Source organism: Adiantum capillus-veneris, chromosome 5 (assembly GCF_014529385.1).
Source record: "Adiantum capillus-veneris isolate H3 chromosome 5, ASM1452938v2, whole genome shotgun sequence".
NCBI classification, from domain to species: domain Eukaryota; kingdom Viridiplantae; phylum Streptophyta; class Polypodiopsida; order Polypodiales; family Pteridaceae; genus Adiantum; species Adiantum capillus-veneris.
The window spans coordinates 36,115,294-36,259,472 of record NC_140935.1 but is presented as its reverse complement, the minus strand read 5'-3'; the positions used below and the strand labels follow the sequence as shown (position 1 = coordinate 36,259,472).

Below are 144,179 nucleotides of genomic sequence, written 5' to 3'. Positions count from 1 at the left end.
CTGGGTGTACATCACTATGTCTTGTGCCTTGGTGGATACTTAAACTCATTGACCCTTCAAGTGGATCCCCTTTGCAGGATATGATTTACCTCTTCATGGACGTGTGACCTCAATACCCCCTTCAATCAATCATTCTCAGCATCTAGCCCCTTGCTTTATAGACTGGCAGGGCACTGGGCTACAACTCTGCATGGTTTCCTTCAACCCCTACATATACATGTGAGGGATGTGTGTTCCCTCACTTAGACTTGGTTTTGTTTTTTTGAAAAGAGGGAGAGAGAGATAGAGTGAATGAAAATGTTCTTGGCTATGAATTTCCCCGGACACAATTTGGAATGCTTCTACTCCACAGGTTTTATATTTCACTCAAAACTCAAATTTAGAAAATTTCTAATGTTGTGTCACTATGATTTTATGAGGCTTTTGGAAGGGTGCTAGCTCTTGATTGGATAATTGCTTTAACCAGTTGGCATGATTGATCTATCAGACTTTGGCTTATGTTTGAGCACTTTTCAGATTATGGCTGCTCTTTTTACTTTGGCTGCTCCTGGCTATGGAGTTGAAAAAGCATGGTTTTGAAATTTTAAATCGAAGGAGGCCAGTTTCATCAATGGATATGTCTTTGGATTTAATGAGCTTGGTTTTGAAGTGGTCCTTTGATTTCTTTGCCTAACTGATTTGGGTATACATGATTGGGTTTTGGTGACTTCATCTATAAAAGCTCATTTCTAGTCTGTTTACCCCTTCTGCCTTGGGTTGAAGCCTGAGAACTTTTTAGGCTGTGGCTTATGTTTGAGCAAATTTTCATATTGTGGCTTCTATTTTAACTCTGGCTGCTCCTAGGCCATGGAGTTGAGAAAGCGTGGTTTTAAAATTTTAATTGAAGGAGGCCAGGTTCATCAATGGATATGTCTTTGGATTTAATAAGCTTGGTTTTGAAAATTTTTGCCATATTTGGATTTTTTAAGTCTAGCATGCTCTGGTTTGTTTGAATGATCTAGCTTTGACTAATGCTTCAAATACTATAGTCGAAGCGTACTTTAGACATAGAATTGGTTGTCCCTGGTTGTGGACATGTAAAATAATGGTCTATGTACAGGTTTTTCGTTGCAGACTCATTCTGCAATGCCTGTCACATGCATGTTTGATTTAAGGTCTTGAGGGTCTGTTAAATAAGACAACCGGCGCTGTGGTTATAGAAGAGGGTTTCTGTGGTTGATGTAAGATCTTATGCGGTTTATGTATTGTGATAGAAATATGCAAAGCCTATTGTTGAGGGTCGTGGTAAGGTTTTATTGAGCTGGGGGATTCTCAAATGTGGAGATCCTTTGGTGATACAGGTTTTGGAGCAAGCCCCCGACATCCCCATAGTTTCAGCATCAACATAGGATGTATGTTTATGTGGTTAATGCAGTATTGGTGTGCAACTGCTGACCCGCCATTGTTGGCATTGCTGTCATCTTTATGCGTATGCGTTTGACAGTGTTCAGTTGGTCAGAGACACTCTTCTAGAGTTGGAGACATTGACAATGACAGTTCTTTGAGATTCTATCTTGCCGGTTTAGCCACTTTGATCAGAATTTCAGTCATTGTACACATTTGTTTTGGGTTCAGAAGTCAGTTTTGCAGGGGAGACTCTGTTGAAAATTTTCAGGTTTTCTATCACCTTCTTTAGTGCAGCGGATCTATTACTTTTGTTCCTTCTTGAGTGATGGCTTCATCATTGGAGAACACTTTGTTCAACATTGAGAAGTTAGATGGCACTAAGTTCCCATCTTGGAAGGAACAAATTTACAATGTCTTAGTACAGAAGAAGTAGATCCGACCGATAAAGATGAAAGGGATAAATCCAGAGGATATGGATGAGTATGCTTGGCAGGAGTTGGATGAGCTTTCCAGGTCCACCATCATGCTGACTTAGTCAAAGAATGTGTACTTCAATGTGAACATGGAAAAGACTAGTTATGAGCTATGGAAGAAGTTATGTGACCTGTATGAGAAGCAAAGTGCAACATCACAGGTTTATTGGCTGAAAAAATTAGTTGATTTGAAGATGGATGAGGGTACACCCATGTGCAACCATCTCAATGAGTTGAACACAATTTTCAGTCAACTTTCTACGCAGGGAGTCAATTTTGACAATTCAATCAAAGCAATGTTCTTGCTAGTTACATTGCCAGAAAGTTGGGATACTTTTTGCACAACCATAAGTAACTCAGCACCTCCTGATGGTTTAGCATATGCTGATGTTGAGGGCAATTTGCTTACTGAAGCGGTTAGCAGGAACAATCTTGATACTTCTCATGGTACTAGCAATGCTCTTGTTGTTCGTGATCAATCACAATAAAAGGGCAAGCAAAATCAGAGAGGAAAATCTCATAGAAAATCACGTGGCAGAAAAGACATTGAGTGCTATCATTGTCACAAAAAGGGTCATATGAAGAAAGACTGTCGAAAGTGGAAACAAGAGAAAGGTAAAGACAAGAAGTCAAAAGAAGGCAAGACTAAGAAAAGCAGTATAAAGATTGAAGAGATCAACAATGTTCTTGTTGAAGATTCTGATGGAGATATTTATCTCACATCTGCCATGGATTCAACATTTTTGGTTGCCATTGATGACTATGCTTTACAGGATTGGGTTATTGACTCAGGTGCATCATTTCATGTGACTCCTCACAGAGAGTGGTACAGTACATATGACGTAGCCCGTAAAGGTCGTTTTCATCTTGGCAATGATTTTGCTTGTGACATAGTTGGTGTCAGTGATGTGTAGCTGAAATTCCAGAATGGTTCTTCATTCATGCTCAAGAATGTGAGACGTGTGCCGAAGCTTACCAAAAGCTTGATTAGTACAGGACATTTGGATGATGTAGGATATTACTGCACATTTGGTGATAGTTCATGGGATATCACCAAAGGTTCTTTAGTGGTAGCACATGGTTTCAAAGTCTGGGACTTTGTACAGGCTACATGTATCCAATGTTAAAAACCATTTAAATTGTGTAACCAAGCAACCAAGTGTTTCTTTGTGGCATCGCCGTTAGGACATATGTCTCAAAAGGGAATGAAAATCTTGTCTTGTTTTGGTTATGTACCTCGCTTGAATTCTCAGACTTTTTAGTTTGTGAGCATTGTATTTATGGTAAACAAACACAGTCACCATACAAAAGGGGAAGCACTCAGAAAAGTGAGTTAGAGTTAGTGCCTAATGATGTGTGTGGACCTATGTATCCATGGGAGGTTCATTGTACTTTGTTACATTCATTGATGACTTCTCAAGGAAAGTGTGGGTATATCCTCTCAGGAAGAAGGATGTTCTTTCAAAAAAATTAGAATTTTATGGCATTAGTGGAGAATCAGTCTGGCAAGAAAGCCAAGTGCTTAAGGTCAGACAATGGTGGTGAGTATGTCACTGAAGCCTTTTAGAATTTATGAGATTCCAAAGGCATCAAAAGAGAGTTGACTGCTCCATATAACCCTCCACAAAATGGTGTTTCTGAGAGGATGAACTGTACCATACAAGAGAAGTTACGTAGCATGTTGTCTAATGCAGAGTTGCCTAATGGATTTTGGGCGGAAGCGTTAGCAAACGCCGTCCATCTTATTAATAGATCTCCTAACAAGGCTTTAGATGAGAAGGTACCTAAAGAGCTTTGTTCTGGGAAGCCACCTTCTTACAAGCAGCGTAGAGTCTTTGGCTGTGAAGCGTATTGCCATGTTCCAAAGGAGTTTCAAAGCAAGTTGACTCCTAAGTCAAAGAAATGCATATTTCTTGGCTATGGCAATCCTGGAAAGATGGGATTTCGCTTATGGGATCCTAAAGCTAATAACATAGTTCGCAACAATGACATATACTTCAATGAAGAAAAGATGAATAAGAAGCTTGTGCATACAGTGGAGGTCAGGAGAGTTACTTCCAAGAAGATGGAATTGTCCGAAATAGGGCTGAAGTGCCTAATGTCAGACAACAAGTGCAAAATCCTCCTGTAGTACAAGATGTTGTTGAGGGACAACCGGTTCAAGCAGTTATTAGAAGGTCTACAAGAGTTTCAAGGCCTCCTCATAGATTTAATCCCTCATTGGACTACATTATGTTGACAGACTGCGGAGAGCCTCCTGCTATAAGGAAGCCATGTCAATCAATGACAAGGCAAAGTGGGAGAAAGCTATGCAATCAGAAATGGACTCGTTGCATAAGAATCAAACTTGGAAGTTGGTTCGGTTGCCTAAAGGTAAAAAGGCATTACCATGCAAATGTGTGTACAAGAAAAAAATTACACCTCATGATAATAAACCCAAGTACAAGGCACGATTGTTGCTAAAGCATTTAAGCAGCAGAGCAGGGTAATGACTTTGATGAGATCTGTTTTCCGGTTGTCAAGATGACTACTCTGTGGTGTGTACTTGCATTGGTTGCTAAAGACAACATGGAACTTGACCAGATGGATGTCAAGACAGCGTTCTTCCATGGTGATCTTCAAGAAGAAGTTTATATGCAGCAGCCAAAAGGTTTTGTTGAGACGGGCAATGAAGACTTAGTGTGTCAGTTAGAAAAGACTCTTTATGGTCTAAAACAGTCATCAAGGGAGTGGTATTGTAAATTCTACTCGTTCATGCTCTCTCAAGGCTACAAACGTAGCAATATGGACCATTGCCTCTACACTAAGCGAGCTAAAGATGGTAGTTTGCTGATTTTGGTCCTTTATGTGGATGATATGTTAATTGCCAAGAAATGCACGGATGAGATTTCAGCCTTGAAGTCAGAGTTACATGCAAACTTTGAAATGAAAGACATGGGTGAAGCAAGCCATATCCTTGGCATGCGCATTAAACGAGACAGATGCAAGAAATTGGTCTATTTGTCTCAATCGGAGTACATTGCTAAAGTACTCAAGCGTTTCAATATGGAGAGGGGGAAGGCATTGAATACTCCATTGCCTCCATATGTGAAACTTTCTAAAAATGATTGCCCTAAGTCTAAAGAGGAAAAGGCTGAAATGGCACAAGTGCCTTATTCATCTGCAGTTGGGAGTTTGATGTATGCTATATTGCTACACGTCCTGATATTGATTTTGCAGTGGGAGTTGTTAGTAGATATATGTCAAATCTAGGCAAGAAACATTGGGAGGCAGTGAAAGGGTTTATGTGATATTTGAATGGTACAAAAGACATGTGCATTTGCTTTGGAAGAAAGGAAGCATGTGTAATTGGTTACACGGATGCAGATTATGCAGGAGACTTGGACAAGAGAAGGTCCACTTCAGGCTATGTTTTTGAATTCACTGGAGGTGCAGTTTCATAGCGATCTTGTTTGCAAGATTGTGTTACCTTGTCTACTACAGAGGTTGAATATGTTGCAGCTTCAGAAGCTTGCAAGGAAGCTATATGGCTTGGTAGGCTAGTGGGAAACTTGGGAATCAATGTTGAGATGCTCGTGTTACATTGTGATAGCCAAAGTGCTATACAATTGGCAAAGAATCCAATGTTTCATGCAAAGGCAAAGCATGTGGATGTGAAGTATCACTTCATTCGTGAGGTACTTGAGGACGAGCGATTGCAGCTTGCCAAGATTCACACCACTGAGAATCCTACTGATTTGCTCACAAAGGGCTTACCTTGAGAGAGTTTTGCACATTGTCGGGCACTCATGTGCATTGGGTAGATGATCATGGCCATTGTCTACATGTATTATATGTATATATACATTGTCACCCCAGCTTAAAGGCACATTGTCCTTTAAGTGGGAGGTTGTTGGGGTGGTAAAGCCCAATGTGCCGCGCCTAAGTGTTGGGCGGCCGAAGACTACCGGGAACTAACACTGACCATTCATTCTACATAAAAGAATAAGGACTCATAACCCTAACACTATTGTGTTTGGAGTCCACCCAAACCTGTGTCTCCTCTCTTCTTCTCTCTTCTCTATTGTTGCACACACACACACACACACTCTCGCACGCGCACTTTGGTAGCTACAAAACAAAGCAGTGCATATGACTTTTTAACTTATGGATGAGTGGACATTTTTTTAGAGTGAATGGTTAATATAAAAAAAAAAATTAAGACCATATGGCGCAATTCTGACAGGATTACTTATGATGTAGAAAAAACTTGAGATTTTTTAACCACTTTAATTTAGGACAATAGCTAGTCTAATAATTTTAAAGTTTGACATGGATAACAACTGATAGGTTCTTTGAAGCCTGCCATACATAGCCAAGTCTAACATATCTGTTGCCTTAACTATATGGATGGAGGTGAGAAGTCTATCTTAACTCAAAAAAGTTTAGCATGCTACAGTCTACCAACTTTGAAGACCCTTGATTCAACTAGGATAGTTCTGATACTTTTGTATAAAATCATTTGGAATGATACTTCATTTTTATTACCTTTACATTTATGGATCAAAGATTGAATTGTTTGTGTACAAATCCTTGCCTAGTCATCTAAAGCCAGTCGTTTTTTGAACGTCATGTTCTTTGGTGTATATGTATTTAAATTAAAACAGCTACACACACACACACACACACACACACACACACACACACACACACACACACACACTCACACACTCAAAAAGGTTTAGCATGCTACAGTCTACCAACTTTGAAGACCCTTGATTCAACTAGGATAGTTCTTATACTTTTGTATAAAATCATTTGGAATGATACTTCATTTTTATTACCTTTACATTTATGGATCAAAGATTGAATTTTTTGTGTACAAATCCTTGCCTAGTCATCTAAAGCCAGTCGTTTTTTGAACGTCATGTTCTTTGGTGTATATGTATTTAAATTAAAACAGCTACACACACACACACACACACACACACTCAATTGTGCATTGAAGAGGGAAGATATGGAACAAGCATGTGCATTTGAAACATTGCATCCTTTTTCATAACATTTCATATTCTATCATGAAATGCAAAAGCTTATGACTTTAGTACTGTGTGGCACTTATACTCTCAAACTTGCAGTGAGCAATGTACATAGTTTGATGTGACTCTTTTTGGTTGCCCCAATGTTCCATCTTGCATTGAGGGGAGTGGGAGCCAAGAGAATGATTTAGATAGTGTGTATCATTAGCAAGGGGATAGTCTCAAGCATATTGTAAGGAGTATGGTTTCCTATCTTTAACACAGAACATGGTTTTGTAGTTGAGGCAATATGGATGATGTAATGTATGCAACATAGCACGCTAGATTCTGTTGAAGTCAAAATACATTGGGATGTGTGTGTGTGTGTGTGTGTGTGTGTGTGTGTGTGTGTGTGTGTGTGTGTGAGAGAGAGAGAGAGAGCAAGATTGGAGAGAGAGATGTTGGAATTAGGGTTGTAGGAAAACACACACAACTTGGAGAAGACAAAGGAAGTTCAAGGCACACAATAGAGAGTGTATTACTTAGTGTGCAATGGGAAGATAGATAGCCCTAGAATGATGGGAGTATATACAATGCACGGGGAAAAAAACATCCTAGTGAGGGGAAAAATGCCCCAACGGTCCTAAGTGTGTTCACACACATCACTACCACATGTATATGGTAACAAATCCACCCTGGAGTGATACAATGAACAAGAGCTATCACGTAGAGTAAAGGGAAGTGGCATGCCTTGAGGACATGATCAATCCACAAAAGGGGAGTAAGCCCAAATCTTTGCAGAAAGATTGAAATTTCTCACAAGACAATGCCTTTGTGAAAATATTTGCAAGGTTGTCCTGTGTTGGCACATAAGCCAAGCTAATCCCTCCTACTGAGAGCCTCTCCCTGACATAGTGGTAATGCACCTCAATGTGCTTTGTGCGAGCATGAAAAATTGGGTTCCTCGCAACTGCCAATGCACTCTGATTGTAAATGTAGATAGTGCATGAAGACTCAACTTCAAACCTGTTTCCATGGGAGTGGCAATAGGTTTGCAATCCTCAAGTCCAAACTGACATAGTAATGTCTCTATGTAACTTTTTTGACACAAGGAAATACCACCATCACACTGCTTAAACTGTATACCCAAGTAATGATGTAACAACCCCAAATCTTTCATCTTGAAAGTAGCATTCAAATCAGCCTTAAATTCAGCAATATGTCTCTCATTTGGTCCAGTGATTAGCAAATCATCTACATAGAGAACCACAATGAGAAGTACATCACCCTCACGCTTTACATACAATGTGCTTTCTGTTGGACTGTTACGAAAGCCTCGTTTGACCAAATGAGTGTCAGCCTTCTCATACCAAGCAGGAGGAGATTGCTTCAACCCATAGAAAGATTTCTTACATCTGCACACTTTATTCTATTGTCCTTTCTTGACAAAATCATGAGGCTGCATTACATAAACTTCCTCAAATATGTCACCATTCAAGAAAGCAATAACAACGTCAAATTGATGTAGATCCCAACCAAAATGAGCTACCAATGCACATAGAAAATGTACAATAGTCATACAACAAGTGGGAGCAAAATTTTCTTCATAATCTATGCTTTTCTATTGTGCAAAACCCTTTGCTACAAGTTGAGCTTTATAGCGATCAATCTCACCATCTAGATTGCGTTTCAACTTGTAACCCACTTCGTACCGACGGCCTTTTTGCTAGAAGGCAAATCACATAAAGTCCATGTGTCATTTTCTATAAGTACATCATATTCAGATTGCATGGTGATAGCGGGAAAAAGAACAGTGCAATCGGGTGGCCTCTGTACTCGTGCACACTCCACAAACCACACCTCATGCAACCAAGCAAAGAACAAAACAAAGGGGGCACCACCCTAAATTAAGAGGTTTAGGGACCTCACACATAGTGCACATAGGCAAGTGAGACTTCTGGCATTATGATGGCATCAAAACATATGGCAAAACACATAGAACGAAGCTTAGGGACCTTATGTAACATATATATACACAAGACATCAGCTTAACAATACAACGGCGTCTGATCATACATAACAAGGATATAGAGAAGCAAGCCAAGGATGGCATAATCCCTTGTCAATACCTTAGAGAATGATGGCGAGGATGGTGGCCATGGAGCATGAGAGAAGACTCCTTATTTAGGTTTTAGGGCTAGTAATGTAGCATACTAGAGGGAGAGAGAGAGAGGGAGAGAGAGTAGAGCTCCATCCATAGCTCCTCGTTGTGAACAATGTCGTCATAGCTTCATTGCTTGGTGAAGTGGGTGAAGTGTTGTGTTTTGAGTGAGAGAAGGCCTCCTTATATAGGTTTCTGAGAGGGTTTAGGATTAGGGATAAACATGCTTAAATCCGCTGATTGGGGTTACTTTTTGCTTAGGGTGGTCAACAGATTGAGGTCACCTGATATGTCACCATCAAGATATTCTCTAGAGTGATGTGAGAGGGGAGGGTAAATGCTGATTTTTCTGATTGTGACACATGGGGATAAGGCCTTGACCAACATTTAAGAGCAGGTAAGGTGGCTGTTGAAACTGGAGGTTCTGCACATGTCAGGGGGGGACCTGTTGGGTCCTCCTGAATATCAAATTCTCAAAAAATCCTCAACCATGGCTTCTTTTGACATGTGTTCTTTGAAAAAATCAGCATGTCTCTTTTCAACTCAAAAGTCTTTATCCCTGTTGACTCACCTTTACCATAAGATTTTTCCCTTTTCTCCTCCTGTAACTGCATTGTTGATGCCCAATCACTGCTTCTAGTAACAGTGAACTATTACCTACCAAATACTTATGGTGCAGAAAAAAATATTTACCATGGGTAAAAAAAGTTACCGTAGGTAAAAAGTGATTTGTATTTACCATGTAGGTAAAAAATATTTACTATCGGTAAAAAAGTGAAAACGGAGTATGTTGTGTTGTGAGTCCACACGAACATCCTCATGTAAATTTCACTAGAAATTCACACCTAGAATGGGCTATTCTGTAAGATATAGGTTGTAGGCATGCATAAGAGCTCGTTCCCACGTATCTTCTGTCCATGGCACTTTTTACTCTTTGGTGCTTGTGAAGTAGATTTTTCTTCTCTTTCGAGATCCTTTGGACTAGAGTATCCTCATCTCCCCAACAACTGACTGTGCCTTTATTGCATCTTCAGAAGGGGTCCTAAAAACCATGCATCATATAGCCCTCCCCCTTAAGCTAGAGGTATTTGATGCCTCTAGCTGTAGGTTGTGCTACAATAGGGTTCTCTTGAATACTTACCCACCTGGTACCAATTGAATTTTCCATGTTACTACTTTCTTGGCTGATGCACCCTGTTTAGTCCTTTCTGGCGAATAATTGTATCCATCCATGACTAACAACTAGTCTCCTAGACCCTTGAAAGCCATACCCCATCCATTGTCAATATCCACTTTCACTGGTAGCATTCTTTTTTTTTTCTTTTTTTCTTTTTTTTTTTTTGAAACGACTATGTACATGATTGTTACCTTAGTTGGAGCTCGAATATGATGATCTCTCCTCTGAACCATCCTTAGCATTGATTTCACCAGCATATGGCTGTGAAAGACGACATTGGTAGGCCTTCAATCGCCAACCATTTACCGGGGTCTGATGTACCTTACCATCTAGGTCACCTAGTTGGTAACTACCATTTGAGAACCTCTGTATCACTACAAAAGGGCCTTCCCACCTAAGCAAGAACTTACCATCCTTCCTGCGATCAAAGCGATTGTCGTATCTGAGCACTAAAGAACCTTCCTTGATACCTTTCTTGACAAGGTTGCGATTGAACTTCTTTCGTTTCTTCTCTGCCTGGGCTACATAGTACTTCACTGCTGACTCTCGATCTAGCCCTAACCTCTCCAAATCGATGATTCTTCCTTCCACCTGCTTCTCTTGACTATCCTCTTGATGTGCTTTTAGAACTCGGAGGCTCGCTAGCTCCACTTCTATAGGCAATAGTGCCTCTTGCCCGTAAACCAAGTGAAAAGGTGTATACCCCAAGGATGTTTTAAAAGATGTTCTCTAGGCCCAAAGTGTTGCATCTAGGTGTTTGTCCCATGCCTTAGGATGTAAATGCACTTGCTTAGTGATGATTTTACATATAAGACCATTTACCTTTTCGACAAGACCATTGCACTGAGGGTAGTATGGTGTAGAGTGCATGCGCTTGATTTTTAACTTGCTCATCAAGTGCCCGACTAAATCAGCTCGAAATCCCGGTCCCCTATCCGAGAGAATCTCCAAAGGTGTGCCAAAACGGAAACAAAGGCATTCAAAAATGAAATCACTCACGTCCTTGGCTGTGATGCGCTTTGTGGGACGAGCTTCTGCCCATCTGGTCATGTACTCCACCCCCATAATGATGTATTCCTTCCCTGATTGAGTGCAAGGTAGTGGCCCTATTGCATCTATCCCCCATTTTTCAAATGGCCCATAGGTTTTGATTGGATGCTGATTTTCATGGGTAAGACGCCTTGGTCCAGCTTTTTGGCAAACCTCACATGTGCGGCACCAATGTTGTACATCTCGATGGAGGCTTGGCCACGTGAACCCTGCTTGTAAAATCTTTCTGCTAGTAATCTCTTGTGCAAAGTGGCCACCACACACACCTTCATGACAACTAAACAAAATATCCTTTATCTCTTGGGATGCAGGAACTCTCCTTAAGACAGCATCTTTCCCTCTACAATACAAGTCCTCATTCACTAAGCTATAGCTGGTAGCCTTTTTTGCCAACCACCTACGTTCACTTTTACTCATACTAGAGGGTGCTTCACAATGCTCAAGAAAGTAAAGTAAATCATGCAGCTCCTCCTTTCCCTGGTATAAAGGACTTTTCACAAGGATAGCACCTACTATGAGAGTTTGTAGTTCTTCACCTGCTAAGGCATCTGCTTCTCGATTTTGATCTCTAGGTACAAAGTGCACTCAAACTTATTTAAAACCCTTCAACAAGGCCTTTGCTTCCCTCATCTTAACAGACAATTTGTCATTTTACAGGCCCATACACCAACCATTTGCTTAACAATGAACATGGAGTCACCAAAAACATTTAGCTTTGTGATGCCCTGAGAAAGACAACATTGCAACCCTAAAACAAGGGCATGGTACTCAGCCTCATTGTTAGAATGAACCTCTTTTAGATGAAACCCTTTTGCAAAGATCTTCTCCTTCTCTGGACCTAATATTACTATGCCTGCTGATGCCTTGTCTTTGGTCCTCTTGTAAGCCCCATCAAAATACATACTGTGTGCTCCCAGTAGAACTTCAGGTTCCGGGATAGGCGGTACCTTACTAGGTGCCTCTTTCTTGTCCTTCTCATAACACCTTTGTGTGAGGACATCTGCCAAACAAGCACGGGTGGAATCCTCTACTTGTAGTGTGTAGTCAAACTCTTGAAGCTGCACCACCCACTTTGCTATTCTTTGAGACAATTCCATGTGTTGTAGGGCATATGGAAAAACCTCCTCATTTGTGATCACCACAAATTGTCTCGGAAGTAAGTAAGCCCAAAACTTCTCCACTGCAAACTTAAGAGCTAGCACCAATTGCTCAGTTTCGCTGAAACCCTTTTCAGCAGCTGTCATCACTCTACTAGAGAAGTAGACTGGTCTCATGAGAGATGTCTTTGGGTCTTTTTGCATCAAGACAGCTCCTAGAGCTTCTGGACCTACACTAGGATTTACATAGAATAATTCACCCCATGTGGGTTGTAGGATGACAGGCAATGAGCTCAAAATGGTTTTAACTTCTTGAAAGCACCTTTCACCCTCCTCACTCCATGTCAATGTAGTGTGTTTAGTGAGCTGCTACAAAGGATAGATTTCCTGAGAAAGGAGATGTATGAATCGTCCCATGTAGCGAACCTTTTGAATGAACGAGACTAGTTGCTTCACGTTTGAAGGAGTAGGTAAAGCTAACAATGTCTTTACCTTTTCAGGGTCAGCCTCAATACCATCTTGAGACACAACATGGCCTAGTAGAGTGACCTTGCTCTCACCTATGTGGCACTTGTCTTTATTCAATTGCCCACCCAATTGGGCCAGACGGGTGAAACCTTCATCAACCTTGGACAGATGTACTTCCCTAGAGCTGTAAATGCAAAAATCATCAATGAAGACTCGTATGGACTTACCAAAGTAAGGTTGAAACACCAAGTTCATAAACCTCTGGAAAGTAGCTGGGGCATTAGTTAAACCAAAAGGCATAACTCTATAAGCAAAACACCCCCAAGGTGTTATGAAGGTAGTCTTTCTTTGGTCTTCATCTGCAATTCTGATTTGGAAGTAGCCTGAGTACCCATCACACACTGTGTACCTTTCATGACCAGCCACTTCATTTAGTATTTCATCTTGTAATCCACACATACCCTCCACTTCCCATTTTTCTTTGGTGCTACCACAACTGGAGGCACCCACTCAGAATCTTCCACTGGGTAGATAAATCCTACCTTGAGTAATCTTTTTACTTCTTTTAAGAGTGCATCTTGTTGCACTAGCCCTAATCTCCTTAGCCTTTGCACCACTGGTTTGGCACCTTCCTTTAATTGGATATGGTGTTGGGTTACTGTCACTCCTTTAATGTGCTCGTAATCAGTTATAAAGAGGCCAGCATGCTTCTTTAGTAGCTGCAAATAGGGTTCTCTCTCTCTTCTTCTAGTAGGTCCTTAGCTAGCATCTCCTCTAAGCCTGTGGCTTCTTCCTTGTTTAGAGAGTCTTGACCACCTTCTCCTTTTGGGTTTCGCAGTATTATACCCATGACTTCCAAAGAGCTAGCATCCTCCTCAGATGACTCATCCTCAGATGACTCATCCTCAGATGAAGAGCAGCTGCTTGTGCTCCATTCATCCATAGAAGTCTCCATCTCTAGGTCTTGTTGTCTACCCTGCTTCATGTCATAAACAATTTTTTGTTGCTTGCCACCTACCTTATGATTTGGTCGCAACTCAAGGGAACCTGTCTCCCAATCTTGCCTAGCTTTCATAGCCATAAGCCAAGGTCTTCCAAGGATTAGCAGATAGCCCTCCCCCTTAGTTGGGATCACATAAGCTTCAATTGAGATTGCCACACCAAAAGCTGAAACCTTCACTCCATTAACCTTTCCCACACAAGCCACCCTTACATTATTTGCCATCTTAGCTTGTAAGGAAGTTTGCTCGTTTACTTCCAAACCCAACCTGTGCATTAATTTCTCTGTCATAACACAAATCTCGGCTCCACCATCTACGTACACATTGGAGACTCGCTGACTCTTAATCTCTGCATCAATGACTGGCATGATATCCTTCATGCCTCTTGCACTAATAGACCCAATTGACTTTGCCTTAGCGCTCCTGGTGCTGACCATCTTAGACTAGGTTCTACGCATCTTTGGGGAAAGGTGGAGGAGTTGCTGCCATGAAATCTTTGGTCCTTTCTTACTCACATCTGCTACCAGGTCGTAAGGTATGGATCCTACCCCAAGTGGAAAGTCTTCTACTCCTATGTGCCTCCTTGACCTACTCTTCCTTTTCTTGTCTCCTATCACTTGGGAGGAACCCTCATTCCCTTTATCCGGCTCTGAAGCTTCCATTTCATCAGTTCTTTGTCTCCTAACTCTCTTTATTGGCATGGCAACAGCTTCCTCCATTTTTTCTTTCCCTTTATCCTTACCATTGTCAAGACTTATGACAGAGACAGCCCTGTCCTCCCCTCCCGATGGTAGTGGAGGGATCTCTGCTGGTGCTTGTGGTGGTGGAGGAGGGGGTCTCAATATTTGGATTGGTGGAGCCACGTGTGCATTTTGTCCATTTAGTGGCCTAGCTCGAGGAGGAGTGACTTGCTGGCGAGGAGGCCGTCTTTGATTACCATTTCCTTGATAGCGTCGTGGATGGAGGCAATAATACATGCCGTGACCTACCTCTCCACAGTTGTAGCAAATGTACTCACGTGCTTGCCTTTGTCCTTCTTGTCTATTTCGTTCATTTCCTGGCTGGGGAGCCCTTACACCTTGAACCAGATTGATGGACAGGCTCTCTAGTTGATTGGTGATTTGTTGAAGTAATTCTTGTTGAGAGGACTCTTGGTCTGTTGCTCCTGTCCCTGCTACTACCCTTGCCGTAGGTTGAGCTAGCGGTGGAGGCTCCATTCCCCCTTGTAGTTGAGCTTGGAATTTTAACTTCCTATCCTTATCCCTTGCATAAGTCATAGCTTTATCAAAGGTATCTGGGAATTTACCTTTTACCTTTTCTAGAAGGATGGGGTAAATCCCTGCCAGGAAACAGTCCTTCTTTAGGCATTCTGGCGCCCTTTCTCCTTCACCTAGTGATGCACACCATTTCTCCCACAGGTTGGAAAACTTTCCTTCATAGCTTCTATAGTCATTGGGTGATGTTTGGCGTAGCTCTAAGAGCTGTCTCCATATCTCCTCTGGAGGCTCATGGCGGCGAAATTTTTCGATGAAGTCCATCTTTAAGGACTCCCAGTCTCTTCTTTCTTCAGGTGCCAAAGTTTGATACCATAATTTTGCACCTTCCCTCAAGACCAAAGGAAAGGCCCTTAACTTAGTAGCTTCGTCATCCCTTCCCGATACCAGAAAGGCCATTTCCAAATTATCCAAAAAGTCTGGAGCAACCTCCCCAGGCTTACCATAAAAATTAGGAAAGGCCATAAGTGAGAGAGTAAACAATTACACAAACAGCTCCAATTTATTTTAGAATAGAGTATGGTAATTACAATTTGGAGCTTTAGCACAACTTAGCTCAAAATAGGATGAAGATCGACACATCAAAGGAATGGTAATAGTCTAGTAAGGGTAGAATGACAGGATGAGGAGAGCGCAAGATTTCCCCAAGTCTCTCGGCTCCAAACAACAGGGCTATTCTTTGCTGATAAAAGATTTTTCTATCAATACAAATATTCACACGGATATGACGCACAAAATGAAAAGGAAACATGTGGGGATCATCATTCTCATTATTGGCATCCATACTTACACACAAGAGCCTAGCTTAGTTGCACCACCTTGGGACCAATGAGCCTGATCAGCCATAGAAGGTCAGCACCTTGGATCACTTCGACTCTTCCTGATGCATCTGTGAAGACGTAAGGCATGATGGCAACACTTTGTACAATGCTGAGCCTTTTAGCAAGCAACAATTGGATGCTATTACCATAATCAGCATGACGAATGAAAGTGACACCATTGATGTGCAGCACATCATCAACTAAGATAGTTTCCTTAGATTGAGATAACTTCTTGAAAATTAGCAGCAAAGGTAGGGCAGGGAGGCTTTTCACCCGGTCTCCAAAGCACTTTGGACAATATCCAAAGTGATCTTCACGCGAACAGGAGGTTGGCTTGGGATTGGTGGTGTCTGGATTCACAAAGTGCACTGGGAGCACTCGCAGACGGGCGGCAATCTTGTAGGCAAGCCTTCGCCTCTTTGCTTCAGGAGGATTTAGGGGTGAGAGTCGTGGTTGCAAGTTGGAGGTTGAAGTTGGTTGCTCACTAGCCTTTTTCTTGCCTGTAGTGGTCATGTAATCCCTTATTAATGAGATTAAGCCAAATGTTACCTTACGCTTGAGCACGCGCTGCGGCCTTGGGCCACTTAGGTGTAGAGGTGATCTTCCTCCTCTTAGTCGGCTCCTCGGGAAAGAGAGGTCTGGTGATGCTTTCTCTTCCCTTAATGTGTGTCACAGTACCTTCGTGTATGTTGATGTAGAATATTTCAAGCTCGTGTGCGTTGGAGGTTTCTGGAGCACTCATAGGTTGAGAGGAGAGGTATATCAAGCTCTTCTTCTTACTCTCCTTCGTTGGCGGCGATCACGAACAAGGCATGTAGAAGAACTTACTTCTTGAATTACAATGACACTGCAACCTGGTAACAAGACCTCGATGAAAGCTTTTAAGGCCTCTAAAGCCTCCTCCTCTTCTGTTCTCCAATTTGCAAACTCCTCACGCCATTCGTCCATGTTGTAGATTGCACATCTTCATTGCTTGTGGACTGAAGGTTTGTGTAGCCCTCCTCAGTGGGGGCACCAAAATGATAGCGGTAAAAAGAGCAGTGCAATCGGGTGGCCTCTGTACTCGTGCACACTCCACAAACCACGCCTCATGCAACCAAGCAAAGAACAAAACAAAGGGGGCACCACCCTAAATTAAGAGGTTTAGGGACCTCACACATAGTGCACATAGGCAAGTGAGACTTCTGGCATTATGATGGCATCAAAACATATGGCAAAACACATAGAACGAAGCTTAGGGACCTTATGTAACATATATATACACAAGACATCAGCTTAACAATACAATGGCGTCTGATCATACATAACAAGGATATAGAGAAGCAAGCCAAGGATGGCATAATCCCTTGTCAAAAACAATCAACCCAGCAAGTAGGTATGATCCTACTAGCAACACATCAATACCTTAGAGAATGATGGTGAGGATGGTGGCCATGGAGCATGAGAGAAGACTCCTTATTTAGGTTTTAGGGCTAGTAATGTAGCATACTAGAGGGAGAGAGAGAGAGGGAGAGAGAGTAGAGCTCCATCCATAGCTCCTCGTTGTGAGCAATGTCGTCATAGCTTCATTGCGTGGTGAAGTGGGTGAAGTGTTGTGTTTTGAGTGAGAGAAGGCCTCCTTATATAGGTTTCTGAGAGGGTTTAGGATTAGGGATAAACATGCTTAAATCCGTTGATTGGGGTTACTTTTTGCTTAGGGTGGTCAACAAATTGAGGTCACCTGATATGTCACCATCAAGATATTCTCTAGAGTGATGTGAGAGGGGAGGGTAAATGCTGATTTTTCTGATTGTGACACATGGGGATAAGGCCTTGACCAACATTTAAGAGCAGGTAAGGTGGCTGTTGAAACTGGAGGTTCTGCACATGTCAGGGGGGGACCTGCTGGGTCCTCCTGAATATCAAATTCTCAAAAAATCCTCAACCATGGCTTCTTTTGACATGTGTTCTTTGAAAAAATCAGCATGTCTCTTTTCAACTCAAAAGTCTTTATCCCTGTTGACTCACCTTTACCATAAGATTTTCCCCTTTTCTCCTCCTGTAACTGCATTGTTGATGCCCAATCACTGCTTCTAGTAACAGTGAACTGTTACCTACCAAATACTTATGGTGCAGTAAAAAATATTTACCATGGGTAAAAAAAGTTACCATAGGTAAAAAGTGATTTGTATTTACCATGTAGGTGAAAAACATTTACTGTAGGTAAAAAATATTTACTGTCGGTAAAAAAGTGAAAACGGAGTATGTTGTGCTGTGAGTCCACACGAACATCCTCGTGTAAATTTCACTAGAAATTCACACCTAGAATGGGCTATTCTGTAAGATATAGGTTGTAGGCATGCATAAGAGCTCGTTCCCACGTATCTTCTGTCCATGGCACTTTTTACTCTTTGGTGCTTGTGAAGTAGATTTTTCTTCTCTTTCGAGATCCCTTGGACTAGAGTATCCTCATTTCCCCAACAACTGACTGTGCCTTTATTGCATCTTCAGAAGGGGTCCTAAAAACCATGCATCACATGGTAGCCATCCCATTTTCTAAATTCTATGCTTCATCAAAAGATAGAGGTTCCTCAACATCATGTAAGCTAGACACAGCCAAAGCATAACAATTTGATTTATAAGATGCATGGCAAGAACCTGAACGCGTATGACTAGACAAAGGTGCATCCAACTTACTGTCATGCAAAGTATGCACCAGCCATTTAGGCATACCTCTAGCCTGATCATTCTCAGTCCTTTTCTCATCATATACATCATGTACATCTACATCAGTAATAGGCTAATCTGTAATATTTTCATAAACCCCCATAGGATGTACATTTTCCTCATTGGAATTTACATTTGAACTTCCACCATTGAAAAGAGGCAACAAAGTGTCATAAATGTCCTATGAGCTTACATTGCTGTCGTTAGTACATGACATCAAGTACTGAACAGAATCTTCCACAACCACAACATCTCGTGAGACCAAGATACACTTTGTTTGTGGATGATACAACCTGTAACCTTTTCTTTCAACACTATAACCAACAAAAATACATTTGACAGCCTTATCATTTAATTTTTTTGCGCTATGTTTGTGGCACCAAGCATATGCCAAACAACCAAAAACACGCATGTGCTCAATAGAAGGCTTTCTATCATGCCATGCTTCATATGGAGTAATAGACTACAAAGATTTTGTAGGACACCTGTTAAGTACATAAGTGACACACATAATGGCCTCAAGCCAAAACGAATGTGGCAAAGCTTGACGTTTGACCATACATCGTGCCATTTTTGTGAGTGACCTGTTTTTCCTCTCAGCAATACCATTTTGTTGAGACGTATAAGGCACAATACATTGGTGTTTCATCCCACGACCATGCGGAAATACATTATCTTCATGAGACATATACTCCACCCTCTATCGAAATGAAGGGTGCCCGTAGTACATTTGGAGACATTTTCAGCCATAGCCAGAAATTGTTTGAAGCACAAAAATAATTCAGCCTTCCCTTTAAGCAGAAATACCCATGCATTCTTGGAGTAATCATCAATAAAATCCCGGAAGTAAAGGTAATTGCCCAAAGACGAAGTTTGCATGGGCCCATAAACATCATGCACAAGCTGCAACCTGCCTGTGGCCCTAACTGAACCATCCTTTGGAAACTTTGAATGCTGTATCTTACCCAAAATACAACCTTCACAAACATGTTTGATAGGTGCTTGAAGAGGTAGTAAAGAAGCAACCATATCATATTTCTGCAAACATAGCAAACTGGCAAAGTCCAGATGTCCAAAACATGCATGCCAAAGTTTTGCATCTAAAATAGCCTTATAATCCGCAACTGCATTTGCAAAATTCTACCCACACTTGTCATACAAAGTGAGCTTATACAACCCATGACATAAAATGCCAGATGCAACAATTTCATCAACCGAAACTGAGATCATGTACCATACATCTGTCATCCACAAATTTGACTACAAGACCAAGTCTAGCAAGTGTAGATACACATAAAAGATTCTTCTTGATCCCAGGTACATAAAGTGCGTCAACAAGTGTAAAAGAATTTCCATTTGCAATAGTAAGCACAATATTTCCAACTCCCTGGACTGGATAAGAGGCATTATTGGCACAAGTAACTGAATTCACATGAGGGACATATTCAAGAGAGGTGAACAATCATGATGTGAGGTAATGCGTTTTGTAGCACCACTGTCAAAATACCACACATGTGAATCTGTAGCAACTGACATGCATGCATCATGGAAATTGGGATTATGAGTGCACTCTGCACTAAAAGCCCATTCTGCATCAACATTGGCATCACAGTCTCCTTCCCAAAAGACTCAACAATAGTTGCATTTGTAGTGGAACCAGCATTAGTAGTGGAACCAACCTCTTTCTTCTTAACCTCTTTGGCCTTCAACTTAGGACACTGCTTGATCAAGTGATCATTAGCTTTACAATAATGGCAACACATCTTCTTTTTGCCCTTATCGCGAAAATTTCCATACGAATTGCTGCCAGCAGAAGCATTAGGAACATGTGATTTTCCACTCGTAGAAAAACCATAAGAAGTGGCTGATGAAGTGTGTAATTTTCTAACCCGGGGGATTCACTCTATATACGAAACGGGTTGCCATGTGCGAGCGGACAACTTTGATAAAACCATATATACGAATCATATTAGGGCATATGACCCCCCTTTCTGCGCTTATATGACAATCCATGCAAAAAACTATCATACCCCTATCTTACATATTAAATTTAGGTCTTACATGATCTAAATGAGTAAAACTAGTCAAAGAGCATGTAGCATAGTGACTGGTAGCGTACTAAGGAACCACTTCTATTGATAGCTAGATGTACCCTCAATGTGTCTTAGTTTGACTATGAAACTATGTGCTCGTTCAACCTGCACTCTACCGACTTGGCCAATTCGGGTCCAATTTTGACCCATCTAAATCACTCAAAAACCATGGTTGTAAAGTTTTGTTAGGTTCTCTATGTAAATTTTCATCAATCTCTTTTTAGCTTTCATCCCTCAACAAATGAACTATATACAAAGCAGTGTTAGTTCTTGTATGTATCTTTGTAGCTACTGACTCACAAGGTTGAGGGAAGAATCTTTTGGGAAGCCATGATTTTGAAACAGAGAAAATTCCTCTCATGTTTCCATTTTCTCACTTCTCCCCCTCTCCCCCCCCCCCGCCCCCCCCCCCCCCAACCCCCACCCCCTAAATATGATACCCTCTGCCTTATTTTTAGCTTGGGAGATAAATTACTGGGGGCCCTACCCCTAACTTATACGCTTATGTAACTTGTAAAAAACCCCCCCTCCCCTGCAATTACATGGTGCGGTAAGTTTTCCATGGTGAATCCCCCGGGCTTTCTAACCTCCCTGTCGTGTGACACAATGGTCTACACAATAAGGAAAGGTACCTAAGCAAAACTCTCCTTGCAGTGTGACACTTTGGTTAGAGATAGGGTACTAACGTGCGAAGTAACCCCAAAGTGTGAGACTATGCTCTACAATAATAGGGCTAGCCAAAAAAATGTTAATTATAACTAATAAACAATTAGAAAAATTGTAATGATCATATCAAGCAAGAGAAAAGGGCTCTAATAAGCTGGCAAATGCTATGCAAGTGCTCTGCAAGTACTCTGACAAACCAAAAAATGAGGGAATTGAAAGTTCATTTAAATTGTCGGTGCCTTTTTTTATATATAAAAATATGACTTTGATCAAAATGTAATTCGATCAAAATATACTTTATGTGGATAAACACGTATAATATGGAAATACAATGTTTAATTTCCTTTTATAAGTATAAAACTTATTATATGGATGTATAAATGCAACTTAGGACCGGAGTAGATGTTTGAGAAGTAGAACCTATCTAAGACATAGAGGCAGTTCCGACAATCACAATATCCCTTGTAACCTTTGACCACCAGTGTATTTTTTTTTGGACACCGACCTTGAAATATTACTCAAGCTTTTGGCGAGAAAATGAATCTAAATTTATGAATTTGGCGAGCAAAATATTTTAAAATTAAATTTATCATTTTTTCAATAAAAATTTTAATTTAAACCTTAATTGGTCATTTTTTCCAATATCACATGTAAGGATAAAAGAAACATCTCTTACAACTTTTTATATAATAGAAAGAAGTGATTTAAGTAGTGCCACCTAGAATTTTCAAATAAGTATCAATGTCACAACACACCTTATATGTAATAGGGTTTTGCTAGGAGACAACATCTTGTTGAGTAGGGTAAGGTCTTTAAAATCTAGATGAAAACTAATGAGGGAGTGTGAAGATCTCGGACCTCCTACATAAAATTTAGTCAATCAAACCTACTTGGCCCTCAATCTCCCCTACCATCAAGTTCTTCAGTGGGCATATCTTTGGCGACTAGCTACCCCACAGTACAAAACCTTATAGCAAAGTCTGGTGAAAAACATCTTAAGGTCTACACCAATGAGAGCCAAAAAAAAGCTCAAAATTTTCAAGATTTGCCAAATTATCGATTTTTAGCCAAAAACCAAAACACTGTTGACCACATAATGAACTTTTGTTTGATAGCTGGTACATACTATTTCACATTTTCTTGACTATAGTAGCTCAGAACCATCACCCCGGTACAAAAGCTAATGCATAATCACCCACAAAAGGTTACTCTATCAACTCAAACATGTGCAAGGTAGGTAACAAATTTTCCCGGGTAATTCTAAAAGGTCAAGAGATAAAAATGGGACTAGAAAAGAGAATTATACTTTCAAAGAAGTTTGGCTGACAATCTATTAGGCATATCCTCCAAAGTGATTCCATTGCCACAAGATGTGAGCTCATATAAAGTTCCTACATTTAGGCAAGAAGTGTGCCCTTGATAGAAGAGAATGTAGAGAATGCATGATTCAACAAGGTCTTTTAAATGGAAATAGTGCTTCTAGGCCTCTTTGCTTCACACGTATTACAAAGGAACTATCATACCTTGTATTCATCATCTCCAAGGCATAACTTTCCTTCTTGAAGTGGCACCGCTCCCATCGAGCGGCCCACCTTACAAAATCCTCTATATCACGTGCGATCATAGCCTAATTAAAAACCCCCTTCACAAATTTTGTGGATTGGAATAAAACTATCCCTCTTTTTCATAAACGTGTACCGTTGTCTAAAGATTGAATTACCTATAAGTGTAAATCTATAATTGATATAAGCTATAATATGCCATCCTGTTGAGTGCACATGATACACCTATGCACCTACAAGGTGCATCCCCAAGCTCCCAACGCTTTGTAAACTTTGTAATGTAAGACCACTCACAAGGACTTTGTTTGCACTTTAGGCTTCCATCCCAATCCTTAGTCTTTTGGACTCAAAGAAATGCTAGTTGCTACGAGTTCTCTCTATCATTCCCAGCATGTGGTGCATCAATTATGCAACCATGGTGATGCCTGCCTGTGTGGCTCTTGCCCAAAGGTAAGCGGACCTTGCTCAACCATGTAAAATGGCTAATATTTGGAAGCAATAAGCATCTCCCCTTGTGGGCCCTCTGGTGTGTTGAAAAAAATATATTGGTCATTTGGATTTCACAAAACGATGGCTTTTCTTTTGAAGTGTCTATTCCTTCAATCAAAGCTCTCAAGAGCTCACCTTTCACATTACTTATATATCAATTGCACCCCTATTATGCACTAAAAGTCTCCTCATCAATTTTATAATCACTAGTGGGAGCAGTTGATGCCTATCACTCATGGAGTGCTCCATGAGAACTGGGTCGACTTTTGTATCATTGATTCCTCCATAGAGTAAAACAAAGAGGAGAGCTCTCACCAACCCATTGGTATAATGTCCTCTAGAGATTAAATCCAAGTCTTACATATAATTGCCACCTTCTCAAAGGGATACATCAACCTTCAAATGTGACACACAAGCCATTTGTGAAGCAAACAAGTAGTTTTCAAGAAAATGTACAGAAAGCATGGACAAATAAAATATTGAAATAGGTAAAGCACAATCCCATCACTAAGCTAGCTATTTGATTCTTTCTAGAGTTATTTTCACAAGAGATTGTGGACATAATAATCAAATACCTATAATTACCACCTTCTCAAAGGGATACATCAACCTTGAAATGTGACACACACAAGCCGTTTGTGAAGCAAGCAAGTCCCGGGGGATTCACCGTGGAAAACTTACCGCACCACGTAAGTGCATGGGAGGGGTTTTTTTTACAAGTTACATAAGCGTATAAGTTAGGGGTAGGCCTCCGGTAATTTATCTCCCAAGCTTAAAAATAAGGCAGGGGGTATCATATTTATGGGGGGGGGAGGGGGGGGGGGAGAAGTGAGAAAATGGAAACATGAGAGGAATTTTCTTTGTTTCAAAATCAAGGCTTCCCAAAAGATTCTTCCCTCAACCTTGTGAGTCAGTAGCTACAAAGATACATACAAGAACTAACATTGCTTTGTATATAGTTCATTTGTTGAGAGATGAAAGCTATAAAGAGTTTTTATAGATGCAAATTTACACAGAGAACCTAACAAAACTTTACAACCATGGTTTTTGAGTGATTTAGATGAGTCAAAATTGGACCCGAATTGGACAAGTAGGTAGAGTGCAGGCTAAATGGGCACATAGTTTATAAGTCAAGCTAAGACACATTGAGGGTACATCTAGTTATCAATAGAAGTGGTTCCTTAGTACGCTGCCAGTCACTATGCTACACGCTCTTTGACTAGTTTTACTCATTTAGATAATGTAAGACCTAAATTTAATATGTAAGATAGGGGTATGATAGTTTTTTGCATGGATTGTCGTATAAGCGTAGAAAGGGGGGTCATATGCCCTAATATGAGTTGTATATAGGATTTTATCAAAGTTGTCCACTCGCAGGTGGCATCCCGTTTCGTATATAGAGTGAATCCCCCGGGAAGCAAGTAGGGTTCAAGCAAGTTTGTAGAAAGCATGGACAAATCAAATATTGAAATAGGTAAAGCACAATCCCATCACTAAGCTAGCTATTTGTTTCTTTCTAGAGTAATTTTTACAAGAGATCATGGACATAATAATCATCATCATTGTCTCTGATATGAGCAACCTGGAAAAACCTTAGCTACTCAAATATTAAAATCATAGTAAGTTATCATGGATAACCAAAAACCTCTGCATAAAATATTGATCCTTCATTTGCAGATCAAGCTAGACAACATAGCTATATGACTTCAATAAAATTTTTGTGTATGTAACTACAAGAGGTGGTGGTTTGCAGGATCTATACTCTCTCTATTTGCAAATGAGAATACTCAACATGACCTTGTTGATGCTAGGCATGTTCTTATGGGTAACCAAGATTCAAGATCTTCTTGATGCTCTGTTATTCTAGGCATAGATTTTGCCGAGTGTGGTAGATGTGTGTGTGTGTGTGTTGGGGGGGGGGGAATAATTGGGGGCTGATTACGGGGATGAAATAAGGGCTTATGTCAATCGATCAGAGGCCACATTGATGATGATACCAAAACCCACCACACCAATAGAGACTGTTGTAAACTAATATCTAGAATGCTTTATAGTTCTAATACTTAACCTAAGGGATTACACATGAGAATGATAAATTTTCACTCTTTTCTTTAACCAATTATTGGCTAAGATATATAGCTAAATTGGGTGTATTAGAATATGGGGGTGTCTCTTGTAAGGTTGGGACTCTAGTTGTTTTCTTAGATGGTGGGTGTGCTCATAGTTGAGAAGCCTATTGCTTTAAAACTATACAGTTGAGAGTCCCAAACCAAATTGTGCAAAGCAGATGGCTAGGACATAGTTCTCATATGAATGGTGTCTTCTATTGAGGACCTTGCTGAGTTGAAAATGGAGGAAAACCTTAGGAACCGTATCCAATTATCTTTTTAAAAAAAAGAGGGGTGTCCAAACTTCAAGAGAATTTTCATATCTTGAAAAAAGACCATATTAGGTATTATGATAAAAATCTCAAATTATGGGAATCATCAAATCAAGCATATTTATGTAATTTGAGAATTTCCCACTTAAAATGGATAAAAATGAGGTAACTATGTACAACTATGGTTGGTAACGCTACAGATGATAATCCTATAAATTACTTTGTTGATAAACACCAAAACCTAAGAGAATACATAGGATGGAATTAGAAGCATACCATGAATCAATTAAAACAAAAAAATATAAACTCTCCTAAATCTATTACTCCTCATTTGATTCATATCAAGCATTTGATCAAACATGGTTGATGTGCATGGGTTAGCCCTGCTTTGGATTTTAGAGCATGCCTTTTAGGAATCTTAATTCTAGAAAATGTCCCTTTTTTGTTCGGTCTCCAAAGAACAAACAATTGCATCAACATTTTCCCACAACTACGGGCCCTTGTAGTTTATAGCCCAAAAACCCTTTCAAAAATTAGTGTAAGCTTGAGCATCTATCAACCACTCTTTCTAGCACAAGGTGCCCAATGCTGAATCAAAATCTCTCTATACTTTGGTGATGTACGCTCTTTGTCAATGTCTGACAAAGCCATCGCAAGCCAAACAAGATTTATTTTTGTGTCACTTATTAGTAGTAGCATTATGAAGTCACCCTGTTGCACATCAATCATGGAGTCAAATTCTTCCCTTGGTCTATCTCATTGAGGTCCACAAAAATGATCATTCAACTCTTCCAAGCCTAATAACTCTTCCAAAAATGATCATTCAACTCTTCTAATCTGATTTCTTTTCCAATCTATTTGATCACCTTACTACAATAACATATCAAACGGGTGTATAGCACCTTGGCACACTTGTACCACTTCCTAAATTTTGCCAAAATCTTATGTAGTTCTTTACTCCTAGAATCACTTCCTCATGGGCCTTAACATACTACGCCATTGGTACCAAAGGTGGATTTCCTTGTGGTAACATTGGATTCCCTTCAATGTTTATTTTCCAAAGGCGGATACTTCCACTCCAGTTTTCCAAAGACAAATACTTTCTCTCCACTTTGAAACACCTACATGTGCCTTACATTGCATCATTGGTGTTTCCTCTTGCATCGGGAACCTTCGTGAGCAAGAATGGAGCCAGAGCCAAAGACGAACTGGTTCTTGATGTTTCCATCAAATGTGGCAAAGTATAGGTTTGTGCAACTCTCAAATAGCATTCTCTGAAAACCTTCTAAACATAGCATGTTTTTCCACATGTGTATGTCCAACCATTAAAAAATCCTAGTTGGACAGTTTTGAAAACCCCTCTTGCAACAAGCAATGAAAAATAATCAAATAAATATCATTTTTTATTTTCCCCAGCACAATTGTCTAATTGTACCAATAAGTCCTTTTGCAACTTGTAAAATGTTGACCGCAAATCCTCTTTCGCAATTTCAAGTGATTCAACAATGGGCTCTTTTCATTACTCATGTTGTGGTAGTCTAAAGCATCCCTTGTGTTCAAAGCATGTAGTAGTGAAGCAGTGCTCCTTGGAAACCCTTTTGTACCATATCATCAAGCGGATATGCCTATACCGACGCTTAAACGGATGGCTATATTGACGCTTATATCGATGCATATACCAACACAAAAACCTACAATTTTTTTTTGAGCAAAGAGGGCTGGTAGCTGATGCTGCATCTATTGCAACACCAAAACCAACCTTCTCTGCTCAAAGGGAACAATGCAAAAACAACCGCACTCCACCTTCATTTTGCCTGAAAATTGAGTAGATATAAGTACATTACCATAACAAGATTTTGGAACTATAACCATGAAGAAATTCACAAAACATAACCATAACAATACTCGCAAACCATAACCATCATAGAAATCTCAAACCATAAGCATAACCATAACAAAACTTGCTAACTGTAACCATCATAAAAATCACAAACCATAACAATAACAAGACTCGCAAATGCTAACCATAACCGCAAGCGGATTCCATAACCACAACCAAAGTCTCAAACCATAACCATAACCTTAAGCGGATTTCAAAACTCTAACCATAACCAAATTCTCAAACCATAATCATAACCTTAAGCGAATCCAAAACCATAACTATAACCAAATTCTCAAACCATAACCATAACCTTAAGCGGATTCCAAAACCATAACCATAACCAAATTCTCAAACCATAACCATAACATTAACCTTAAGTGGATTGCAAAACCATAACCATAACCAAATTCTCAAAGCATAACCATAACCATAACCATAACCTTAAGCGAATTCCAAAACCATAACCGAAATCTCAAACCATAATCTTAAGCAGAAGCGGATTCCAATATCATAACCATAGTGAAATTCTCAAATCATGACCATAACAAAATTCTTAAACCATAATCATAACCTTAAGTGATTTTCAAAGCCATAACCATAACCAACTTTTCAAACAACAACCATAACCATGACATGATTTCAAAACCATAGCCATAACCATAATTAGATCCCAAACCTTAACCAAAACCATAACACGATGAAAATCATAACCATAACCATAACCTCAACCATAACCATAACCATGACCATGACCATGACCATAACCATAACCGTAACTGTAACCCTAACAATGTTCATAATTATAACCAAAACCAAAACTGAGCATACTTGAATATATCTATAACCATGGCCAATGCCTAAAAGTATCATGAACCAAATAGCATAAACATAACTAGCTAGATATCAATATGTCTTGATGAAAACATATACATAGAACATACTCATAAGGTGAGGCCTCCCAACCGACGGCCTCTCCCTTATTTTGAAGCTGGTAGAGAAGAGGTGACAGTCCATGCTTGAATCCATATTTCTCTTCTCTATGTGTCAGAGGACGCGTGCTAGGGGACACTTCATGGAAAGCTCCTATAATATAAACACTTAAACATAAGATAAACATTAGAAAAACATAGTACATATGTAATTTAAATTATGTATGGCACTTACAAACCCATACCAAAGAGTCTCATAGCCTCCACTCCCAAGATGAGAAGATCGTACGAACTCGCTCTAGCTGCCTATCTCGCTACCGCTGAACCTTGTCTGGACATTCCTACATCTCTTGTGCGATCCTTCTCCACTCCTCTCCATCCAACCATGATGGATTTGGCTCATTATTTTTTTGATCTATCTTGTGCCTCTGATCAATGATGTGACATCATCGCAATAGCCATGTCCAAAATCCAATCATTGGAGATTGAATTGTATCCATTTGATGGCATGTACTCTCTGTGAATAGCATCTATGGTGTATTTCTTTCTCTCTTGATCCTGAGCATCCCAATGCTCCATTACAAAGTACCCAAAATGCACCATATAAAGTTGGAAAATCCTCTGTCTCATGTCCTTTCCGGACCTATCCATAATTGGTGCCCCATCCTTGGTCTTGTACACCTTGCTAGGATCAAACTCATGTGATCCCCAAGGTGTACGTGATGTGCTGATTGGTGTAGTATCTACTAGAGAGAGAGGTGGACACTCTCTCAATGGTGTGGACGCATCGGTAGCCCCACTACCACAATAACCACCACCACCGCATGAACAACAAGACCTGCATTGTTTCAAAGAAGAACAAGAGAGTGCAATCTCCGGTGTACCTCGCCTAGTTGGTGTAACTGGGACGCTCGTCAAGGGTTTGGCACACCCAGTCGGTGTAACAAGAACGCTAGTCTGAGGTGAGGGATTGGAGCAATTGTATCTGGTCAGGAAGGACCATCTATCCAAAACTATTGTACATATTTCACATCAAAAATAAAAATATCAAACTTTCTAAAGCTAATTTTCAAAATGTCTGGATGTAGCCAAAGTATTCAAGATGGCCAATCTGTGTATTTTCAATCCTTGGCACTGCTTTGACTTTCTTGAACAAAGATTGCCTTACACCACTCTCAAAGGTAAACCTTCATTGGTATATCTGTTGCACTCTAAAGTGTCTCCCATGTGACCACAAAGCTTCGTATTTGTGATACACATAATTTTCATTGGAGTTAAGTCGAGACCACATCTCTGGAATTCATCCCATAGCTTGCAAGTCATCTCTTTGGGCCTTTTTATCCCTTTTCCAAGTAATGATCTTCCATAGGGTCTTCCCCACATTCTTAAATATGTGCATTGGGTCAAACAAATGATTGATAAGCAAGTTACTCCAATATGGAAGATCAATGAAAAATAGAGTCTTTTCATCCCAGGTGGCATAAAATCTCTTGATTCTTGCCACATGCTCTTCCAATCTCTTGCCTTCAGTTGGTGCACGTCATGTTTGCATATGTTTGGTCCACGCAGTCATGTCTTCTGGCAAAAACTGTCCATGCTCCTCGTACACAGTCTTGCCCAAATTATCAGAGCAATAGAAGCCAAGTCAAGGACTGTTGGAATTAGGGTTGCAGAGAAACACACATAGCTTGGAGAAGACGAAGGAAGCTCAAGGCACACAATAGAGAGTGTGTTACTTAGTGTGCAATGGAAAGATAGATAGCCCTAGAGTGATGGGCGTATATACAATGCACGGGGGAAAAAACCTCCTAAAGAGGGAAAAAATGCCCCGGCGGTCCTAGTGTGTTCACACACATCACTACCACATGTATATGGTAACAAATCCCCCCTGGAGTGATGCGGTGAACGAGAGCTGGCACATGAGTAAAGGGAAGTGCCATGCCCTGAGGACAGGATCAGTCCACAAAGGGGAGTAAGCCCAAAGCTTTGCGAAAAGCTTCAAGCTTCTCACGAGACAATGCCTTTGTGAAAAGATCTGCAAGGTTGTCCTGTGTTGGCACATAAGCCAAGATGATCTCTCCTGCTGAGAGCCTCTCCCTGACATAGTGGTAATGCACCTCAATGTGCTTTGTGCGATCATGAAAAACTGGGTTCCTCGCAACTGCCAATGCGCTCTGACTGTCAGTGTAGATAGTGTTGGCAGTGTCCTGTGCAACACCCAAGTCAGCCATAAGGCGTCTGAGCCATACACACTCAACCGTAGCTGTGAAGACTGCCCTGTACTCAGCCTCACAACTCGAAGTGGCCACAGTAGGTTGCTTCTTGCTCAACCATGATATACATGAAGTGCCAAGCATGAAACAAAAACCACTTGTGGACACTCGCGTGTCAAAACAACCAGCCCAATCTGAGTCTGAAAAAGCATGTAAGTCTGGCGGCAATGATCCCCCCTTGGGATAAAACAAGCCAAGATGTAAAGTGCCACTAAGGTAGCGGAAAATCCTCTTGACAGCCTGCCAATGCTTAGACCCTGGGCTATGCATAAATCTGCTGACCTGCGAGACTGCAAACTGAATATCTAGCCTCGTGTTGCATACATAAATGAGGCAGCCAGCAGCAGTTTGGTAAAGAGTGACATCAGCAGGATCGCCAGCATCATGTAGACTCAACTTCAAACCTGTTTCCATGGGAGTGGCAATAGGTTTGCAATCCTCAAGTCCAAACTTACATAGCAATGTCTCTATGTAACTTTTCTGACACAAGGCAATACCACCATCACACTGCTTAAACTGTATACCCAAGTAATGATGCAACAACCCCAAATCTTTCATCTTGAAAGTAGCATTCAAATCAGCCTTAAATTCAGCAATATGTCTCTCATTTGGTCCAGTGATCAGCAAATCATCAACATAAAGAACCACAATGAGAAATACATCATCCTCACGCTTTACATACAATGTGCTTTCTGTTGGACTGTTACGAAAGCCTCGTTTAACCAAATGAGTGTCAGCTTTCTCATACCAAGCACGAGGAGATTGCTTCAACCCATACAAAGCCTTCTTACATTTGCACACTTTGTCCTCTTGTCCTTTTATGACAAAACCGCGAGGCTGCGTTACATAAACTTCCTCAAATATTTCACCATTCAAGAAAGCAGTAACAATGTCTGATTGATGTACATCCCAACCAAAATGAGCTGCCAATGCACATAGAAAACGTACAGTAGTCATACGACAAGTGGGAGCAAAAGTCTCTTCATAATCTATGCCTTTTTGTTGTGCATAACCCTTTGCAACAAGTCGAGCCTTATGGCGATCGATCTCACCATCCGGCTTGCGTTTCAACTTGTAAACCCACTTCGTACCAATGGCCTTTTTGCCAGGAGGCAAATCACATAAAGTCCATGTGTCATTCTCTATAAGTGCATCATATTCTGATTTCATGGCAGCAATCCAATTTTCTAAATTTTGTGCTTCATCAAAAGACAGAGGCTCCTCAACATCATGTAAACTAGACACAGCCAAAGCATAACAATCTGATGCATAAGATGCATGGCGAGAGCCTGAACGAGTACGACTAGATAAAGGTGCATCCAATTTACTGTCACGCAAAGTGTGCACCAGCCATTTTGGCATACCTCTAGCCTGCTCATTTTCAGCCCTTTCCTCATCAAGTACATCATGTACATCTGCATCAGTGATAGGCTGTTCTAAAACATTTTCAGAAACCCCCATAGGCTGTACATTTGCCTCATTGGAACTTACATTCACCACTGAAAAGAGGCAACAAAGTGTCATAAATGTCCTGTGAGCTTACATTACTGTCTCTAGTACATGACAGCAAGGGCTGAACAGAGTCTTCCACAAACACTACATCCCGTGAAACCAGAATACGTTTTGTTTGCGGATGATACAACCTGTAACCTTTGCTTTCAGCACTATAACCAACAAAAATACATTTGACAGCCTTATCATCCAATTTTCTGCGCTGCACTTGTGGCACCAAAGCATATGCCAAACAGCCAAAAACACGCATGTGCTCAATAGAAGGTTTTCTATCATGCCATGCTTCATATGGAGTAATAGACTGCAAAGCTTTCGTAGGACACCTGTTAAGTACATAAGTGGCACACATGATGGCCTCAAGCCAAAAAGAATGCGGCAAAGCTTGACTTTTGACCATACATCGTGCCATTTCCGTTAGTGACCTGTTTTTCCTCTCAGCAACACCATTTTGCTGAGGTGTATAAGGCACTGTACATTGGTGTTTTATCCCACGACTAGCCAGAAATGCATTAAATTCATGAGACATATACTCCCCCCCTCGATCGGAACGGAGGGTGCCCATAGTACATTTTGAGACATTTTCAGCCATAGCCAAAAATTGTTTGAAGCACATAAAAACTTCGGACTTCGCTTTAAGCGGAAATACCCATGCATGCCTGGAGTAATCATCAATGAAAGTCACGAAGTACAGGTAATTGCCCAAGGACGGAGTTTGCATGGGCCCACAAACATCACTATGCACAAGCTGCAACCTGCATGTGGCCCTAACTGAACCATCCTTTGGAAACTTAGAACGCTGCATTTTACCCAGAATACAGCCTTCACAAACATGTTTGATAGGTGCTTCAAGAGGCGGCAAAGAAGCAACCATATCAGATTTCTGCAAACGCAGCAAACTGGCAAAATTCAGATGACCAAAACGTGCATGCCAAAGTTTTGCATCTGAAATAGCCCTTGAATCTGCAACAGCATTTGCAAAATTTTGTCCACACTTGTCATACAAAGTGAGCTTATACAGCCCACGGCACAAAAGCCCAGATGCAACAATTTCATCACCAAAACTGAGATCATGAACTGTACATCTGTCATCCACAAATTTGACTACAAGTCCAAGTCTAGCAAGTGCGGATACAGACAAGAGATTCTTCTTGATCCCAGGTACATAAAGTGCATCAACAAGTGTGAAGGAACTGCCATTAGCAGCAGTGAGCACAATCTTTCCAACTCCCTGAACTGGATAAGAGGCGTTGTTGGCACAAGTGACTGAATTCCCATGAGGGACAGACTCGAGAGAGGTAAACAATTCACGATGTGAGGTAATGTGCTTTGTAGCACCACTGTCGAAATACCACACATGTGAATCTGCAGCAACTGACAAGCATGCATCATGGACAGCAGGATTGTAAGTGCACTCTGCGCTAAAAGCCCATTCTGCATCAACATCAGCATCACAATCTCCTTTCACAGAAGACTCAACAATGGCTGCATTTGTAGTGGAACCAGCATTTGCAGTGGAACCACCCTCTTTCTTCTTAGCCTCTTTGGCCTTCAACTTAGGACACGACTTGATCAAGTGATCATTGGCTTTACAATAATGGCAACGCATCTTCTTTTTGCCCTTATCACCAGAATTGCCAGACGAAGTGCTGCCAGCAGAAGCATTAGGAACAGAATTTTTGCCACTCGCAGCAGAACCATAAGAAGTGGCTGCATTACTGTTACCACCCTTTCTTTGAGAAGCAATAAAAGCCTGTTCAACTGCACGCTGCCTAGTCTTGTTTTTTCTAGAAAGTGACTCTTGCAACAGCAATGTGCATAATGCATCAAACTTGACAACTTCAGGATTTCCTTGGGTCATCAGTCTCCAAGTACTAGCAAAAGTCTGGTAGGAATCTGGTAAGGCATCAAGAACAGTCTGCACAAGGGAACTGTCCGAAATGACTTCACCTGCAGAAATGAGTTGCTCATTGATATCCTTGACACTAGCAAGGAAAGTGTCCATATCATCTTCCTCATGCATAATCTTCGACTCTAGCTCTTTACGCAGCAAAGCAATTTTAGCCTCATTGCGGCTTGCATAAAGACCTGCTAGAATATCCCAAGCCTGTTTTGCAGATTTTGCTGAACGGATGTGAGGAATAATGGTGCGCTTCACAGACAACGCAATCAATGCATGAGCCTGCGCATCCTTAACATCCCAACGAGCTTGTTCTGCCGTAGGCAAAACAACTCTAACAGCTGCAATCCTTGCAGCAAGACCTGCAACATCCTCAACATCGCCTACATCTTCAGAACCAGGACGTACATCAATGCCCTGCACAATGTTCCAGACACCTTTTGACACAAGAACATGTTGCATCATATAAGCCCACATAGGGTAGTTGTCCCCATCCAACCTGTCCTCAGCAGCAAACATCTTGAACACATCTGTGTTGTTGTTGTCAGCCATGGTAAATGCTGCACCTGATGTGAAAACTGCCCGAAAATAGGAGAAATGGAGCGGGAACAACTTGTGCTATATAGCACAAACCGTTGAAGACTATAAGGCACCTGTTATGCAGAAAACGGCACTGACAGAAAATCTGCACAAAATGACGAAATAGCCTGTGCAGTACTGCCTGTAGTGGAAACGGAGGCCGAAATGAGCCCAAATCAAAATTCTGAGCAGACCAGGCTCTTCGAGTTTACCCAAAATATTTATCGACCTGCGAACGCTTGCCAAAGCTCACTGAAATCGGAGAAAGTGAGCAGGCGTGTGCTGGAGCAGCTGGCGACTAAGCCCGGGAGGACGTGACCTGCTCTGATACCAATTGTTGGAATTAGGGTTGCAGAGAAACACACATAGCTTGGAGAAGACGAAGGAAGCTCAAGGCACACAATAGAGAGTGTGTTACTTAGTGTGCAATGGAAAGATAGATAGCCCTAGAGTGATGGGCGTATATACAATGCACGGGGGAAAAAACCTCCTAAAGAGGGAAAAAATGCCCCGGCGGTCCTAGTGTGTTCACACACATCACTACCACATGTATATGGTAACAAGGACAACATAGCGAAAATGCATAGTTACCTGAGTATCTCAAACCTTGAAACCAATAATAAGAAACAAAAAAGAATCAAGTATTGACATGCACCACCTACATAATGTATATAGGTATGGGCTTCAAAGTACTTACCTGAACACTCACCAAAGTATGGCAAATCATACATGGTCCACATTACAATGCCTTGCACATGGGCATGGAGTTGATTGATCGGTTGGGACATGTCAACCACATCAATTCCTGTCCACAAGATCTAGAGCTCTTCTATAAGTGGTGCCAAATAAACATCCATGTTCTTTACCTTACACTTCCTTGGAACAATCAGTGGCAATAGCAGATGGCCCTTCTTGATAGCCAACCATGGTGGAAGCTTGGTCGAACATTATAGTTCACCAAGCAAATAGGCCATGTGCTCCATGAGGAACTCCGGATCCCAAATGGGTTCACTCCATCCATATCTAAACCAAAACGGACACATTGAGGTTCTTCTTTAAATGCACTCCATCATTCCTCTATGTGGACCTTGTGGCTCTCTATGCTTGAATTGAGATTAGCTTGGACAAGTGGTGGACCTTATGGCTCTCTATGCTTGAATTGAGCTTAGCTTGGACAAGTGGTGGACCTTGTGGCTCTCTATGCTTCAATATAGCATAGATTGGGCAAGTGCTAGACCTTCTCGTCCTCTATGTTTGAATGGAGCATAGCTTGGACAAGTGTGGACCTTATGGCTCTCTATGCTTCAATAGAGCATATATTGAACAAGTGATGGACATTATGGTCCTCTATGATTCACTAGATCTTATCTTGGACAAATGGTGGACCTTATGGCTCTCTATGATTGAATGGAGCATAGCTTGGACAAATGGTGGACCTTATGGCTCTCTATGCTTCAATAAAACATAGATTGGACAAATGGTGGACCTTATAGTCCTTTATGCTTGAGTGGAACATAGCTTGGCCAAGTGGTGGACCTTATGGCTCTCTATGCTTCAATAGAGCATAGATTGGACAAGGGGAAAACTCAGCTTGGACAAGTGGTGGACCTGGCAAGAAGTCTCCCTACAGAGCTTAAAATATGGACATCTTGGACCGACCGCTATTCTTCAATAATGGAGTTTAGATTTAACAAATGCTAGACCTTATGGCTTTCTATACTTCAATTGAGGTTAGCTTGAACAAGGGGGAGACCTTTCATCAATTGTCTATACATAACTTAAACTTTGGATCTTGCGAAATGGAGTATAGGTTGCGCATATGGTGGAGGTTGAGAGCAATGAATGCTTGATAATGGAGATGATAGATTGGAGATAGGACAGAAGCTACTGGCCATACAATCTGTCTAACTATGTTTCATCAATTCTCTATGACTAGCTTGATCTTTCTATGTTTCATTGAAGCCTATCCTAGGACGTTGCTTATCTGTAGGCTTCAATGGAGCTGAGATTATGCATGTTTGATATTGCGCATCTTGAAACCTAAATCTTTGTATGCTTCCTTTATTCTTGGTTCTCTCCAATCACTAGAGTGGAGGTTGGACAAGTGGTAGACCTTGTATTCACTCCTAATATCTAGGTTGGTGGATATTACTTCTCTCAAAGACAAAATCAAGTAGTAAAGATTGAATAATTTGTGGAACTTAATTGGACAATCTTTATATTGCATTGAAATGTTGGACATACAATGGAGTAGTTTGTCCATATTGTAAGTCTACTTGTGCTTGAATGTGACCTAGATTCGTAGTAGCACCCATCTTACAACTTATCACAGGTTGGACACGTGATAAATCTTTATTCAATTCTCTATACTTATCTTAGACTTCAATCCTTGTGGCTCTATATAGTCATATTTTGGACCTTGGGATAGAACCATCGAAGGTTCCAACCTCTACTCAAACAATAGAGTGGAGGGTAACAATAGAGAGGAGGTCTTGGGGAAAATGACCTTAGTAGAGGATTTAGGGCCAATGCTAGAGTTCGGGGCTTTGGTGGATGGAAGTGCCCAGAGCTTGGGTTTTTGGGGGTAGTGCTATTGATGGGTATTTTTGTGGCGAGGGGTTTGGGGAGAAAATCCCTTGACAGAGTCTAGCGTTAATGCCTTCGGGGGGGGAGCACCTCTGACGGGGTTGGGGGTGAACGCCCCTAACGAGGATCCGATGGGGATCTAACTAGTGGTGTATCTAGGAAAGAACAACCATTGCATTCATCTTCCAAGACTTGGATAGAATGACCGATTGGTGGATCTAGGGTCTACCTATCCCACACAATCTGTTTAAAATTGCAAGGTGGTGGATTTAAAGACTTGGTTAGAATGGCCAAGTGGTGAACCTTGGATATATCCAGCTTGGATATATCCAGCTTCAAGAATTGGTTAGAATGGTCAAGTGGTGGATCTAGGGTCTTTCTATCTGACACACTCGGTTTCACATTGCAAATTGGTGTTTCTTAGAGACACCACCTTCAAGACTTGGATAGAATGACCACAAGTGGTGGATTTAGGGCCTACCTATCCCACACACTCTATTTGAAATTGCAAGGTGGTGGATCTAGGAGACACCAATGATTGAATCCACCTTTCGAGAATTGGTTAAAATGGCCAAGTGGTGGATCTAGGATCTACCTATCCCACACACTTCAGTTAAATATGAAACGTGGTGGATCTAGGAGAAACTCACCATTTCACCCACCTCCCAAGACTTGGTTAGAATGGTCGAGTGTTGGATGTTGGATGCATCCACCTTCAAGGTATGGTTAGAATGGCCAAGTGGTGGATCTCAAGTTTACCTATCCCACACACTTTGTTTAAAATTTCAAGGTGGTAGATATAGGAGGCATCAATTATTGCATCCACCTTCCAAAGCTTGGTTAGAATGGCCAAGTGGTGGATCTTGGATCACCCATCTTCAAATCCTGGTTAGAATTTCCAAATGGTGGATCTATGATCTACCTATCCCACACACTTTGTTTAACATTGCAAGGTGGTGGACATAGAAGAAAGCAACCATTGTATCCACCTTGCAAGACTTGGTCAGAATATCCCAGTGGTGGATCTTAAAATAGCCAATAAGTAAAAAGATGTTTTACCTATCTCACACTTTGTTTAAAATTTCAAGGTTGTGGATGAAGGGAAACCAATCATTGCATCCACCTTCCAAGATTTGGTTAGAATGGACAAGTGGTGGATCTTGGATGCATCCACCTTCAAGACCTAGTTTGAATGGCCAAGTGGTGGATCTAACACTTTGTTTCAAATTTCAAGCTGGTGGATTTAGAAGACACCAACCTTTGCATCCATCTTCAAAGACTTGGTTAGAATGGCCAAGTGGTGGATCTTGGATGCACCCATTTTCAAGACTTAGGGAGAATGGGCAAGTGGTGGATCTAAAGTCTACCTATCACACACACTTTGTTTATAATTTCAAAATGACAGATCTTAGATGCCTTTATTATTCCATATTTTATTTAGATTGACAAGGTGATGGTTTGCATCCATGCATCCATTTTTTTTTTAGAATGGCCAGGTGGTGGATATAAGATGCATAAAATCTTGAAAACGTATTTCAAACGGCTGTGTACTGGATTCAAGATGCACTACCTGTAAAAAAATATTTTAAATGACTTATGGTGGATTTAGGATGCACCTACTTTGCTTATAGAATTTCTACATTGGATAAATGGTTGTTTTTCAAATTTAAAAGTCTTAAAGAGTGTACAAAAAATTACACTCTCTAAGATTAAGTTTTTATACACTTACACAAAAATATTACATTGGATGTGCCATTATAGATTCTAACTAGTTGTTTGTGTCATAATAACTAATATCTAATTTTCCTAAATGATTTTCTCATGTTAAACTGATCATTTAATATGGGAAAGTACCAAGGGAGAAAAGGCTAGAATATTGGTAAGGCTAGTATACTGGTCACAGTAGGGATCCAAAGGGGGGCTATCTGCAAAAGAGCAATGTGCATGAATGGTCCTTCAAAGACCTTACGGTTTAGCCCATTAAGACTTCCAAAATGCTAAGGTTCCAAAATTCAAAGGTAAGTCCAAATGGTCAAGCTTAACAGAATTGGATGCTTTTGTGAAGACCATAAAGTCTTAACATATCCCTAGATGGGAGGAGGCGAGCCCTAAAGGTAGGGGAAAAAGAGAGAAGAGGTGGGAGAAAACACACACACACACTCAAGGCTTCCCTTTACACAAAGGGCATAGTGGACACATGTCAGGTTCCTAGCCCAGTTGCCCTCAAAGTGCATTCAAATCCTATTGGATGGCCATAGAGGTGGACCAATGAGGATTAGGCTAGAGTAAATTTAGTTTAATTTATTTACAAATAATTGATAAAAGAACCAATGAGAATTAAGTCTCCTAGAATATTATTGGACAATCTGCCAAGGGGTCCAATGGGAATTAAGCAGCCCAATGGATTGCTTAATTCCTATTGGCAAGAAGGGTAAAAGGTCCAATGGGTATTTAAATGTAATATTTGAATTAGCTAAGCTCTCACTAAAGGGGAAAGAGGGAAACTTGTCACTAGGCTATTGTTTTTGCCTCTTATTTCCTATTGGCTAAGCTTGGCATGAGCCAATGAGGGGCTAGCAAGATGAAATAGCAAGAGGGGTCGACCAAGAGAGAGAGAGAGGGGGCTGATTTTTGCAATGCATTCTACACACACACTCACACAAGCGCATGTGTGAAATAAAGAAGATTATCTCCTTCTCAAGCTTTAATGGAAAGCTCATACTCCAAGCTTGTGAGAAGGGAGCCCTACACCAACAACTCTTGGCTTCGTGATGAAAATCCAACCAAGAGCCAAGCTCCAATGCATGCTCATCTCCTCTACCATGCTAATTACTAAGATATTCTAAGCTATTAAGAGTGATTATGTGAGAAGAAATACTTCTTTCACGAAAGAATATGTTTTCTTCCTCTAGGTCTACTCTCACACCCCGCTAGCTCTCACCATCTTCGAAGGTGTGTGAGGTCTTGGATCTGAGACCGTGAGGGAATTGATGTTGTGTTTTTCAAGTGTAAGCTTGGTGCTTGAAGCTTCCATCTTCATTGCACCAAGTTATTGAAGGAACACAAAGTATTGTATTGTAAAATGTCTCCCTTGATGGGGGAAACCTATAATACAAAGCCTTTTGGAGGGGGGACCGGCTCCATGTATATCTGGTCCTCAACTGTTGTCAATAGCTTAATTTCTCTCTCTTTTTGAAGTATTGTTCATGCCTAATTCTAACTAGGTGTTATGCTTTTGTTGCTCTCTCTCCAACCAAGCACTCTTGCTATGCTCATTAGGAATTTATTCTTAATGAAATGCTCACTATGTCTATGTTAATTTTTGCTACACGTAAGTTACTACTCATTAAATGTTACAGTTTGTGTTTTACCTGATTCAGGGAAAACATGGTTTAGAAACAAAAAATTGTTAATGTTGACTTTTCAAGTGATGATAAGAGAAAATGGTACTTAGATGTTTATGGAGTGCAAGGTATAGAATTTCATAAAGTGTATGCCTTTGTAGCTAGTGACAAAGACTAAAAATAGATTTGATGATCTAGGGAAAGTAGTCTCAGCAAGTGTTCCAACAGTTGGGACAACATGAAATTGATTGCATTAACATTACGATACCTAAAAATTCTTAGTACCAACTATTGGAAAATACCTATGTCATTAAGAAAATGGTCAAAGACAAGAAGAGACAATGTTTTCACAAGGTTGGGATGTTGATAATGATTCATCTGAAATCACTGTAGATAGGCTACAAGATGCAATTATTATTGCTTTAAAAGACAAGCAAGTGAAGGACAAGAAATCAACCAAGAAGACCACAACCAAAAAGGCAATGGGTATAGCAGCTGGTGTCGTAGATGTAGATAAGGCCATTTTGAGATCAGAAGACACAAGTAGTCAACCCTTATTGAGGTTTGTGGAGCCTTAACTCATAGAGAACGAGGTCCAAAAAGCAAACAACCCGTGCTAGAGAAGGCATAGAAAAATATTGTGCATATTTTCCTTTCAAGGATAAGGAGTACAAGATTCCTGTCACTAATTGTTTTCTTGCTCCTAATCGATATAGTCATGATCAACTAAAGCTTTATCAAGTACAAAATTGTATGCTTTTCTTTGAAGAAAGTGCAAATTGGCCTTCATCATGTGCTTATCTAGTTCCTAAAACAAATTGTTGCCAAAAGCTTGGAGTTCCAATGACGACACGTAGTGAGGTAAAAGAACGACTTGGTGAACACGAGTTTAGGATCATTGACTGCCATCACTCAATTTCTGTAGCTAAAATGTTAAGATTCAAGAAATGAAAAAAGATGGTGGCTCCCAAGATATAATACAAGTTATGAGAAAAGGAAGGCCCGAATTGTTATAGATCCACCCCCACAAATTGCAACAGCCATATCAACTATAGCAAATAAAGAGGCCAAAGCACTATATATTAAGCAACCTTACAATGACATTTTCAAGCATCTGTGCACAATTAGCGGATATTTCAAAAACATCCACCACGTCCAAACATTGGACAAAAAGAGGACGTTGAATCTCACACACCTTGGGATGTAAGTATGTTTTCCTTTTTTCCTCATAAGTGTATAATGAGAAAACATCTCAAATTCTTATATTTTATTTGTTTTTGGTTTTGCAGGCATTTCTCAAAATGACAAGAATTTTTTGTTGGTGCATCATTCATCACCACATATGGTCACTTACTCTGATGATATTTATGATCGATGGTTGAAGATCATAGATCAGGGGAGAGAGAGAGAGAGAGAGAGAGAGAGAGAGAGAGAGAGAGAGAGAGAGAGAGACCAAGGACCATAATTTTTTAGATATTTGTGCACCCAGGTGAGGATGAAGTAGAGAAGATTCATACAGAAATAGTGGCTAGAGTGATTATTCTATCTCAGGGTGCAAAGGACACATCAAATATAATAGACATGCGTAATGGTAACAAGAGACTAAACAAGATCCAAGATGCGTTGCTTGAGGAGTTGATGTGCTTAATGAGGAGAATCCATGTGAAAATTGGGAGGAGCTTTCTACCATATGCAACATTAATGATGATTTTTACTCCCATTTCTTGACACTTTGTGATACTTGGCTGACATCACAACTAAAACGTGATACAAAGAAGTTTGATTTTCCAAAAAAGGCAAGAAAGTAATTCAACGGACGATAGAGTAGATGTATAGTGGGGAAGGGTAGTCCCACGAGCCCCGACCATTATGATATATGCTTTATTGTAATATTTCCCGTTCTTATAAGGGACATCCACTTTTCCTTCTCCACAATATATTTGGAATCCGACACTCCTTGTGGGATACATACTCCTACCACTCATGAGCTCTCTCTCTCTCTCTCTCAAAGACAGAAAAAAGCAATCCCTTGCAGGAAACTCAATCTGGAATAATCTTTTAGGAGGGTGAATTCACCTTGTAAGCTATTTTTTTGCCAATAGTATAGAATAAAAGTAAAAGATACAATGAGCAGATAGACCCCAAGAAAAGAGCTCAACGCGAGGCTCAACACATGGTTTTCTTGGATGACTTTTTGCCTACATTCATCCCTGGCACAAGATAGCAAACATGAGGATCATCGCCAAAGTGCTAGACTTCACTGACATGGTGTACCTACCAAGAGTGACTGCCTTAACTTGCCAGCACTATTGAGTGGTTTCACTCATCATCCATCTTATCATTTTGTGTAGTGAAAAGGAAGCAGCTTTTGGCCTCCATCTAGATTATGTGCTCTTGGGTGTGTGCGTGTATACGCGCGCTCACTCACTTGCAAGAGCTCAGGCTTCCTCTTTCCCTGGCCCTTTACATTTGGGTGGTTAAAGAAGGGGGGAAAGATATCCCAAGACATCTTCCTTCACCATTTAGTGCACAGTAACAATAGCCCAAACAACATCTATGAGCATTTGTGTGGAAAGCAAGAAGAAAATGGAACATTGGCTATATCTTTTGAGAGCAACAAGCAATCCAATGTCCCATTCTTTGGAAGAGCTTGTTTTCAAATTGAACCCCACCCCACTTAGTTTGCAAACGGGCTGTGAGTCTTTAGAGAGCAAACGTTCTAAAAAGACCTCACTAACTCACCCAACAATCTATAATAGAAAATGGACCTTTCAAAATTAGAGGTTTTCACTTGCAAATGCTTCCATTTGTTCAATGCATTAAATGTAACTCCATGGAATCTCTCTTCCATTCTATGAGCCCCTGAAAATCACCCTTACGAAGAGGGGAGAGAGAGAGAGAGAGAGAGAGAGAGAGGACTCACGTAGAAGACAATGTGAACTAACTAGTAAGATATCCATCAACTAATTAGCTAAAACAATCAAAATCAAAGGTCAAAATAACTTAGGTTCACACACCATAATGCCTAACAAATCACATTATAGCAAAAGAAGATAATGAAGAAAACTAAAGCTTACATATATGTTCAAGATTTCAAGTGATAAGTGGAGTTAAACATAAGTTTTGCAAATAAATATGTTAAGTAGAAGAAGACTTAAAAGGCTAAGAAGAAGAAGGCTTGAAAGCATAAAGTTACACAACTTATGCCAAGACAGTAGTCTTGTGGTCAAGGCATGCAAAGGTTGGGCAGGCCTATATGTAAACATACCTACAAAGAATAGATAATTAGTTATATGTCATATGATTTTCTCCTGTGTTCTGAGAGGCCAATGGTTATGCGATACGAGGGTCATGCACCTCCACCATAGTTCACAATAATGCCTAACACTCAATATACTGTGGATATGGCACTTTTTCCTTGAAATTAAATAATTTCGGATTTTGGATACAAGTTTTCACAACAATGTAAAATGGGAGATAGCCTTGGTTATCTAGAGATGTTCTCACTTATAAAGTTAGGAATTTCACATAGGTTCTACAAGATTCAAGGTAATAATGTCCAAGATGGCAGTTTTCATGTGCTTATTTTAAAGAACAAACACTCAACAGTGTATTACAAGGGCTTCAAGTTTGACATGCCTATTAAAGGTCTTGTACCTTAACCATTTATAAATCAACATACTTCTCACTTGGTGCAACTTCTGATACCATGTATCACGTTCTTCAGTAGTAGAAGAAAGGTTTTATTAAAAGGATAAGTGTTATTTAGTACAAATTTGCCATAATCTTGGAATTCTCTAAGCTTCTCACATAAACTCTTCATTTAATTACCTTCTTTTTCATTTACACATTTCTCTCCATATGTACCAATCCAGCGCTAGTTGTAAACAAAGATGCCTTACCATTTTGGTCTCCTCTCTCTCTCTAGAGTTGATGAACAAGCAATGAAATCTTCACTTGAAACTCGGACACATAACAGTGGACGAATTACGGTCAGACACATTATGATCACATATAAACCACAACAAGGTTTCACACAAGATTGCAATAATGAAAGCCAACACTCGTTCAAATCTCTTACAGAGAGAAATCTACAATGGTAGGTGTGAAGGTCAAAGAAAACGAATGCTCATGAATCTAACGAAGGCATTGGACTGCTAATTGTCTACTTACCGATGAAGTATCCTTATTGTTGCCTACCAATCAACATCATGGAATCCATCACCTCTTCAGACGCGAAGATACAAATACCATCAAGTGCTGGAAGCTTTGCACCACAAATCAGATGTCATCCGGCTTTTAGATATCTTATAAATCCACAATGGATATAATTAAAATTAGTATTACTTGGATTGAGGTATATTTAGTGTGCTTTCTGGCAGGAAGTTGTTCCTACCCTACATTTTCTTGCAACCAACATTCAGAAAACTAATAACTTCGACTCAATATATGACATGTAAGTAGCAGTGCTCAACAAAACATGACAAAAGGATACTTTTATTCGGGATTTAGGAACCCTTTAAGTGAATTTCATACCCTCAACAAATTAAATCAATAAAATTTACAAGCTTTATTTAAAGTTCAGGGGCGCTTCTTGAGATCCATAATATACAATGCTCAGCCTTGTTCCCCACTCTCTTGTCGAGCTTTTGAATTCAATAAGTAGAGAGCAAAATTCTCCTTCCATTCCTCGGATTGAATATTTCAACGTTCAAAAAATCTTCTAAGATATACAACAAGTTTCAAAGCTTCATTCTGCAAATATTTCTTCATCCTCGCAAAACCACCTTCTATCGTGTGACCTGCAAACCCAAGTTCTACTCTTCTATGGACTGTCTTAATATTGCCGATTCTGTAAAGCAAAACATCGATGATGAGACTCTGTGAAGGAAAGGACGAACCAAGGCCACAAAGGCCCTTGGGAAAAGTGGTAGAGACTCCAAAAGACAACCCTGCTCACTCCGTCTTCTGTGCAGGTTCATGTTTTAATATGATTCCGTTTGAATTTTCACGCTCTGCGGTTGTTTGAGATGGAACATCCCTTGCAATAGCAGCTGAATCTGGCAGCACAGCTGAACTCTTTGCTTCTAGCTCTAGTTCCTCCGTAATCTTTTTGTCTGCATCAATGAAAGCAGGTTGATTGGTTGAGGATAACAGCCGGGCCCACATGCGATCTGAAATGTTCACACGGTTTTGCATCTCTGTCACCCTCTGCACCAAACCAAGATTTTCATAAGCACTAACAGAATCATCCATCCATGAGAGTGCTGCAAATTATGGTAGCATTACCGAGATTGGAATGTAACAATGGCGGCCATTCACAGGTCCAACTGTGAACCCACTATATCCAGCCATGGCTCCGTGAATACCAAATTGAGCTAGCAGTGTGCAGTACACATTATCAGCTGCGTTGCTTGGGATGGCACGAATCATGTACGTTGGATCTGATAATATGCCAAAACCACAGTAAAAACCTCAGTGCGGGCAAACAATGCCGTAAACACTCAAATGAATGGATGCAGTGTGAACACTCTAATGATGTCCAAATGCTAGGTGTGTTGCAACTCTTTTCTCCCCATAAAAAGTGAGATGGGCCCACATAGCTGGGGGCAGGCTTTTCCCTCAAAATATTAGCCTTGTGAAGGGTCAGGCAAGGGCCATGTCAAATCGGGCAAGAGACAACAGGCATAGGCATCCAACAAGCCACATCAATCTCTGTATTGGAATATTCAGTATGAGAGATCTCAGAAGGAGCCTCATCCTCGAGTTATTCACCTGAACCTTCATAACCCACTGGCCATAAATACAAAGACATCGTAACCTTGAAACTTGAATGAAGGTCCAGCCAAAAAATGCAGTAGACAAAATGAAACAAACATACGCTTCTTAAACCTACTACTGACCGATGTATTTCAAGTTCAGCACCTCTTTTCTTGTGTTGTATCGATCCTGCATTTGAAAGAACGTAGAACATGATACATTGTTGTCCAGGTTAAATGATTGCGAAAAATTTCCAGCACCATTAGGGCTTACCTTGAGCTTCCGGGAAAGCCACAAGCCTATGTCTAGAAGCAATTGATTGCCTGATGCATCACGTGCCTTGACACTCTCACTACTGTTCACCAATTCTTGTCCTGCCCCTTCAGCTACAACTATGACCATATGTCCATTCTCTCTCAAACGTTTTTGGACAAAATCATACAGCCCACCCTCCCCTTCCAAATAAAATGGCACCTCTGGTATCAAGCATAAATCCTGCAGGATGTGCCTCATTCAGACATGCAGAGGAAATTCAACATGAAACTTTCAAATGCTTTCAAAGCAAAACCTTTGCCAGCTTTCAAGATCTTGAAATCTTACCACGTCCCGACTTGCAAGTGTTGCATACATTGCAATGTACCCTGCAAAAGAATTAGAGGAAGAAGTATCAAAAGGCTTGCAAAATTTTGCATCCAACCAAATCAGATTAATACAACTCATTGAAACTTACTCGACCACATAAACCAATCAGGTCCTTCCCAAACTAGTTTAGGGTTGAAGAACAAACGTTGAGATGTATTCATTGCTTCAATTATCTTGAAACCCCACAACTGAGCGGAAAGGATGTCCTTATTCTTCAGAGACTCTAAAAAGTCATGCTAGTATGGTGAAGCTATGCAAGCCAAGTACGCAACAAGCGTGACGGTCGACCTATGCCTACTACCTAGGACTAAATCCTGAGAGCCATAGTATACATAGGTAGCAGAGATCACGGACGAGTTAATAAAGCGAAGGGATAATGTAACAGTTTGGAGGTCGAAGCTCGCTGCTGCTCCCCCCCTCCCCCCCGGGACCCATGATGCCCTTCCTGCTCCCCTCGCTCGTGCTACCTTCCTCACCCCCTCGTGCTGCCCGCCCCTACTCCCCTCGCTTGAGCTACCCTCCCCTGCTCCCCCCTGCTCGAGCTGCCCCCCTCAGTCCCCCACGCGCTGTCCTCTCCCGCCCCCAGTGGTTTGAATCACATGGACTAGACATGGATAGATTACCAACCCTTCCAATATGACCCGGACTCACCATTCATCCAGCTCTCACCCAATGAGAGGAACACGGTACATCTATGGTAGCTCTAAATTACACGGACATGGATCGCACTTAGACAGCCCCTTCCTCCGTAGATGCTATTACAGTGAGCACTTCTTGGCCATTCTAGACGAGGGGTTCATCCAAAAACCACGCTACGTGGACACATACATGTCACATAGCTCACAAGTGGCGATTGGTCAACTCTGAGTATCATCACACCGGCTAGAGATAGAGGCAAGAAGTGCTTTCTCATATCCCCTGAGCAAAGAGGGTGATTGGGGACAAGGAGCACTTTGTCTGCAGATGTAGAGCATATGAGAGTATCAGACGCAGAAATGAGGCTCTATTCACAGGATAGCCCACCCTACGACAAATCATGTAGTCTAGAGATCAGCGCCAGTTTGTCCGTTTTCTAGTGGAGATACATAGACATAGAGAGACATTGTTGGCACCTTCAACGGCACCAGAGGATGGCAGACAGTCACAGCTTATAGACTTCTTCCAGAGGACCACCACCCTCCCTCCACCAGTCACACAGACACAGCGAGGGGTAAGCCAGGACGGTGAGAGCTAGGAGATGCCCCCGTGCTGCAAGATACACAGCTCCGAGACTCCATCGCCATGCAGATCCAGGCTTGCCACCACCAAGCAGCCCAGGAGAGATTTATTTTCTCAAATGCTGACGGACCCAGCCGCTATCATCCGCACAGCCCTTACACCACATCCACCCATGTATCAGATCTTACACCCCCAATTTGACATAGGAAGGAGCTAGTCAGCTTGATTCACCTCAAGATTTTACTTCCCTGAGCATATAGATGTGCACCCATACCCCTAGAGATCGAGCTTCAAAACCCCCCCTCCTCTTCATATACCATGTATCTTGTATCCAAGCCTCGCATGGATCACCCCCTTCCTCCTTACCGTCGGACCACATTTGTTACTTTATACTTTTGTCCGTTCCCAAGAGATGGATGACACACACATGTATATTTGATTTGTCTAATAGACGTAAAAAGATCTTTCATTCTTTCTTTTCTCCCTGTGCTCCCGTGTCACAACGCCCTCCGCTGCACTTTGCCAGATAATTGCTGCTGCCTTCCTCATCAAGTGAACAAAACACAGGCATGAACATCAATTCTTCCTATCCATGGATCTGCAACTAGGGTCTTCTCTATTGAGAGGATCTCTCTTTGCGCACTCAAAATATACCAATATTCTCCCATGATTTATATCCCAACCTAACATCACAACGACTAAATAATCGTTTTGACGTTTGTTGAGCATTCTAGCCATTGGCCCAAACAGCCTGGCTGCAGCATGTGATGCCTTCTTATGACGGTAAAGCTTGAGAACCAAATAAGACTCAGTAACACACAACATAAGGAGTGCATAACACCAAGAATCTCAGCAATCCTCATGGCTAATGCCAAGGCAAATAAGATGAGACAACTTTATTAAAAATCCACCAAAAGGTTGCAACTCTACATAGGACACCCCTTGCAACACAGAACAATAGGGCCAGGCATATGACCAAAACCCTAACTCTTATGTAACAGGACATTTCCTTTGTTCCAAAACTCATAAAAATATCAAGGGGTACCAGTAAATACTGAAACAAGAGTAAGGATTTTAAAGTAACAGCCAGCTGCACATTTCAGGTAAAATCAACAAAAATTTTGAGAGCCTGAAATATGACGGGACACAGACTCAGAGCAGACGTGTGTAAGAACCAGTGAAGAAAGTACGTCGCAAGGAGAAAGCTTTGGGATACTTAATGATAGGAGGGGCTATGATCTTAGGTGAGGACCAAGAAAAAGAATAATGATCTGAAACAAAAGAATCTCTACAATGTTAAAACCAAACTCAACCCTTGAATAGATTGTGTTGGGGTAAAGGCGACGTGCCCTTTGCCCAGGCCCAGACATCCGCCGCCTGCTGACCACTTGCCCTTATTCTTGTATATACACATGAATAAGGAGCTCCTCACTTGAAGGCTTGCTCCACCCACACGTAGTGCACTCTTCTCCTTCTCCCCTTCCCCGCACCGCAGCGCGCGCACACACACATCCGTGCACGCGCACTCTTTCGACCGGTATCAAAGACGTGGTGGCAATTGGCAGCGGTGCTCCCTCAGCGGCGATGGAGCTCGGTGCTTGGCGGCGTTGGATCGGAGGTGGTTCGGCGCGGATCCGGCAAGGATAGGAGGCATCGGGAGGAGATCTAGCGGATCTTGGAGCTCGGAGCATCTCGGCGTGTGCAGCCCCTCTTGAGCTCAAGCTTGAAATCTTGAGAAGATCTGTAATGAGCTCTGCATAGAGAATTGAGAGAGGGAATTCAAGCGAAGCATCAAGCAAGCAAGCTGGATCTGCAGGAGGGAATCGAGTTGTAGAGCCTGTGAGCTTAAAGGAGGGAGAATTAAAAATCTGGAGAAATTGGGGCAGCTTGCACAGGCTGCTACTAAATCGGCAGAGCTTGGAAGTTATGCAACCAAGCAATCAACAGGTGAAGTCAGCATTGGAGAGTGCCATGTAGTCAATCAAAGGCACACAGAATCGGGCAATGCGCTAGGCTTTTTTGAGGGTCAACAGTAGCATGTAGGCAAGCAAGTGAGCAATTGAAAAAGGTCGAGCAGCAAATTGGGCATCTGCAGCTCGCAAAGTGCAAGCAAAATCGTGCTGGGCATCGGCAGCGCTGGGGAATCAAGCAGAATTGGCAGCGAGCAGAGACCTTGTAGAGGTGAAATCGAACCACATTTCGGGCAGCAGCTGTGTTGAGAAAAGTTGCAAGGCTTGGGCAGCCATTGGCGGGATCTGAGGCAACATCGAGTAGCGCTACAGAGCAGAGCTTAGAGCGAGGGAGGGCTTGAAGGAGGTAAAGAGTTAGCAAGGAATTGAAGCCTCACAGCAAGTCAATAGAGGTGGAAGCAAGGTGTGTGTGTGTGTGTGTTGTGTGTGTGTGTGTGTGTGTGTGTGTGTGTGTGTTGTGTGTAAGGGTGTGTTCCCCCCCCCCCCCCCCCCCCCCCCCCCCCCCCCCCACACACACACACACACACACACACACACAGTTCAAGCAGAGTCCCAAGATTCAGCATTTTTCTCTCTAAAAGTGTGTACACACACTCATTAGAGAGAGAGAGAAAATGAAATGAAATGAAATGTTATATTAACGTCTTCAAAAGGCCAAAGTGACCTATGAGACCAGAAAGTTACAATGTGGTGTATCTGATACAAAGTCAGATTAACAAAATAAATTGAACTAGGATAACAAAATATAAATACTGCGGGATCCTAAACTAAGCAATACAATGTGAAGGCAATATGGGAGGGGAGTAGATATCCATCTTCATAGGGATCCATCTTCATCTGCACTGTGGACGACGAAAGAGTATGGCTCGAATCCTTTGCTGTAGCCTCCTTCGAAACTGTGTAGCTCCTCTTCCCCATCGGGGTCGTCTAGATCTCCCTAGCTCCAATGCTCGGTCTATGAGAATGCCAGTAGTGCGGGTAGACCTCTCCACTGTTGGCTGCTCCTCTGTCTCTTCTTCTGGGTGTACAATATCTAGTGTAAAGAAATCTGTGATCTGTCTCTAGGGTTGTCGCTCTTCAGCTCTCCTCAGTAAAGTTTCTCTATGCCTGTGTAACTCAAGTAGATATAGCCCAAGACATCTCTGATCCTCATAACTCATGACCCTAGATAGAGGCCCAAAACCTTCTTTGAATAGACAATAAAAAACGGCCTCGTATCTCATAGTACACTGTGCAATGACATATGTAATGTACTTCTGTCTCTGGCTCTAGATGGCATAGGCCGCATATCCTGCTATCTGCTGGAGTCCCTCTGAATGTGCCAGTCTCAATCTCGAGTTGATGTGATGACGTGCGTATCTGGCCAATGGCACAACGCAGACCATGAGAAAGATGCGTGTCCATATAACTAGGTCCAATCACAAACCCATCCCCCGTGAGGTGGAGAAGATGCTCTCTATAGAAAGCCATCTTTGTGCCCAACTCCTGTAACGGCTCTATCCATGTCCTCCTCGTGTCCAACTGGATCAGATCCTGATCCAGTTGGACACGAGGAGGCAACCTGTCCATGGTGAAACCATGATGCCATCTGCGCAAACCAGCATGATGTATCCCCATTAAGAGCTAATTGTCTGGAGGACTCTAGAGCCACCCTAGCATATCTGTCTCTAGTAGTATCCCACAGCCTGTGTACAAAGGAGACTGATCTGGTAAGCGCCTCAATCTCCATAGGGGAGGCAACTAATTCCGCTCGAATGATATCATGCGGTACGGAAGCCTCGGCTCTAATCAGCCGAGAGATCATAGATACCAGGGGCTTCTCCATACGCCTTCAGCCATCTTGGCCTATAGAAGATCCCCAAACCTGCACCCCATATAACATAGTAGAAGCAACCAAAGTATCAAAGAGCCATAACTTTGTCCTAGGTTCCTAGAACTGAACCTGCGAACACATCCTCTCCATTCCTCCCAGAGCCACACCAGCTCTAGTTAGTCTAGTCTCTGCTGCTCTTCTCAAAGAAAATCTTGGCCCAGTAAAGACTACCCCCAGGTAAGTGTATGCATCTGTATACTCCACAATCTCCTGACCATATTTGAAGGTAGGTACTGATCTCCTAATCCATTGCGGTGTGGTGTTAAACACCATAACCTTGGTTTTACCTAGGTTTACACACAGTCCACTATCCTCTGCAAAACTGCGTAGTGCATCCAAATGTCGTTGCATACCTTCTGGTGAGTCAGATATCATCACAATATCATCAGCATATAGTAGCAATGGGATCCACGTCCCTGCCAGCTGGGCACCCCTGTCACCCTCTCTATCAATGTACTCAGACACCTCATCAACATACATACCAAATAGAGTAGGAGACAATGGGCAGCCCTGTTTCACTCCAATAGTAGAGTGAACTAAATCAGATACCCCTTCCGGAGTGCGTACATGTCCTACCACTGATCTGTACAAAGCCATAATCCCCCATATCACCTCTATGGGCACCCCCATCTCCTGCAATCTACGCATCAATCGGGCTCTGGGTACCATGTCAAATGCTTTGCGAAAATCCACAAAGCTACAATAGATCCGTCTCCCATGTGCTCTACCCTCCTCAATGATGGCCCTGAGTGTCAGAATATGATCAAGAGTGGAGAAACCCCTCCTGAAGCCGGCTTGACCCTTTGCTCGTACACCCTCACCCTCTACCCAATTACTCAAGTGTTGCTCCAGAATAGATGCATACAACCGTGCCAATGTGTGTCCAACCATAATAGTGCGGTAGTTCCCAGGCTCTGTGGGGTCCCCAGCCTTGAAGATGGGCACAATATTAGACAGCCTCCAAGTTTCAAGTAATCCCTCACACATGGCACGATTGAACAACACTGTGAGAACCTCCATCAGCATATCCCTGGCATGTATAAAGTGCTCCGCTACTAGACCGTCATGATTTATATGCCTTCCCGGTCCTCATCTTGTCGATGGCTCTTTGTACCATCTCCGGTGTAAAGAAAGTGCTCGCAGCTGGGCAAGGCTTGGTAGGGTCTGGAAGGGGTTCCTGTCCAGGAACTGTATATAATGATGTCGCATATTGGCCCCACACATCAGGTGAAGTAATCACTAGGGGAGGGGAGTGCTCATGGAAGAGTCGCCATGCCTCTCCTGAGTCCTTACTCAAGAACATCTGATATAGGTCTCGTTCCATCTGAGCTAGGTAAGCTCGCTTCTTCCGTCGCACAAGGCGTCGGAAAGCAATCCGAGACTGTCTGTAAGTGATGACTCCTAAAAGAAGATCCCTCTGAAGCTGAGTTCTCATCTCTCTGCATTCCTCATCATACCAACTATTATGGGGCATGCTCCCAGGATGTCGTCTCTTGCCAGACTGAGTGTGTGGGTATGCCACTGATGCAGCCCCATGCAATGTCTCAGTCAGTAGAGTGGTGCACTCCTCCACTAAGAGGCATGTACCATTTGTACCAGTTGTGCCTTCCAATAGACGGTCCCAGATCTCCTCTGTATAAACGAAATCAGTCTCTGGAGTGAATGTATAGCAGGTGTGTGACTTGCCTCCTGATGTATGCGTTGTACTATATTGAAATTTGACGGACAGTGTCAAGAGAGCATGATCTACTGCTATGCCCACTGGCCTGGCTCCCACTATGAAATCCTGAATGTAGGGGATAAAGCTCGGTTGTGTCATAACATAATTCACTGTACTGGCCCCATGTCTGTGTGGAAAGCATGTGAAACCGGCTGCTCCAGGAAATCGCTGTAAACCATTAAGTATAGCTAATCCATGTGTAGACGTCGTTTCCATGAGGTATCTCCCATACTCCGTCTGCTCTCAAACATCTGAGCATCTGTCAAGTCCCAACTCACCCCCATCCAGCTCTCTAAGCACCTCATCTGAAGTGTCGTAGAAGACTGTCTGCGAGTTGCCCGTTCGGGCATTGAAGTCCCCCAAGAGAATGATATCACCATCCCTAGAAAACTCCCAAATCTCATCATCTAGGATAGAGAAAGGCGCCTGCCCTCTGGATGCGGCATACATTGATGTACTGGGAGGAAAGTAACATATGGCAATATATAGGAATCGACCTATGTCAAGTCTCAGTCTCACCCACATATATCTAGCATGATCATCTCTTCGTACAATATGCAGTAATGGTTGTAGTTCCTCTTTGAATAGCACTGCTACTCCTCCTGAACCTCTACTCCCGTGCTCAGATCCCTGTCAACTGTTTCCCATCTGTATCCCACCACATGTGGCATTACCTGTCCAAGGGCCTGATGAGTCTCTAAGAAGAACACAATATCCTTGTCTTTGAAACTCTCCTCAAATGCACCCACGTCCAACCTCATAGACCCATTACAATTCCAGGTAGCCATCTTCAGTGTGGTCCCATAGGTCTCGCAGCACGCCGCTCTAAAATCACCACCCGTCCATCTCTGTAGAAGGCTATCTTTCCCTTCTCCCTTTCCATTGTAATTTCTGGCATTACCTCTCTCATATGTGCAAGCTGTGAGAGAGTCAGGTCATCACCAAGGAAAATACCTGTCTTTTTGAGAGTAGGCCTCTTCCTCAAGAATTCCTTCTTCTCTTCCAACGAGGGGAAGCGTAGTATGAGAGCTCTCCCCTTTGAAGACTCTCCTGTGCCATCACTTTTCTTACCTACCCTCCATGCCTTTGTGTGCAAAGGCTTCTCCATCCCCATCATGGATGTAAGGCTTGTGACCTCTTTCTCCACATTGTTTATATCCTTGAGACCGGTCACTCTCACATGCAGTGCTCGCATCCGCCTTCTTTGTTCCTCTTCGAGAGTCATGTTGATAAGCATCGGTGTACAAGGAGTTTCTTGACCTTTCCCTTTCTTGGCGACCTCAATCCATTTTTCAGCCTCGTCCGCCTTCTTCTGTGTCCTTGTTATCATCTCCGCCCATGAAGATGTCTTTGCCACATTCAATTTCTCTTCCTCTGTGATCATCTTTCCTGTTCCTTTTTCCTTGATTTCATCTATTACCGAGGGTTGAAATTCGCCTTCCTCTAGTCCATTGCTTACTCTATCAACAAGCTCCTGTTTGAGGGCTGAGACTTCTTTTTTGAGTACCCGTATCTTGGCGTTTAGGTTCTCCTGTTTGAGGACTGAGACTTCTTCTTTGAGTGTCTGTATTTCTGCGTTAAGGCTCTCTTTCTCCTTCTTCCACTTTGCGCCTTCATTGAAGACCATCTGAAGGAGGTTGGCCTTCTCCTTCCACCATCCTTCCATCTCTGTTTTCCACTCCTTCATTTCCCTCTCCATCTGCGCCATCCGCTTATTCGTGAGCATGAAGGTTGCCTTTGCTCGCGGCTTGCAAACAGGTGAGACATTGGCGGCTTCTGTGTCCTGTGCAGGGTCTTCTTCAAGTGTGACAGTTTGTGCAACACCCATCAAGCCTTCATGGCCTTGACGTTGATCCATTACGGTGAGGTCCAAAGAATCAGAGAGAGAGAGAGAGGGGTTTTGTGGGGGGGGGGGGGGGGGGGGGGGGGGGGGGGGGGGGGGGCGCGCGCGATAGATTGAGGAGGGGGGCCGCGATAGACAAAGAGGGGGTTGAAATTTTTTTTAAGTTAAATCAGACTAAACTGGGGAGGGGGGGGCGCGATAGGCAGAGGAGGGGGGGGGGCAGCGCGATAGAGAGAGGGAGCGGGGCGGGCATCGTGAGAGAGAGAGAGAGAGAGAGAGAGAGAGAGAGAGAGAGAGAGAGGGGGTGGGGGGGTGTTCGCGATAGACAGAGGAGTGGGGGGGGGGGGGGGGGCGCGATAGACAAAAGAAAGGGGGGGGGAGGGGGGGGGAGCGATAGACTGAGGAGGAGGGGTACGATAGACAAAGAGAGAGAGAGGGGGGGGCGGGATAGGCTAAAGAAGATAGATAAGTTAAATTAAATTAACTTAACTTAACTTAGAAAGGGGGGGGGGGGGGGCGCGATAGATTGAAGAGGAGGGGCGCGATAGACAGGGGAGGAGGGCGCGATAGACGGGGGGGGGGCAGCGCGATAGAGAGGAGCAGCGGGGCGGGCAGCGCGAGAGAGAGAGAGGGAGCGAGGGAGCGGGGGAGTGCAGGGCAGGGGGGTGCGGGAGAGAGCGCGAGCGTGAGCGCGAGAGAGAAAAGGGTGCGGGGGGCGGGCAGGGAGCGATAGATTGGGCAGCAGGGCAGGAGGGCGCGATAGACGGGGGGGGGCAAGGGGGGGGGCAACAGTGATAGACTGATGAGAGGGGGGGGGGGGGGGGGGGGGGGGGGGGGGGGCTCAGAGAGAGAGAGAGAGAGAGAGAGAGAGAGAGGGAGAGAGAGAGAGAGAGAGAGAGAGAAATGAAATGTTATATTAACGTCTTCAAAAGGCCAAAGTGACCTATGAGACCAGAAAGTTACAATGCGGTGTCTCTGATACAAAGTCAGATTGACAAGAAAATAAATTAAACTAGGATAACAAAATATAAATACTGCGGAATCCTAAACTAAGCTGATAGGTGTGAAAGGTGAAAGGCGTGAAATGTGTGAACTAAGCTGTACAATGTGTAGACAATATGGGAGGGAAGTAGAGATCCATCTTCATAGAGATTCATCTTCATCTGCGCTCTGGTCGACGAAAAAGTATGGCTCGAATCCTTTGCTGTAGCCTCCTTCGAAATTGTGTAGCTCCTCTTCTCCATCGGGGTCGTCTAAATCTCCCTAGCTCCAATGCTCGGTCTCTGAGAATGCCAGTAGTGCGGGCAGACCTCTCCACTGTTGGCTGCTCCTCTGCCTGTTCTTCTGGGTGTACATTATCCAGTGTAAAGAAATCTGTGATATGTCTCTGGGTTTGTCTCTCTTCAGCTCTCCTCAGTAAAGTTTCTCTATGCCTATGTAACTCGAGTAGATATAGCCCAAGACATTTCTGATCCTCATAACTCATGACCCTAGATAGAGGCCCAAAACCTTCTCTGAATAGACAATGAAAGCGGCCTCGTATCTCATGGTACACAGTGCAATGACATATGTAATGTACCTCTGTCTCTGGCTCTAGATGGCATAAGCGGCATATCCTGTTATCTACTGGTGTCCCTCTGAATCTGCCAAACTCAATCTCGAGCTGATGTGAGGACGTGCGTATCTGGCCAATGGCACAGCGCAAACCATGAGAGAGATGCATGTCCATATAGCTAGGTCGAATCACAAACCCATCCCCCGTGAGGTGGAGAAGATGCTCTCTATAGAAAGCCATCTTTGTGCCCAACTCCTGTATTGGCTCTATCCATGTCCTCCTCGTGTCCAGCTGGATCAGATCCTGACGAATGAGTCTATTAATCTCTACCCGCGTCAGAGACCTCAAGGGCATAGTAACAGGGAATGGCCATTTCCAGGTCCCCGTTCCCCATTCCCATCCCAATTTCCCGTTCCGGATCCCCGTTCCGTGTTTTGAACGTGAGTATCCGAAACAGGGAATGGCATTTCATGCATGTTGCCGTTCCATGTTCCGATTTCCCGTTCCGGGTAACTATGCTCAAGGGTGCTTGTAGAGAGTATTGAGAAGGAGGCAACCTGTCCATGGTGAAACCATGTGTCTGAAACCATGAGGCCATCTGTGCATACCAGCATGATGTATCCCCATTAAGAGCTAATTGTCTGGAGGACTCTAGAGCCACCCTAGCATATCTGTCTCTAGTAGTATCCCACAGCCTGTGTACAAAGGAGACTGATCTGGTAAGCGCCTCAATCTCCATAGGGGGGGCAGCTAATTCCGCTCGAATGATATCATGCGGTACGGAAGCCTCGGCTCTAATCAGCCGAGAGATCATAGATACCAGGGGCTTCTCCATACGCCTCCAACCATCCTTGCCTACAGAAGGTCCCCAAACCTGCACCCCATATAACATAGTAGAAGCAACCAAAGTATCAAAGAGCCATAACTTTGTCCTTGGTTCCTGGAACTGAACCTGCGAACACATCCTCTCCATTCCTCCCAGAGCCACACCAGCTCTAGTTAGTCTAGTCTCTGCTGCTCTTCTCAAAGAAAATCTCGGCCCAGTAAAGACTACCCCTAGGTAAGTGTATGCATCTGTATACTCCACAATCTCCTGACCATATTTGAAAGTAGGTACTGATCTCCTGATCCATTGCGGTGTGGTGTTAAACACCATAACCTTGGTTTTACCTAGGTTTACACACAGTCCACTATCCTCTGCAAAACTGCGTAGTGCATCCAAATGTCGTTGCATACCTTCTGGTGAGTCAGATATCATCACAATATCATCAGCATATAGTAGCAATGGGATCCACGTCCCTGCCAGCTGGGCACCCCTGTCACCCTCTCTATCAATGTACTCAGACACCTCATCAACATACATACCAAATAGAGTAGGAGACAATGGGCAGCCCTGTTTCACTCCAATAGTAGAGTGAACTAAATCAGATACCCCTTCCGGAGTGCGTACATGTCCCATCGCTGATCTGTACAAAGCCATAATCCCCCAAACCACCTCTATGGGCACCCCCATCTCCTGTAGTCTACGCATCAATCGGGCTCTGGGTACCATGTCAAATGCTTTGCGAAAATCCACAAAGCTACAATAGAGAGAGAGAGAGAGAGAGAGGAGAGAGAGAGAGAGAGAGAGAGAGAGAGAGAGAGATGAAATGAAATGATATATTAACGTCTACAAAAGGCCAAAATGACCTATGAGACCAAACTGATTACAATGGTGAGCCTATTACCAAGTCTGGGTACAAACCAAGAAAACTACAAACTAGAAACTAAGATAGAAGTGCTACCGACTCCTATGGGTGGCTGGTAAGCTGAGCAATGGTATAATGCCACAAAGGTACAAAGTGGGGATAAGTGTCACCATTATACAATATAGCAGTAACATGAAGCCTATCCTGATCGACACTCTGGGTGTCACGCTAGAATCCTGTGGATCCTTTGCCGCAATCGCCGTCGGTGCTGGGTGGCTCCCCTCCTCAGTCATGGTCGTCTCGATCTCCTCAACTCTAAAGCTCGGTCAATGAGAGTACCATTGGTGTGTGTATGGGAGGGAACCGAGCTCTGTGGTGGTTATGGCCCTTTTGCCTCTGTGGTACTCGGACTGAAAAAATCTGAAATGCGTCTCTGGGATTGTCTCTGTCTATGTCCTCTCAATAGAGAGTCTCTATGTCTCTGTATCTCAAGTAGAAAAAATCCGAGACATCTCTGATCCTGATATCTCATGACTCTATCTAACGAGTCAAAACCATCTCTGAATAAACAGTGAAAGCGTCCCCGAATCTCATAGTAGACTATGCAGTGACATATGAAGTGAAACTCTGTCTCTCGCTCTGCATGGCATAACTGACATATCCTCCTGTCTGTTGGTATGCCTTTGAATCTACCTATCTCAATCCCAAGCTGGTGTGAAGATGTGCGTATCTGTCCTATGGCACATCGTAACCCATGAGATAGATGTGTGTCCATGTAGCTGGGCCGTCAGTCGTGAGTTGGAGAAGATGCTCTCTATAGAAAGCCCTCTTTGTACCCAACTCCCGTGATGGCTCTATCCATGCCCTCCTGGTATCAAGCTCGATAAGATCCTGCCGAATGAGTCTAGTAATCTCCATCCGTGTAAGAGCCAAAGATGGTGCATCAAGAGAATATTGGAAAGGGGGCAGCCTGTCCATGCTGAGACCATGCCTCTGAAACCATGAGCTCATCTGTGCATACCAACATGATGTATCTCCTTGTCATGCCAGCTGTTTGGATGACTCAAGAGCAAGCCTAGCATATATGTCCCTGGTGGTGTCCCACAAGCTGTGTACAAATGATACTGATCTGGTAAGTGCCTCAATCTCCATAGGTGGGGCAGCCAGCTCCGCTCGTATGATGTCATGTGGGACTGAGGTCTTGGCTCTGATCAGCCTAGAAATCATAGATACCAAGGGCCTCTCCATATTACTCCATCCAGCACTGCCAACAAATGGTCCCCAAACCTGAACCCCGTAGTGTATAACTGAAGCGACCAAAGTGTCAAAGAGCCAGAGCTTTGTTCGAGGTTCTTGGAACTGAACCTGCGAACAAATCCTCTCTAAACCGCCTAGGGCTGCATAGGCACGAGTCAATCTAGTGTCTGCTGCCACTTTCAATGTGAACCTCGGTCCACTAAAGAACGCCCCAAGATATGTGTATGCATCAGTGTACTCCATACTGTCCTGACCATATGTGAATGTAGGTGCTGATCTCCTGACCCACTGTGGTGTGGTATTAAATACCATGACCTTGGTTTTACCAAGGTTGACAGACAATCCACTATCCCCTGCAAAACTATGCAATGCGTCAAAATGTCTCTGCATACCCTCTTGTGAGTCTGATGTCAACACGTTATCGTCAGCATACAATAAAAGAGGGATCCATGTCCCTGCAAGCTGAGCACCTCTATCTCCTCCTCTGTTAATATAATCAGAGACCTCATCAACATACATACCAAATAAAGTAGAGGACAATGGGCATCCAAGTTTCACTCCGATAGTGGAGTGAACTATGTCAGATATCCCCTCTGGTGTGCGTACATGACCGATAACTGAACTGTACAATGCCATAATCCCCCATATCAGTTCCGTGGGTACCCCCAATTCCATAAGTCAGCGCATCAATCTGGCCCTCGGTACTGTGTCAAAAGCTTTGCGGAAGTCCACAAAGCTGCAATATAACGCTCGACCCTCCTCAATGATAGCTCTGACTGTAAAGACATGATCCAGTGTGGAGAAACCCCTCCTGAAACCAGCCTGTCCAGGTGCCCGTATGCCCATAATCTCTGCCCAACTGCTTAGCCTATGCTCAAGGATGGATGCATACAACCGTGCCAATGTGTGTCCTACCATGATAGTACGATAATTCCCCGGCACTGTAGGGTCTCCTCTCTTGAAGATAGGTACAATAGTAGACAATCTCCAAGACTCAGGAAAGCCCTCGCACATGGTTCAACCATGCAGACATCTTTGCCAACAAGTCCCCAGCATGTATAATGTGCTCTGCTACCAAACCCTCATGATCCTGTGCCAATATCTAGTGTAAAGAAATCTATAATCTATCTCTGGGATTGTCTCTCTCTCTAGCTCTCCTCAGTAAAGTGTCTCTATGCCTGTGTAACTCGAGTAGATACAGTCCAACACTTCTCTGATCCTCATAACTCATGACCCTAGATAGAGACCCAAAACCCTCTCTCAATAGACAATGAAAACGGCCTCGTATCTCATAGTACATTGTGTAATGACATATGTAATGTAACTCTGTCTCTGGCTCTAGATGACATAAGCGGCATATCCTGCTATCTACTGGTATCCCTCTGAATCTACCAGTCTCAATCTCGAGCTGAAGTGAGGATGTGCATATCTGGCCAATGGCACAACGCAAACCATGAGAAAAATGTGTGTCCATTTAGCTAGGTCGAATCACAAACCCATCCCCTGTGAGGTGGAGAAGATTCTCTCTATAGAAAGCCATCTTCGTGCCCAACTCCTGTACCGGCTCTATCCATGTCCTCCTCGTGTCCAGCTGAATCAGATCCTGACGAATGAGTCTAGTAATCTCCACCCGTGTCAGAAACACATGATGTCATCTGAGCATACCAGCATGATGTATCCCCCTGTAGAGCTAATTGTCGGGAGGACTCTAGGGCCAACCTGGCATATCTATCTCTGGTAGTATCCCATAGGATGTGTACAAAGGAGACCGGGTAAGCGCCTCAATCTCCATAGGGGGGCAGCTAACTCCGCTCGAATGATATCATGCGGTATGGAGGCCTTGGCTCTAATCAACTGAGAGATCATAGATACCAAGGGCCTCTCCATACGTCTCCAACCATCCTGGCCTACAGGTCCCCAAACTCGCACCCCATATAGCATAGTAGAGGCAACCAAAGTATCAAAGAGCCATAACTTTGTCCTAGGTTCCTGGAACTGAACCTGCGAACACATCCTCCCCAATCCTCACAAAGCCGCATAAGCTCTAGTCAATCTAGTCTCTGCTGCTCTTTTCAAATAAAATCTCGGCCCAATAAAGACTACCCTCAGGTAAGTGTATGCATCTGTATACTCCACAATCTCCTGACCATATGTGAAAGTAGGTGCTGATCTCCTGATCCACTGTGGTGTGGTGTTAAACACCATAACCTTGGTTTTACCAAGGTTTACACACAATCCACTATCCTCTGCAAAACTGTGTAGTGCATCCAAATGTCGCGGCATAGCCTCTCGTGAGTCAGATATCAACACAATATCATCAGCATATAACAACAATGGGATCCACGTCCCTGCCAGCTGGGCACCTCTGTCACCCTCTCTGTCAATGTAATCAGACACCTCATCAACATACATACCAAATAGAGTAGGAGACAATGGGCAGCCCTGTTTCACCCCAATAGAAGAGTGAACTAAATCAGATACCCCTTCCGGAGTGTATACATGTCCCATCACTGATCTGTACAAAGCCATCATCCCCCAAATCAACTCTATGGGCATCCCCATCTCTTGTAGTATGCGCATCAATCAAGCTCTCGGTACCATGTCAAATGCTTTGCGGAAATCCACAAAACTACAATAAATCCATCTCCCATGTGACCTGCCCTCTTCAATGATGGCTCTGAGTGTCAGAATATGATCAATTGTGGAGAAACCCCTCTTGAAACCGGCCTGGCCCTTTGCTCGTACACCCTCACCCTCTACCCAATTACTCAAGTGCTGCTCAAGAATGGATACATACAACTGTGCCAATGTGTGTCCAACCATAATAGTGCGATAGTTCCCGGGCTCTGTAGGATCACCTGCCTTGAAGATAGGCACAATAGTAGACAAGTCTCAGGTAACCCCTCACACATGGCACGATTGAACAACACTGCAAGAACCTCCATCAACATATCCCTAGCATGTATAAAGTGCTCTGCTACCAGATCGTCATGATCATATGCCCTTCCGGTTCTCATCTTGTCAATGGCACTTTGTACCATCCCAGTGGTAAAGAAGGGCTCGTAGCTGGGCATGGCTCTGTAGGGTTTGGTAGGGGTTCCTGCCCAAGAACCGTATATAATGATGTCACATATTGGCCCCACACATCAGGTGAAGTAATCACTGGGGGAGGGGAGTGCTCATGAAAGAGTCGCAATGCCTCTCCTGAGTCCCTACTCAAGGACATCTGATATGAGTCTCGCTTCATCTGAGCCAGGTAAGCTCGCTTCTTCTGTCGCAGAAGGCGCCGGGAAGCAATCCGAGACTGTTTGTAAGTGACGACTCCTAAAAGAAGATCCCTCTGAAGCTAGGCTCTCATCTCTCTGCACTCCTCATCATACCGACTATTCTTGGGCATGCTCCTAAAATGTCATCTCCTGCCCGGCTGAGTGTGTGGATATACCACTAATGCAGCACCATGCAATGTCTCAGTCAGTAGAGTGGTGCACTCCTCCAATGAGAGGCTTGTACCAGCTGTGCCTTCCCATAGACGGTCCAGATCTCGTCTGTATAAACGGAATCAATCTCTCGTGTAAATGTATAACGGGTGTCTGACCTGCCTCTTGATGTCTAGGCTGTACTATACTGAAATGAAACGGACAGTGTCAAGAGAGCATAATCCACTGCTACGTCCACTAACCTGGCTCCCACTGTGAAATCCTGAATGCAAGGGACAAAGCTCGGCTGTGTCATAACATATTCCATTGTACTGGCCCCATGTCTGTGTGGAAAGCACATGAAACCGGCTGCTCCAGGCAATCGTTGTAAGCCATTAAGTATGGCTAATGTGTAGTCGTCATCTCCATGAGGTATCTCCCATACTCCATCTGCTCTCTATCATGTAAGCGCATGTCAAGCCCTAACTCACCCATGTCCAACTCTCTAAGCATCTCATTTGAAGTGTTGTAGAAGACTGTCTGAGAGTTGCCCGTTCGGGCATTGAAGTCCCCTACGAGAATGATATCACCATCCCTAGAAAACTCCCATAGGGAGAGAGCGATTCCTCTTCTTGATCAGAGAGAGACAGAGAGAGGAGATGTGACGAGAAGCAAAGAGAGGGAGAGAGAGAATCTAGAGGGCTAATTCGGCGGTCCACAGAGATAGGACCTTCGGCATCGGAGAAGCTTCGGCAAGCTTTGAAGCGCACATTTGGGCTTTGGATTGCGACAACACAGATTTCGGCTTCGTGTCATCTACTACTCCTCCCTCGTCGAGCCTCAGACTAGGGCTTCGATGACCTCAGCATACAGGTAGAGAGAGAGCGGATCGGCCCTCGGATCAGATCTGGCTTCGGCAAGCACACTTTCCACGGCTTTCGGCGATCTTCTCAGCATCATCTCGACTCGGTGTCGGCTTCAACACCGACTTGGCGATTCGCGTAGTGACTTTCATCCGGCGGCAGAAGGGGGCATCGGCATGTACTTCCCAACCTCGAGCAAGAGCGAGAGCGAGAGAGTGGCTTGGCTCTCCACCAGCGTAGCCTCGCCATAAGCTCCCCTCTCATGCCCATTCCGGAGCGATTTTTCTCCAACTGACTCTCCCCAACATCTCAACCTCAATTTAGCGATTTAGGCTTCGACCTTTCCCTTTGCACCTTTGGCCACAAACATTGGATGCATAACGGCTCCGACGGATTGCATTTCCCAAGAGCGAGCACGACTTTTGAAGGGCGTTTACGACCACAGGTGGCTAGTTGTGCTATGTGTCTAGTTTCCTCTCTCCCCTACTCTTTTTGGAGTGTGCATTGATCAAATAGAAAGCTTCCTCCCTCAACTAGAAGGGGATGAACCAACCATCGGGATGCTTACACTTCTCATGCTCATCTATGCAGACGATGTGTCTCTTTTCGCCCATGACATTACAGCTCTACAGAAATTGGTCGATGCGTTACATGCTTTTTGTGAAAGTGTGGGTCTATCAATCAATGTAGACAAAACAAAGTTCATGAGTGTAAAGACTCGTAAGATGGATATCCACGCCCCCCTCATGTACCAAGGGAAACAAATTGAGAAAGTCGATAGTTTCAAGTACTTGGAAATTGACATCCCGTGCAACTATGCTTGGGGACAATGCGCACATAATAGAATTGACATCGGCCATGCCAAGTACTGTCAATTTGAAAACATGTGCACACAAAGGAGCATCAAAAGATGGGAGATAAAAGCGACCATTTTTGAGACATGCGTAGTGCAAGCCATCCTCTACGGAGTGGAAATCTGGGGACCGAGCATCTCAGCCCACACATGGAATGAAATTGAAAAAATTCAGAAAAAGTTCCTATGTTGACACATGGGGGTCAAAAAGACGACACCATACTCCATGCTACTCTTGGAGACAGGCAAGAGACCACTAGAAATGAAAGCATTGCAAAAAATGTACACGAATATCATGAAGGTCAAAGCGATGCCTACTACTCGAATCCCCCGCATTGCATGGGAAACGAGATGTGCGCCGCAAAAGACAAAAAAAAAAAGCAAATTTCTGTCATCGAGCCTCATACAGGACATTAAGAAATGGTTCGCTAAATGGAATGTAGAGGCATATGTGGACATGCTTATTGAGGAGGGCAAGGAGGGAGAACACATGCTGAATTTTGAAATTGCATTACTAAATAGCCTCCACACCAAGTGGAAGACAATGCAACACCGCTCGAAATTTGAATACTATTGCAAGCATGTCAACACAAAGTATTGGGAAGGCTATAGCACAAACCCAATGGAAAGCCCAGGCCCACATACGAACACCCATGCCCCACATGGCACGAAGAGCCATCTCTTTGATGCGCACAAGGTCACATATGCTCAAAATAGAAACAGAGGGCTGGCTGAAAATTGATGCTTCTAAACGGATATGCACATCATGTACAATGCAAGCTCCCGAAGATGAAACACATGTGACATTGGAAAGCCCAGAATACGCTCACATCCGGGCTAATTTTCAACCACTTCTGAGCGGTTGCTCTACCTTTGCGGACCTATTATCCAAGACAGACCCCTCCCCTACAGCTCTCGGAACATACCTCACCCGCATACTTGAGCATCAAAAGACACTCATAGGAACACAAAAAGAGAATAACACACCCCACACCATACACCCCCGTGAGGGGAGACTATGTATCACTTTGAGGTCCCATGGGTCATTTCTGGCCCCCCGCGGACGTTAATACCAAATCAAATCAAATCTCTCTCTCTCTCTCTCTCTCTCTCTCTCTCTCTCTCTCTCTCTCTCTCTCTCTCTCTCTCTCTCTCTCTCTCTCTCTCTCTCTCATATGGAATCACCAGATGGAATGCAGAGGCAGCTAGATGCTTTACATAAATTCGCGGAGGACAGTGGACTGTAGGTAAAGTTGGGTAAAACCAAAGTTATGGTGTTTAACACCACACCGCAGTGGGTTAGGAGATCGGCACCTACATTTGCATATGGCCAGGATACAGTAGAGTACACAGATGCATACACATACCTTGGGGTGGTATTTGCAGGACCGAAGTTTACTCTTAAGAAAGCAGCGGATGCTAGATTATCTAGAGCCTCCGCGGCCTTGGGAGGGTTGGAGAGGATGTGTTCACAAGTGCAGTTTCAGGAACCACAAACAAAACTGTGGCTCTTTGATACTATGGTGGCTTCGGCTATGCTTTATGGGGTCCAGATTTGGGGACCATCTGTGGATCAGGATAACTGGAAGTCAATGGAGAGACCTTTGGTATCTATGATTTCTCGATTGATTAGAGCCAAGGCCTCCGTACCACACGCGATTACCCGAGCGGAACTAGCGGCCCCTCCGATAGAAATTGAAGCTCTTACCAGATCAGTGTCCTTCATGCATGGTTTGTGGGATACAAATAACTGCCGATATACTAGATTGGCCCTCGAATCCTCTCGACAATTGGCAATGAAAGGGGATACATCATGCTGGTATGTGCAACTGTCATCGTGGTTTCAGAGACGCGGGTTCAGTATGAAAAGATTACCCCCCTTCCAATACTCACTTGAGGCTCCATCACTGGCAATTACACGAACGGAGATTAATAAAATCATCCGACGGGATCTTATACAGTTGGATACTAAGAGGACATGGGTAGACCCTAAACAAGAACTGGGCACGAAGATGGCCAACTACAAAGAAAACTTCCTACAACTATCTGAAGATGGATTTGTGATTCGCCCGAGTTACATGGATACCCACTTGTCTCATGGTTTGAGAGGTGCTATTGGTCAGATTCGTACATCCTCACACCAATTGGAAATTGAATTTGGCAGATTTAGGGGAATCCCACCTGAAAGCAGAATTTGCAAGTTATGCGGAATGGAGCCGGAGACAGAATTACACTACATATGCCACTGCACAGTATACTACGAGATACGTGGGCGTTTTCACTGCCTCTTTAAAGAAGGCTTTGGACCTCTAGATAGAATCATGCAATACCAAGATCAAAGATGCTTAGGCTTGTACCTACTGGAACTACATCGGCACAGGGATAATCTAATGAGAAGACAAAGAGCACTACAGCCTCAAAGGCAGATCACAGATTTCTTCGGATCGAGTGAAGCAGGAGTGAAGGGGAAGCAGGAGGCCAGCAGCCAACACAAAGGAGTACCCACATTCATACCAAAGGCACCCTAATTGACAGAGCGATTAAGCTTAGGAAATCGAGACAACCAAGACCAAGAGGCAGAAGCACACTTCACCGGAGGAGACTACAACAAAGGATTAAAAGCATTCTAGCCAGACACCCAGAATGCTCCTAAGAAGTTTATTTAATACTTCGTATTTAGTTTTTCACATTCACTTTCACACTTTTCACACCCAGTACTTTAGTACTAAAGTACCCAGACATTGTAACAGATTCACCACTTTTGTATCAGTTTGGTCTCATAGGTCATTCTGGCCTTTTGAAGACGTTAATATAACATTTCATTTCATTTCATTTCTCTCTCTCTCTCTCTCTCTCTCTCTCTCTCTCTCTCTCTCTCTCTCTCTCTCTCTCTCTCTCTCTCTCTCTCTCTCTCTCTCTCTCAGTTCAATTGTTATTGAAGTGCTAAAAGTCTATTCAGTCTGTTCTTTTTCTATTGGCACGTGATGCCCGTCTTGTCAGTGGTATCAGAGCATCAGGCGTGTGCTTTTCTGAAAGCATACCGGTCCTACCAAAGAGCAAACAATGCAAGATCGCACTTGCGCCAAGGTTTGGGGCCAATACTCTCTGGGTGGAATTCCGCCACTCCGTGTCGCATGTCGTCTCTCTCTCTCTCTCTCTCTCTCTCTCTCTCTCTCTCTCTCTCTCTCTCTCTCTCTCTCTCTCTCTCTCAATTCATTTGTTATTGAAGTGCTAAAAGTCTATTCAATCTGTTCTTTTTCTATTGGCACGTGGTGGCCGTCTTGTCACAGTGGTATCAGAGCATCAAGCGTGTGCTTTTTTGAAAGCATACTGGTCCTACCAAAGAGCAGACAATGCAAGATCAATAGTCACTCCCACCCTTACTACATCGCGCATCGGGCGCGCTCCCGTCTTCACCGCTCATGTCTTACAGGGCATAAGCCATTAAGATCACTTGTAAGAGAAGGATCCAAGATTTGTTTCGAGCTGCTGTTTTTCTCAGAGACAGTACCATGCAGATGTTGATAGCTACCAAGCAGCATACGCAAGTACTTGGCAAGCTTTCAAGAAAAAAAAAAACTGCCAGAAGTTATATGGTTTCTAACATCTTCCTTCGGAGTGCAACTTCTAGCAGAGTGGGGTATCCTAAAATACTTGCCATGAAAACCCTAGCAGATTATAACTTGAAATTTCTCGACATCTCTCAGTAGATGTCTCTTCACGAGCAGATAACCTTGGAGATCCAATGTGATTGCTATCTTGGAACTACCATCGCCGCCAAAGAAAACACTCTCTGTCCAAGAGCTGATGGACCATGCTGTGCTCGGCTACGACCTCATGGAAGGAACCTAATCCTAATTTTTGGTGCAAGTTTCAGGATGGGAAGTCGGCAGACTTCTAGAGCTCGGCTGATGTCGAGATTGCTTTTTAAGTTTGAATTTTATCTGAGAATCTGTTTGAGAACTTGTTTGGTGATCCTATTTGGAATTTGTTTGAAATGGATGCTATTTGTTTTAAACCTGTCGTGGTGCCGATTTGAATTGTTTGACTCTGGTTTTAATACTGGTTTCAATGATTAGTGATTTTACTCCCGGGTGGAGAAGTGAAAAATACTGTTTTGGTATTGTTTGAACCTCCGAACGACGCAAGCCGATGCCTGGGGAGCGTTCCATTGTATGCTAGAAAACCTTCGAACGACGCAAGCCGATGCCTAGGGAGCGTTTGGTTGTATGCGTGAACCTCCAAGTGACGCAGACTGCGGTCTGGGGAGCGTTTGGTTGTACAATCCTCTGAGCTTATGGCCCATACCTTTTTAGGTTATTTGCAGGGGGAGTGACAAGGTAGTCGTTGAGTAACTTCATACCGCAGACCGTTTGTCTCGGGGGAGTGCTCAGCGAGGCTGTTTGTTGTGTCTTGTAACATGCATATGTAAGCATTTGTGTTGCATTGTGATGTGCCAACCACTGAATATTCCTAATTGTATGAGATTGCCTGGGTATGTAATTTTAGTACATCAAGACACTCATGGAAGATCAGTGTGGTCTGGGTGTGATGGCTAATTTTACTACGCCGGAATATCAAGAGTTCCAATCTGGACGAAAGGAGAAGCTAACTCCTTGATTAAAAGAGCCGAAAGGAGAAGCTAACTCCTTGATCAAAAGAGCCGAAAGGAGAAGCTAACTCCTTAACAAAAAGAGAAAATTGATTGTCCCTCGGAATGTCCCTCAGAATGACCCTCGGAAATTTTTGAGCTAACTTGAGTTGTTTTGCAGATATGCTGTAATCGCGGGCGATTACTCTCTTTCGAGAAGGGGAGATGTCACAAACTGCTAACATGTCAAAGTCCCGAAGAATGGAGTCAACTTGCAGATGTTGGCCAAGGGGCCTAAACCCTAAGAAGAAAAAGTAACAGAAGGAGTCCTACCAACTTATGGGGACCCCGTTAGATGGGGCCCCGAGTGACATAAAGGATTAAAATAAAGTATGACTCTCACACACACACAAAAGAGACTTGCGGCAGATTTTGGAAAATTGCGTTGGCATGATAAACTGGCAAGCTGTACAGATTTCCGTAAATTACGCTGGGAGCTTTTGGCATTGCTTTTGGGACCAGAAGCTTTTGAGTTTGAAAGCTTTTCATGTAAACTGCTTTTCATAGGCCAAGGGCCTTTATACATGTGCTAAGGGCTCATTCTCTGGCATGACCGGCTTGTACTGTGTTGATGCACTATAAAGAAATACCGAAAGGGGCGCCAAGGTTTGGGGCCAATACTCTCTCTGGGGTGGAATTCCTCCACTCCGTGTCGCGTGTCGTCTCTCTCTCTCAATTCAGTTGTTATTGAAGTGATAAAAGTTTGTTCAATCTGTTCCTTTTCTATTGGCACGTGGTGCCCGTCTTGTGACATATGGTTACAAATAACAGGCTGTTTTCTTGTGGGATGTGTTTTGAGCATGCTTGCTCACTACTTGCATATATGGTTATTTGCTTTACGCTCCGTTGAGTTGTTTGTCCTAAATTTGGCTCACTTGGTTTAGTGACGCAGTTTATGCCTATAGATTGTGGAGCCGCTTTACGCATATGCGAGCATTGGTTTTGATGCGATTGATCATGGTTTTCATGATTGTGTAGTTGTCGAGTGATCTCCCACTTTGTGGCCATTTTGGCATGGTTTATAGTTGAGATTTTGCTCGAGTTTTTTTGCTCGTTTACAGGGAAGACTGTGTCAGTTTTCTCCCAAGATTTCTTGCCATAGCTTTGGTTTCTTGACATTCACTTATGGTAGCAGGTGTGTGACGTTTGAGAGTCGACAGTCATGACTCGTGAGGGACGGAGGTCTCGTAGTTGCCGATATATGCGTTGTTGGCATTGTGGGCACATAAGGCGCCGCTGTTTCAGACCTATAAGGCAGAAGCGAAGATATATGCGTGATGCAGATGAGGTTTTGACACATGCTAGAACGTTGGCTTCATACGCCAGTGACAGTGATGTCACGTTCACCTCTAGCCTTCCTCTTGCTTACATGTCTTCGAGAGGTGGCGACTTCTTACTGTTGGTTGCTAGATAAGGATGCAGTTTTCCACGTCACACCACATCGTCAGTGGTTCAACACATTACATACACTTGACCGATGGTTCGCGTTTGACATTGCAGGTGCAGGAGATGTTTGCTTGTCATTACCCAGTGGTGCATCCTATACGCTACGACGTGTGCGCTATGTTCCTCAACTAAGACACAATTTGATCTCAGTGAGACAGTTAGCAAATTGTGGGTGTCAGATATTGCTTAGAAAGTAGTCTTCGAAATGAATGCAGATCACTTGTGATTGCCAAGAGAGCCCGCAGTGGCTTGGTATATCCTATGCATGTGTCTAACATAGTCTCGGTTTTGTTGCTACCATGTGTTGAGCGAGAGACGAGATGTGTCTCCTTTGTGAGTAAGCCACAGTATGATCAGGAGAGAGCATTTAGTTGTGCAAGACGTGCCAATAGACTCTGTAGAGACAAAGGTAGAGCGACAGTGCTCTAGTGAGACACAACAGGTATTGTCAGAGTTTTGTGCAGGCAGAAGTAGAGCAGGTCTGCTCCCTAGAGACACAGGCAAAGATAATGGACATGAAGTTCTTGATATGCTCATGCTAGAGGCTGAGAGTTGATGCCAGGACACAGAGTTCCATCTATCAATGAGGGGGACGTAGCCATCCCAATGTCGTCCATGACACATCCATATGTGATGAGTAGTCTTGATGACGCAGTGCATGCAGATAGCGCACGGGCGGCTAGAACAGCCAGGTTTACACACATTTCGTCAACGTTTGGGCATCTCATGTATGACAGGTTTGCACACATTTCGTCAACGTTCGGGCATCTCATGTATGACAGGTTTGCACACATTTCGTCAGCGTTCGGGCATCTCATATATGACCTATGAGTGTGAAGATCCGACCTAGTAGCTGCAGTGGGAGCATTTGCAGTAGTAATTGTCAGTTGTACGATGACTGACGCTAGCATGATGCATTGTGGAGCTATGTAAACCATACAGAGTTGTCTGTGGGATTTGCACGTAGGCTCTAACGTGGATACACACGCTCACCTATCACTAGAGCCAATACGGCTGCATGTAGATTGATTGAGCGAGGCAGTGGGCATAGGTTGAGAGAGTCTTTCACCTAATTTCTTGTACATACTAGTAGTTTAGCTAGTAGTACCCACTTATTGACACATTTGCCTTAAGTGGGAGGTTCTTTGCCCTTTGCTCGGGGCCGGACATCACGCGTCTAGCTGCCCACTGACCACTTACCCTTATTCTTCTATATACATATGAATAAGGAGCTTCTCACTTGGAGGCTTGCTCACCCACACATAGTGCACTCTTCTCCTTCTCCCCTTCCCCGCACCGCACCTTTGCCCGGGGATGTCCGGCCACCCACTTACCACCTACCCTTATCCTTGTATATACACATGAATAAGGAGCTCTTCACTTGGAGGCTTGCTCCCCCACACATAGTGCACTCTTCTTCGTCTCCCCTTCCCCACACTGCACCGTTCCCTAGGGCCGGACATCCGGTGTCCGGCCGCCCACTTACTACTTACCCTTATTCTTGTATATGCACATGAATAAGGAGCTCCTCACTTGGAGGCTTGCTCCACCCACACACAGTGCACTCTTCTCCTTTTCCCCTTCCCCGGACCGCACACCGCACCGCACGCACACACATCCGCACACTCTCACTCTTTCAGATTGACCGCATACCTCCAAGGACACGAAACAGATGAAATATAACGACATGAGATCTCACTTTCTCTATATAAACCCATCAACTTACAAGAATTTCAATACTTATAAAATTAAGAAGTCGACTCTTAGAAATTGGCTTAAGTGTATCAAAGGACACCAAAAATGTAGTTGCACAATACTAGATCGCGCTTACCGCTATATCGGCCCATCAACTTTACAAGACCAATTCCATTTTCACAACTTTCTGCCTCTGTGTGTGCAGCATTGATGGCTCTTTGGGCTTCCTCAACAGCCGTGTCAAAACCAAAGGATCTATCAATCACCTAAAATAAGATGAATTATCAGGTCACAAAAGCAGTGTCGTCTAGCTTGCTGAGAAATCCACAAATGAAGGTACATACACAAATATCATTATCGATTGTCTTGGGTATGCCCGTAACATTCACCTTCAGGCCTCGCCTTCTGACCTCCTAAACATCCAATGGCACATTAATTAAAAATTTGATTGATACTTGGGTCAACATACTCTTTCCAATGACGCATTAAAACCAAAACAAACAGGACCTATCCAATTATCAGAAGACAATCAATCAAACCTTATATATGGCAGCTGCCCCTTTCTGGGTTCCATCGCCCCCAATGATATAAACCTGTGATAAGGAGATTGTGCTTTAGATTCTACCCATGGGCACAGCATTCTTCCACAACAATTTCAAAATAAGTTACCTGATTAATGCCACGATCTTCAATACTGTTAACAATTTTTGAGGTGTCATGACCACCACGTGAAGTTCCGAGTACAGTCCCTCCGCGTTTATGAATATCATTGACATTTTTCGGATTCAATGGCACAGTGTTCCGTGCATAAAACCCTCTATAGCCACCCTGAATACTTACCCAAATCAGCATTTTTGAAGAAGAGCTAATGCTACAAACAAAAAATCGTGACAAAGGGCCACAAAAACAGCTAGCAATATTCACACAAGTTAAGGTTCAGAATTCTGACAAATTAGAACATTTTCCTGGAGTCCTGCAGAGAGTTTATATTGTACTGCATGGAAGGTGAAAAGGCGTGGAGGGGGCTTTGAAACTTGACTCTCGTATCAAACTACAAAATAATACTTGTGCTCAAAATAATACTCATGCTCCTATTGCTTCTAAGCTTTAGCTATATTTCTATGTTCGTACAACTTAGTAATGAAGCATTTTCTAAATGACTTCTTCGTGCAAATTCTGTGCTATTCCTATACTCTGCATGCACTCTCGCACTAGTACCATTCCATGCACCCCCCCTTCCTTAGGCAGTCTCGGCCTACAAGTGGGTGATTCCAGCCTACCAGCCCATTATTTGTTTTATTTTGGAGCATTTGGAATCTGATTCAGTATTCCTAATGTTTGGTACATTGAGAACTATCTTGATGCTTCCCATGTGCCTGTGATAAACGTTTATACTTCCAAACTTGGATCTAAACGTTGCTCCTGATCTAAAACAAACCTCCAGCTATATAAATGACAGCAAGTTTAATATATTGTAGTTCAAAAACTAGCTAAAAATCAAACAAGTCCATCCAAAGCACAATACCCTTATACCTTGAATACACAACTCTCTAACCAACCTATGTAACCTCATCATAACCTGACCAGTCCAGTCTACAATGTGCACTAAGCAGCAATGCATTTGATTTAGAGCACTTTTGAACTGCAATTGTGATTAAAACAGCCACTTTGTCTTTTCCACCTCACATCTCTGACACCTTCCAAGCATACTCTCCTTAAGTAATGGACTATTAACAGTTTAATGGCCAATTATGTAGAAGATGTGGATCTAGAATAGAATTCCTTGGCTAATGATAATGAACCCAGTGCAAAAATCACCTTGATAGAAAATCACTCCCCTCCTAACAATCTTCCTATAAAAACCATGTGCATCTAATTTGGCTGTCTGCTTCGTGCAAGACAACTGCTTTCAGTATCTAATAGCCATAATCATAACAAGGGAAAAAATAACAAGGAATGTGGTATGCAAAAATAACAAGAGAAATGGTAGGCTAAAATAACAAGGAATGTGGTATGCAAAAATGACAAGAGAATGTGGTAGACAGAAACAAATAAGATCATGCAAGCCATGAATTCCTACCAGCTATTACTGCACAATTATCTATTGATCTTGGAAACTGCTAGCAGGTTTTATAACATGTTCCATGCATGTGCAAGAATAAACATTGCCCAGATTGATTGGAACGCTCGATGATGCTTCCTGAACTCGCCATTGCTAGTGCAAACTCATCAGTCGAAGCTCACAATTTCTTGTATCATATGCAAGAAATGTTCAAATTGGCCAAAACTAGTTTAATAATAACAGCTCGCGACCTAGTACCACTTACGCTGATCAAAAGAGGTCTTCAAGGATTCCTGATGTTCGTTCAACTGAAGATACCCAAAGACTCCAAGACTATGGAAAGCATTAAGCTTTCGGCAAGGTGTAGTGATCCTTTCTTGATCACAAAAAAGGTTGGCACGGTTGCCTATAAATTAGCTCTTCTTTCCGATGTCATTGTGCATCCAATATTTCATATCAACCACCTTAAAGAAAAACTTCAGCAAAAAAACTAGATGAAGCTGATACTGTAGTACCTACCCAGGAAAATGCTAGAGAAGACCAAACTAAGTATGTTCTTTGTGAGCCTGAAGCAGTTTTCGATCAACGTGCCCATTGCACTCGGCCTAGTGCATATGATGAGTATTTCATCAACTTGAGAGATTTGCTACGTGGGAGTCTGTTAGCGATTTGAAAGCTCAGTTTTCCCACTTCATTGATAAGGACATCAGTGCTCTTAAAGGAGAGAAGTATGTTATCTCCACGTCATAGGAGAGGGGTCTAGGACACCAACTGGATGGGTGTCTGGTGTCTAGGTGGACATAGCAAGAGCTGGCTAGTGTGGCCGGTCAATTCTAAAAGGAGGCCAAGGCCTCACTAGTAGACAATGACCTCAGCTGTTGTCAAATGGTCAATCCATGAGGCTAACCATGAGCGAGGTCACCTCAAGCAAGTGAGACTGGTTGGAATGGGACACTTGATCTTAGAAGTGCAAGCCTATGTCCTTGGACACTAGTCCTAGCTAGGGGATGCTACTTGATGGAGGCTATGGCTGTGCAGCTTCTTCAGCGTGTGTCCAGGTAGCTGGCAGATCTTTCCTCCTCGTAGTTTTAGTTGGAGACGGTGGACCTTTGCTGTAGGACCTCTTGCTAGTCTAGAGTGCCTGCATGCAGTGGCCTTAGAGGGACCCCTTTACCTCTCAGGACAACCTTGGGGTGTCTTTCTCCCCAAAATAATACATGACGTGGCCAGCACATTTGATGGCTAGATGAGAGGATACAAGCAACAGCATAGCAAAGGCAACAGCAGGGCCTTACAGAGGACACTCAAGATTTTTTGAACAGACCTTTGGCCAGCCACGAGTCTTGCAAGGTTATCGCTTTCCAATGGTGCCATTTGGGTTGCTTAGCCAGGGAGCGCAGTGCACACTTGCAGGTGTAAACATCCAATGGAAACTCAACAGCATTGCTTATGGGTTGGCCTCAGGCACATCAGACCTGCCTCAAGGTTCTCCAGTTGATAGTCTTCATCCTTCCAGACATGACTGCTCTTGGAGAGAGCAGCAATGTCAGCCCCCATGCTACTCATTTTGGCAAAGACAAGGACTTCCATGGGAGCTGATCAGCACTCTCGTCATCTGGCTTATATGGAGGTCATGGTGCTTCCAAGTCTTCAAGGGGCCGTCCAAGCCACCTGCGGTGACCGTTTGGGCTTATTAGCCCCAACTGATTCATACACTCATAGGACCAGGGCAGCTAAGATCAGCTGGCTCAGAGGTGGTGCCAGGCTTTTGATGGCCAGGACCCTCTTTCATGGTGTAGCATCCATTGTGAAGAAAATAAAAACAGATTAAAACTTAAACGTCTCCCCACTCTCAAGTTTGCTCACTTCTTATAGTTCCAAAAGCTCTGTGCATGTGAAAGGAGTCACCTGATGCATGATTCTAAGGCTTTCTATAACAATAAAACTTACTATCCTTTGAAATAAGCAATGGAGCAAGATCCAAGAAAGCAAGATATGCGATGCTTCAAATTCCTCTATAGCATAGAAATTTGCATGCTGAGCTGCACTAAATAGGATAAATCAGTAGCAGTTTTTTCTGGTTAGGTGCTAACAATCCTTAAGGTCCAGTAATAAGCCTAATTATCGACTCTGCCAGAAGGCCTCACTTCCTCAATTGAGAGCCAGATGAAACAAATGTAAAGGCATACCTCAATGCCAAAAATATCTCGAACTCCATACTGGTTCCACAGTCCACAGACAATCTCACGTATAACAGTGTTCAAGCCAGGACAGAGTCCTCCACAAGTAACAACGCAAGCTCGAACTTCTTCTGCCTTGAAGTAAACCTACTTTTCACAAAGCCAAAAAATTGAGGACTCTGTAAAGAAAGTAACAGAATAAGAGTTTCTTTCAGAAACAGAAGACCGCTGTACAATTCAAATCATGTGACGGGGCAAATGACAGACCTTATCACTGGGTCCCGCACGGCGAAAATAAACACGGTTTCCTGGATTATGAAGTGGTACCACCACCTGTGACAAAAGGCTCATATGAGTCCATGCAAAACTAGGTAAAAATTCTGTCGTCTAAGATAATTATGCAGTTAGCAAGATGGCAAGATATTGAATGAGTTAGAGAAAAGAATAAGAAAAAACACAAACGATTCAGTGGAAACAATTAATAAACAGAAGAAACATTTGTATTTCCTATAAGATAGATCTGAGACTTACTGCTGGACCAATTACTCTAAATTTATTGAGCTTAATCCCTATGACGTTTTTCCTTCTACCGATGCAATTCATTGCAAGCTCTCCACTATAATGTTAGATGAGCTAACTGACTGCTTCAAGACGTGTGAAACTCCTCAAAAGAATGAAATTGATAATCAATCAGGCCAAATCCCAGTTTCGTGCTGAACTACAAAGTGACACAATTCATACAAAACACTAGAGTGATGAATCAAATGCCTGAATTTTTCAAACTTGCAACCATAACTTACACAGGCAAGCTAATGTGCACGTTAGTCATTCCCCCAGAAGATGAAGAATTGCCCAAGAATGAGTGCAAATGAGTCCCAGCCACACTGCAGCATTTCTTAAGGCAGTAACTGATCAGATGATGCATGTACACAACACAAATATAAACCAGAGAGTAAGGTCTTGTGGAGCTTACATTCCTGGCAACTACATCATAAGGGCCAACAAAAAAGTCCCTGCAATATGGTAAACAAATAAGACGGTTGCATTCCTCACTTGAGAAACCAAAAAAGCTTCAGCCTTACCTCCCTGTGGCATATGCAGGATTGTGATAAAGTGGGCTATCATATGTCTGCACCCAAAAAACAAAGAACATAATTGCTTAGTTGTATGCTTTCTCATTTTGAATAATGAAGGGCAGTTAACTGCTTCTCAACAGAAAAATGTGACAAGCATACCACTTCAAGGAAAGAAAACTCAAAATTATCCGCTTCCTTACATCTCCCCAGCATTGACCCCTTCTGTCATGTTTGACCAGTTGACCCCGAGAAAAACCCCCTCTGCCCCCCCCCGTCCCCCAAAGTTTTTCCATTTCCATCCCCTCAGCCTAGGTACATCTCTCAGACACCTAAAACAGATCAACAACATTTGGCACAACAATTACTGTTATTTATAGTTGCATCGAACGAATGTTGCGATTTTGCTGCTCTAAACACCCATGGATGCAGAAGCTATAGTGAAAGAACACTTTCCATTAGAAGCTCACACTGGAGGTCCTCCATAGAAAACATACTAGCTCACCACACTAAACTGACTTAAAAACCAGCCTAGTTGGAATCATATTTTTCTGGCCAACCTCCATGCATAAAGTTCTGTTCTTTCATTCTTGCTTGTGATTCTCACGGGTGGCAGACCAAAGCAACATAAAGCGAATTTTCTATGAGCAATTGGAACACTTTTCTGAGATGCTCTAAATGCTCCTCTCGAGCATTGACTAAAGATAAGGATATCATCAAGAAAGACTATTACAAATTTGTCTAGATAGAGCCGTAGAACACTATTCATCAGCCTCATAAAGCTAGCTGTGCATTGATAAGCCCAAAAGGCATTAACAAAAACACATAATACCCATATCTAGCCCTAAAGGCTATTTTTGCAACATCTTTATTCTAACTTGGTGATAGCCAAATCGTAAGTCGATCTTGGTAAAATACTTAGGTTCCTCTAACTGACAAAAAAGATCTTCCATTTTAGGCATAGGGAACCTGTTCTTAATTGTAAGATTATTTAGTGCTCTATAGTCAACACAAAGTCACATAGAACCATCTTTTTTCTTCACCAATAAGATGAAGCCCATGGAGAATCGCTAAGTTTAATAAAACCTTTATCTACATAGTCTTACAATTGTTTCTCTACTTCTAAATGTTGTGCTTTGCCTAATCTATAAGGTGGTTTACAGACAAGCTTTGCAGCTTTAACTAAATCAAGAGCATGATCTACTTCACCTCTTTCAGGAGGTAACCTTTTGGCAAATCAATAGGAAAAACATCTTTTAATTCTTCTAGCAAGACTTTTAAATCACTTTCACAATCACTACGAGAAGACAAAGACCAATAAGAAACTTGATCTTTCATTTGCACATCAAAGTCCTTATTTACAACAGATCGACACTAGAGCAGATGCCATATATACATCACAAGACCTTTTATTTACAAGCTTTTGCAACTCAAGAGAACATATCAAAGGACTATTATGTACATCATGCTTACCTTGTATAACAAACTTTTTACCTTCTTTTTCAAATTCTAGTGAGTTTTGTTAGTAACTCCGTTTCAAAGAAGGTCCTGGTCTCCACAACCATTCCCTTCCCAAAACCAAGTTGGCAAGATGACATATTGCTTAGCAGTTGGTTGTTGAGAAAGCTTGACAAGAGCATAATTCACAAAGTTTTGTGTGGCCGAGTCATACATCATGACCCTCACCCTTTTCCGATTTACAAACCCATACATTTTTACCAGCTCATGTGAACCAAAACTTGATTCCCTATAAGTTGAACGGAATTGAAATGCTGAAGATCTAGGTTTTACACTTTCACTATTCCTTTACTTCTTTTCCTTGCGTTAGTGATTCCTTTTAGCTTGAATGATGGTTCCTTTAACTTTTCCTTGAAGAGAGGGAATGAGAGAGTGTGGTAGAGATGTGTAGAGGGAGAGAGAAGAGGAGAACAACACCCGACGGGGTCCCAACCAACCCTCTCAAGGGCCCCCCATACCGTTGCCAATGTGGTATTTTCTTTAAATTGCATAAATGGAATGTACACACATGCAATACCTCAAGTGCACATTCTACTGACTCGAATGATGACTGTCGCTGCAGTAACTCCTCAAGACAAGGCACCTCCGGGGCTGATTTGATGCATCTTTGGATCCTTCTCGATGTTGCATTGCGGATGGCCACCAAGGGGTAGACCTGGGGCTGAATTGTGCTCCCGATGTGAGGAATGAAGGGCTGAAAATGCAGATCTTGACGTTGCCACTGATGGACAGAAATGGAGCACTCGATGACGGCAAGGGAATGGCTGAGGGGGGGCTCGATGGGCTGCTGAAGTACCAGACCGCTAGTGATCACAAATGTAGGCCAATCCGTCGGCGAGGGGAAGGCTGAAAACTGAAAATGCTAGGGCTGAACCTACTGAATCTGCTGGTTGCGGGCTGATCTGTCGTCTTGGAGGCAAATCGCTAGGGCTGAATATCTGCAACAGCAAGCGCTCGCTAGGAAAGCAAAACGCTGGCTGAATGTGTTGCAAAAACACTAGCTCTGGCTCTGGCTGGCTCCAAAATGCTAGGGCTGAAAATTGCTAACGCTAGCTAATCTGACTTGAGCACTTACTTGTTGGGTTAAAGGCCCAAATGGCCCTCTTTTTATGTATATTTTAAAGGTTACTAACCTTTGGCCAAGTTCACATTGAACTTGGCCACTAACTTATTAAATTGGTCCTTATACAAATAATAAAGGGTAAGTGAGTTTTAACTTACTCACTCACTTATTCCCTTGCAGATAGCGTGCTCTCTCTCTCTCTCTTTCGATCTGTTAGCGCCCAGCTTCCTGTTGGCCTTCGCCATCTCTCCCTGCACACACCCCGCACATTCTCGCGTGCTCTTTCACTTGCACACGCCGCCGCGCGCTCATCAACTGGTATCAGAGCCCGATTAGGATTTGCCCCAAACCAGCAAACGCTGAATTTCAGCCAAGAAGGTCAACTTTCACGCGAGATTTTGCAATTTCGTCGCCAAAGGACTCGTCCCCGGACACTATAGAGCTCTCGGCAACCCAAATTGACCCAAAACAGGCTGAAATTAGGTCAAAAACAGCAAATTATAGGTTATGACAGCAAAATACGGGATTTGCAAATGATGTATTAAGGTGTGGGAATACTTTTGCTAAGTCCCCACTACCTGAAAACACTGAAATTGCCGAAAAACAAGCCCTCAAACAGGTGTTTTAAGCAAATTTCAGATTTACACAGGTTTTTGCAAGTGTTTTTATGGTGCGATTACATTGGGGAAAGTGCAAATTGATGCAATCTACGCACGTTTGACCTTTGATGGTGTTAGGGGTTATTGGAGAACTGCAATCTACCCCAATTTGACCTTTGATGGTGTTAGGGGTTCTATCTTGAATGAAGAAATCAGGAGGAAAGCAAGTGGAGAGGGAGGCAGCTCTGCCAACATGGTTAGAGGCAGGACAGAAAAGAAGGATGCTTATGCACAAAGGAGTAAGAGTAAGAGTAAAAAAAGGGGAAATGCAAGCAAAGGCAAGGGTGATGTGACTTGCTATCAATGTGGCAGGAAAGGTCACAAGAAACCCGATTGCAGGTACTATAAAGCTGAGTTAGAAAGGAAAAAGAATGGTTTTAAAGGTTACTAACCTTTGGCCAAGTTCACATTGAACTTGGCCACTAACTTATTAAATTGGTCCTTATACAAATAATAAAGGGTAAGTGAGTTTTAACTTACTCACTCACTTATTCCCTTGCAGATAGCGTGCTCTCTCTCTCTCTCTCTCTCTCTCTCTCTCTCTCTCTCTCTCTCTCTCTCTCTTTCGATCTGCTAGCGCCCAGCTTCCTGCTGACCTTCGCCATCTCTCCATGCACACACCCCACACATTGTCGCGTCCTCTTTCACTTGCACACGCCGCCGCGTGCTCATCATTACTAATGATCTGCAACTTGTTCAATGCTTGGCTGCCCGGTTTCCTTTACAGGGCTGAAATTTGACTTATTAATTAACTAAGGCTTAGGTAGGGCAAGCTGTCCACCATACCCAACAAAATAAATAATAAAAATGACTTATTAATAATTTTGGCCGGGGGGTCAGTTTCTAGGTGAAACTGTCGCACATTTGTCCACGTGGGAATCCGATCGATGCGGAGAGTGGCTCGTTGGATTCCTCTAATTTAAAACTACATGCATATCATGTCACATGCTCACCATAGTGTGATAACATCTGTCCAAACACGTGTACAAACCATTTATGCAAGCGGGTTTTAGAACTGGAAAACCTAATCTAATGGACTCGTTCAATGTCCTGGGGACATCCTATGTAGCCATAGATATGGCCTTGTCATAGGACATTAGAGAGCAACCAACATGCAGGGAAGCCTTCCTCAGTCAAAGGTGATTCTCCTAGAAGGATTTTTTGTGAATTTAAAAGCCACAATTCAACCTTTGCAGCTACATTTCTGCAGCTTAAGTCCTTCCCTAATCCTGACTTTTAATTGTACTTCAAATACTCAAGAGCAAGGTTGGATCAAAACGTACATACGGATCGGTTCCGTACCGTACGGACGTTATGTACGGAATCTTTACAAGCACAGAAACGGGGCAATTGCCCGTTCTCTATTCTTTCTTTTCTGCTTCTGATTGAGAGAGTAAGAAAGCTACTCTCAGAATACTAAGAGGATTTTCCCTCTGCTATGAGATTTTGGGAAGCTCTCGAAAGCGAGAGTCTATCTTCCACAAAACTCAACGGAAGCTCTCTAAAATGAGAGTCTACCTTCCGCTAACTGTGTCTAGTTATGCTTAATCGTTCCTCCAACAAAATCAAGGAAGAAACACGCACACATGCTTGCTGTAATTTTCTGCACATAACCTGAAATTGTTATCGAAGCACCTTCTAAAGCCGAAATAGAGACCTTTTTCGCAATGGAATCGCACCAGACTTTGTGTACGCATAGTGTAGGTAGAGAAGAACTAGATTCTATGTGTATTTTGCTGAAATTCACCCTAAAAGAGATGATTAGGGGCTGAAAACAGAGAATTTACAGCCACCACAATCCACGAAGAGAGTGCCCGCTGCAACTTCTCGCGATGGAACTTCACCAAAAGCTGGCTATGGCTATGAGAACCCTTGTTCTAAACAATGGGAGCATGAGGCCACCACATATGTCGCAAGGGGCTGCTCTCAAGCTTCCATGGAGGGCTCCAATGCGTAGAGCATACTCACAATAGGGGGGGGTAGGAGCATTGCCAACACTGAGAAGTGGGGGTGGGAGGCCTCTTATCAAGCCAGCAAGAAGAGGGGGCGCTAGGAAGAGAGAGAGGGTGAGAGTGAGAGTGAGAGGGTTAGTTTGCATTGGTAAGTGTACCAAGTGGCACACTTCCTTAATAACTTAAAAACCCTTCAACTTTCACTTTAAAAGTTCACAAACTATTAATGAAATGTGCATATTGAACCACAACTGCACACATAGATGCAACCAATGAAAATATTACCTGCTTCCCAGCACAATGCCGTACCAGCACTACTCTGGCATTACCTGTTCGCACTTGTCCGGTCATTTGGTCCAGTATAAACACTTTAAAAATACTTTAACTAACTTATCCTAAGGCCGTAAAATAATTCAAGCCTTAGGGTTATTATTCTAAGGACCCCATCTCATTCCTGTGCTTGCACTAGCGCACGTAATTTTCTGAGCCTGAAATCTGAGGCTACTGCTTACCCCTTCATTGAAGAACCGATTTCCCAATCACTAGGTCTTCGGGGTATTTTTCTGCTAGAGTCTCCCTGAGGTGCACTGGCCCAAACTTGGGCGCACCTAAGGCCCCAGAATTGCTAGAACTATTCTGATGTGCACACAATTAATTAGATAATTCTTTTCTCGTAAATAAATTAATTATTTACAAAGTCTGACATAGTTACATCCCTCTTGGTTCTAAACAGTCGACCTCAACTATAGAGCGTCAATATAACTGTGCAAGATGTCTAGGTAGTCCTTGAGGTCGGACTCAGCCATCCATTTTGCATCTAAAGGGGTGTAATTCTTGAACTTGACTAAATACTTTCGATGTAGGCTCCCCGACTTTAGTTGTCTCTCAAAGTGGTGTATTATCTGTTCAGGTTGAAGGATTTCCTCAGTCTCTTCGACTTCTGGAGGATCTTCTTGTACTGGCGCCACTGGAGAAGGTCCAACATATGGTCGGAGGAGACTGACATGAAAAGCATTATGGATGCGCCAGTGAGAAGGCAAATCCAATCTGAAAGTCACGTCATTGACTTTATCTGTGATTTTGAAAGGGCCGTAAAATCGATGAGAGTTTTACAGCTTTCCCTTTTCCGACCCGCTTTTTCAATCTAGCTTTCTCAAACTGAAGCAGGACATATTGTCCTTTTTCAAGATTGAGAGTCCTTCTGTGCTTGTCAGCTTTTCTCTTCTGTTGCTCTTGAGTACGTAGAATCGCTTGCTTTACTTGTTGATAGGCAATATCAATATTGCGCACAAACTCATCTGCGGCGAAGATGTTTTCTTTGGTAACCATAATAGGAAGTAAGAGTGGTTGTCCATAAATGATCTCGAAGGGAGCTTTACCAGTTGAGGAATGTATGGTATTATTATATGCAAACTCAACTATCGGTAAGTACTGTTCCCATTCAGATTGTCGTTCCGAAACATAGCACTTGAGGAGGTCTAAAACAGTGGCATTAGCGATTTCGCTTTGACCATCTGTTTGAGGATGATAAGCTCATGAAAAATCAAGCTTAGTTCCCAAGTTTTCGAACAATGCCTGCCAAAATAGACTAGTCATGCGGGGATCTCTATCGCTGACAATAGTCTTTGGTAATCCATGGTGTTTAAAAATCTAAGCTAGAAATATTCTAGCCATGTGATCAGCTTTTATCGTCTTCTTTACGGGAAGGAAATGTGCTTGCTTACTGAATCTGTCTACTATAGTCCAGATTGCATCATTTCCATTCTTGGATCTAGGAAGATCCGTAATAAAATCCATGGCAATACTTTCCCATGGCGTGTTAGGCACAGGGAGTGGCTGAAGCTTGCCATAAACTTTATGTCCGTCATATTTTACTTTTTGGCACACTAAACACTCACATACATGTTTTTCAATGTCCACACGGAGTGTTGGCTAAAAGAAATACCTTTCGAGGGCACTAGTGCACGGCATAAGAGAATTATGTACTTCATCCATCACCTTCTGTCGTAAGGGCTGAGCTATGCATATTGCTTGTTGACGATAGAGCGTATTATCCCTAATGGAATAAGGTGGCCTTGAGTGACCAGCTTGAAGATCTGCCCAAATTATAGTGAAGTCTGGATCTTGAGGATACATCTCACTGAGAGATTCTAGTTCCTCATGATAAATTGTTGTTAGTACATTGATCTTTGGACGCCTGGAGAGAGCATGCGCAACTGCATTCTTTGTTCTAGAAGTGTGTAAAATCTAAAAATGGAACATTGGCCCATCTCATCTGCTTTTCTGATAACTTTCTCTGTGTGAGAAAGTAGCGAAGACTTTGATGATCTGTCTTGATAATAAAATCAGCTCCTAACAAATAGTGTTTCCAGCACCGACTTTCGTAGGCTATGGCATGACCCTCTTGGTTCAAGACTGCTCCTACACAATCTCCAGATGCATCGCAGTATACCTCAAAAGCTTTGCGAAGATCAGGGACGGTGAGAACAGGTCCGTGACTGAGTAGATACTTAAGCTTTTCAAAAGCTTGTTTTTGTCCAAACCCCCAATGGAATGGAATCCGCTTCTTTGTCAGGTCATGGAGGGGACCTACTATCGCGGCAAAAGCTCGAATGAAACGCCAATAATAGGAACAGAGGCCAAGGAAACTTCGTACATCATGTACTGTAGTTGGCGTAGGCCATTCTACAACTCCTTGAATCTTATCAGGGTCCATTCTCACCTGGTTGTGAGATACTATATGGCCCAAATAGTGGATTTCTTTTAAAAAGAACTCACTCTTCTTAGCATTGACATATAATTTGTGTTTGCGTAATTCTTCAAACACTAATGCGAGATGCTTATACTGTTCATCTTCCGTCTCAGAGAAGATTAAGACGTAATCAAAGAAAACGCCTGTAAAGCTTCTATATGAGTAGAAGATTCTATCCATCATTCTGTTGAATGTGGTTGGTGCATTAGTGAGTCCAAAAGGCATCACTAGGAATTCATACAACCCGAAGGTTGTTCTAAATGAAGTCTTATGCACATCCTGAGGAGCTATGCGGATTTGATGATAACCGCTCTTCAAGTCTATACGACTAAAGACACTTGCTCCTTGTAACTTATCAAGAATGTCATGAATCCGAGGGATTGGAAATCGATTCTTGATGGTGATCTTGTTTAGAGATCTATAGTCTATGCACATGGGGAATGTGCCATCCTTTTTCTGTACTACCAAGACAGGTGAACAATATGGAGAAGTATTAGGCCTTATTAAGCCCTTCTCCAAAAGTTCGTTAACCTGCTTGAGGATTTCCTCTTGCTACATTAGACTAACTCGATAAGGGGGCTGATTTGGAGGAGAACTTCCTGGGATCAAATCAATTGTATGATCCTCTGGTCGAGAAGGTGGGAGTTCATTTGGTAGTTCATTTGCAAAACAGTCTTTAAAACTTTCTAATAACTTAAGTCTTTTGTGCTCTTAAGAGGAAGAAAGTTGTGAAGCAGACACATCTCTCTCTCTTGCAAAAATCAAGTACGCTCAAACACACTTTTTCATTACTTTCTTGATTGCAATGTGATTGGCGATGGGGATACGCCAATCACCTGCATCTGCAAGTACAAGATACTCCTTTCCTTTATGATCAAAGGATAAGGTCTTCTGAACATAGTCAGGAATGGGATGCATCTTGTAGTGCCAAGGCATCCCCAAGATAACATCGCATCCTTCAAGTGAAGCTAGTAAGAAAGACTCTTGATCTTTGTACCTGTCGACCTTTAAATTCAGCTTCCCTATGATTGGAGTAGAGTTAGAGTTCTGCCCTTTGAAAGCAGATTGTGCTTGAATAGAAACTCCAAAACGGTTGCGCTGTAATTTCAAGTCATCGGCTAACTTTGTAGAGATGAAGTTATCTGTACTACCAGGGTCAAACAGAATAAGAGCCCGTTGGTCGTTGATGCTACCCCATGCTTTGAGAAGAGCTCTTTCTTTTCCATCCTTGGTTGTTTTTCCCTGTACATCTGGGACTGCATTAGAAGAGGGTGGTTGCAGAGTTTTGGTAGGACAATCACCCTTCATATGTCCGATTTGTCCACACTTGAAGCATCTTCCTTCGCTGATATAGGTTCTCAATTCAACAGGAGAGAGATATCTCCCTTTCTTGGGCTGATTTGGCTTTGCTTCTGCTTCAGAGGCGGTTCTTTTCTTCTTTTGAGAAGAAGAAATAGAGGTAGGCTGCTCATGGAGAGCCTTTTGCTTCGCATGATAAGTGCTTTGCTCCATCTTCCTGGGAGTACCCTTGTCATGTATTCCATCAGCTATGTGAGCTGATTCCATAAGTATCTGCAAGTTACCTCGAGGGTAAAGCTTCATAGCCTTTTGCAAGGCTTTATGCAATCCTGCTTCAAACTTGCGCATCTTCTCCGAATCGTCAATCTTCTTGAATGGAGTGACTTTCAAGAGAACGTACCAAAACCTATCCACATAGCGTGGAACAGTTTCGTTCTCTGACTGTGAGAGTCGATCCCATTCTTTCTTTACCTCTTCCTCATAGTCTGGAGGAAGGAACTGTGCGTAGAACTCCTTCTTGAAATTAGTCCAATCTTGGGGTTTGCGATTTTGCAAGATCAAGGTTAACCACCAACTGCTCGTGGTGCCTTTCAGGTACATACTGACATGGCGAAGCTTGGATCTTTCTTTAAAATTCCCTTCTACAAATGCAACTTCAAATTGGCAGATGAAAGCCAAAGCTTTGTCATTATCACGCCGTCCATTGTAGGTGTCGAATTTCACATCTTTGTCTCCCGACTTAAATGTTTTCTACTTGTGGTGCTTCTTCTTATGGTGCTCCTTCTTTCTATGCTTAGACTCCTTGAGTACAGGAGTCCTTTCCCTAGAATGTACTTCTTGCTATAACGGATCGTCCAAAAACATGTCCTCTGGAGCGACGATGTCATCCAGATCCTTCATGAAAGAGAACTGAGGGGAATCAGGGAGATCCTGCTCTTGAACCTTTGGATTAAACCGCACATGACGTTCTGGAGGTTTCCTCTGCCTCTCGTGCATGCGGGAGGTTCCAATTCAAGGATCTTTCCTTGGTTCTGGCGCCTTTGGGTTCTGCGGGATTTCTCCCGACCCCATTGGCACTTTCTCCTTCCCCTTTCTCAAGAGTATGGAGAATCTTTTGGACTTCTGGATGGGAGAGAGCTTTTTGCAACTCTACCACCTGTTGTTGAAGGAGAGAGAACTCTATCTCGCGTCCTTCCATTTCTGCAGTCTGCCAAGAGTCGTCAATCCCTCAAGGAAGAGAGAGATGACCTTGCTCTGATACCATTGAAACCGGCCCGTGGGGCGGTAGGCTTTGGCTTTCACCCGACTCTTTAACACTTAACTTTACGACACAAAGCAATGACTTAAAAGGAACCTATAACTGAGACTGAATTACACTTCAAGACAAATAGCACGGCCAGGAATCTAGAATGCTTCCAAGCAGACAGCAACACCTGTAGGCCCCAAAGGTTGGCGCCCCTTTCGGTATTTCTTTATTCTTTAACAGAGGGAATAAAATCTGTGGTTCCCTACAAGCTGCCCCGCAGAGCCTGGGCTGAATTCCATCTGTTCTGGCCCGATTTCGGCAGCATAACTATACTAGGACCCTTCACAGTCAGTATCCCCACGCATTAGATGACTTTCCCGACGCATACGGACACTTTGCAAAACCTGGCGAGAATCTGTAGCACGCTGAATTCTCTGTTTTCTGCCCCAAAAATGCGCCAGATCACCTGTACAGCGGCCCCCTTGCGTCCCCAAACCTCCTGGGGGTATTAGGGACCGTTTAGGGCCAAAACCCTAAACCTGCAAAAATACACAGCAGGCTGTTATTCCCTGTTTCGGACTCTGATTCGCGTGCCGGTCGCATCCGTAGCAAGTCCTCGAGCTCTCGCACCTGTAGGGCTACTTGCCCTTTGAATCGGACGAGATTTAGCACGTGAAACCTCTCCGAATTACCTGTACCTGCGGGGGATTAGCCGCTAGCTAATCCAATACCTGTGCAAGAGGCTCTTGCCTCGGCAATCGCGCATAAACCCACATAATTGTACATTGGTCAAATGAAAAGCCCACTAGAGGGACATAACATACTGCTCATGGGGGAGAGAGAGAGAGAGAGAGAGAGAGAGAGCGTAGCGTGCAGGGCATCACTCCTGGCACCGCACTGTACATAAGAGGGAAAGGAAGCACTCCATAGCTCTTGCAACCTGTTGCAATCCACCTACTGCTGAAAAATGCGCCCCCTTCCTCTTGTAGACTCCCCTCAAAGTGACAAAAGTGCTCACAGAGTGACACCTCGCCCAATTTCCGACTTTGGCCAACTTGGCTAAAAATATCTCAACTAATGCGTCAGTTGACTTGGCAGCAGAGCAATAAAATGTTCCCCTGGTCATACCGAAGGTAATGACGCGAACACATTTTCAGGCCCAAAATAGCAGTTCCCTAAATTTTAGGAGATGCTTCCATGGCACTCACACTGGTCATCTGACCATCAATCACCACTGGAACCACATCGAAAAATACAATGTCAGCCAGCTATCAGGTGATTTTCACTCGTAGCCCCACCGTGGCTAACCTTAGTCCATTTGCCCAACTTCAGTGCTCACTGGCCGTCCAGCCTGGACTCTCACTGTCCGCCTCATGCCACCATGCAACTCGGACATTGGCATTTCCAGAGGGGTGCTTTAAAACAAATCAAATAAATTTCTCCCAAAAAGAAATCAACAAGTAAAGTTTCCACAGACTCGTGACAACCACTGTCACAAAAATACGGAAGCGTAAACTGACTTTTAAATGTACTTCAAATACTCAAGAGAATTAGAGAGAGAGAGAGAGAGAGAGAGAGAGAGAGAGAAAGCTTGACACTTCATTGGGGACCAGAAGATGGCTGGTCCCCCCCCATAAAGAGATTATCTTTATTACTAAGGGAGAATCTTTACAAGCACAGGAACGGGGCAATTGCCCATCTTCTATTCTTTCTTTTCTGCTTCTGATTGAGAGAGTGCGAAAGCTGCTCTCAAAATACTAAGAGGATTTTCCCTCTGCTATGAGATTTTGGGAAGCTCTCGAAAACGAGATCTATCTTCCACAAAACTCAACGGAAGCTCTCTAAAATGAGAGTCTACCTTCCGCTAACTGTGTCCCTTCATGCTTAATCGTTCCTACAACAAAATCAAGAAAGAAACACGCAAAATGCACACACATGCTTGCTGTAATTTTCTGCACATAACCTGAAATTGTTACTTGAGCACCTTCCAAAGCCGAAATAGAGACCTTTTTCGCAATGGAATCGCACCAGACTTTGTGTACGCGTAGTGTAGGTAGAGAAGAACTAGATTCTATATGTATTTTTCTAAAATTCATCCTAAAAGAGATGAGTAGGGGGAAAACAGAGAATTTACAGCCACCACACTCTACGAAGAGAGTGTCCACTGCAACTTCTCGCGATGGAACTTCACCAAAAGCTGGCTATGGCTATGAGAACCCTTGTTCTAAACAATGGGAGCACGAGGCCACCACATATGTCGCAAGGGGCTGCTCTCAAGCTTCCATGGAGGGCTCCAATGCGTAGAGCATACCCACAATAGGAGGGATAGGAGCACTGCCAACATTGAGAAGTGGGGGTGGGGGGCCTCTTATCAAGCCAGCAAGAAGAGGGGGCGCTAGGAAGAGAGAGAGGGTGAGAGTGAGAGTGAGAGGGTTAGTTTGCATTGGTAAGTGTGCCACTTGGCACACTTACTTAATAACTTAAAAACCCTTCAACTTTCACTTTTAAAAGTTCACAAACTATTAATGAAATGTGCAAATTGAACCACAACTGCACACATAGATGCAACCAATGAAAATGTTACCTGCTCCCCAGCGCAATGTCGTACCAGCACTGCTCTGGCATTACCTGTTCGTACTTGTCCGATCATTTGGTCCGGTATAAACACTTTAAAAATATTTTAACTAACTTATCCTAAGGCCGTAACATAATTCAGGCCTTAGGGTTATTATTCTAAGGACCCCATCTCATTCCTGTGCTTGCACTAGCGCGCGTAATTTTCTGAGCCTGAAATCTGAGGCTACTGCTTACCCCTTCATTGAAGAACCGATTTCCCAATCACTAGGTCTTCAGGGTATTTTTCTGCTAGAGTCTCCCTGAGGTGCACTGGCCCAAACTTAGGCGCACTTGAGGCCTTAGAAATGCTAGAACTATTATGATGTGCACACAACTAATTAGATAATTCTTTGGTCGTAAATAAATTAATTATTTACAAAGTCTGACATAGTTACACCTTGGCCCTAATCATCCGAGAAATCATAGAGACAAAGGGCTTCTCCATACATCTCCATCCATCAGTATTGCCAGCTCTGCTATGATGATCAACTGAGGGGCCCCATATCTCCACTGCGTACAGCATGACCAAAGTGACCAAAGTGTCGAAGAGCAAAGCTTTGTCCGAGGTTCTTGGAACTGAACCGACGAACATATCCTCTCAAGTCCCCAATGCTGCAAAGGCTCTGGCCAATCGCGTATAGGGTGCACGCCTCAGGGAAAATACTCGACCACTGAAAACCGCACCAAGATAAGTGTATGTATCTGCATACTCCACAGTCTCTCGACCATATGTAAAAGTGGGGGCGGACCTCCTCACCCATTGCGCCGTGGTGTTAAACACCATTACCTTGGTCTTACCAAGGTTCACAAACAATCCACTGTCCAGTGCAAATACATGCAGTGCATCCAAATGACGTTGCATCCCTTCTGGAGAATCGGAGATCAGCCAATATCATCAACATATAATAGCAACGGAATCCACGTCCCTAAAAGCTGAGCACCTCTATCACCCTTTGTATGTACATAGTTTGAAAACTCATCTACCCAAAGACAGTCGGAGATAGGGGACAACCCTGCTTCACCCCAATGGTGGAGTGAACCATGTCGGACATGCCCCGAGTAGTGCGTACATGACCTACCACTGCCCTATATAAAGCTAAGATCCCCCAGATCAGCTCTGTGGGCACCCCCATGTCTTGCAATCTGCGTATGAGTCTGGCTCATGGCACTGTATCAAAGGCTTTGCGGAAATCCACAAAGCTACAATATATCCTCCTGCCATGGTGTCTACCCTCCTCAATAATGGCCTCAAGTGTCAAAATCTGGTCAAGAGTGGAGAAACCTCTCCTGAACCTTGCATGTCCTGCTGCCCGTATGCCCTCTCTCTCTGCCCATTCACTTAACTCATGCTCAAGAATTGACGCTTACAACCTAGCCAGAGTGTGACCAACCATGATGGTTCGGTAATTCCCGGGAAGCATAGGATTCCCCCGAATTGAAGATAGACACAATAGTGGACATACTCCAAGTCTCAGGGAAACCCTCATACATGGCTCTATTAAACATCATAGCAAGAGGCTCTGCAAGCATATCTTTGGCATGGATAAAGTGCTCTGCTACCAGACCATCATGATCCTGTGCTCTTCCTATCTTCATCTTGTCAATGTCTTTCCTTACCCTCTCAACAGTAAAGAGAGAGATTTTATTATCAACCTTGAGGTCAAATATGACCTATGGGACCAAAGTTACATGTGATGTAGTATGTGTGTGGCTGATGAGTGACCCTCGATGCGCCAAAATTATGGCGATGAGAGTCACAATGGAGAGCCCATAATGTGGTTGGGAGAGGAAAGTGTGTAGGTCTAGGTCATGGCTAAAAATGTGAGGAAAGCAAGTTCGGATGTGACCAAAAGCTGAGCACTCTAGTAGCGTGTGGTACTCTAGACTCTCGAACTTGCAGTGAGAATAATATTGCCCAAACGCCCTGTGTCGCATCAAACGGAGTGGGAGCTAAGCTGAAAAGCTCTGATAGTGTGTATTGCTCACAAGGGGATAGGCTCAAGCATGTAAGAGTGAGTATGGTTCCTCTTAAAACGAAGAATATGTAGTTGGGGACAATATGGGTGGAGTAATGTATGAACCGTGACCCACCGGATTCCTCCCAAGCCGTAATACATTGGCGTTGTAGAAAAGCTTCATTCACTTGGCAGTCAATTGAGGCATCACCTCGCAAGTGTAATGCATCCCATCTCCCAAACCACTTCTTTATGTCTTGCATCCATCCCGTGCTCAAGATCTTACTTTTATGCGTCTTTTGAATTTTTTTGCTTGCTTCCCATGCAATTGTAGGAAGTCGATGTGAGTGGTTTTAACGCATCTTTATCATGTAACTCCACAATTCTTTCCATGTCCTTAACCTCAATTGGAAGAGATCTCAACTCAAGAAGTAGGAGCGTATATGGTGTTTGTGTCTTAACTTGGAGAAGGTTTGTAAGAAAATGCTTTTAAACATTCTCCAACTCTTTCCAAGTAGACTTTGAGATTCTCTTGCTGTACTGTTAACCTTAGTTGTTGGTTTCTTTCCGATGATTTTCGTTTAATGTTTGAGACCCTCTTTTTGGAGTTGCAAATGGTCGGACATTGTATGGCCAGTGTGAAACAGTAGTTTCACCCGCAGACGGGAAGTTGGTCGGCACTGGAATTCAAGTAGTAAAAGGGTGTCTAGGCTCAATTCAAAGTCATTTAGGTCCCCTCACCACACTTAATAAGTTGGTGGATACTAGGAAACTAACTCAATAGAGGCACAGTGCCAATGTGGGGTCACCCAGATCACCCGAGCACTAGGCTACATTGCATTTTTGGACGTAGTCCCAATGGTGAAAGATGGTCAAATGACCAGTAAGAGTCCAATGGAAGCATCTCCTAAAATTGGGAACTGCTATTTTGGGCCATACCTCAGAATGACAAGAGGAACATTTCATTACTCTGCCTCTAAGTCAACTGGTTGAGATATCTTTGGACTAAAGAAAGGAATTAATGCATGAGTGCCACTTGGCACTTTTTTGGGCATTTTCCAACTTAAGAGAGAGAGCAGCGTTAAAAATAGAACATGCGCTCTATTTTTCAGCCGTATGGTGGATTGTTGCAGGTACAAAAGCTATTGTGTGCAAGCTTTCCCTCTCATGTACAGTGTAGTGCAAGAAGTGATGTTCAGCACACTCTACACTGCTCTACCTCTTCTCTATGTGCAATAACATGATGCCCCACAAGAGGGCTCTTCATTTGAAGTATGTACAGTTGTGTGGTCTTATGCTTCTGTGCCAAGGCAAGAGCCTCTTTGAGCAGGAACAGGAGTAGCTAACTGCTACTCCAAAAGTAGGTACTAGTGAGGGTGATAACCTCATCTTACAGGTGCATTTTCAACGCTAGTTATGTGCTGTTTTTGGACTGTTTTGCAGCCGTATGGATGCCAAAAGCATTGGGAATAGTGCCCCACTGTTAGAAGACAGTTCTGGGACTGTTTAGGGCTGAAAACAGCATAAAACCAGTAAATACAGCGAGCTGTAATTTCTGTTCTTGGGCTGAAAACAGAGGGTCTATGTCTTTAAAAGCGAGTTCCAGCAATGGGATTTGTTCAGTGCGAGTTTTAAGGCCGTTTTGCTGCCGAAATTTTGCCAAATGAGGTGTGATCTAGTCGGATACACGTGAAGATCCCGAGGACTCTAGTTTTGTAACTTACCCTCTATAGGAATAAAGAAATACCGAAAGGGGCGCCAGTTTTTGGGGCCTACAGGTTATCGGCGTCTGCTCGGAGCATTCTAGCTTCCGAGTCGTGTGTGCTTTGAAGTGTTAATTCCCGTTACAGGTTCCTTCTGCAAGGCTTCTCTGTGTGTTAAAGCTTAAAGTAAAGTTTCGGGTGAAAGCCAAAGTCTACCGCCCTACGGGCCGGTTTCATGGTTCCGTTTGCTAGGACAGAATCACTTTTTCCTCAAGAAGTGAGCCTCAGTTGGTTTGGTGAAGACACAGAGTACAGGAACGTGGGATTACACTACGGCCGACAAAGGGAAGGGCATTATGGAAGAGGGTTCCTTTTCGAAGGACAGGCAGGAAATTCCTAGTGTTTGAGGTTGGCGAGAGTTCACGGCCACGTATGTCTGTACCTCTTGTTGATGTAAATACTCCGCCAGTGCAGGGCTTTATGACTGGGCAACTTGAAGATGATGCGTTCAAGACTTAGTTAGTTGCCGATGTGAACGTGTTTTCCCGACTGGTGCAGAACCCAAGGTTTATGGAGTTTTTGGAAGCGCCACCAATGCCACAGCAATCGAGACAACATACACAACCCGTAGAGCCTGTTGTGGCTCAAGCCCAAGTACTTCATGCGTCTCAGCAGGAGAGGGAGCACTCGCATGTTGCGGAGTCAAGGGCTCCAAAACAGATTCTTTTTGTCCATGAATAGGTGGTTAGGATGCCTACTCTACAAGCTTTGCCAGTTCAGCCTGCCACCTTTCCAAGCCCACATGTTGCGTTACAAGGACAGGGGACCAGTTTCCAAGCAATGCATCAGGTTTTTCCACCACCCACGGTAGATCCTGGGTATTTCGGGGGTGGATCTGTGTTCCAAAGTATGGCTGGTTATGCGCCCGGAAACCAGCAATATATGCCGGGAACAGTGTGTTTGGGGGTATGCAAGGCATGATGTCAAACCCCATGTATGGTAGCATCAGTATGCAGCAAGGCTTTTAGAGCAACCAGGGCCAGTTTGGGGTGCCACAAGGTAATTTTGGCATGGCTGATTTTTCTGGACAACCAGATATAGCACCTATGACGCAGAATGTCAATGGCCAAGACGCGCCGATGATCCCTACTATTGTGCCCATGTTGCAAACAATTCCTTATGACAATTTGGGGACACTGGAAAAGCCGAAAGCTTACAAAGAAGGTGGTGTAGCTCTAAAGTTTAGCACTTTTAGCGGCTTTCAGGATAAGGCAAAGGCTCTTACTTTCCTCTGGCAGTTTGATACAGCTTAGGTAGGAGGGAGTTTTACAGAGGCCTCTAAGGTCAAGAAAGCTGCCACTTTCTTGAAAGACAATGCACTTACATGATGGACGACCCTCTTGATGCAAGGACAGGCACCCGCCACATGGGTATAATTCAAGCAAATGTTTGCATCTGCATGGCTGTCAAATGAATTAGAAGGCGACGTCATGACGAATTGGCACCAACTCACTGCGGCTACTTGCGAGAGCCTACAGGAGTACAATCGGAGGTTTTGTTAAATCATTACTCTCAGTAACCTCCTATAGGTTCATGCCATTGATAGAGCAGATACAGAAGTATTGTTGTGGGTTGCCTAAAGGGCTTCGAGGTTACTCTACAAAGAACAGAGTGGCTACCCGCACTTAGCTTATGGAAGTTGCGAACACAGGTCTTGCCTTGTTGAAGGGAGAGGATAGTGGATTTCCGACAACGTAAAAGGGGGGCAGCAAGAGAAAAATTCAGTAAAGCATCCCTTTGCAAAAGTGCCTCCTAAAGCATCACAGGGGTCAGAAAAGGACAACAAGGATAAGGACTCAGCCGAGACTTCCAGAGCACAGGCAAAGAAGCCAAAAAGGAAGCCTTTTGTACACAAGTTGCTCGAGGAAAAGAAGGTCTTGATGGTTGAAAATAAATGCTTTATATGCAAGCAGCTTGGTCACTCTGCTGCACATTGTCCACAAAGGAAAAGGCCAACTCATTAAGATGATAAAGAAGATAAGAAAGAAAAGAAGCCTAAGCCCAAGGCAGGTTTGGTGCCAGATATGGTGGGTGACAGACCAAGCACAGATGCCAGCTAGTTATGCAGAGCATGGGGTAAAGTTAGAGATAAGACGGCACTCGTCTTCTTTGATCCAGGTGCCAAAGCAAACTCTCTCTCACCAGAGTTCGCTATGAAGCTGGGCATCAGAGCTGAAGAGATAGGGTACATGGCACAGGCAGGGTTGGCATGTTCTGGCTACTCAGAGTGGGTTACTCCCATCATTGGAAAGCTGCGTCTGCATATTTAGTCATATGTGGACACAAAAGAATTCTATATCATGCCGTTGTTGGAATTAGGGTTGCAGAGAAACACACACAGCTTGGAGAAGACGAAGGAAGCTCAAGGCACACGATAGAGAGTGTGTTACTTAGTGTGCAATGGAAAGATAGATAGCCCTAGAGTGATGGGCGTATATACAATGCACGGGGGAAAAAACCTCCTAAAGAGGGAAAAAATGCCCCGGCGGTCCTAGTGTGTTCACACACATCACTACCACATGTATATGGTAACAAATCCCCCCTGGAGTGATGCGGTGAACGAGAGCTGGCACATGAGTAAAGGGAAGTGCCATGCCCTGAGGACAGGATCAGTCCACAAAGGGGAGTAAGCCCAAAGCTTTACGAAAAGCTTCAAGCTTCTCACGAGACAATGCCTTTGTGAAAAGATCTGCAAGGTTGTCCTGTGTTGGCACATAAGCCAAGCTGATCTCTCCTGCTGAGAGCCTCTCCCTGACATAGTGGTAATGCACCTCAATGTGCTTTGTGCGAGCATGAAAAACTGGGTTCCTCGCAACTGCCAATGCGCTCTGACTGTCAGTGTAGATAGTGTTGGCAGTGTCCTGTCCAACACCCAAGTCAGCCATAAGGCGTCTGAGCCATACACACTCAACCGTAGCTGTGAAGACTGCCCTGTACTCAGCCTCACAACTCGAAGTGGCCACAGTAGGTTGCTTCTTGCTCAACCATGATATACATGAACTGCCAAGCATGAAACAAAAACCACTTGTGGACACTCGCGTGTCAAAACAACCAGCCCAATCTGAGTCCGAAAAAGCATGTAAGTCTGGCGGCAATGATCCCCCCTTGGGATAAAACAAGCCAAGATGTAAAGTGCCACTAAGGTAGCGGAAAATCCTCTTGACAGCCTGCCAATGCTTAGACCCTGGGCTATGCATAAATCTGCTGACCTGCGAGACTGCAAACTGAATATCTGGCCTCGTGTTGCATACATAAATGAGGCAGCCAACAGCAGTTTGGTAAAGAGTGACATCAGCAGGATCGCCAGCATCATGTAGACTCAACTTCAAACCTGTTTCCATGGGAGTGGCAATAGGTTTGCAATCCTCAAGTCCAAACTTACATAGCAATGTCTCTATGTAACTTTTCTGACACAAGGCAATACCACCATCACACTGCTTAAACTGTATACCCAAGTAATGATGCAACAACCCCAAATCTTTCATCTTGAAAGTAGCATTCAAATCAGCCTTAAATTCAGCAATATGTCTCTCATTTGGTCCAGTGATCAGCAAATCATCAACATAAAGAACCACAATGAGAAATACATCATCCTCACGCTTTACATACAATGTGCTTTCTGTTGGACTGTTACGAAAGCCTCGTTTAACCAAATGAGTGTCAGCTTTCTCATACCAAGCACGAGGAGATTGCTTCAACCCATACAAAGCCTTCTTACATTTGCACACTTTGTCCTCTTGTCCTTTTATGACAAAACCGCGAGGCTGCGTTACATAAACTTCCTCAAATATTTCACCATTCAAGAAAGCAGTAACAATGTCTGATTGATGTACATCCCAACCAAAATGAGCTGCCAATGCACATAGAAAACGTACAGTAGTCATACGACAAGTGGGAGCAAAAGTCTCTTCATAATCTATGCCTTTTTGTTGTGCATAACCCTTTGCAACAAGTCGAGCCTTATGGCGATCGATCTCACCATCCGGCTTGCGTTTCAACTTGTAAACCCACTTCGTACCAATGGCCTTTTTGCCAGGAGGCAAATCACATAAAGTCCATGTGTCATTCTCTATAAGTGCATCATATTCTGATTTCATGGCAGCAATCCAATTTTCTAAATTTTGTGCTTCATCAAAAGACAGAGGCGCCTGAACGAGAGCCTGAACGAGTACGACTAGATAAAGGTGCATCCAATTTACTGTCACGCAAAGTGTGCACCAGCCATTTTGGCATACCTCTAGCCTGCTCATTTTCAGCCCTTTCCTCATCAAGTACATCATGTACATCTGAATCAGTGATAGGCTGTTCTAAAACATTTTCAGAAACCCCCATAGGCTGTACATTTGCCTCATTGGAACTTACATTCGTATTTCCACCACTGAAAAGAGGCAACAAAGTGTCATAAATGTCCTGTGAGCTTACATTACTGTCTCTAGTACATGACAGCAAGGGCTGAACAGAGTCTTCCACAAACAATACATCCCGTGAAACCAGAATACGTTTTGTTTGCGGATGATACAACCTGTAACCTTTGCTTTCAGCACTATAACCAACAAAAATACATTTGACAGCCTTATCATCCAATTTTCTGCGCTGCACTTGTGGCACCAAAGCATATGCCAAACAGCCAAAAACACGCATGTGCTCAATAGAAGGTTTTCTATCATGCCATGCTTCATATGGAGTAATAGACTGCAAAGCTTTCGTAGGACACCTGTTAAGTACATAAGTGGCACACATGATGGCCTCAAGCCAAAAAGAATGCGGCAAAGCTTGACTTTTGACCATACATCGTGCCATTTCCGTTAGTGACCTGTTTTTCCTCTCAGCAACACCATTTTGCTGAGGTGTATAAGGCACTGTACATTGGTGTTTTATCCCACGACTAGCCAGAAATGCATTAAATTCATGAGACATATACTCCCCCCCTCGATCGGAACGGAGGGTGCCCATAGTACATTTTGAGACATTTTCAGCCATAGCCAAAAATTGTTTGAAGCACATAAAAACTTCGGACTTCGCTTTAAGCGGAAATACCCATGCATGCCTGGAGTAATCATCAATGAAAGTCACGAAGTACAGGTAATTGCCCAAGGACGGAGTTTGCATGGGCCCACAAACATCACTATGCACAAGCTGCAACCTGCATGTGGCCCTAACTGAACCATCCTTTGGAAACTTAGAACGCTGCATTTTACCCAGAATACAGCCTTCACAAACATGTTTGATAGGTGCTTCAAGAGGCGGCAAAGAAGCAACCATATCAAATTTCTGCAAACGCAGCAAACTGGCAAAATTCAGATGACCAAAACGTGCATGCCAAAGTTTTGCATCTGAAATAGCCCTTGAATCTGCAACAGCATTTGCAAAATTTTGTCCACACTTGTCATACAAAGTGAGCTTATACAGCCCACGGCACAAAAGCCCAGATGCAACAATTTCATCACCAAAACTGAGATCATGAACTGTACATCTGTCATCCACAAATTTGACTACAAGTCTAAGTCTAGCAAGTGCGGATACAGACAAGAGATTCTTCTTGATCCCAGGTACATAAAGTGCATCAACAAGTGTGAAGGAACTGCCATTAGCAGCAGTGAGCACAATCTTTCCAACTCCCTGAACTGGATAAGAGGCGTTGTTGGCACAAGTGACTGAATTCCCATGAGGGACAGACTCGAGAGAGGTAAACAATTCACGATGTGAGGTAATGTGCTTTGTAGCACCACTGTCGAAATACCACACATGTGAATCTGCAGCAACTGACAAGCATGCATCATGGACAGCAGGATTGTAGGTGCACTCTGCGCTAAAAGCCCATTCTGCATCAACATCAGCATCACAATCTCCTTTCACAGAAGACTCAACAATGGCTGCATTTGTAGTGGAACCAGCATTTGCAGTGGAACCACCCTCTTTCTTCTTAGCCTCTTTGGCCTTCAACTTAGGACACGACTTGATCAAGTGATCATTGGCTTTACAATAATGGCAACGCATCTTCTTTTTGCCCTTATCACCAGAATTGCCAGACGAAGTGCTGCCAGCAGAAGCATTAGGAACAGAATTTTTGCCACTCGCAGCAGAACCATAAGAAGTGGCTGCATTACTGTTACCACCCTTTCTTTGAGAAGCAATAAAAGCCTGTTCAACTGCACGCTGCCTAGTCCTGTTTTTTCTAGAAAGTGACTCTTGCAACAGCAATGTGCATAATGCATCAAACTTGACAACTTCAGGATTTCCTTGGGTCATCAGTCTCCAAGTACTAGCAAAAGTCTGGTAGGAATCTGGTAAGGCATCAAGAACAGTTTGCACAAGGGAACTGTCCGAAATGACTTCACCTGCAGAAATGAGTTGCTCATTGATATCCTTGACACTAGCAAGGAAAGTGTCCATATCATCTTCCTCATGCATAATCTTCGACTCTAGCTCTTTACGCAGCAAAGCAATTTTAGCCTCATTGCGGCTTGCATAAAGACCTGCTAGAATATCCCAAGCCTGTTTTGCAGATTTTGCTGAACGAATGTGAGGAATAATGGTGCGCTTCACAGACAACGCAATCAATGCATGAGCCTGCGCATCCTTAACATCCCAACGAGCTTGTTCTGCCGTAGGCAAAACAACTCTAACAGCTGCAATCCTTGCAGCAAGACCTGCAACATCCTCAACATCGCCTACATCTTCAGAACCAGGACGTACATCAATGCCCTGCACAATGTTCCAGACACCTTTTGACACAAGAACATTTTGCATCATATAAGCCCACATAGGGTAGTTGTCCCCATCCAACCTGTCCTCAGCAGCAAACATCTTGAACACATCTGTGTTGTTGTTGTCAACCATGGTAAATGCTGCACCTGATGTGAAAACTGCCCGAAAATAGGAGAAATGGAGCGGGAACAACTTGTGCTATATAGCACAAACCGTAGAAGACTATAAGGCACCTGTTATGCAGAAAACGGCACTGACAGAAAATCTGCACAAAATGACGAAATGGCCTGTGCAGTACTGCCTGTAGTGGAAACGGAAGCCGAAATGAGCCCAAATCAAAATTCTGAGCAGACCGAGCTCTTTGAGTTCCCCCAAAATATTTGTCGACCTGCGAACGCTTGCCAAAGCTCACTGAAATCGGAGAAAGTGAGAAGGCGTGTGCTGGAGCATCTGGTGACTAAGCCCGGGAGGACGTGACCTGCTCTGATACCAATTGTTGGAATTAGGGTTGCAGAGAAACACACACAGCTTGGAGAAGACGAAGGAAGCTCAAGGCACACGATAGAGAGTGTGTTACTTAGTGTGCAATGGAAAGATAGATAGCCCTAGAGTGATGGGCGTATATACAATGCACGGGGGAAAAAACCTCCTAAAGAGGGAAAAAATGCCCCGGCGGTCCTAGTGTGTTCACACACATCACTACCACATGTATATGGTAACAGCCGTTGGAAGGGTGCGATGCGCTACTGGGAATTCCGTGGATGTTCCGAACACATGGCATGCTGGATGTCTGAGACAAGACGATCACCCTTCAACATAGGGGCAAAACTCATGTTTTGGATGTAAAGCTTAAAGGGGAGTCTGTCCCTATTGTATCTGCTTCGGTTATCACTTCTGTAATTAAAAATCATCTTTCTGTGTACTTAATCTTTGCACGTGATGTTTCAGATAATTGTCAGTCAAATTTATATGTGTTAGATAAAGAAAGGTCAACATTTTTGTGAGAGTTTAATGATTGTTTTTCTGATTCATTACCGTCGCAATTGCCGCCAGAGAGGCTTGAGGACCATGCGATAGATATGGTGCCAGGGTGTAGCCCACCAAACAGACCTCCCTACAGGGTTAGTGCGGCGCATCAGAAAGAGATTATGGGCCAAGTAGAGGAGCTTTTAGAGAAGGGACTGATTGCCTAGTTCTTCACCTTCCTGCTCCCCAGTGCTTTTAGTGCAGAAGAAGGATGGCTCTTGGCGCATGTGTATTAATTACCGTGCGTTGAATAAGAATACCATCAAGAACAGGTTTCCTATCCCAAGGATTGATGATATTCTTGACTGTTTAGAGGGTGCTGCAATTTTCAGCAGGATAGACCCTTAGAGTGGGTACCATCAGACTCGTATAAGGCAAGAGGATGTGCACAAGAGTCCAAGACTACGTTTAGAACCACGTTTGGTCTTTATGAGTCCCTAGTGATGCCATTTGGTCTTACAAATGCTCCTGCCACATTCAATAGAATGATGGACCGGATTTTCCGCTCGCATCAGAAGTTTGTTGGCACATTCTTTGACGACATGATAGTCTACTCGAAGAATGAAGAGGAGCATAGGCATCACTTAACCATTGTGTTCGAAGAGCTGCGCAGCCACTGGTTACTTGTCAATCCTAAGAAAAGTTAATTCTTTTTGGAAGAGATCCACTTTCTTGGCCACATAGTGTCAAAGGATGGTGTCCGAATGGATCCCGTAAAGGTTGAAGCTATTAAGACATGGCCAGACTTAAAGACTGTGTATGATGTCTGAAGCTTCTTAGGATTGTGCTCATACTATAGAAGGTTTATCAGGAATTTTGCAGAGATAGCTTCACCTCTTCATGCTTTGCAAAAGAAATAGGTCACTTTCAAATGGACCCAAAAAGAGAATTCAGCTTTTAATCTCTTAAAGGAAAAGTTGACGTCAAATCCCGTGATTATTTTACCATATCTCAGGAAGTCATTTGTGGTCCAGTGTGACACGTGTGGCAATAGCATCAGAGCAATGCTAATGCAAGATGGTCAGGTGGTAGCTTATGAGAGAAGAATCTTGCAAGGGCCAGAAAAGACTATGCAAATCTATAAGAAAGAGTTATTGGCCGTCATTCATGCGCTCTCTAGTTGGAAGCACTGCCTGTTAGGTGTTGATTTTGTTGTCCAGACAGATCATCAGACCTTACGATACTTCTTGACACAGTCAAAGCTATCCGAAAAGCATATGCAATGGGCAAACATTCTCTCTATGTTCCACTTCCAGATTTTGCATATAGAAGGCAAGAAGAATGTTGTGGCTGATGCGTTCAATTGTCAATTCCTTATCATCATGAGCTAGATGACATGAAGTAACAGTATGATACTGATGAAGATTTTGCAAGGATTTTTGAAAAGTTGCAAGAGGGGCAACATCATGAGCACTACCTCTTCCGAGACGGTTTTATGATGATGCATGGCAAACTTTGTCTCACTAGGCCATTGCGACATAGGTCATGGTAGAAAGCCATGTCCCACCGTATGCAAGGCATCGTGGTATCGATGCGACAGTTAAAGCAGTAGAGACATTCTTTTATTGGCCCACATTGAGGAGAGATGCGGATGCCTTTGTGCGAGGATGTGTAATTTGCCAGAAGGTCAAGTTTGACAGGCAAAAAGGCACCAGGGTTGTTACAGCCACTGCCGACTCCAGATAAGCCATGGGAAAGTATTGCTATGGATTTTATCTTTGATCTTCCAAGAACGCCAACACGGAATGATGGTATATGGACCATTATTTGCAGGTTCAGCAAGCAGGCCCATTTTATCCCTGTCAGGAAGAAGATAAAATCCGATCAGATCGCACGGTTATTCATGTACAATGTGTTCAAGTACCATGGTATGCCACAATCAATTGTCAATGATTGTGATCCTCGCATGACAAGTTTGTTTTGGAGAGGATTGTTTGAGAACATAGGCACTACACTCAAGTTCTCGTCTTCATTTCATCCACAAACTGATGGGGACAGTCAGAAGAGGCTAAGTCTACTGTCTTGGATCTGTTGAAATGCTATGTGTCGGATAACAAAGGCAAGTGGGAACAGTATTTGCCTATGCTTGAGTATGCGTACAACAATACGGTGCATTCGTTCACAGGCAAGGTGGCAAAAAGGCTCCTCCCATTTTGCATACAAAGGACAAGATCTTTGAGGCGGATCGGTATGTCGAGAACATGGATGAAATGTATAAGAAAATTAAAGTTGCCCTGGAGAAGACTCAGGCAAAACAAAAAAAGGTTGCTGATCGTCACCGTTGTGAACTGTTTTTTTCACCTGGTAATTGGATACTTTTGCGATTTGAAAAGGCAAGGTTGAAGAAAACGGAGGGCAAGGAACGGTTGTTTCGAAAGCTCAGCATGCATTACTATGGCCTTTTCAAGTGCTTGATAAGATCAGCGATGAGTCATACCACGTCATCACTTTGTGACATACCCCTCTCTTGAAAGAAATGTAATCGCCCTCAATTACGCATGCAAAACCAACATAAGCCAGCAATCAGTTCAATAGACATTAACTCTTAAGTACCGACGCACTAGACAACACATATCCAGTACTTGCACAAAGACGACAGCACTGAACATTCACATGACATTCACATCACTATCCCCATCGAGATCTTTAATGAGAATCATGATCATCATAACGTATTTAGCAATCACATCCAGATCTCACCGATCTTTAGCAGATGTAGAGATTGACTAAATCTTGTTACTATCATATCCACATCATCCCTCAGGTGAATCAAGACCAAAATGCTGCACTCATTTTGTCTTTCAATCATGCACTCAAACATCACACACATGAGAGAGCATATATATCAAAATCATTTAAGGAATTCCCATTACAAAGTACTTCATTTCTTAAAGTCATACAGGAGAATATTGTCAGCCCATCGATACCCCTGAAATCTCAAGAGAAATCAGTGACTTTAATCCATCTGGGTAATTTGTGACAAGGAAGCGGAGTAACTCCCCTCTTGGGCAGTCCGAACCCCACCAAATTCTACCCGTTGATCATCAGTAACTCTTGGAATAGTCGAAGCTAGACCAAAAGCCTCAAGGTAAAGCTCTAAAATCTGAGGAGTATCTGATAGGTCCTCCTCCTCCATCCATTTCGCATCCAATGCCGGATAGTTCTTGAACTTGACTAAATATCGGCGTATCAGCTTACCTTACATTTTCCCTTCCTTGTGAGTCAGTATCTGTTCTGGAACGAGAATCTCCTCTCTCTCTTCTACTTCGGGTTGCTCCTCAAGCTCCCTGTCCACTTGCACCTCACCTTTGAAAGGTTTCAACAGACTCACGTGAAATGCATTGTCAATCTTCCGAGTATCTGGTAACTTCAGTATGAAGGATACATCATTTATCTTTTTCATGAATCTCGAAAGGGCCATAGTATCTCATACTCAACTTTGAAAAAAGTCGCTCCTTACCCTTTTGTTTTATAGGCGTGCCTTCTCAAAGCATAGAAGCACCCAGTCATCTTCCTTCAACTACAAGTCACGTCAATGCTAGTCTGTTGCCTTCTTATGCCTTGCTTGAGACTTCTCGAGAGCCTTGCGCACCTTTGCAAAAGCAGTCTCCAGATCCTGAACATACTGATCTGCTTCAAATCTTATCCTTGGTGCTCACAATAGGTGGAACCCTCAATGATCTCAAATGGTGCCTTCCTCGTAGACTTATGCACTGTGTTGTTGTAGGCAAACTCCACCGAGGGCAAAAACTTTTCCCACTGAGCTTTCTAATCAGAGATGTAAAACTTCAACAAGTCCAAAACTACTAAATTTGCAATCTTCGATTGCCCATCACTTTGAGGGTGGAAAGAGGACGAGAATTGTAACCGAGTACCAATATTCTCCCAGATTGCCCTCCAAAACAAGCTAGTAAAACGGGGATCTCTATCTGAAACTATAGAGTGAGGCATGCCATAAACTTGAAATATCTACGAGACAAACAGTTTAGCCAAATGATATAGCTTAATTGTTTTCTTGACTGGAATAAAGTGAGCTAAATCTGTCGATGACTGTCCAGATGCCATCGTGCCTACTCTGAGTCTTGGGAAGATCAGAAATAAAATCCATACTTGGTGCCTTATGCCTGTCGAACTTGACCTTTTGGTATATCAAACAACTGCATACAAACTCATCCACATCCTTTTTGAGCCTCGGCTAGTAGCCTAGTAGACAAACCGTTCCACACCTCTCAAGGTGGTCTCTATGCCACGGTGGCGGGAAAAAGATGGACAGGAGCACTCTGTCAAAACCTTATTCCTCAATGCTTGTATAACACACAACCAATTCTTCCGCATCAAATAGCCTTCCTTGAGTGAATAGCCTGTAACTATTTCCCCACTCTGCAACCGGTCAAAGATGTCTGCAAAATCCGGATATATGGCGTACTGATCTACTATATCCTCGAAGCTGTGAGATGAACTGCCGAAATAGCCAAAACCAAAGGCTTACGAGACGGTGCATCCGCCACCACATTCTTCTGTCCCTGAACATGCACAATCTGAAAGTGAAATTGTGAAAAAATATTTGCCCACCACATATGAGCAAGAAATATCGTAAACTCTGATAATCGGTGAACACTTTAAAATGGGCTTCGAGTAGAAAGTGTTGCCAGTGAGGAAGAGCATGGATAACTGCCAACAGCTCCTCCTCGTAGTCCTGTGCAACCCGTTTTGGTCTAGAAAACATTTTGCTCTCATAGGCTATAACATGCCTTCCTGCATCAACTCCCAGACTACGGCCACAGGCATCGCTGTATACCTCAAATGGATTTTGCAAGTCTTGCAAAACCAACACTGGGCAGTCGTCAACTTCTCCTTGAGAGTCTTGAAGGCTGCAATCTCAGATGGGTCCCCAAGTAAAAGGAACTCCTTTCTGCATCAAAGCATGTAGAGGAGAAGTAATCTCCGCAAACTTTCGAATGAACCGCCGTAAGAACACAAGCCCAGAAAACTGCGAACCTCGTAAACATTCTTCAAATCTAGCCAATCTCTAATGGTCTCAACCTTGGCAGGATCCATTTTGACACCCTTCGCAAAGACGATGTGTCCCAAAAACTGAATCTCTGGTAAGAAAAACTCACTCTTCTTTCCATTCACCACCAACCGATGTTGCCTTACTGCCTGAAAAACCTGTAGCAGGTGTTGTCGATGCTCTCCCTCATTCTTGGAGAATACAATGATGACCTATACTCCCAAAAAATCATGTCCATCATCCTATTAAAGGTTGCAAGAGCATTCGTGAGACCAAAAGGCATCACCAAATACTCGTACAAACCAAAGGATGTCCTGAATGCGGTCTTGTATACAACTCCAGGCGCAATCCTGATCTGATGATAGCCACTTTTCATGTCGATTCTACTAAAACAAGCAAAACTCTATAGCCTGTCTAGTATATCATCAATCCTGGGTATCCGAATCTATCCTTGATGGTGATTTTAAGTGACTTTTCATTTACCCTTGTTGGAAAGTAGGTAGGGCAAATGGCTAAAGGAATTATAAAAGAAAGCAAGGGGCGCTAGTAGAGAGCAGAAGAAGCAAAGACACAAGGAGGCCGACACCCAGCAGTCAAGCAGCACCTTAGGAGCTCTAACGATTTCTCCAGCATCAGCCCAGCATTTTCAGCCACAGAAGTTCAGCGTTTTTCCCAGTAGCCATCTGGCGTTTCCATCCCAACATTGCCAGCATTCCATATCAGTTCAACATTTCCAGATTATCAGATTAGCGTTTCCAGATTCAGATCAGATCAGCGTTTTCAGATTCGAATCAAATCTCTCTTTCTTTCAGTTCAATTCTTTCAAGTGAAGTAAAATGTCCCTTGTGTTCGTGCGGAGTACTAGATCCGAGCTAAATCCATGAACACTTCCGTTGCACCTTATAGGCGAAGTTCCGTCCCCAGAGAGATTGGCCCCAACAACTGGCGCCCCTTTCGATATTTCTTTATTATTAATGCTTCACATAGTACAATGTCCGGGGGTCCTCGTCTCAGCAATGCTCTTATTGCTAAATGCACTATTTTCATATTTTTTTGAGTAATTTCTTTTCATTGAAATTAGGATATTTAAAGGTGTGCACTTAAACCGTAAGGTTAGGAACTATAGATCTGCGGGAATTATTAAAAGCCATCAAAAACGGACAACTCTGATGTGTCATATGATGGGTGACGTTAAGCATCGGGAAGGGGTTGTACCATTAGTTCGATGGGAGAGACCGGGAAACGAATACTCTTGATGCGTCACGTGATGGGTGATGGAGCATCGAAAAGGGAATATTCCATTGATTTAGTAGGAAATCCGAACTGGAAAAGGAATACGCGTAAAGACACAAGCACAAGAATAAAGATGAGTTCTGAGAAGCTTTTCTAAAAAAAGGAATATTTATATGTAGCTTTTGGGAAGCGCGAATGCTTTCCTGCGCGGAATCTGTGGTTGCATTGCATCTCTGCCTAAGAATTACATCCGGGGACGCCCGGAATGTGAAGCATCAATCTTCAGTTCACTCGGTTTTATAGAGTTTTATCGAGGTTCACTTTTTTTTTAAATGACCGGCCGCCCACTTAATAAGTGGGCAGCCAAATTAAAATAAAACAAGCCTCAATTAATAATAAGAAGGCCAGCGCTAGAATTGTACGGCTGAATTTAACGCAGCCCTCTCTCTCTCTCTCTCTCTCTCTCTCTCTCTCTCTCTCTCTCTCTCTCTCTCTCTCTCTCTCTCTCTCTCTCTCTCTCTCTCTCTCTCTCTCTCTCTCTCTCTCTCTCTCTCTCTCTCTCTCTCTCTCAGCCTGCAACTCGCGTCAACACCCCCTGCTCGCGCCATGACCTTTTGCTGCTCGCGTGTCACTTGATGAGCTGCTCTGCCTACCTGCCACTGTCCTCGCCAGCCCTGCCCCGCTGCGCAGCCCCTATAAGCATTGAAGCTGCTGTAACTGCATGGACCCCCGCCACTGCTGTGGGTCACCCCTGTGCGCACCATTGTAGCAAGTGTCCCGACCCATATGAATGAGTGAACCAGTCAATTTGCGGGTATCAAGAAGTGGGCTTTCCGTGCGATCGTCACCGACAAGAAACATGACAAATGCAAAGGATAAACAAACACCCCCATCCAAGATGGATACAGGTACAGGTACAAATACAAGGACAGGTAAAGACACAGGTGAAGGAACCGAGAAATCTGTGATATGCTCGATGCAAGACATTTAGGGCTTTATCTCATCCTTACAGGAAATGGTGATGAGGCAGGGTGAGGACATTAAAAACCTTGCACTAAAGAATCAGGAATTGGAGCACACGATCCAAATACAAAATATGAAAATGCAACATCAAGATGAGAAAATTCAGGTCCTGCAAGATGCATTAAGCAAACAGGTCTCCAATGTGCAAGACACTCTAGCTACACACGATAAGAAGCTTGCACAAATGAGTGATAATGCAATAGGAAATATGACCTCCTGGGCACATTTAGTAAGAAGTACTCCAAATGCCATGCCGCAGACACATGAGACGTATGCAAATGTAGATGATACACAGTATAATGAGCGAGAGAAACGCAGTATGAATATTGTGATCCGAGGCATACCCGAATCTGACAATGAGAAAGTACTCATATTGAATACGGAGGTCACGGACCTCCTTGCAAACACATTTGGCATGCATGATGTAGTGGTGTATGGGGCACACCGTGTGGGTAAGCAGAGGCCTAAGAACAATCGCGCAATTGTATGCACAATGTTGGATGCACGTAAAAGAGCCATCATACTCGAAAATGCTCGCATTTATCCAAGGGACAGCCCAATTTACATCAGTGAAGACAGGACACCCGTGAAACAAAAAGAAAGAAGACAGGCATATGAAGAACGAATGAAAAAGAACACCTCCACAGGGGCAGTATCACTAGAAGCATGACAGGGGGAAACCCATGGGACCACGAGCATACACGTCACAAGTTGGAATTGCCAAGGTTTCCCTTGGCACAAAGGGGAAGGATTGACAGAGGTTCTACCACAAGCAGACATACTTTTTCTACTTGAAACGTAGGAACAGGACACATGTAGACTGCCAAGTATTCAAGGATATATTACACACTCGGTTTGGTGGCCTGGTACCAAGATGCGCGGGCAAGGGGGTGTTGCTATAATGTACAAGGAGAAAATGCAAAACCGGGTTAAGATATGCAAGATAGATGAACACAAACGATACATATGGGCTGAGATATGTACATCTGGGAGATTGATGTTCGTTGCGGGATGCTACATCCCACATCGGGAATCCCCGTTCTATGATTTGCAAAATCTCTCCAAGAATGACCCTTTTGTCGACTTATATGCAGATATTGCAACCTACACACCAAAGGGGGCAGTGATGATACTCGGGGATCTTAATGCTCGCATAGCCAACATACAGGTTCAATTGATTGACTACTCAATCCATCCCGCGGGCAAAGATAGCGATCTCGTATTAGATGCAATGTGGGATAGATGCTCATGCGATCACCTCATGAATGAACAAGGTTCGGCTTTGATATCTATGATGAATTCTATGCAACTTGTAGTCATGAATGGCACCAAGAAATTTGCAAGCTCCGGAACATACACATGCTATACATCAAACCATGGAAGAAGCACTAATGATTATGCGTTAGTTAGCCACAATGCATTGGATTTAATTGGACACTTTAAAATTGGTGCTCGGTCACCGAAACTCGGACCATACTCCAATTCATGTATGTCTAGACATCCCACACACGCCTACACAACGCCTCCAAAAGGCGACAAGTTGGGCATATCGAATGCAAGTTACAAAAAAATTTGATCATGCCACTTTTCTGGACAGCCTATTGAGTAGACAATGCATATCCCAAAACATTTTAGAAAATTGGGCTACCTTTCGTCAAGCAATAGAAGAGGTAGCAGAGGTCACTATGGGGCAATCTAAAAGAGACCAACAACAAGTGAAGGGTCTCCCTCATAACCCATGGTTTAATGAAGAGTGTAAAGCAGCCAAACACAAGCTAAAGTGCTTCAATAAGTCCACGAAGGAGTGGAAAAATGCAGCCAAGGAATACAAAATGCTGAAAAGGAAAAAGAGAAGGATGCATGAACTTTTGAAGGAGGAGCAAGAGGTGATTCAATTTAAGAAAGAACCCAAGAAAGCATGGCGCAACATGAAAGGAAAAAAGGAGGATATACTGGGAAATTTCAGCATGGACGACATATATGTATATGCACAAACACTCTATGCTCCCACCGATGCTTAAATAATGATGAATGATGAAATTCAAGTGTAAGGTGCAGCGGAATGAATGTTGTATTTTCTCAAGATTAGTGATCTTTATTGCTCAAGGTTCCTTTTAGTTCTTAGGGAAGGAGAGAGCCTTCCGTCTTGCAGAGAGTGCTATGATCACGAACAAAGTGAGTGGATATTGTGCGTGCAAGTGAATGAGACTGAGAGAAGGAGAGAGAAGAGATACAACACCCGAGAGGTTGTGAAACCCTCCTTCGAAGGCCCCACTCTCGTCGGCGAGAGTGGTCTACTTTGATTGCACAAAGGTGTACAATGCGTATGCAATGGATTGATGCAATGGGACTATGCCGATGACGACGACGGAGATGGCGACGACGACTTGATGGTAGAAATCTGAGATCTTCTAATGCTGAATTCTGGGACTGTTTCGGTGGCTGAAAATGACTGTTTTGGCTGCGTTTTTATGGCTGAAAATGAGGGAAACATCTGCAACCGTCTAGGGGCTGATCTGCTACTGTGTCATAGGCTGGAAACTGCGAGAATCCAACTGCTGAATTTTGCATTTTTGCTACTGCTGAGCTGGCCTTTTTGACAAGGCTGGAAAAACGCTGAATCTGCAAGTGATGCTGCCGTTTTTGTCAAGGCTGAAAAACGTTGGCTGGGATATATCTGCTGAGGTTGGAAAACGCCAAGCAAGAGGACTCGTAGGCGATGGCTTGCTGGGAGGAAACGCCAAAGGAGGGATGCAGATGGCGAGGGTCTACTGAAGGGGGGGAGGTTTCTGCTGAGAAGTTGCCTGTTGAGCGGGAAGCTCCTGCTGCCTCTTCTGCCAGAAAGTGTGAACTTGGCTTTGCTTATATATTAACTTAGCAAAATTGCCCTACCTACTTTTGTTGGAAAGTCGCTTAAAAATAATAAGTGAAAATCCCAATAAATAAGAAAATAGGCTAAATGCACTGGAAAATTCCCCTAACTGATGCTAATGGATTCTGATGGAAATTCCGATGATCATGCTGTGTGCAACCGGAGGATATGCATCTATGCTAAGTGACTGGGCATGCACGGTCTACGAATAGACTCACAAAAGTGCCAGATCACTGCTAATCTAGACTTGACTGGACTGACTGAACCCTGTTGTGGTGTAGCTTGTCCACGGACACATAGGGTTGGGATGTGTCACGTTGACATCCCCTCCTTTTCAAAGTGAGATACTGGTACCGAACTGTATGGCGTCGAGGGAGATCGCCAACAGCATCCGGAATCCTGGAAGGGACTCTTCGCCAGCCCACTCTGATGTGTGGGTCGTGCGGTACTTGAACTTCATAAAGGTCTGCAACGCTTGCTTCTTTGGCCGCGCCGAAAGCGACAAAGTTTTCTGTGGCTCCTTCGATGCTTCAACTTCGTCTAGAGTCCTGCTTCTTTCGTCTTCAAGAATCTCCATGGCTGAAAATTCCTGAAACCATCTCCAACACAAAACCATGAGCATACCCATTCCATGTAAAGTGAAGGAAAAAAATCTTGCCTTCCTCAAAGACTATGCATGCAATGTAGATGAACAAAGAGACGGAGTGCCAAACCGTTCACCACACACACGCAAACAATGAGATCGAATCTTTGCTGTTTGATCGAAATCAATCAACTGTGGCAAATCATAATGGAAATGCCCATGCTTGGTGCTCATACCATCATGTACTCTTTCGGAAACTGTGTCATGCCAAGGAAGAGACATGGAATGCGACTTCCATACATACAAACTTTTCAGCTTTTCACAAAAAATTTGCATACATTCGTGCTCATCCATGAGAGAAACGTGCTCAACATACAATATGTCATGCCTAGTAAAAGGGATCACATAACGATGCTGACTAAAATACAGGAAACTTTCACGAATGAAACGCTCGAACAATGCGTGCGTATCAATCATGCGAACACATAATACTTCCTGTGATGGTGCTTGTGACCAAGCTCGAGAGCCAAGATCGCTTCTTCTTGAATGATCGAATCGTCTTGTGGGGGTTCTTTGGACCTCGACTCGAAAGCCAAGATCCGATCTTCGTGATTGATCGAATCTACAACGAGGTTAGCTTCGCTAGGAAAAGCATCAACTAACACATCACCTTCCCACAGTAGATCCTCGCCGCACTGTCAGATCCAGCGAAGTTTGCAGATTTAGCTCGGAAAACGCAGATTTCAGCATCTACGTTTTCAGCGCGTCGTCATCGCATCGTCGCCATCAACATCGTCACCGACATAGAGTCAGAATTCAGCAGATAAAGATTCGCAGATTTCAGCCATTAGCATTTTTTGATTTCAGCCGTCTCGTCGTCGACATCGTCGGCAAGTCCAAGCATTGTAGAGATTTGTGCAATCATAAGTAGACCGCTCTTGCCATAGAGAGTGGGGGAGGGTTTGACAACATGCTGATGTCATATTCCTCTCTCTCTATCTCTCAGTCTCATGCACCTTCATTCACAGTGTTTACCACTTTGTTTGTGTCCATTGCACTCTCTCACTAAAGGAACGGAAGGCTCTCCCTTCTGTAAGTAAAAGGAACCCTTGAACACAGCTCGGTGCACTCATCTTAAGCAAAGTTCAACATTCACTTCCGCTGCACCTTACATTAAATTCCATTCTTGATGTGCAAGGGAATATAGAAATTGAAAAAGGGAAGCATCAGCTCCTTAAAGGCTTGGAATCCGTGAATAACCAGCGGGGTTGATCCTCTACGACCCTGGATTGACGAATGCTTGGGCCTCACACCGGCTCAGCTTGGAACTCCAGTCACTTGTGGATCGGCATTCAAGGGGTTGACCACCAATGCAATTCCCGTGCAAGGACAGCTCAATTTTTCGGATTGGTGAGTACAAAGGACTATGAATGCTTTTTGATGGCACCCATCGAGGGATGTGATATCATCTTGGGTATGCCATGGCACTACCATATGAAATCGGTCCCAGATTATGTAGAAAAGACCCTCGCCTTTGAGCATGAGGGCAAGAACATTAAAATTTTTGTTCATGCATTGGATTTGCTATTCCCTATTGTAAGCCATATCTCCATTAAAAAGGAAATAAAGAAATGTGTTTTGGCTTACTTGATTTTCGCACATGAAAAAGATAAAACTAATGAGAGTTTGCCTCTAGCTTGAAAATTAAACGTTTTCAAATTTTTGAAAAGTATAAAGATTGTTTCACGGATACTCTACCGGACAAGCTACCTCCGGAACGTCCAGAAGATAATTGCATTGATCTCGTACCTGGTAGCTCTCCCCCAAACCAACCTCCTTACACAGCAAGGTAGTTAGGTACGTAGTGTTCGGTACAAATTCGGTACCTAAGGTACATAGTACAGAATGGATTGAGTTTTTAGGTACGTAAAAATTCGTCCTTTTTTTCACAAAGCGTAAAACTGAGAGTACTTCATACATTTACTTATGCATTCACCAAGACTTCAAATAAAGACTTCAAATAAAGACTAGCAAATCAACAGTACACCGTTACAAATGCCAAAAGCTGGAGTCCACGACTCTAACCGAACAATGAAAACACAAAGCTGAGATTAGCTAACCATTGATCAATGTCTACAAACAAATAGTATCATATGTCTACTGCCATGGTCACATAAAACTAAGAGCATCAAAATAAATACATAATGAATCATGAAAATGATAAATCCAAGACTGAAGTCTGAAGTCCTGACTCCAATAACTAGTAACCACCAAAAACCGCACACTCAGCACTGCACTCAAAAGCCACCATCATCATCATCAGAGGACGATGAAGATGATGAAGAGGACATCTCTACCTCTGTGAGGACATTGCCCTCATCATCGTACTCTGGCCCTATAAATCCTCGGTCCCCTGGTATGTCTGCATCATCCTCATGTGGATCATCCTGCTCTGAAGTCTAGAGGAGACAAATAGCCGGGTTCGCTCGAACGCGAGGCCTGCGTACTGGAAGCTTCCCAATCCGAATGCTCTCTCGCTGTGCACTGTCAGATCAGCAAAGAATATGCACTCCAATTGCGCTCACAAGCGCCAGCTGAACAATCCTGATGGCAATGTACACGAGGTGCAAATCTTTAGAGGACAAAACTGCACAAGGTCAACATTTTAGACACAGCTCACAAACATGTAGCAACTTGAGTACCTGAGAGAGAATACGTAGAGCTAGCTTGCAAATTTGTGGAAGACCTGAACTTCCATAGTTCTGCCACCAACTGAGGGGAAGCTTGGTAGCCTCGGGTCTCACTGCAACACTCCTCATGAAAGTAGGACCCAAGTTGTTCGTGAAGCTTGACATCTCACCATCTATGATCAGCTGCTCATCCTTGTTGAACATGAGATTGAGGTACTTCGAACGAAGGGTCAGCAAGGCCATGTTTCCAAAAAGCTCGGGCTTCTTGTAGAAGGGATGGAGTATAGCCGCCATCCCATGAATGGGCCGACGCATATACTTCCATCGACTATCTACAATAGCCAGAATGTCGTTCCGTCTACAAGTTCAAAAAGAACAATCATTGAATCTGAGATTGGCAGATTGCCTATCATTCTATTTAAAAAAAGGCAAGGTAAGCAACCTAATGATTCTTACCGCTCTAGAGGTAGTGTCCTCCACGTCTCAATGTGTCCTCTCATCTGCATGAAAAGGTGAAATACTAGACCAAGGGTAGATCCCTCCATATCAATCACGCGTAAGAGAACAAAGAGTGGCTAGAGAGCCACGGCAAAGCTATGCACCTCTGTCTAGAAGGCTTCATCTAGAACCTTCCTCTGAATGACCTTGGTAGGCTCCTGTCCTGCATGGCGCATTAGGCGCCACTTTGGATCCACAGAGTCTGCAAAAGTGGGTCCGTCAACCTGTACAGTCTTTGAAGAACAAGGTACATGTACGCAAACCTGGTCTTGGAGGGCCGCACCATATCCAATGTGCCGTGACTCCTGAAGATCGCTAGAGCTTGGTGCTTCTTGCAGAAAAAAGTGGTAATCCTCGTTGCCTCAGACACAATAGGCTAAACCCACGGCAATTTTCCTATGTCCTCCATGAGTAAGTCTAGGCAATGGGCAACACATGGAGTCCACAATCATAGGGAAATCCCTCTCTACCATATCACCCATGGCCTTGCAATTGCTAGCATTATCGGTAACAACCTGCAAGTAGCCAAACAATGTACATTGAAATAGCAGAGATAGAACAAAAAATTCCACAAGGAGAAGAGATGCCAGCAACCAGAGGAGAGATTGAATTTGCCTACACCACATTCTCCTTTCCCACCTCAAGAATGGCCTGACGAATATGTTTGTAGATGAACTCTGCAGTGATCTTCTCACCTGTCTTTCCAGCTCTCAAAAAGTACATACCAAGGCAAGATGAGATTAGAATGTTGATGATGTGGCGTCTACGTACATCACTCCATCCATCAGAAATGATAGAATACCCAAAAGTCTACCACTCAGCTTTTACTGGAGTGATTGCTCTGTCAATGACCGCTTTCTGCTCATCTAGCATACTTGTACGCATCTTGTTGTAATCCAAGCCGGTCCACGACTTCGTGGGGCCAACCTGAGAAATGACTCTGACCATCCTCTTCCATTGATTTGTTCGAAGCACATTGAATGCAATATTGCACTCTACAAGAGTGCGAGCAATCTCCATCTCTACTATCTTTTGTCTCTCTTTCACCCAAGACTGAGAGTTTACGCGTGAAGGCAACATGGTCTGCCTCGGTGCATTGGTGGGAACTGTAGACCGTTCATCCCCAATGTCCTCCTCATCATGCCCTGCTACACAAGCTCTTTTCCTACTAGTGCCGACACTAGAGAGCACAGTAGTCTGAGAGCCAGAACCCATCCCTCCATCTCCTGGATTGTCACCAAGGTCCCCAAGTAATGCATCTTGCAAGGCATCCTGTGAAATCGAAGACCCCCTCGAAGGTGCACTTGATGCTGAGAAGAAATGCTCTCGGATTAGGTTTTCCTTGATTAGAGGTGGAATCTTCTCACAGCCATCGCAATGATTTGTAGTATCTATACCTGTAAGATGCTTGAGAACACGAGTAATAGTACTTGTCTTGCTTTCCCCACAGTATTTGCACTGTCACTGACGAGTACCTGACCCTTGCTGACCCGGCGTAGTAACTATTCTGACCACATGGGTGTGCGTGTCCCACATTGGGTTGGGTTTACGAGGCATCTTACTGATCATCTGCAAGAGAGGAGCACTCACTAGTCAACTGCACCTTGCACAGCACCTGCAAGTACTAACCAGAAGCTCTCAATAATCAGCCGCAGAAGGCATTTTGCAATAATAGACCACAACGCCTGAAATAGGGCTGAAAATTTTTTTTAGAAAAGACACCGGTACAGAATCTATCCGTACGTACGGTACGGTACGGCTGTACGGTATGGATACAATCCGTACGTGCGTACGGATGCAACCTTGTTTTATTGAAATTAGGATATTTCAATGTGTGCACTTGAATCGTAAGGTTAGGAACTGTAGATCTACAAGAATTATTAAAAGCCATCAGGAATGGACAACTCTGATGTGTCATATGATGGGTGACATTAAGCATCGGGAAGGGGTTGTACCGTTAGTTCGGTGGGAGAGACCAAGAAACAGATAGTAGTCCTAATGCGTCACTGATGGGTGACGGGAGCATCGTAAAGGGAATATTTCGTTGGTCTGGCAAGAAACCCAAACTGGAAAAGGAATACGCATAAAGACACATGCACAAGAATAAAGATGGGTTCTGAGAAGCTTTCTCTAAAAAGCTGAATATTTATAAGTAGTTTTCGATAAGTGCGAATGCTTTCCTGCAAGGAATCTGTGCTTGCATTGCATCTCTCCTTGAAAACTGCATCCGGGGACGCCTGGAATGTGACTATGTAGCATCAATTTTCAGTTCGCTCAATTTTATTGAGTTTTGTCCAAGTTCACTTTTTTTTTTTTTTTAAATGACTGGCCGCCCACTTATTAAGTGGGCAGCCCAATTTAAATTAAACAAGCCTCAATTTATTAAAAAAAAGGCCAACGCTGGAGTTGTACGGCTGAATTTAACGCAGCCCTCTCTCTCTCTCTCTCTCTCTCTCTCTCTCTCTCTCTCTCTCTCTCTCTCTCTCTCTCTCTCTCTCTCTCTCTCTCTCTCTCTCTCTCTCTCTCTCTCTCTCTCTCTCTCTCTCTCTCCCCCCTCGCACAAAAGGCACCGCCAGCCCCAAATCTCTTCTAGCGCCACCTCTTGCAAGTAATTTGGCGGCTCCGCATTGGCTATTCTTGCTGGGTGCGGGAGCCTATAAAAGCAGCCCACCCTCTCTCTCAGCGACAGTTTTTGCACCAGTGCTAGCAGCAAGGGGGAACCACCGCCAGGAATCTACACGTGATTGGGAGAGGCCAGCACTCGGAATTCGCTTTCGCGTACTTGGAGCAACAAGTATCAATTGTGAATTCGCCATACAAATTGTTGTTTGGTGTTTGTGCTTTTGCAAGTACTCCATCATGGAGAGAAGAAATAAGGCCTCGGCCTATGCTCAAAGATTTCGAGAACGGAATCGGAAAAGGTCTGCAGAGCTTCATGCTCTCGAACAGACGAAAACATAATTGAGAGTTTGTCTCTCGGGAATTTCCCGCACGGGAAGGAAATTGACCATCGAGTCAAAAGATCTTGAACGGAAGAGTCACTCTGGTTCTTGTGCTTGTAAAAAAAAAGATTCTCCCTAATAAAGATTCTCTTTAAGGGGGGGGATCAGCCCATCTTCTGGTCCCAAATACTATGTCGATCACCTCCCTCATCTCTTTTGAGTTGAAAGATTATTTATTTTCAGCTTGTTGATTATTCGTGTGCGCTCCCGTTTGTGATAGCTCCCAAGCTTGTCTACCTGAAACTAAGGCCCTAGCACTTTATTTATAGGCCCTGGGCCTTCCAAAAGCAGTGTACATGAAAGCTTCAAGTCTAAAAGCATCTGGGTTCCAAAAGCTAGCGCTAGGCAGCCAGCATTATTTGCAGAAAATCCATACAAGTGCCATGTCAACAGCGCAATTCACGGGGGTTCGTATAGCTACCACGTCATCAGCCTTTTACGCATCTTTTAGCCTTTGTCCCTTTAAGCCCCATCGGACAGGACCCCTTAAGTCGGTACAACTTTAAAAAAACTAGTGTCCTTCGATTTTTGGCCTCTCATAATGGTTCTCCAAGTTGTCACAACTTCTTCTGCCCTTTTAGCGGGGCTCTGACCTAGTTCTGTCCGAAGTTCGTCCTTTAGGTCAACCCGCGTCATCACTTTGTGACATATATATATATATACAAATACATAAATATATATATATTGTTCTTTTCAGTTCGCACCTAGTGCCCTCCCGTTACACCTCCTCTGGTGCCCCATTGCCGGCATCGAGAGCTCCGTTTTCAGCCTGGTTTGTCACAAGTGGGATGAATTTGCTATGTTTTACGTCTCAGATTTGTGTTTTCGTAGCGAGCATTCAGCCCTTGTTTCCTCACTTGTGCAAATCAACCCCAGACCTGTCTCGTGGTGGCCATCCACAACCCACGTTGAGACAGATCCAAAAGGTGCATCAAATCAGCCCTAGACATCCTTCATCCTGAAGAATTACCGTGGCTACATCATCCATTCAAGTCAAATCCAGTCTTGCATTGAGGTATTGCAGCATGTACATTCCATTTATTTATGCGCTCTAAAACAAACACACATCGTTAACGGTGTGGGCCGCCCTTGAGAGGGTTTGTTAACTTTGTTGGAACGCCATTGGTGCGTCTCTCTCTCTCTCTCTCTCTCTCTCTCTCTCTCTCTCTCTCTCTCTCTCTCTCTCTCTCTCGCCAGCGACCGATGCTGGATCTCTTGTGATCTAGCTATCCCAGCTAGCTGCTTAGTTCACACCTAGTAGTTTAGGATTCCATAGTATTTTATTGTGACATTTGTCATTTCATTTTTGTCATTGTTGTCATCTTGTTACTCTGACTCTGACTTTGCATCAAATCCACCACATTGTAACTTTCTGGTCTCATAGGTCACTTTGGCCTTTTGAAGACGTTAACATTTCATTTCATTTCATTTCTCTCTCTCTCTCTCTCTCTCTCTCTCTCTCTCTCTCTCTCTCTCTCTCTCTCTCTCTCTCTCTCTCTCTCTCTCTCTCTCTCCAGCGTGAAGTGATGGCGGCTCTCTGCAGCATCGACTCCCTCCCCGCTGCCTGCGCGCCCTGCTGCCCTCGCGCGCTGTTACACGCAGCCCCCCTCAGCGCCGCTCTGCCGCCTCACTGTCACAAAACGGGAGCGTACACGAGCACTTGAAAATCTGAAAATTAAAATACTTTGCAAATGTGAGAGAAGGAAGAAGATCGACACAGTATTGGGGACCAGAAGATGGGCTGGTCCCCCCCCGTTAAGAGTATTCTTTTATTTAGGGAGAATTCGTATACAAGCACGAGAACCCGAGGAAACCCCCCCGTTCTGTAATCTTAGACCCGAAGATCGTGCTTTCCCGTAAAGGGCTTGGGCACAAGGCCGTTCCTTCCCGTAAGGGACTTAGGCACGAAGCCGTACTTTCCCGTAAGGGACTTAGGCATGAAGCCGTACTTTCCCGTAAGGGACTTAGGCGTGAAGCCGTACTTCCCGTGAAGGGCCTTCCTGTAAGACGGGAGATTCCTGCAAAACAAACCACACAAACACGCGACAACAATTCGTATGGCGAATCCACAATAGATACCTGTCACTCTTGCGCGGGAAAAGCGACTTCTGTGCTTCGTAGTCTCGCGATCTCTTGCGGCAGAGTCTTCTCTTGCTGATGTTGGTACCTCTCGTGAGTGAGGGCATGTGGTGCTTTTATAGCTCCCTGGCCACGGCACGAATAACTGCTCGCGTAGAGATCGCGGCCGGTTTTTTTCTTTTTTTTTTTCTTTTTTTTTTTTTTTTGGCGCTGTTCTACCCGAAATAGGGAGAGAGAATTCGCTGGCTAGTTTTGTTGCTTTATCTTCTAAGTGGCTGCCCACTTATTAAGTGGGCGACCAACATATTTTAAAATTGGTCTGAACTTGCCCAAAAACTCAATAAAACCTTATAAGTTAAAAAACCAATGCATTTAACAACACTTCCCAGGCATCCCTGGATGCAACCACATGCACGAATGCAATGCAAACATAGATTCCTCGCGGGAAAGCGTCTGCCTTCCCGCGATTGTTCTTGCTTTTCGTAAAAAGCTTCATTGAACCCATCTTTATTCTTGTGCTTGCGTTCTTACGCGTATTTTCTTACTCAGTTCGGATTTCCTCCTTAGACCCTTAGTGTGTCCCCTTACCAATGAACCTGTCACCCATCTTGTGACTCATCAGGGACCACCATTACCTGGTCTTCTCCCACCGAACTAACAGGCCAACTCCTTCACGGTGCTTCTTGTCACCCATCATATGACACACCAGAGTTGTCTGTTTCCTGATGGCTTTTCTTACAGATCTGTGATTCCTTAACTTATTAGTTAACTTGTGCACATTTCTTATTAAAGTCCTAATTCTAGAAAATAGAAATTAGAAACAAATAGTCAAATTAGTTTCATCCCTCTCACTTATAAACAGTTGTCCTCAACTGTAGAGGTCCAACTGAACTTCCGGGGAGAAACCGGAAAGATTCCAAATCTTACTCAATGGTGAGTTGAGCTAGTCTTTTCTCAAAAGAAAACTTTAAAAATTAAACAAAATTCAAGAATTCAATACTTACCTTACCGGTTCATGTCCTTCCTCTAGTACCTCGAGGATATCCTTCACCATTCATCAAACTTACGAGCCATGTAAGAACTCGTCATTCGCGTCTTTCTGAGAATCTGTTAACTCAATTCAACCTTCTCAATCCCGAGAAGAATCATCCTCCTAAAAATCAATTTAGGTCTATGTCCTTGCGCATAACCTTGCACTATTAGTCCTGAGGATATTAAACCTCTTGTGTCCTCCCGCATAGGGCATGTTGAGAGCATTAAGCTCATGTGAATCTTCCTGTGGCAGACAAAGTGTGCCACCTTACCAAAATAAGTTCTTATTCCGGGCCTTTGCTCTGGGTAGGCCAATTGTTCTGATCCAAAGTTTCGTTATCCGAGACTCTGTTAACTTGATTCCGTCTTCTCAAATTCGAGAAGAATAATCTTCCTAGAAATCAATCTAGGTATCTGTCCTTGCGCATAATCCTGCGTTGTTAGTCCAGAGGATATTAAACCTCTTGTGTCCTCCCACATAGGGAATGCTCAAGTCATAGAGCATTAAGGTTGATGTCTTTCTTTCACAAACAAAGTTTGCGATCATCTTAAAGAAGGTTCTTGTTTCGGGCCATCGCTCAACGTAGGCGAAAGGTTCCAATCCGAAGATTCCTTGTGCACGGCGGCACTTCCTTCCAATCTTTTCCTCTTGTAAATTATTATCACCAGCAGTGTTTTTCCCTGACGCCCATTAGCGTCTCTTCCTTGCAGACGCCATCTTTGCAAGCATCTAGGACTCCTCGCAAAATCTTAGGCAGATAAAATTCTAGCCATATCATTATGTGAACATAAGTTCAAACTCGGCCCACTTAAGGGCGAACACGCTTGAGATCTCAATGATGTTCTCCCATATGTGGTTAAGGTAATTCTTACCATTTTTAAAACGGTTGGCGAATTTGACTCTTACGAACATAATAGTTCGAATTTATTCAAGCAGCATGTAAATGCTACTTGACCTGCTCATGGAGAAACATATACCGCAACCAAAAGTTGCTACTGTAATGGTAAAAGCACATAGCGTACTCAATGATCACGACCATAAGAAAACCTCTTCTCCGTAGAGAAACTCAAATTCCTTCTACTGAACACATCTCAAATAGAGATTCTTGTGTCGGAATATCCTTGCGCGCAAAAAGGCGCTCAAGAGAGTATAACAAACTCTCGTCCAGTTCCTTGGCATAGATCTGCATCTTCGTGTGTTATCCATGTACCCAAAGGTGTACATAATTCTTAAGCTGTGTTAGAGTTTTGGTGAACCTGGGAAATTACCTTCCCTTCGTAAGATCCTTGGAGCGAAGACGCTCAACTTGACGATCCGTTGGCTCGATCTTAGAGCAAAACCCGCTCATTAAATAACTAGGATTTCAATCCTTGGATTCCTCGAGCACAGGCCGTAGTCGTCGCTTGTTCCTTCTCTCATAAAGAGAGTGTTCATTCACTTGTGCGAAAAGCACTACCATGTCCTCCCTGACCGGGTAGGGGGTGTGGGCTTAAAGAGTATTCAAGCTTAATAAGAGTATTCAAGCTTAATGAAAGCTTTTCTTTGCTTGGAATCTCGGAATGGTTCCTTCCTTTCTGCCGTCCTACTCAGGGCATGGCATCCCTGCAACTCTTTTCCGACTCTGTTTCCAGAGTCATGTTCCTGCAGAACAACTCCGCTTTCTTGGACACGAAGTCCTTTCCTTGGGAATTTCAACTTCCGGATCACATCTCGAGAGTCTACCTCTCTTCAATCCGTGGATCTGCTTCCCAAACTTGGGTACGAAACCCTTGGGCTGATCTAGCTCTAGTTCCTCAGAGCGCTTTCTCCTGCAGAGGCTCATGCCTTCCTCTGCTCCTACTCCCTCACGAAGAGGAAGTACACCTGCAATCAAATACTCAGAGATCATAACATGAAAATCGTTACCTTCAAAGTCTCGACGCTCGAAACGCAACTCGGTTCTCGAAAAAGCAATTCCCCGGAAGAGATCTCTACATAGAAAATCCTCTCTTCCAATCCTACACACAAAAGAGGTGTGTTCTCGGGTTCCTTCTCGTAAATCAGCCCCGTCTACGACGTCTATGGGCTGAAAACAGAGAAAAACAGCAGCTTGTCGCGATGGAACCACGCTCCATAGGCACTTCTTCGCAAGGGAACTCGCGCACTAGGTCTTGGCGACATCGGGTACACTTGGGAGAGTCATGGGCATCACCGGCAAACGTCTTCTTTGCGGACCAACTCAGCAGCAGCATCTCCTTCTTGCAAAAACTGATCTTCCCTTACCGGGTAGGGAGTGTTGGTTCGTAGGGTACTTAAGCTTGATAAAAGTTGTTCTTTGCTTGAAAGCTCAAAATGGTTCCTTCATAATTTCCTACCCACACTAGCAGGCAATTTGTTGGAGAACTACCGGATACCAGATCAATCATGGACCTTCCGGATGGTTAAGCAAAGCAGTTCATCGTATAAAACAATGTTTCGACTCAATTCTATTCTCATAAACACTTGAGAGTGATTGTCCTGGTTAGACACATGCATATCTTGTGCGTATAAGCAATACGCAGTTTATGAGTTCCTCAAAGATTTAACTTTGATCAAAGACCTGCCCTCTCACTTAAAGTTCCAGGGTCTTTTGTTCAAAATCTCACGAGTTAGATTGAATTCCCTTACTCCAAACTTTCTCCGGATAGCAATGTATCCTTCGAGGAGAGGTAACAAAAATTCGTTGTTTCTGTGTTCAATGGTTCTCGTCCCACTGCGGGGATTGTATTCTATGTACATCAAGGTGTACACTTTCAGCTTTTATTGCTGACTCCACCATCTGCTGCAAAGTATCTTGCAGATGGGTTTACAAAATTCGGGCAAAAGTCCTTCATTAAATTTGTTCATCTTTTCCTTCCTCAGAGAGGATCAAGAATGGACCTTCCTTGGCAAGAGTGAACCACTACTTGCTTTGACTCGCTCGTGTTCCTATTGGGCAAACCAATCCCAATCTTCTTGAATGCCTTCCTCAACGCGTAGAGGAAAAAAATTTGTCGGAGAATTCAGCCTTGAATTGTTGTTGTAAGTTCCTTGCAGAGCTTTGGTATACCACCAAGTACTTGCAATCCCCTTGAGGTGTTTGGTCACATGCTTCAACTTCGACACTTCTCAGAAAGTGCCGTTTGCAAAAGCAACTTCAAACTGTCGAATAAAAGCAGTAGCTTTCAGGACATCTTCCCTTCCGTCAAAAGTATCAAGCTTGACTGAGTGTTCCTAGGTCTAGAGACCTTCTTCATATCCTTCCCGAAATGACGGGATTTCTTGGCTATGGTTCTCGATTTATGTTCATGGATATCTTTTGGGTTTTGAAGTATCTTGAGCATTCCGCTCCTCAAATTCTCTAGTTTCTTGAGCATCATGCTCTTGTCGCCTTCTCAGAGAATCCCAAGTCTTGTGTCGCCTTCTTGCAGAGAGAAAAAAAAAAATCGAACTCTGCGAGCTTTTCCTGCAGGACTTAGGTTTCCGCCTGCTTACTTCTCTCTTGGCTTGTCATAGCTTCTTCCCGTGTCTTCCCAGAGTCGTCCTCCTTTACAGAGAAAGAGAGGAGACCATGCTCTGATACCATTGTCACAAAATGGGAGCGTACACGAGCACTTGAAAATCTGAAAATTAAAATACTTTGCAAATGCGAGAGAAGGGCGAAGATCGACACAGTATTGGGGACCAGAAGATGGGCTGGTCCCCCCCCCATTAAGAGTATTCTTTTATTTAGGGAGAATTCGTATACAAGCACGAGAACCCGAGGAAACCCCTCCGTTCTGTAATCTTAGACCCGAAGATCGTGCTTTCCCGTAAAGGGCTTGGGCACAAGGCCTTTCCTTCCCGTAAGGGACTTAGGCGCGAAGCCGTACTTTCCCGGAAGGGACTTGGGCGTGAAGCCGTACTTCCCGTGAAGGGCCTTCCTGTAAGACGGGAGATTCCTGCAAAACAAACCACACAAACACGCGACAACAATTCGTATGGCGAATCCACAATAGATACCTGTCACTCTTGCGCGGGAAAAGCGACTTCCGTGCTTCGTAGTCTCGCGATCTCTTGCGGCAGAGTCTTCTCTTGCTGATGTTGGTACCTCTCGTGAGTGAGGGCATGTGGTGCTTTTATAGCTCCCTGGCCACGGCACGAATAACTGCTCGCATAGAGATCGCGGCCGTTTTTTTTTTTTTTCTTTTTTTTTTTTTTTTGGGCGCTGTTCTACCGTAAATAGGGAGAGAGAATTCGCTGGCTAGTTTTGTTGCTTTATCTTCTAAGTGGCTGCCCACTTATTAAGTGGGCGGCCGGCATATTTTAAAATTGGTCTGAACCTGCCCAAAAACTCAATAAAACCTTATAAGTTAAAACCAATGCATTTAACAACACTTCCCAGGCGTCCCTAGATGCAACCACATGCACGAATGCAATGCAAACATAGATTCCTCGCGAGAAAGCGTCTGCCTTCCCGCGATTGTTCTTGCTTTTCGTAAAAAGCTTCATTGAACCCATCTTTATTCTTGTGCTTGCGTTCTTACGCGTATTTTCTTACTCAGTTCGGATTTCCTCCTTAGACCCTTAGTGTGTCCCCTTACCGATGAACCTGTCACCCATCTTGTGACTCATCAGGGACCACCATTACCTGGTCTTCTCCCACCAAACTAACAGGCCAACTCCTTCACGGTGCTTCTTGTCACCCACCATATGACACACCAGAGTTGTCTGTTTCCTGATGGCTTTTCTTACAGATCTGTGATTCCTTAACTTATTAGTTAACTTGTGCACATTTCTTATTGAAGTCCTAATTCTAGAAAATAGAAATTAGAAACAAAATAGTCAAATTAGTTTCACTCGCACCCCCTGCCCCCTGCGCACTCGCACTCCCTGCCCCGCGCGCTGCCCCCCCCGCTCCCCCTCTCTATCGCGATAGACCCCCCCGCCCCCCCTCTCTCTATCGCGCTGCCCCACCCGTCCAAACTCTACCTTTTTACATCTTTTTTACATTTTTCACATTTTAACTCTATCGCCCCCCCTTTTTTTTTAACTCTCGCCTGAACTCTTTACCTTTACCTTTACATTTTCGGCATTATAACTCTATCGCCTCCCCCCCCCCCCCCCCCCGTTTTTAGTGCTGCTTCTCTCTCTCTCTCACTCGCTCTCTCTCTCTCTCTACATTGGCTACCAGCACACCATGGCCACATGAATGACACTGTGAACCTGCGAATTTCCAGAAGCGGCCTCTCTGTCAGGTCCTCACCTACACGCACCATGGGACCCAAACCAATACCGCAAACAACCCCCTCGAAACCGAACATCATGGAAGGGAATACACCACCATGCTCATTACGAGACATATGGGGGCTCATCTCCTCGATGCACACCACCATCATGAAGCAAAGCGATGAAATCAAAGACCTAGCTCTAAAAAACCAAGAACTGGAACACAAGCTCCAAATGCAACACCTACGAGTCCGTCACCAAGAGGAGAAGATGCAGGAGCTCCAGGGCGCTCTTGATAAGCACACAGTTACAATACAAGACACGCTAGCCACACATGATGAAAAGATTGCGCAAATGAATGTATCTGAAAATGTGGGCTCTTGGAAAGATGCATTGACAAACACACCAATGCCTCAGACTTCCTCAATGAACAGAGACATGTATGCTAATGAGGATGACAAAGAATACACCGAACAAGAGAAAAGAAAAATGAACATCGTGATACGGGGCATCCCCGAATCCGACAACGAGAAGGTCATTACCTTGAACACCGACATCACGGAAAGAAGAAACCAAAAGCAAATCGGGCACATCGAGTAGGCAAGAAGAAACCAAAAGCAAATCGGGCAATCGTATGCACACTTCAGGATGCCCGCAAGAGGGCTATTATCCTCGAAAACGCCCGCATCTACTTAAAGGATAGCGCACTATACATCAGTGAAGATAGAACGCCGAACCAACAAAAGACCAGACGTGAAGCATACGAAGCTCGCATGAACAAAAAAACAGCCCAAGCGGACACGAAAGGGGAAGCAAAAGAGGAAACAAAATGACAATGCGAGACCCATGGGTTCACGGAACTACACGTGACAAGTTGGAATTGCAGAGGCTTCCCGTGGCATAAAGGAGAAGGATTAACGGAAGTCCTACCACAAGCCGATATTCTCTTTTTATTGGAAACATGGGAACACGACGCATGTAGAATACCACACATTGAAGGATATGTCACACACTCCCTACGGATGCCATGTACAAAAATGAGGGGACAAGGAGTCGTAGTGATATACCGAGAGGAACTCAGAAAAATGATCACAATTTGCAAGACAAATGCTCATAACCAGTACATATGGATCAAGTTTGACACAAAACCTAAACCTATGTTCATTGCCGGGTGCTACATCCCCCATAGAGAGTCACCATTCTATGGTGCCTTCAATGTAGAGAAGAATTACCCTTTCGAGGATCTGTATGCCGATATCCATGCCTATGCGCAAGAAGGGATGATTATGCTTATTGGGGACATGAATGCTCACATAGCACATGCGCAAATGCAAATGGTGGATCTCATGACACCTCCAATGCTTGAACATAATGAGATACTAGATCCCACATGGGAGAGATGTTCGAAAGATCTCATTACAAACCCGCAAGGTATTGCATTGCTCAGTATGATGACATCCTTACAACTAATCACCGTCAATGGAACAAGTAAGTTTGAAAAATCGGGAGAATGCACATGCTACACGGCCAACAAAGGCATGAGTGTTATTGATTATGTATTGATTGCCTATGAGGCATCCCATATTGTAAGTAATTTCACAATTGGGAAGAGGTCACCCAATTCGGACCACACCCCAATCCATGTATGGCTACAAGTTCCCACTCAAAAAGCACAAAAAAGCCCCATGCCCGATCATGGACATACAAAATGCAAGTGGACAAGAAAAGAATGTATGCAGAACATCTAGACAATGCACTTGCTCATGTACCCATGCCATCACACATTGAACAAACATGGCCAATTTTCAAACAAGCTCTATGTGACGCCGTGGAACAAACAATGGGAAAAACGCATCGGCGAGGAAATCATGTTAAAGGGCTACCGCATAACCCATGGTTTGATGAAGAGTGCAAGTATGTAAAAAAACAATTGCGGGCACTGTCAACGACGAACACGGACTAGGAAACTCTATCGAAAGACTACACAAATCTCAAGAGGCGGAAAAGAAGAAATTATGAGCTACGCATGGAGACACAAGCCATAGCCAACTTCAAGAAAAATCCCAAAAAGGAATGGCTGAAAATCAAAGGACGGAAACATGACATTATGGGGGACATAAGCTCAGATGACATGTACATGTATGTGGAACAACTATATGTGCATAATAATGCGGAAGAAATGCCACACATGCAAACCGATCTCCATGCCCAAGACCACTTTGATTCCGAAACGGTTAAAAAAGGCATACAGAAACTTGCAAATGGGAAAGCTCCGGACATACTACACTTGAACTCAGAAATGCTTAAATGGTCAGGTATGAGAGCTAGAGAGTGGATCCATAGAATGCTAAACCAAGCCATTGTTCAAGGGCTACCCGAGGATTGGCAAAAGAACTGGATCAAAGCACTTTACAAAAAAGGGGATGTAAATCAGCCTACCAACTACCGTACCATTATGGTAGGATCTTGCATGGCAAAGCTTTTGGGAAGCATCTTAGAACAAAGCATAAGCACATGGGCAGAGACAAATGGAAAACGAGTAAAAGAACAAGCAGGTTTTCGACCAAAACATAGCACCATTGATCACCTTGTTTCACTCAGGGTATTAATGGAAGAGAGTCGGCTAAAGGGAAAAACATTATACTGTTGCTTTGTGGATTTCACTAAAGCCTTTGACACGGTCCCGAGAATGGGTATATGGAAAAGGATGGAATGCATAAAAGTACCGATGCATCTTAGGAATGCGGTAGCACGTCTCTATGACAGAGTCATATGTCAACTAAAAACGCACAAAGGGCTATCCAAAGCTTTCTCGAGCAACATGGGGGTCAAACAAGGATCTCTCCCCTACTCTTTTTGGATTGTGCATTGATCAAATAGAAAGCTTCCTCCCTCAACTAAAAGGGGATGAACCAGCCATCGGGATGCTTACACTTCTCATGCTCATCTATGCAGACGATGTGGCTCTTTTCACCCATGACATTACAGCTCTACAGAAATTGGTCGCTGCGTTACATGCTTTTTGTGAAAATGTGGGTCTATCAATCAATGTAGACAAAACAAAGTTCAAGATTGTAAAGACTTGTAAGATGGATATCCACGCCCCCCTCATGTATCAAGGGAAACAAATTGAGAAAGTCGACAGTTTCAAGTACTTGGGGATTGACATCCCGTGAAACCATGCCTGGGGACAATGCGCACATAATAGAATTGACATCGGCCATGCCAAGTACTATCAATTTGAAAACATGTAAACACAAAGGAGCGTAAAAAGATAGGAGATAAAAACGACCATTTTTGAGACATGCGTAGTGCAAGCCATCCTCTACGGAGTGGAAATCTGGGGAGCAAGCATTTCAGCCCACACATGGAATGAAATTGAAAAAATTCAGAAAAAGTTTCTATGTCGACACATGGGGGTCAAAAAGACGACACCATACTCCGTGCTACTCTTGGAGACAGGCAAGAGACCACTAGAAATGAAAGCATTGCAAAAAATGTACACGTATATCATGAAGGTCAAAGCGATACCTACTACTCGAATCCCCCGCATTGCATGGGAAACGGGATGTGCGCCGCAAAAGACAAAAAAAAAGCAAATTTCTGTCATCGAGCCTCATGCAGGACATTAAGAAATGGTTCGCTAAATGGAATGTAGAGACATATGTGGACATGCTTATTGAGGAGGGCAAGGAGGGAGAACACATGCTGAATTTTGAAATTGCATTACTAAATAGCCTCCACACCAAGTGGAAGACAACGCAACACCGCTCAAAATTTGAATACTATTGCAAGCATGTCAACACAAAGTATTGGGAAGGCTATAGCACAAAGTTCAAACCCAATGGAAAGCCCAGGCCCACATACGAACACCCATGCCCCACATGGCACGAAGAGCCATCTCTTTGATGCGCACAAGGTCACATATGCTCAAAATAGAAACAGAGGGCTGGCTGAAAATTGATGCTTCTAAACGGATATGCACATCATGTACAATGCAAGCTCCCGAAGATGAAGCACATGTGACATTGGAATGCCCAGAATACGCTCCCATCCGGGCTAATTTTCAACCACTTCTAAGCGGTTGCTCTACCTTTGCGGACCTATTATCCAAGACAAACCCCTCCCCTACAACTCTCGGAACATACCTCACCCGCATACTTGAGCATCAAAAGACACTCATAGGAACACAAAAAGAGAATAACACACACCACACCATACACCCCCGTGAGGGGAGACTATGTATCACTTTGAGGTCCCATGGGTCATTTCTGGCCCCCCGCGGACGTTAATACCAAATCAAATCAAATCTCTCTCTCTCTCTCTCTCTCTCTCTCTCTCTCTCTCTCTCTCTCTCTCTCTCTCTCTCTCTCTCTCTCTCTCTCTCTCTCTCTCTATAAACGGAACCATCAATGACGCAAGGAAAGAACAAAGGATTGTGGAAGTGTGAATTCTTGATTCTACCTATTCTCTCAATTCTGCTATATCCGACACATCTAGAGGGAAAATCTGAACATGGTCTAAGTAGATTCAGAACTCGGTGTTGCGCGCTAAGGGCCTAATGAATATGGGTTTTCAAAAAGAAATTCAAAAAGAAATTGATTTCCAAACAAGCAAGTTGCTTCTCAGTGCTTTCGGAAAGTAGGTGCTTTTCCGAGAAGGAGTCCATGTCAACATTGCATCTATGCATGAGATTGCATCCAGGCATGCATGGGTAGTGTAAGCGCGAGCATTTGTGTATCCAAAATGAGCTTGAACGTATTTTTAAGCCAAAAAAGTAGCTGGCATCTGGCAGTCCCGCAAAAGAGGGGGCAACAAAAAGTAGCACCTTCCCTAAATGAGCCATCAACCCTCGCTCTCTCACCTAGCGCTTTTTCTCTCTGTGAGATAGACTCTCTCTCTCTCTCTCTCTCTCTCTCTCTCTCTCTCTCTCTCTCTCTCTCTCTCTCTCTCTCTCTCTCTCTCTCTCTCTCTCTCTCTCTCTCTCTCTCTCTAAACTGCCCAGCTGCTCCCTATATTTGCCGAGAAAATGCAATTGGCAGCCCTATCCTTGTGGGCTGCCCACGCCTATTAAAGCAAGCCCCCCCCCCCCCCCCCCCCCCCCCCCCCCCCCCTCTTCATCACCAATTTCCTGGCGCCCCAGCTGTAGAAGAGAACACTATCAATATCCCGTTACGAGCAACATCGAGATCACACAAAGATTCTACATGCTAGTCAATTCTACGTCCGTAATTCGAGACGAGTGATGTTATCTTGTGAGTTTTGTTTTGCGGATTCTCTCTCTCATCTGAGAGCAACAGCAAAAGAACTCTTTTCTCTCCTATTCTCCTATCTCTAGTCTAGCTTCTAAGCGTTTTTCTGTTCTTTGAGCACTAAAAAATCAGTTCGGCTTCCGTTTTGTGCCATAGTACCTGACATAGGATGGCCATATTCTTGCTACCACACTCTATGTCACTCACCTTAATGACGGATCCCAAATATTCCCTACTACACGTGGATCAACTATTCTCTAGCTATCCAAATGTGCACATGCTTCGAAAAAAATATATGCTTTCATTAAACAGAACTGTACAAACAGAGCCCAGTCTAACTGGAACAAAAGCATGAAGTCCCATATGAAGAGCTTCTGAAAGAGTCAGAGTGATTTCATAAAATCAATCAAAACGTGTTTCATACTCATTAGGTGAGTTGCTAGATAACCTCAATACAATAAATGTTCACGAAGCAGCATATTACCCAAGCAATTATCCAATCTTTTCAAGGAGTCTGGACCATAATTTAGGTGCAGTCCTTAGTGTTCAAATCATCTCTGATGAAATCACACAAAATAGCAATAAGCTGTAGATGAAAAGCCACTGGCAAAGTCTCTACAAAACACTGGAAAATCCATATAAAACTTGACTATCATAGATAAGAAAACAGCACATTCAAATAATTTACCTTACTTATTATACCTAGATGAATCCAGGATAAGCCCAGATTCACCCTTAAAGGAAAGTGCAAGGTATAGACCCATGGTAGTCACCCACAAGACAATATAACCATCAGCTCCATCATGCATAGTATTGACTAAATACCATGACGTCCCCACTAACGTCGTCAGTGCCCAATAGTGGGTGTAGAACTAGGTACTAACATATGCTCCCCAACACAACACACACCACACGCGCACACACACACATGAGCATACATCAACGCAAAGTTCACCGTGCTGAGTTTCTGTCATGACTCCGGAGATCAAGGGCAGACTCAGCCATAATGAAGCCTAGCACTAAAAGAAGCATTAAATCGGAAAAATTAGCACAAAAATGAGGTAGTTGATAGGGCATACGCACCACAAAAGATAGAAATAATTCGCACAATATCAACTGGTCGTAACTCGGACGAAAACTTCACAATGTGAAGTCTGCATGTCCGCAATACGACTAAAAAATACCTAGATGAATCCAGGATAAGCCCAGATTCACCCTTAAAGGAAAGTGCAAGGTATAGACCCATGGTAGTCACCCACAAGACAATATAACCATCAGCTCCATCATGCATAGTATTGACTAAATACCACGACATCCCCACTAACGTCGTCAGTGCCCAATAGTGGGTGTAGAACTAGGTACTAACATATGCTCCCCAACACAACACACACCACACGCGCACACACACACATGAGCATACATCAACACAAAGTTCACCGTGTTGAGTTTCTGTCATGACTCCGGAGATCAAGGGCAGACTCAGCCATAATGAAGCCTAGCACTAATAGAAGCATTAAATCGGAAAAATTAGCACAAAAATGAGGTAGTTGATAGGGCATACGCACCACAAAAGATAGAAATAATTCGCACAATATCAACTGGTCGTAACTCGGACGAAAACTTCACAATGTGAAGTCTGCATGTCCGCAATATTATTCTTGTTTCTTTCCAAAAAAACATCACTTGCTGACAATAAAAATTTTCAAAAGCAAGGATTGGGCAGGCTGTAAAACACGCCTCGGTAAAAGAGAACGGTGAAAACAAAAATTTTGACACAACCAAAGAAGAAACATAAGCTTGCTCACAACCACCTCTCCCAACACACGTATGCATACGCTAACTAAAATACATTTGAACTCGATCCAAAGCACAAGTAATGACTGCAATCAAAAATGTCGCATCTCAAAGCATTACTTACAGGAAGATCTGGTAGCCAGTCTGTCAAGTGAGGCACATCTTCAAGCACAGCAGAACCATGCCTCACAAACTTTATTGCCAAATTCTCTTGTGCATCTAGAGAAGCGCACGCATTCCATGTCCTCCTCCGAGACTCAACACAAGACCGTGGCTGACAATACAAGGCTTTGATGGCCTGGCGCTGTGGAAACCTTCCGTAACAAGAAGAGGAAGAGTAGATGTGAGGAATCTGTTCACATGTGGTGGGTACCGGATTCTCACAAACGGTACTTGATCTTAGTAAAGCCATGGTTGTGCATGCAATGTGCGCATGAAAATATCAACTGGTCTGTGGGGATGAAGAGCTTTGGCTTGAAGTTCGTTGATTGATTCAGATTCAAATCTGGAGATAAATAGCAAGAGTCAAGGCATAGCTATGGCGGCTACTCGATGCAGACGCCCTCCTTCGCGTAGCTCAGGGACGATTGCTGAGTCTACTAGAATAATTGCCATTGACACTTTTCTTGTACGAACCATGTTCCCTTTACCACTACCAATTTGCCATTCGAACAACTTAAATTAAAATTTGAAACAGCCTATAATTTTAACTAGTACGGATGGCTCTCTCTCTTTCTCTCGCCCTTTTTATCGCGTGCACAAGAGCTTCTCTTAGTTTTGGAGTTTAGCTTTCATGTCGCAGATTTTGACACGTGTAAAAAACTCTTCTTTCCACCATATTATGTTAAGTTTAGATTTCGACACGTGTAAAAAGCTCCCCTTTCTGCCATATTATATTTAGTTTAGATTAATAATTTATACTTTTTTTTCTCTCTGTCTCTCTATTTCTATCTCTATCATGTGATGCAAAAGATAATTTGGACTCTCTCTCTCTCTCTCTCTCTCTCTCTCTCTCTCTAAATCCATAAAAATAGTATTCAAGAAAAATGTGTCTATCGTGCCATTTTCAATTTCAAAAATGTCGGTTGAAGACAAGGGAAAAGGAGAAATTTCGTTCCAAAATAGAGGAAAATAGTGTAAAAAGTCAAAAAAATAACTTAATTTTTTAAAATTCCTCTTGACAAAATCAAGGAAAGGAATTTTTGATATTTGAAAAAATGATTTTTCGGAGACAGTGCCGAAAATAGACACACCCAAACTGCAAGAAGAGTGAAAATCATGTCAAAAAAAAAGAATAAAATTTATTGAAAGTTTTATCCAAAAGAAACCAAATTGTAAGATTCTTAGAAAACTGTATTTGTATTTTTACTTTTTTAATTGATATGACATAGAATTATGTCATTGTTTTGAGCTAATAGAACATGAGCATCAAAGCTCCAAGAAATCCCATCGTGCTTCTTTTTGAGAGAAACAAGATCAAACATTTCAATGTACACCATTATTTTCTTGTTGCTTTTTAGTTTTCAAGAGAAACAAAAGAAAGCATTCTTTTCATATCAAACTAATCATTGGTGGCCTAGTAAGAAAGGCCTTGGAGAACAGGCCATTAGGGAGTGTATTCATAAAAGTTTGATCCCAGGACGTGAGAAATTGCAATATTTTAATCTATGAAAGAAACTTTTTATTTAAAGACATCTTAAACGTTCATTTTATTAAACTATTTGATTACTTCTTATGTTTAGTAGATCTACTATTTTATATGAAAGCATTGAAATATTATTTTGCTTCAGTTTGTCGATGAGACTCTTTATTTCATTATTTTTATTTTACTTTTTTCAATTTTGTTTTAGAATGCCAATGTAATCCTTTCACCCTGTTGTTTAAGTGGACTCATCTTAACATATAAGGCATTTGTGATTATGTGTGTATTTGGACAATACAAGTCTTTTCATTTAGTCCACCATTTCATTAAATTGTTTTATTATTTTTTATGCTTGCTAGGTCTACTTTTTTTTTTGAAAGTATTAAAATATTATTTCGCGTTAGTTTGTTGATAAATCTCTTTATTTTTTCTTTTTTTTCTTTTCTTTTTTTAGAATGCCAATGTGATCCTTTCACCTTGTTGTTTAACTGGGTTCCTCATAACATATAAGGCATTTGTCATTATGTGTGTATTTGGACAATACAATTTTATATTAAAATATAGCAAAAATGACATGTAATTGTAAGCACTCATTAAGATCTACTCCCAATAACTCTCATCCCCCTTGACTTCAGTAGGCCTTCGTGACTCTTCATCTTGTGTTGGTTTGTGAAAACAACTCACACCTAAAACTCATCAATCATTTTGGATTTAGCTAACAAAATGTACCCCCCTTTTGAAGGCCAAAATTTACCACCCCCTTGAACAAATTCATCCCTTGAGTAGATGGCATTGTTTCTTCTATTTGAAAATCTATTGATTATGAATGTAAATGCTCTCTCTCTCTCTCTCTCTCTCTCTCTCTCTCTCTCTCTCTCTCTCTCTCTCTCTCTCTCTCTCTCTCTCTCTATATATATATATATATATATATATATATATATATATATATATATATATATATATATATATATATATATATATATATATATATATAGATAGATATATAGGGTAACTATATGTTCCTTTGGAATTTCTAAATATAAGGACTCAACTTTCTAAAGAGTAAGCCTTAGCACAATATACCATGGGGTCTTCAATGATCATTAAACTTAGGCATAATTGCTGCATTGTGTATTGGTCATCAGATTTGTCTGAGTTTAGTTTTGACGGGGACAGTTTAGTCTATCGAAAAGTGAAGTGGCAAGGGGGGCAAGGAAAACCATGCGAGCACATGATTAGTGCACCAATCTACCAATAGGGAGGGTGAACCCAGTTCATGAGAGGGCCAAGTCAGCACACTGACTTTTTTTCCATCATTCATCCAACTCAAGACTTCCTCACCCATGGCTACCCACCGTCAATCCAACCGCTCAGGGGCCCCTCAGGGGTCATTAAGACCCCTTAATGACCCCATGGTATATAGTATCATGCACGGGAAGGCAAGCCTAGATCTCTCTCTCTCTCTCTCTCTCTCTCTCTCTCTCTCTCTCTCTCTCTCTCTCTCTCTCTCTCTCTCTCTCTCTCTCTCTCTCTCTCTCTCTCTCTCTCTCTCTCTCTGTGTGTGTGTGTGTGTGTGTGTGTGTGTGTGTGTGTGTGTTCTATCTTCTAGTGTTGCCACATCGTGATGCAAAACAATTTCCCATGTCAGTCAATCGCACTCGGAATTGAAAGAGCAAGCATCCTACAATCATCTTGACTTCAAATAAATTTATGCTACCTCTACCATAGGTGCACATGGCATATCATCACCAAGCGTTGACCTTCCATGGTCAACATTTGGTGAGGATACGACACGTTTCAAATCAATCTGTCCTACCTCTACTATAGGTGCAAATGTCGTATCCTCACCAAATGTTGCTTTGATTGTCTACGTGTTGATGCAAAACACCTCATCACCACAGCACAAGCAATATCATTGCTTATAACATGCCATAAATTATCACTTGTCGGAATCGAACACTATCATCGTTTGTCAGAGGTACACAGAAAACATGAGGCTCATATTTGTATCCATCTAGCAAGGTGACAAAATTCACACAAAGATTTCCAGCCAAGGGCTATTGGGGAAAGTTGTCGTGACAAAGGCCCTCCCTCACCCCTCTCTCTCTCTCTCTCTCTCTCTCTCTCTCTCTCTCTCTCTCTCTCTCTCTCTCTCTCTCTCAATGTGTGTGTTGTCGGTGGAGGGGATGGGAGCGAGTTGTTTTGAGGGAAAGGTGGGAGATACACAAGGTTCCTTGGAATGTTGGCACCTATTGAATTTTATTTCATGGTTGACATTATGCATCAATAGTGGTAAATTGTCTATATTTTGTGAGGACGCTTGTATAACACCTCCAATCTCCTGAAATATAAGAGGATGAAGAAATTACCTCCCATAAAGGTTTAGGATCGCTCTCTCCTCTCAATTCTATCATCCCTTAGCATGGATTTCCCTAGCCTACCCTCAACTAGGTTCCCTACACCCCAGTAGCATTTCTACAACTATCAATCGCATGCAAGGAAGCAAGGGCTTTGCTTAATTCAACAAAAACCAGCAAAAGAACAAAGAAAATTCGACCATAAAAACCCAAGGGCTTTACATTATCTCACATGCCCTTACACAACCAAGAAGGGGCTCCATATCCGCTCTTAGATATGCACAAGACTTGATCAAAACCAACCAAAATTAGAGCTTTCCAAAACCAGCCAAATTTTAGAAAAAAAATCATAAAGTTCAATAGAAAACATGGACAATTTATTTCCCATTCACATGCACCTCATAAAGTTTAGTAGAAAAAAACTCATAAAGTTCAATAGAAAACATGGCCATACCAGTTTTCATTGACATGCACCTCATATGGCTTTAATTGCCATATCCAAGGCTCGAACAAGAGCTCAAAAGAGAGCTCTACACAACACAACTACCACCACCAAAAGAGAAAGATAGTGGAGTCAATATACAAAGGTGAGACACCATGTTCTTGGTTTCCTTAATGAGAAGCACATCCTCCGATCAAAACTCTGAGTCCTCTCCTACACACTGTCAAAGTCGACGATGCAGAAGCATAGAGCAATGGGGAGAATACACGAGAGAGAGAGAGAGATATTGTTGAACCAACCAACCTTGGAAATGAATTGATAATAATAGAGTGGGGGCAATGAATTTCATATATACCCAACAAAGTAAATTACCCTAACCAGACTTTGACAAATAAGTAAAATAAATACCTAGAGGCCAAAATAAATAGTGGGATCACATTGGGAACTTCACTTGAGATTCCATAACTTTAACACCCTCTCTGTAGCTCATAGTGGACTTAAATAGTGAGACCAAGTCAATGAAGAAGCTACCATGAACACCCAGAAATGGCCACCAATTAGTATACCTCGATTTTGCTACCATACCCTCAACATTTTTTACCTTACAAGAATGCCATCTTGAGCATCGGTTGCCTTATAGAAAATTGAATTTTAGACCACACTACATCCAAGAATCCCCATTCGTGAACTATGAACACATCACGTCCATAATACTCCTAGATAATGAACTTGAAACACATCCTCTCCATAATCTGGCCAACAACAATGGATTGGTGTGCACATCCATAGTGTTTTAGATATGGCTGATTGGTTCCTTGCCAGATGCAAGTGCCTTGAACTCCAACCCATGGGTTCAAACACTGGTCACTTGAACTCCAACACAAGGGTCCAAACTATTTATAGGGAGCACTGCTTGCCCCTCTTTGCCACTCACGAGCCTCTCTTTGGCTGAAGCTCTTGGAGGCAATGATCTCTTGACTAGAAATATGGCGTCGTGGCCATTGTACTCACCACCACATGTGACATGCCAATTTCCTATGTCAAATCTTTATTGCCGTTATCTCTGTCCAGCTTGCCTTTACCTTAGTCTCTTTGTAAGTTCATGTTTTGTCTTTGCTTCAAACTCCCGAACCAAACAAAGCGTTGTGCCACATTTATAACAACGATTTCCAGACCTCGTGGGTACCAAGTGTTGGGTTACGGGCCAGTGGCTCGTGGTCGATTATGGCCGGGCACTCGCCCTCTTGTATTCTTTGGTTATATTCAGAATAAGGAGAAGAGAGATAACACTCTCTAATGCTCCACTACACAATGTGTCTGCTCCATCCCCTTCCCCTTCTCTCCATCCCTCTCTTGCACTTCATAGCCATTTCCCACAAGTGGCATTAGAGCCCAGGGCAGGATTCCGAGCCCTGGACTATTTGCGTGTGCAGTGACCTTGAGCAACAGGAGCTTGGCAAGCTCTGCAGGGATTGACATAGCAGGGCAAATTGGGGCAAACAAAGGCTTTTGTGATTGTTTACTTTCAACTCAAAAGTGACCAAGGTTGATACCAAAGACTCTATGCATGTGTATAAACATCTTTTGTAAAGGCCCATAGAATTTGGATCACCACACTGACCAAAACAGTGGTAAAAACTGAAATCTGTATTGATTGTCGAGAACTTGAGTGTAAATTGGGAAAATTTTGTTCAAACTCAGTGAAACTTGACTCATAGGCTTATATTGATGTGATAAACAAGTGTACATGCTTAGTTGACAAAAAAGATGCAAAAAAAATTTGTCCCATTTTTTAACTTTTTTGATCAACCCAACATACCACTAGTTTTACCATGTTATACTAAGACGACAAATCAAATTGCGTAAGATTTGGATCATTAAAGTGAAAATTGTGGCCAAATCTATAAAGCCAGTCTGTAGACACAAAACTGTTGACCATTTGAACAGGGATTATCCTAACTTGATGTAACTTGGCTAGGGAGCTTAAGTTGAGTTGCTTAACCATTCCGTGTCAACATTGTGGCAAAAAATTGCATAAAAATACCATAAGGAAATAGTCGTGATTATTTATATATGCTAGAAAATTGGACATTTTTGCACAATTGAGTACCACAAGGTCAAGTATATCAAGTAGACCACACAAATGAAATTTGGTAAATTTGGATTACGAAGTGAGACTTAAGCCAGATTCTCGAAAAATTGAGTCTGGGATACGAAACAGTTTTGATAACTTGAACAAATTTTGCTCAAACTTAGTGAAACTTGTCCAGAGACCTTGACAAGTTGAGTACTTGGCAAAACAAGCCAAAAAGTGCTGAAAATTGAGAAAAGTAAATAATCGTGATTATTTACTTTCGATACACAAAGACACAATTTTTTGGACTTTTGAGCTTGTACAGTGTTAGACCAACATAGTACAAGGCCACCGGGCAATTTTGGTTTCAATCAGATCCAAATTGGTACATGTTCATTCAGTTTCCAGGTTGTAGATTAGTCCTTCGGCTTTTTGCAAAAGTAGAATCCGAGAGTCTCAATTGCTGATTCACTTAGCTCAATTTGAAGAGATACACATAGACCAATCACAATAGATAACAAAAATTATACAGTCTTTGTGGAGGAATAGCTAACTTGATTAAAAGTAATACAGGAATCAAGTTGCAGACAAGGAATTGAAAGCTTGACAGAAGTTGCAATCAAGTCAAGTGGAGAAGCTGATAACAAGTCAATCTGACAGTAAGTACTCTATCAAGGGCTTCACAAGTCTACATGAACCTTAGATCTGGTCGTATACTAGCAAGCCAAGGCATATTTGGAGAGACCTCTAGTAGAGTATCCACCGAAGAGAGTGTGAATCAAGGCGATCACTTTGACACTATTTTTGAAGAAGCCTTAGACACCTTTTCAGAATCAACATCTGAAATGTCTTCCTATTCGACTTGTTCAGAAACCAGAACGACAGTGCATTATAAACACATGCTCACCTTTTATAAGACTAATCGCCATGGAGCTCAGGTTTACTTGGATCCTAATGAAGAGTATGATATTCGCGTTGATGACCATGACATAGAGTTTGAAAAGGAAATCAGGGCAAACAAACAAGGAAAAATGTATATGGATAAAAATAGAACTCAGTATTTACAAGTTGAAAACCCTGATGTGATAGACAAATGGGGGTTGGAAGCAAATACCATAATTCCAGATATGGCAGCAACAGAAGGACCACCGACTTCAGAATTCGAGGGATACGATCAAGTTGATTTGAAGCCTTTGAAATGGCTTAGCACGGATAATCCTAGGATCGGAGTCTATTATTGGGAGGATAGAAATGTCAAAGACCTTCCATGGACTTCTCATGCCAAATCAGGACAGTTAACACCCATGAAGATCATCTATATCTTCAAAATCAAAGACAAGGGATCAACAGACCTACCAGCCTACCTAGTTAGGGATTGTTATAACAATAACTTTGTTATGATGAGTCCTGAGGAGGTGGAACAAACCAAATACCAAGGGTACTCCATAAGGGATTGGATATTGAGCCGAGGACCAGAAACTTTTCCAAGAGATGAACTCTACGAGAGATCTTTTGAGAGTCACGTTAAAAAACCAAAAACTACCTCATCACACAAAGAAAACCGGGTGACACTAAAGCCAGACCAGGGCTACATGAGTCACTATTTCCAACAGACTAGTTTGAAGGACTCGGAACATGACCAACTGCCAGGAGATCGGGAGTTGAACCAAATAGATGTGTCAGACCAACTGATTTTCAAAAATGGGTCAGAAAATACAATGGATCTAGGGATCCATATGACCACTTAGCAAGCTTTAAACAAGTGCTAAGAGCAAAACGCATATTTGATTTTGTTACCATATACATGTGGTAGTGATGTGTGTAAACACACTAGGACCGCTTGGCATTTTTTTCCCTCTTTAGGAGGTCTTTTCCCCTGTGCATTGTATATACACCCATCACTCTAGGGCTATCTATCTTTACATTGCACACTAAGTAACACACTCTCTGTTGTGTGCCTTGAGCTTCCTTCGTCTTCGTGTGTTTCTCTGCAACCCTAATTACAACGATTGGTATTAGCGCAAGTTACGTCCTCCCCGGGCTTAGCCGCCAGCTGCTCCAGCACATGCCTGGTCACTTTCTCCGATTACAGTGAGGTTTGGCGAGTGTTTGCAGGTCGACAAATATTTTTGGCTTATTTCGGCCTCCGTTTCCACTACAAGCAGGTCTGCATAGGCAATTTTGTCATTTTGTAAAAAATTTCCGTCAATGCCATTTTCTGCATAACAGGTGCCTTACAGTCTTCTACGGTTTGTGCTATATAG

At 43.2% G+C, this 144,179-nt stretch overlaps 2 protein-coding genes across 3 annotated transcripts; both read right to left on the bottom strand.

Annotated features, from left to right (window-relative positions):
* Positions 1 to 45,494: 45,494 nt before the first annotated feature.
* On the bottom strand, positions 45,495 to 136,050 carry LOC147457145 (ATP-dependent 6-phosphofructokinase 6-like). 2 transcript variants are annotated; one of them, XM_086512135.1, is made up of 15 exons: positions 135,525 to 136,050; positions 78,578 to 78,624; positions 78,469 to 78,508; positions 77,763 to 77,828; positions 77,505 to 77,642; positions 73,923 to 74,081; positions 73,793 to 73,846; positions 73,598 to 73,666; positions 73,390 to 73,519; positions 47,164 to 47,204; positions 46,837 to 47,058; positions 46,707 to 46,752; positions 46,093 to 46,247; positions 45,755 to 46,014; positions 45,495 to 45,655 (listed from the first exon to the last, which is right to left on the bottom strand). In XM_086512135.1, exons 1-14 carry the CDS (start codon positions 135,810 to 135,812, stop codon positions 45,760 to 45,762), a joined length of 1,710 nt encoding a protein of 569 aa, XP_086368261.1. In that variant the 5' UTR covers positions 135,813 to 136,050; the 3' UTR covers positions 45,495 to 45,655; positions 45,755 to 45,759. The 2 variants fall into 2 exon arrangements, with proteins under 2 accessions (XP_086368261.1, XP_086368260.1); XM_086512134.1 differs by having other exon boundaries at positions 45,495 to 46,014; positions 135,525 to 136,049.
* Positions 115,764 to 128,035, bottom strand: LOC147457146 (uncharacterized). The gene is made up of 3 exons (XM_086512133.1): positions 116,994 to 128,035; positions 116,550 to 116,895; positions 115,764 to 116,451 (listed from the first exon to the last, which is right to left on the bottom strand). The coding sequence occupies exons 1-3, from the start codon at positions 117,080 to 117,082 to the stop codon at positions 116,395 to 116,397; spliced, it is 492 nt and encodes a 163-aa protein (XP_086368259.1). The 5' UTR covers positions 117,083 to 128,035; the 3' UTR covers positions 115,764 to 116,394.
* Positions 136,051 to 144,179: the final 8,129 nt, after the last annotated feature.

Excerpts from the sequence above, each read along its gene's own strand:
- LOC147457146 (XM_086512133.1), bottom strand. The coding sequence starts at position 117,082 with ATGGAGGGATCTACCCTTGGTCTAGTATTTCACCTTTTCATGCAGATG. Across the intron at positions 116,896-116,993 it reads AGGACACTACCTCTAGAGCG|ACGGAACGACATTCTGGCTA; the intron begins GTAAGAATCATT and ends TTGAACTTGTAG. Across the intron at positions 116,452-116,549 it reads CTCTACGTATTCTCTCTCAG|GATTGTTCAGCTGGCGCTTG; the intron begins GTACTCAAGTTG and ends CATTGCCATCAG.
- LOC147457145 (XM_086512135.1), bottom strand. The coding sequence starts at position 135,812 with ATGGCTTTACTAAGATCAAGTACCGTTTGTGAGAATCCGGTACCCACC. Across the intron at positions 73,847-73,922 it reads AAGATCGTGGCATTAATCAG|GTTTATATCATTGGGGGCGA; the intron begins GTAACTTATTTT and ends TCCTTATCACAG. Across the intron at positions 47,059-47,163 it reads CACTTGCAAGTCGGGACGTG|GATTTATGCTTGATACCAGA; the intron begins GTAAGATTTCAA and ends CACATCCTGCAG.